General features: G+C 43.8%; 1 protein-coding gene and 1 long non-coding RNA gene across 4 annotated transcripts; one reads left to right on the top strand and one right to left on the bottom strand.

Moving 5' to 3' along the window:
- The first annotated feature begins 35,096 nt into the window (after positions 1–35,096).
- On the top strand, positions 35,097–113,761 carry LOC130293950 (kinesin-like protein KIF18B). 3 transcript variants are annotated; one of them, XR_008848332.1, is made up of 17 exons: positions 35,097–35,280; positions 39,079–39,434; positions 44,127–44,284; positions 45,401–45,505; positions 49,678–49,788; positions 57,298–57,495; positions 60,397–60,573; positions 61,859–61,933; positions 62,407–62,516; positions 68,776–68,902; positions 84,423–84,502; positions 86,863–87,095; positions 96,919–97,513; positions 99,053–99,163; positions 99,511–99,614; positions 101,014–101,244; positions 113,477–113,761. XR_008848332.1 is itself a non-coding variant. In XM_056543270.1 (16 exons), exons 2-16 carry the CDS (start codon positions 39,113–39,115, stop codon positions 101,139–101,141), a joined length of 2,634 nt encoding a protein of 877 aa, XP_056399245.1. In that variant the 5' UTR covers positions 35,097–35,280; positions 39,079–39,112; the 3' UTR covers positions 101,142–101,335. The 3 variants fall into 3 exon arrangements, 2 of the variants coding, with proteins under 2 accessions (XP_056399245.1, XP_056399246.1); XM_056543270.1 differs by lacking the exon at positions 113,477–113,761 and having other exon boundaries at positions 101,014–101,335; XM_056543271.1 differs by lacking the exons at positions 35,097–35,280; positions 113,477–113,761 and adding an exon at positions 35,371–35,571 and having other exon boundaries at positions 101,014–101,151.
- LOC130293951 (uncharacterized) lies at positions 54,129–56,229 on the bottom strand. The gene is made up of 2 exons (XR_008848333.1): positions 56,141–56,229; positions 54,129–54,512 (listed from the first exon to the last, which is right to left on the bottom strand). It is a non-coding gene; the product is annotated as an uncharacterized LOC130293951 (long non-coding RNA).
- Positions 113,762–144,179: the final 30,418 nt, after the last annotated feature.

The raw sequence follows: 144,179 nt of genomic DNA, 5'->3' as shown, positions 1-144,179 counted from the left end.
TATACTTCAGAGGAAATTCTTTTCTTTTTGGATTTCTTTTTTGTCTGTCCACAGTGCTCTCTGCTGACACCTCTGTCCATTTTAGAAACTGTCCAGAGCAGGAGAAAATCCCTATAGCAAACCTATCCTGCTCTGGACAGTTCCTGATATGGACAGAGGTGTCAGCAGAGAGCACTGTGGACAGACAGAAAAGAACTTACAAATAAAAGTACCCTTTAAGGACCAGAGCATTTTTTGCAAATCTGACCACTGTCACTTTAAGCATTAACAACTCTGGGATGCTTTAACTTATGAACTTGATTCCGAGATAGTTTTTTCGGCATATTCTACTTTATGTTAGTGGTAAATTTTCGACAATACTTGCATCATTTCCTTTTTGAAAAATGTGAGAATTTACATTTTAGCATTTTTTGAACTTTGAAGCTCTCTGCTTGTAAGAAAAATGTACATACTAAATAAATGATATATGGATTCACATATAAAATATGTCTACTTTATGTTTGCATTATAAAGTTGACATGTTTTTACTTTTTGAAGATATTAAAGGGCTTCAAATTTTAGCAGCATTTTTCCAATTTTTCACAAAAATTTCAAAATCAGAATTGTTTTTAGGGACCAGTTCAGTTTTAAAGTGTATTTGAGGGTCTTTATGTTACAAATACCCCATAATGGACCCCAATACGAAAACTGCACCCCTCAAAGTATTCAAAATGACATTCAGAAAGCTTGTTAACCCTTTAGGCGTTTCACAGGAATAGCAGCAAAGTGGAGGAGAAAAATCAAAATCTTCATTTTTTACACTAACATGTTCTTGTAGACCCTTTTTTCCCTCCTTTTTACAAGGGGTAAAAGGAGAAAAAGCCACTAAAATGTGTAACCGAATATCTCTTGGTTTTTGGGGGGCATGTCGCATTTAGGAAGCCCCCATGCTGCCAGAACAGCAAAAAAACAACAACAAAAAAAAACACATGGCACACTATTTGGGAAACTACACCCCTCAAGAAATGTAACAAGATATATTGTGAGCCTTAACACCCTACAGGTGATTGACAACCTTTTGTTAAAATGGGAAGAAATGGTGTTACAAATGTTGGGGGGCTTTTTCTCTTATTACCCCTTGTGAAAATGAAAAATTTGGGGTAACACCAGCATTTTAGTGGAAAAAAATCAAATTTTTCCTTTTCACTTCCAGCTTTAACGAAAATCCTTTAACCCCTTAAATGTACGTCCTGGTGAGGTGGTACTTAACGCACCAGGACGTACATTTACGCCCTAAGCATAACCGCGGGCATCGGAGCGATGCCCGTGTCTTGCGCGGCTGATCCCGGCTGCTGATCGCAGCCAGGGACCCGCCGGCAATGGCCGACGCCCGCGATCTCGCGGGCGTCCGCCATTAACCCCTCAGGTGCCGGGATCAATACAGAGCCCGGCATCTGCGGGAGTTCGCGATTTAAATGAACGATCGGATCGCCCGCATCGCTGCTGCAGGGATCCGATCATTCATAACGCCGCACGGAGGTCCCCTCTCCTTCCTCCGTGCGGCTCCCGGCGTCTCCTGCTCTGGTCTGTGATCGAGCAGACCAGAGCAGAAGATGACCGATAATACTGATCTGTTCTATGTCCTATACATAGAACAGATCAGTATTAGCAATCATGGTATTGCTATGAATAGTCCCCTATGGGGACTATTCAAGTGTAAAAAAATAAGTAAAAAAATGTAAAAGTAAAAGTAAAAAAAAAGTGAAAAATCCCCTCCCCCAATAAAAAAGTAAAACGTCCGTTTTTTCCTATTTTACCCCCAAAAAGCATTTTTTATGGACATATTTGGTATCGCTGTGTGCATAAATGTCCGAACTATTAAAATAAAATGTTAATGATCCCGTACGGTGAACGGCGTGAACGAAAAAAAATAAAAAAAGTCCAAAATTCCTACTTTTTTAATACATTTTATTAAAAAAAAAATTATAAAAAGTTTTTTACATGCAAATCTGGTATCAAAAAAAAGTACAGATCATGGCGCAAAAAATGAGCCCCCATACCGCCACTTATACGGAAAAATAAAAAAGTTATAGGTCATCAAAATAAAGGGATTATAAACATACTAATTTGGTTAAAAAGTTTGTGATTTTTTTTAAGCGCAACAATAATATAAAAGTATATAATAATGGGTATCATTTTAATTGTATTGACCCTAAGAATAAAGAACACACATCATTTTTACCATAAATTGTACGGCGTGAAAACAAAACCTTCCAAAATTAGCAAAATTGCGTTTTTCGTTTTAATTTCCCCACAAAAATAGTGTTTTTTGGTTGCGCCATACATTTTATGATATAATGAGTGATGTCATTACAAAGGACAACTGGTCACGCAAAAAACAAGCCCTCATACTAGTCTGTGGATGAAAATATAAAAGAGTTATGATTTTTAGAAGGCGAGGAGGAAAAAATGAAAACGTAAAAATTAAATTGTCTGAGTCCTTAAGGCCAAAATGGGCTGAGTCCTTAAGGGGTTAAACACCTGTGGGGAGTTAAAGGGGTTCTCCGGTGCTTAGACAACTTATCCCCTATCCAAAGGATAGGGGCTAACGTGCCTGATCGCGGGAGTCCTGCAGCTGGGGATGCCCGTGATCATGCACGCGGCACCCCGTTTGTAATCAGTCCCCGGAGCATGTTCGCTCTGGGTCTGATTACGGGCGACTACAGGGCCGGCGGTGTGTGATGTCCCACCTCTGCCCCCGTGTGACGTCACGCTCCGCCCCTCAATGCAAGCCTATGGGAGGGGGTGTGATAGCTATCACACCCCCTCCCGTAGGCTTGCATTGAGGGGCGGAGCGTGACGTCACACGGGGGCGGAGGTGTGACGTCACACACCGCCGGCCCTGTAGTCGCCCGTAATCAGACCCGAAGCGAAGACGCTCCGGGGACTGATTACAAAAGGGGTGCCGCGTGCAAGATCACGGGCGTCCCCAGCTGCGGGATTCTCGCGATCAGGCATCTTATCCCCTATCCTTTGGATAGGGGATAAGATGTGTAAGCACCGGAGAACCCCTTTCAGGCTCACTATGCCCCTTGTTACGTTCTGTAATGGAAGTACGGAAATACCCCATATGTGGCCCTAAACTGTTTCCTTGAAATACGACAGGGCTCCAAAGTGAAAGAGCGCCATGCGCATTTGAGGCCTTAATTAGGGATTTGCATAGTGACGGACCCAGATGCAAGTGTTACAATTGCCCCCGCTACCAAAATACCCTACGGTAGTGTTTCCTAAACAGGGTGCCTCCAGCTGTTGCAAAACTCCCAGCATGCCTTGACAGTCAGTGGCTGTTCGGCAATACTGGGAGATGTTGTTTTTCAATAGCTGGAGGTTCCATTTTGGAAACACTGCCGTACAAGACTTTTTTTATTTTAATTGGGGGGGGGGGGGGGGTAACTGTGTAGGGGTATGGGTATATGTAGTGTTTTACTTTTTATTTTGTGTAGTGTAGTATTTTTAGGATACATTCACACAGGCAGGGGTTTACAGCGAGTTTGAGCTGCGGTGGAAAATTTGCCGCATCTCAAACTTGCAGTTGGAAACTCACTGTAAACCCTGGACATTCACATGGGGGAGGGGGGTGTAAACCTCCAGCTGTTGCAAAACTACAACTCCCAGCATGCACTGACAGACCATACATGCTGGGAGTTGAAATTATGCAACAGCTGGAGGCACACTGGTTGTGAAACACTGAGTTAGGTAACAAACTCTGTGTTTCACAACCAGTGTGCCTTCAGCTGTTGCTGCAAAACTACAACTCTCAGCATGCATTGACAGCCAAAGGGCATGCTGAGAATTGTAGTTATGTAACAGCTAGAGGCAGACTACTACAACTTCCAGCATGCCCTTTGGCTGTCCGTGCATGCTGGGAATTATAGTTATGCAACAGCTGGAAGCACATTGGTTACAAAACACTGAGAGTTTGTTACTTAACTCAGTGTTTCATGTGAGTCATGGTCTCTCAGTGCATCAGCTGGAGGCACACTGGTTGCGAAACACTGAGTCAGGTAACAAACTCTGTGTTTCACAACCAGTGTGCCTTCAGCTGTTGCAAGACTACAACTCTCAGCATGCATTGACAGCCGAAGGGCATGCTGGGAGAAGTAGTTATGTAACAGCTAGAGGCACACGACTACAACTCCCAGTATGATCTTTGGCTGTTCGTGCATGCTGGGAGTTGTAGTTATACAACAGCTGGAGGCACACTTTTTCATAGAAAAAATGTGCCTCCAACTGTTGCATAACTACAACTCCCTGCATGCCCTTTGGCTGTGCATGCTGGAAGTTGTTGCTAAGCAACAGCAGGAGGCAAACAATTCACCTCCTGCTGTATCCATCTGCCACCACTGAAGCTGCTGCTGCCACCACTGCCAGGGACCTCTGCTGATGCTGCTGATGCCAGGGACCCTCAACACCCATGCCAGGGACCCCCGCATACCCCGATTGACAGGTAAGGGACCCCAGACTGCCCCTATCACCCCCCAGCAGGCTAGGTCATTGATTGGTCTACCAATCACGCGATCGTGAAAAGTGGCACCTGTGCCATCTCACTCCTGCTGGGTAAGGGTGATTGGGGCTGTCTCGATCGCTGACATGGGGAGGGGGGAACCCCAGAGGTTTGCACGGGGTGCCTGCAAAAAAAAACAAAAAAAAAAACATATATACCTAGCCCTGGTACATACCTAGGTCTGTTCTCCTCTATTCAGTTCCGCGATCTTCTATCTTCTTCCTGCTTCTGACATGAGCTTCAGATGAAGGACAGCTAAGTTGTGTCTTGGCCAGTGAGTGGCTAAGCATGCAGGTAGACGAACGAAAACCGGAGGACCAAATGGAGGGGAACAAGAACTTTACATGTGTGGGGCTTGGTATGGTTTTTTTTTTGTTTTTTTTTTTCTACTTTTGTTTCTAAAAGTCTGTGGGGACTAAAAAATAAGTGAAAAAAATTGTTAAAAAAAAATAATAAATGCAATAAATGTGAATAAGCCAGCCCCCCTCCCCCATTAAAAGTTTAATCACCCCCCTTTTCCCCTTTTATAAAATTAAATATTGTAAATAAATGTGGTATTGCCAAATGCAAACATTTCCAAACTATTCAAATATGATGTTAGTAAAACAACATGGTAAACGGCATAAATGTAAAAAAAAAATACCATAGCGTTATGGTTTTTAAACGTGAAGAAGAAAATATTTTTCAATGTTTGGCTAATTTTAATCCACAATAGTGTGGAGGTAAAATAATACAAAGATCTCAGGACAAAGAAATCGGAAAACATTAAAAAAACAACATTAAAAACAAAAAAAAATCAGATTACGGATGAAAAGGTTACTGTAACAGGGACTTGACCACATATAACCTTGACGAATCTGATGCCAGTTGATGCCCCAGATTTTCGTAGGGAGGCTAATAAAATCCTTTCTGAGTACGTTAACTGGCAGATCTGCCCTTTCAGCCGTATTCATCTCTTTTATTTCTGTCCTTTTTCTGTGTTTACTGTGTGTGAGAGGAGACTCGTTATCGAGATCATCATAGCTCTCATCACAGCTACTTTAGGGTAAACTAGATCCTGGCGCTGGAGATACAAATTGTCATCGGCAGAGCGGCCATTAACATTAATGAACAGATTCCCAGGTAACAGAGACGGCATCTTATCTGCTGCTCTCTACAAACCTCCAGACCAAGATTGTAATCAAATATTGTGGCCACGAATGCGATCAGACATCATTCAACGCTCACCGATATCACCAGCAGACAATTTGTTCTTAGATCTTTATGCTACCTGGTTTGGGAAAAGTGCATCTCTGCTTTAAATGTAGACTACTGATTTTGATAAAAATAAATCCAGGATAAAAGCGAGAACCTAAAGAGGACAATCCGGTTACCTGTCGGCAAAAGGGGAGGATGTTATGCAAAACCTGCCCAGAAGTCGCTGTTTTGGAGGCCTACCTGGGGTGGGGCTTAAACATGTTGGGGGGAATGTATCATTATTATTAGTCTGTGGTGGACGTGTTTCACAGTAAATCATTTTTTGCTGTATAAGTGCTGACATGCATCAAATTTATGACATGGCACAGAGCATATGATAAATTTGCCTGAGCAATACACAACTAGGAGAAATTACCTCAGCACAGTCACTGTTACAATAAAAGAAAAAGTGGCTGTTGAAAGTGCTTGTTACTGTATTGCACTGTTGACCCTCTGCTGACCCTATAACGTTTTTATTTTCCCATATGCAGGGCTGTATGAGGGCTCATTTTTCACACCATGATCTGTAATTTTGAACAGTACCATTTTTGTGTATATGCAACGTTTTGGTAAATTTTTTTTGCATTTTTTTAATGTGATTTAGCCATTTTGAAATCTGCTATTTTGGACATAAGTTTTTTTTTTTTTTTAACATTTACTCTAGTTACCACAGGACCGTTAACATTTTATTTTAATAGTTCAGACATTTCCACATGAGGCGATACCAAATATGTTTATTTATTTAACCCCTTCCCGACCTATGATGTACCGGTCAGGTGAGGGGAACATGAAGCTGGCCCGCGGGTCAGGTCCACGTCATAACCGCCAGATCCCTGCTGCTATGAGCAGATGACATCTGCCAGTAATGATGGACATTGGAGCTGGCTCCAATGTCCATCATTGAAATGATTAAATGCTGTGATCAATAGCGATCACGGCATTTAACCATTAAATGCCGGTAATCCCTGGGGTCTAGGGGACCCACCTGCAGCTCTGTGATGTAATCATGGGCAGCAGATGGGTTACCAGGGAAAAATGGGGACTTACCCATCCTTCCCGGTGTTCCTTGGACTGGGGACTGCTTGAGTGTGCCTTTGACAGCCCTTAGAAATCGAGTGCCTAAAACAGAGATCAATGTAATGCAACAGCATTACATTGATCTATGTAAGCCATTGATGGGGGGGGAGGGCAAAAAATGTGTAAAAAAAAAAGTTTAAAAAAACGTTTTTAAAAATATAAAAAAAGTTTCTAATAAAAATGTTTATCACCCCTTTTTCCCATTGTTCAAATAAAACACTGTTAAAAAAATGTTCCTGATGCTGCATGGTAAAAGGCTTAAACACAAAAAAAAAATTCCATTTGCCAAAATTGTTGATTTTTGGTCACATCATGTCCTAGAATAAATGTAATAAAAAGTGATCAAAAAGTTATATATACAAAAAAAAAAAAAACTACAGCCCATGGTACAAAAAATAAAGCCTAAAATAGCTCCGTAGGTGAAAAATAAAAAAGATATAGGGGTCAAAACATGGCATTAAACAAACTTTTTTTTCTCTTTAAGTTTTCAATTTTTTTTTTAACTTAAAACAAAACCAAAATTACCTAAATTTGGCATCATTGAAATTGTACTGATCCATAGAATAAAGATAGTGGCCCTCATTTACTTAGAAAATCGGGTTGCAAGTCTATCTTGCTTTCTTACCCGACTGCTTTTTTCCCCTGGTATTTATTATTATGTCGCATCCTGTTTGTCGCACGTGGGTTTTGTTGGTTTTGGTTTCCAACTCCTCTGAGTTGTCGGGAAAAAATCCACAACAATTCAACAAATTCGGGTTGGAAACCTTTATAAATACGTGGGAAAGCTCAGAAATGTCGGGTTACGCTCCTTTTTCGGGTTTGGGAGAATCCACATCGGGTCCGTCGGGAAAAAATGTTGCATCGTGTCGCAGACTGGCGCAGACAAAGATGCGCCAAAAAAAAAAAAAAAGTCGGGTTTAGAATAGTAAATGAGGGCCAGTATGTCAGATGTATCATATTGGGAACCCTGAAAAAATTATTTCCCCACAAATTTGCGCAATTGCATATTTTTTTCAATTTTGCTCTACATATATTTTTTCTGGCTCCGTAATACATTATATGATAAAATAAAGTATGCACAAAAAGAGATGCTGTACCAGCTCACTCCAAGCCCCCTTAGTTGAGCACGGAGTAGGGCACGGACTCACCCAAATATCGTAAGCAATTGAAAGAAAGTTCTCCAGCTCGATGCAGATCAATGTTCCATCTTTATTAAACTTCGGAGCTACATGGATCACAGGTAAGACAAGATGTGATGCGTTTCGGCCAGGTGCTGGCCTTACTCATGAGTAAGGCCAGCACCTGGCCGAAACACGTCACATCCTGTCTTACCTGTAATCCATGTAGCTCCGAAGTTTAATAAAGATGGCACATTGATCTGCATCGAGCTGGAGAACTTTCTTTCTTTCAATTGCTTACGATAAAATAAAGTATGCCAATTAAATATACAACTTGTCCCACAAATAAGAAGCTCTAATACAACTTTTTCAGTGGTAAAATAAAAAAGTTATGAGTTAGAATATGAGAAGCAAAAAAACTTGAGCCAAAAAAAAAAAAAAATCGCCAGGTCATGAAGAGGTTAGTTGTATTTTTTTTTTTTCATATTCGGAAAAGAGGGTAACTTATTTTTTTTGTCGGTGGGGGGGGGGGGTGCTTATTCATATTTATTAGAACTCAGGGTGTGCTGGAAGTTGTAGTTGTGTACCATATAGAGAGACACATGATAGGGCAGCAAGCCCAACCTATGACTCTCCAGTTGTTGCAAAACTACAACTCCCAGCATATCCTCACTGTCAGGGCATTCTGGGAATTACAGTTTTGTACCATATAGAGACACATGTTATGGCAGTGTGTTCTTTAGGGATTAAAGGGGTAGTCCAGTGGTGAAAAACTTATCCCCTATCCTAAGGATAGGGGATAAGTTTGAGATCGCGGGGGGTCCGACCGCTGGGGCCCCCTGCGATCTCTCTGTATGGGCCCAGGCTCTCCGGCCCCATACAGGCGTCCGACATGCCCCCTCAATACATCTCAATGGCAGAGCCGGAGATTGCCGAAGGCAGCGCTTCGGCTCTGCCATAGAGTTGTATTGAGGGGACGTGTCGGCCGCCACTTTGTGCGGAGGTCGACACGCCCCCTTCCCGCGGGCTGTCGGGGCTCCGTACAGGAGATCGCAGGGGGCCCCAGCGGTCGGACCCCCCCCCCCCACCGCGATCTGCAACTTATCCCCTATCCTTAGGATAGGGGATAAGTTGTTCACCACTGGGTCACCACTGGACTACTCCTTTAAACCATTTGCTTGTGCCTAGTCATTTATCTAAATATAGTCCCTGCCTGGAGGTGACTTGCACCAAAACTGGGAATTTGCTACTTTTTTGCCACTTTTTGTCAAAAAGTTGCAATGATGAATTCCTGACCACTGCATCAACTAACACAGATTTGACTGTCCACAGTGATTTCATATTAGTATTCACCAAAACACAAAACTCCCCAGAATGGGTTAGGGTCAAAATTATCTAGAACCAATTGACCAGGGGTTGCCCCCTGATCACAAAACCCCTTTTTAAATTCCCACCCCTTAAAACTTACCATATTTTTCGCCATATAAGACGCTCTGGCATATAAGACGCACCCCATTTTAGAGGAGGAAAATCTAGAAAAAAAAAGATTCTGAACCAAATACTGTAATGAAATATTTTATATCAGTATAGTTCCCCCACAATAGTTGGCAGTATAGTTCCTAGTTGGCAGTATAGTTCCCCCACAATGGTAGGCAGCTCCCCCCCCCCCCACCCACAATGGTTGGCAGTATAGTTCCCCCACAATAGTTGGCAGCATAGTTCCCCCACAATGGTAGGCAGCTCCCCCCCACAATAGTTGGCAGTATAGTTCCCCCACAATGGTAGGCAGCTCCCCCCCCCCCCCACAGACATACAGCTTCCAGCCATATACAGTGTACAGCTGGAGGCTGTATGTCTGTGTGCTGCCCCCACAGTGTTCCGGTCACCGCTCCTCTGGCCCGGTGTCACAATCTACTGCTATGGCCTATGGACCATAGCAGTAGGTGCCGGGACCGGAGGAGCGGTGACCGGAACTCTGAAGATTACGCGCCGCCGGTCACTCACCAGGCCCCGGCCAGCGCGCGTCTTCCTCCGGTCCTCCTGAGCCTCTATGGTTGTACGCACGAGACGTTACTGAGGTCCTGTGCGTACAACCATAGAGAGGCGGAGGATCGCAGGAAGACCGCAGGAGGATGCGCATCGGCCGGGGAATGGTTAGTGACCCGAGGACATCCTTATGTCCCGAAAAGATTTTTTGGGACACAGGGATGTCCGGCATAGGAAAACCTATGATTATCTGCCCGGGCCGGCTCCTGTGTGCGGCTGCAGGCGGGGGCCGGCCAGAGCAGTTAAAAACTAATTCATGTATACTAAAAACCAGGGTGCCTCCAGCTGTTGTGAAACTACAACTACCAGCATGCCCGGACAGCCTTTGCCGGTCCGGGCATGCTGGGAGTTGTAGTTTCACAACAGCTGGAGGCACCCTGGTTTTTAGTATACAGTTATTAGTAATTCACTTGACCGGCGCCCGGAACTGTATGTTCCAGGCGTAGGGCAATAAACATAGCCGGTGTGAGGTGAAAAATTCACCGGCGGTCATGAGGCTGCTGCGGGTGGGGAGCGGGTAGTCAGCGTTGTACCGCGCCGCCGCAGCCTCTGTACTTACCGCTGACTTCCCGCTCTCAGCCGCAGCAGCCTCGGGCGTATATTCGCCATATAAGACGCACCAACTCCCCCCCCCGTTTTGGGGAAGAAAAAGTGCGTCTTATACGGCGAAAAATACGGTAACTTTAATTAAATCATAAATAATAATGAAGAATACAATGTGAAGTGGAGTCTATTAAAACCACAGTCCTTTAGTGTGTATATCAATATGCAGACATATTATCACAGACACCTCTGTGCATGTCCAGTGAATTGACAATCACCAGTGGCCTGCAGATACCCTGGTTGATTATAGTATTGACACACTAACACTGACCCTCTACATGTTTCGTTACAACAGTAACATCCTCAGCAGGAAACAGGCAGCATATGGCTGATGAAGCCGCACAAGCGCGGTGAAACGCATTGCATTGTTTGATACCTGGAGAAACCTGCCTGTTTTAACTTGACATTTCTGGTCCGGGTAAGCGCTGTTCAAACCTATCCATTCCTTGGAAGTCCTTTCTCCACTGAAAGGCATAACACGTTTTACATACAATACAAACCATAACATAGGCATAGAAGCACAGGAACATGGGGAACAGGTACAGGGGCCCAGGGGACACTGTATGGAGACTGCCTGACAGGGCAGCTAGGGTACAGGGGTGCAACTCCTGTACCGGGCCACTACACAATACTACAGACAGTCCAGATCTGCAAAATGTGTCAATGGCTGGTAGATCTGACCAATCAGAACGGGCATTTCACTGGTAAAACCCCTGTATTACTGAAGCGTATGCACTGAGTGGCTGCCTGGTGGCGCCTCCCTACAGTACAGGGAGGTATTACATGTTCTGTACTCTTTACCTGTGCCAGGGTTAGCTGCTTCTTTGGACACCAGGTAAGGGCGGCTTCATTTAACTTTTTTAGGACATTGTGTACTGTACAGGACCCTGAAGAAGCTCCTGTCCTCTATATAGAAAGTGACTACAGCTCCCAGCAGATCTTTCTTATTTTTATATGCAAGGATTTGCTTTATCTATATTAGTTATCTACTTATTTTTCTTTATATACAAGGGTAAAGATTTACTGTAAAGAGTGCACACCACAGGATCAATATTCATATAAGTAACATGTTTTATTTTATTAAATATCATATAAATGTGAAAAAAAGACAGAAAGAGCTAAAATCAGTTAAAAGGCTCTTGATTGAGCAACCTCTACAACATGGGAGAGGGGCCATGAACCCCCTTCTCACCAAAGTCCCGTCCCTCTATAATACAATACAATGGCTCAGGCAGTGGTGCTAACTAATAAGATAATACACATACAGCATCAAACTATGTCACCGAATAAATAATCCTAACATCAAATGAAAAAGGAATACACGATGTACAAAGAGAAGGTATATAAATGCATATCACCAGTGCACAGCAACCACAGAACAAAGGAGCCGAAAAGATGGAAAGCGGGACGGGACCCCTAAAGCCCCACGCGTTCCATCACCGTTTGTGACTTACTCAGGGGTGTCACAAACGGTGACGGTGAGGAAGTCACAAACGGTGACGGAACGCGTGGGGCTTTAGGGGTCCCGTCCCGCTTTCCATCTTTTCGGCTCCTTTGTTCTGTGGTTGCTGTGCACTGGTGATATGCATTTATATACCTTCTCTTTGTACATCGTGTATTCCTTTTTCATTTGATGTTAGGATTATTTATTCGGTGACATAGTTTGATGCTGTATGTGTATTATCTTATTAGTTAGCACCACTGCCTGAGCCATTGTATTGTATTATAGAGGGACGGGACTTTGGTGAGAAGGGGGTTCATGGCCCCTCTCCCATGTTGTAGAGGTTGCTCAATCAAGAGCCTTTTAACTGATTTTAGCTCTTTCTGTCTTTTTTTCACATTTATATGATATTTAATAAAATAAAACATGTTACTTATATGAATATTGATCCTGTGGTGTGCACTCTTTACAGTAAATCTTTACCCTTGTATAGAAAGTTCTTTGCTTACTGAGTAGTAGCACCCACTGCATGATTTGGTGAGCCCCCCTATTTTTGCACTAACTTATTTTTCTTTAATCCTCACTTTTTCCTATTTTTGGATGACATTTTGGGACTTCAGAACCAATTACCAGGTTTCCATAAAATTATGGTTTCAACATACAATGGTTGTGTAGTATAGCGGGGGGGGGGGGGGGGGGGGCAATGCAGAGCAGATGTTGTATCCCTGGGGGCATATGTTATTAACCCCTTCTTGTCATGACGCCTGGGCGTGGTTTAGCAATGAAGACACCGAAGCCACGTTACGGACAACGGTAGCTTTACTGAGGGTAGACAGGTGATACAGTCTATGCAGTACAGCCAATATCCCAAGGAGGTGACGAGTGACACAGGGGGACGTCGCAGGCTTGCTGGGACTTGCGGTATGTAGAGACACTTTAGTGCAGGCCACTGACTGACTGCAGGCCAGGTGACTATATAGAAGACTTGACTTGACTGACTTGACATTTGACATGAAGATGACTTTGAGCTTACTTGAGCTGACTTTGTGGCCGCAGACTTTAGGCTTGAGACCTCCAATAGTCTGGACAAACTCAGGACTTCAGGAACAAGAACTAAGAGCTCCAAGAGAGACATTGCAGCCGCTCCCCTGGTTTTATAGTGGAGCTTAGCAAGGATCCCATAGGTCACTTGGGGGGTCACCTGGTCACTAGTGCCTCCTGGGTAACAAGCACATGGTATAATATTTAAAGCAACAGTACACTAGTAATACAAACATATATAATAGGGGTTACACTGTAAGGGGGGCCCTGGGGACATGGAGGAACTCTGCCTGACAGGGCAGGAGAAATGTACGGGGACACACCATTCCGTAGTGGGCCACCACAAACTTCCCCTCTTTAATGAAGTCGCCCTCGACGCCCAGTCCTGGAGGGCAGAGGACCAGAATGACCACAGTGGCCACAGACAGTTTCTGGGGCATTTCAAACAATGTCCATGTCAGGTCTGAAATTAGTAATTGGATGCATATAAAGAGTCCTTGTAGCATAAAATGTCCATACACGCTCTGAACTATATGAAGACTTGTTAACCTTATATCTGTTTTAAGGGTATGACTCTAATACATTATACATGACAATAGACACAACTTGAACGGATTGGGCTGCTGGAGGCTTTTTACTCAATGCCTTGGCTACTGGGGTCCCTTGGTGGACACACTTCTCCCCAGAACTCTATGCATTGCTAGACAACATTAGACATTTGTTACCTTATTTTTGTATGTGCACAATGGGTTAACAGGAATACCTTCTGGCCAGTAAAGTATCCTGGGCACGTGGACACAAAAAAATATTAGACATTAAACATTATAAACATTTTGTGGACTGGTACTATTGTAAATACTACAGCCCTAATATGATTATAGACATATGTGCATGGACTATGTGTAGCACAGGACTTTATGTGGTATTTTAATCTTTATAATATTACCCTGGCGGTATGGTAGTAGGGACATCCCTCCTGACTCAGTCAGGATACCTCCCATAAAAATCGCCAGACACAAAACACTGTACACTTTGACCTTGATGTACAAACAAACAAACAAGTTATATGCATTTTATTACATTACGAAAATTATAGCACATTAGCACAAGTGTTGACTGTGCCAAATAGTAAGCAAAAATATATTACTACAACAGGAGATATATATACACATAGGTCCATTGTACCGCTCCACAGTCCAGGTACATTATAGAGTTCTTGGCAAAGAGTCTAGGCTAAGAGTCGGGCACACACTTAAGAAATTGGTTGCAACAAAACCTCTTGACAAGTTCATCAGGCACTGTACTTGAATGTTGCTGTAGAAACCTGAAACAATAAAAAGTATTCTCACACAGAACACAGTTAGTCTTTTTGACCAAAAAGGGTAAAGTTACTTGACTGACAAGATGCTCCTCAATACAGCATCTTTCCATCCCAGCCTTGGCGGTCGGTTTGCTTCCTAGGTTGTGACATGAACCTAGGGCCATGAGACTGAGCCCCCTTCATGGGGTTGACATGTGTGTTCCATGAGACATGGGACAAACGGGACTCGGTGATGGTTGGACTCACAGTGACCACCACCTGCACCGCAGCAGCTTGTGCTACTGGGGGATGAACAGTTGGTTCCTGGTGAACCGGCCAAATCTCTGCAACAGCTGGAGTAGGCCGAAGCACTTTGGTTGGTGCCCGCTGATTAGGCCAAACCTCCTCGACCACAGGAGTAGGCCTGGGCACATCCTCAGATGACTCTGGCAGGTATCTTGGAGCCATAGCAGGCGCCATGGGCATGAAGACCTCCTCTCGGGTTTTACCTTTGACTTTCGGTGGCAGCAACCCAAAGGCATCTGCGTCCCAGTCATCCGAAGGGAAATAAGGATAATATGGAATCTGTGTTGGATTCTTCGGACGGGTCACCGCAGCTGCCCACTCTCCTCTCATGCTCTGCACAGGTGTGCACTCCACAATCTCCCCGCTCTCAAGAGAAGGAATTGCTGAGGGGGAGATAGTCCCTCTGTACTGCCCGTCTATTGACTAGGATGGTTTCTCCATGACGGCAGTCCATAAGGGTGCCAAACCCCCGTACCTTGTCAAACTTCACCACCGTCGTGTAGCGGCATTCCAGGGTTGGCTCACCCTCTCGGGGATGCTCCAATTTTCTTATGTACAGGGCCTTCAGGGTTTTGGTGTCTTGTTGCTGCACCTGTCGCACCTCAAATGGAAGCAGCTTTGGCCCATACTTCTCCATTCTCTGAGTTCTCAGTCCCTCCACAATTTCAGCCACTTCAGCATCTCTCTTGGCCCTTTCGGACTGGGCCGGAGGAACTGGGGGATGGGACTTCCCTGGCAGGGGAAGAAGGTGCTCCTTCATGTATTGGATCAAACTGGGCTCATCACCAAATAACCACTTAGGCAAAGGTGGTGATGGTGGACGGACAACAGACCTGGGGGTTTGCTCAGGGCTAGGGGTGGAAGGAGGGGTAGAAAACGCGGCCTCAGCTGGGGTACTCACTTCCGATTCTTCTGTCAGGATTTAGGCCTAGGACCCCCAGGTCCGGTGGTAAGGGGATAGCCTTACCACCGATGATGCACCTGATGACTTGGATGTTTCCTCCTCTGAGGTTGCTGGCCAGTTCCCGTCATCCTCCAGCAGTGGGACTAGGTGGCAGGCCTCTTTGGCCCCGAGAGAAAGACGTTGCAAGTGGTCACCCATATTACTCCTCTCTGCGTCTTCTGTTATACTGTTGTGGTGTCCCAGTACCGCATTTCATACGGTACTTAATTATCTATGGGTCCCCGTAGACAGAGTCCCTAGGACTTAGTAATCTCTGTTAGTCAGTCCGCCCCTAGTCGCCTCTATTATAGTATATAGATTTCTAATTTGTCCATAGAATAATGTATATAGTATTATTTCTGTATATAAATGGTTAATTACCTGTTTCTATTAACGTTGCAGGACCTCTGGGTCATGTGACAGGGTGAACTCTATGGTTTTAGCTTAAGGACCTTTGGAGGCCCTCTTACGTCAGTAATCCCATCATACCATGTACTGGTGAATGGCAAACGTTCGGACCAATCAGAATCGCCACGCCCCCTGCCCATATAAGGGAGCGGCGGCCATCTTCTCGCTCTCTTTCTCCTGGCTCTTGATGAGAGAAGACCTATATCGCAGTAATCACAGTGAGTTAGGCCTGAGCCTTGCGGCAACGGCTGAATGATCTAAATTATAGAGTGTGTCATCTCCTAAGCACTCTGCAGTATCACCGGACCCAATATTTCCCCTAAATCCGGATGGATCTGCACATCACTCCCTAAATTCAGAGACTACAAGTTTAATGTAAGGTCCACAACTTCTGCCAGTCGCTAAGCAACCTAAGAACTGTTATATGAGACTGTTACTACGCATTGGATATTGCAAGCACTGCAGTAAAGTTATTCAAGTTCAAGTTAAATCTGCTTGTGGACCTTCAGTCATTTCATTGCACCTATCGCTTCTGGGAAGGGCGGCGATAGGCCGGAACATAGATTCAGCATAACAGCCCTCACCCTGGCTTCACAAGTGACAGGGTTAATATTAACCCCTCATATATCAACATCATACCATCCCTACCATACACCCCCCAAGGGCTACCACACTGTGTACCTCCGGCCGCGTGGTCCCTTTTATATTGGGCTCCAAGAAAATGGCCGCCGGCCGGAAGGACATTAGCGGTGCAGTGCTGACTTCTGCTCCCCCCGGCAACAAGGGGTGGATCTTCACAGTTCCACTTTAGCATGGAGACAGTGACATGATTTCCACGCCAAGAGGCGGGATGTTGATCAGCGCGGGACATTTTTGCACGCTTCTCCGGAGCATCTTTAACTCGTTCAGGTACAGGCAATGCTGGATAACGTAACATGGCTTCTGTTCTTGTGACTTTATCAGTTTTCAAAACAACAGGCAGCAAACTTTTCTTTTCTTCACCTCCCCCTCTATTTCACAAGCGCCTCGGTTAAAATACATCTCCATGACAAAGTCCCGTACACTTTCTGGTGCATACTTCTGTCGCATCGGCATGCGATTTTGGCAAACAGTGTTGGACACAGTTCAAACTAGGGGGGGAGGACTTGTGGCCTATGGTGCACACCCGTATCCTGTTCGTAGGATGCCAAAAGTTGTGGTATAGTGGGGTGCAATGCAAGGCAGATGTTGTAACCCTGGGGGCAGATGTTATTAACCCCTTCTTGTAGTGACAGAACATACAGTTTATGCAGTACAGCCAATATCCCAAGGAGGTGACCTGTGACACATGGTGACTTCACAGGCTTGCTGGAACTTGCATTATGGAGAGACACTTTAGTGCAGGCCCAGTGACTATATAGAATACTTGATTTGACGGACTTGACAATTGACATGAAGATGACTTTGAGCTTAATTGAGATGACTTTGTGGCTGCAGACTTTAGGCTTGAGACTTCCAATGCTCTGGACACACTCTGAGACAACTGCACTGGACCTCAGGAACAAGAGCTAAGGGGAGCTTAGCAAGGATCCCATATGTCACTTGGGGGGGGGGTCACCTGGTCACTAGTGCCTCCTGGGTAACAAGCACATGGTATACTATTTAAAGCAACAGTACACTAGTAATACAAACATATATACAATAGGGGTTGTACAGGAGAAATGTACGGGGACACACCATCCCGTAGTGGGCCACCACAGTTGTCTTGAATTCAATTTATTTTGTAACTTAAAGAACCACTGTATATGAACCCAGACTCACAGCATATGTTCCCAGGATTTTGCCACTTATATAATCTTCAATATAACTGTACCATTTGGTGCGTTTCACCTCCTCCAACTCCTGTTGAATTATGTTTTAAAAGAATGGAGGCTAGATTTATACTGGCGCCCAGATATTCTAAGACCATAAGGATTTGAGCATATCCTTAACCTTTAAACATTGACGATTTCCATTTGCAAGAACTCCATGTTAAAAGTATCACATCAACTGCAAATTTGTTTGATATCACTATAAACCTGTTGTGAAACATATCTTTATGCGAGAACAAGTTCAGACTTAGATGTAAAAGCATCCGTCTGGGTATCCACTGTTTACGGTAATACTCAACGACACCAGGTGTAGTTCCAGTGTAATGACATTTCTGGATCCCACATCCAAATTCTTCCTTCGCAAATATGGTGAATGAACATTAAAAATGTGTCTTTTTTTATGACTTTATTAAGGATTATTGCTGCATCCTGCTCAGTATAAGTAAACATATTAGAGGTGGCGACACCAGATCCCAAAAGCCCTATATTGCCCACTAGTGTCGACATGATATTCACCAATACCGGTCACAGCCAGTGCACAAATTTTATGGTGAAACTTACACAATGTGGAAGGAGAGTCAGCACTTGACCACGTCTGTCATCAAAGTGACCAACCAGTCTGCCACACTGAAGAAGGTATCCAAAGGAAAAGGCTGTGATCACAGCAATAACCAGGGGTCCGGTAACTTTAAATAAGGCTAAATTTAATTCCACCATAGTAAGCAGAGATACAATGTTTCAGCTACAGTGCCTTTCTTAAAGAGGTTATCCAGAAATCGGAAAAAAAAAAAGGCCTATTTTCTTTCAAAGAACGCTCCCTGTCTGTCTCCACTTTGAGTGTGGTATTACAACTTGGCTCCATTCACTTCAATGGAACCAAGCTGCAGAACCACACCCAACCTGGAGAGAGACAGGTAGCGGTCTTTAAAAGTAATCATGTGTTTTGATTCCTGGATAATGCCTTTAAGCATAGTAATAAAAGTGATAGCATATCTTTATATATGCACAAAATACAAGTGATTGATCCAAAAACATGTGTTTCATATCAATATCATTAGTAATACCTCCCACTATACTCCATTTGTTAAAAGTGTATCTGATCATGTGACAATAACACTTAAACATATGTCAATTCTATATACATTCACAATTAGTGCATGTAAACTATACAAAAGATATATTGTAATAGAATTGAAGACTCCCCAATACCTCCTCAATTCAATAAATAACTCTGACCTCCCCCATTTCTGCCATGATGTGTGATCTCCATATTGCCGAGAGTTTTTTCACATCCATAGTGCGCCTGCGTCAATGGACTTGACTGTTCTGGATTACGTCGGATAAAATCCTGACCTCTACTGATCGGTCGAATCGCAACAGAGCAAGGAGCCGTGGAAAATGGGTATGTTTGTGTATAGGACCATAATAGAGAGTAGTGTTTGTGTATGGAAGATTGTTCTCATTTTTTCTCCCCTCCACCACTGACCTCTAATAGTAACAGGGAGCATGTGGCTGTAATTCCTGGCATGGGACCCCCACCTAGCTAACATTTATACCTCTAATATAACCTGGAAAATATGAAGTCATTTGGCAAGGGGCATCCTCACAGCAGGGGTTTAGGGGACCACACAAAACCACTTTAGTACTCCAGGATATGATGCATTTTTCTTCTAAGCACCCAAGGGATAAGAAACAGTGAAGAAGATTGAGAGATGAAGACTCGTGATTAGCATTGTATTTCCAGAGAATCCTGGAATGTATTATGAGCTCCGCCGTACTATGATGATACTGGGCAGCTTTAACAGATTATCTTATTAATGGGATGCGATTTATATGTGTCTAAAACCATGTTCTGAGAGAGATGTGGAAAATATTAAGCAGATTTCAAAGTGTGAAAGGATGTAAATGTTTAGATGGCCAAAAACTAACATGAGGACACCATCTTCTACATGTCTATTTGGATGTCTTCTAAGAGATTCTCTACAGCAATCATGAATTGGCAAAATTCACTGTTCTTCAACGATGTAGAAATAGCTGCTGAGCTAAAGAGTGTTCCATCTGCAACTATTAAAGGTGTATAGGCACCTTTTAGAATTCAGGATTATTTTCACGTAGCCACAATATTAAAAAGTACCTATCACTAAATAAACTTTTCTAAACTTACTCAGGCTATGTTCCCCAACTACTCCTAACACTCCTCCCGCCCTTAAAAAAAAACATTTAAGAGCTTTAACCCCTTAACGACGCAGGACGTATATTTACGTCCTGCGCCGGCTCCCGCGATATGAAGCGGGATCGCTCCGCGATCCTGCATCATATCGCATCGGTCCCGGCGCTCATCAACGGCCGGGACCCGCGGCTAATACCACACATCGCCGATCGCGGCGATGTGCGGTATTAACCCTTTAGAAGCGGCGGTCAAAGCTGACCGCCACTTCTAAAGTGAAACTGAAAGTGACCCGGCTGCTCAGTCGGGCTGTTCGGGACCGCCGCGGTGAAATCGCGGCGTCCCGAACAGCTGACCGGACACCGGGAGGGCCCTTACCTGCCTCCTCGGTGTCCGATCGACGAATTACTGCTCCGTGCCTGAGATCCAGGCAGGAGCAGTCAAGCGCCGATAATGCTGATCACAGGCGTGTTAATACACGCCAGTGATCAGCATAGGAGATCAGTGTGTGCAGTGTTATTGGTCCCTATGGGACCTATAACACTGCAAAAAAAATGTTTAAAAAAAGTGTTAATAAAGGTCATTTAACCCCTTCCCTAATAAAAGTTTGAATCACCCCCCTTTTCCCATAAAAAAATAAAACAGTGTAAAAAAATAAATAAATAAACATATGTGGTATCGCCGCGTGCGTAAATGTCCGAACTATAAAAATATATCATTAATTAAACCGCACGGTCAATGGCGTACTCGCAAAAAAATTCCAAAGTCCAAAAAAGCGTATTTTGGTCACTTTTTATACCATTAAAAAAATGAATAAAAAGTGATCAAAAAGTCCGATCAAAACAAAAATCATACCGATAAAAACTTCAGATCACAGCACAAAAAATGAGTCCTCATACCGCCCTGTATGTGGAAAAAGTTATAGGGGTCAGAAGATGACATTTTTAAACGTATAAATTTTCCAGCATGTAGTTATGATTTTTTCCAGAAGTGCGACAAAATCAAACCTATATAAGTAGGGTATCATTTTAACCGTATGGACCTACAGAATAATGATAAGGTGTAATTTTTACCGAAATATGCACTGCGTAAAAACGGAAGCCCCCAAAAGTTACAAAATGGCGTTTTTTTTTTCGATTTTGTCGCACAATGATTTTTTTTTTCCGTTTCGCTGTGCATTTTTGGGTAAAATGACTAATGTCACTGCAAAGTAGAATTGGCGACGCAAAAAATAAGCCATAATATGGATTTTTAGGTGGAAAATTTAAAGGGTTATGATTTTTAAAAGGTAAGGAGGAAAAAACGAAAGTGCAAAAACAGAAAAACCCTGAGTCCTTAAGGGGTTAAAAAGCTGTGTATCTTACCTTTCTTCTTGCTCATGTGGTGTCCCGGTACCGTATTGCATACCGTACATAGTGTAGAGGTCCCCAAAATCAGAGTAACTACGTTCAAGTAGGGTTCCTCAGGTGGGACAGCCCCTAGTCGCCTCTCCACAAGTCTATCTCTAATAGTAATGTATGTATATATTTAATAATTATATATATTTTATAGTAATGTATAGTACTTACCTTGTTTAGCGTCGCAGGACCTTCGGTCATGTGACCATGCTAGTCACCTTTATGGTATGTTGTAGGACCTTAGGAGGTCCTTGGGTCACATGTTACCCACAAATCTCTGTGATGGTGATTGACATCAGTATGGACCAATTAGCACTAGTCCAGCCCCTGCCCATATAAGGGAGCTGCGTCCAATTATCGCTCTCTTGGGTAGCTGCTCTCGTTGATGCCAGACTAGCAGGACGGATCTGCGCAACTTTCAAAGACACGCTAGGCCTCAAAAACCTGCCGGCCTCAGCAGAAACTAAACCGTGAGTTCACATCTAAATCCCAGCTAATGCTACCGTGACTACTGGACCGCAACTAATTCCCCTAAATCCAGTGGAACAACGCATAGTACTAAAAGATTCTAAATGCTAAGTCCCAACCTTTGTCAATCTTTGTCAATCTCCAAGGAAAGCCGTTGTTATGCTTAAAGACTGTTGTGTTATTGAAGCTTGCAGAAAACCTTCAGTAAAAGTTAATACTGTTTCAGAAAACTCTCCGGTTGTGGACTATCTATTCATCTCTACCTCCCTATCGCTCTTGGGAAGGGTGGTGGTAGGACAAGTGTTACTGAGGAGCCCTCACCCTGGCGTCACAAATAGCAAGGGTTAACAAGCACCCTTTAATTACTGCACAGTTACACTCCCCATACCCTACATCCCCCAGGCTTTCACACTCACATTGTGCAGTCTCTCAGCAGGAGAAAGTGGGCGTTTTCCAACCGGCATGACATCATTGAAGCCTGCTGGGGGCCACTTCCGCCCTCACATCATTGCAGTGCTGTGATGAGGCTCTGTGGGATCTGTCAGCGAGGCTCTATGCAGATTTCAGGCTTTTTTCAGCTTTCAATTAGGTACTTTTGCAAGGTACTCTTTAAAGCTTCTGTACTACAGCCAAAACACCTGTACCTCCGGCCTAGGGATCTATGATGATCTAGGCTCAACCCAGTCAAAACCCAGGTGGTCTATGTATTTAGGACCCCAAAATGTAACTACAGGCATGCAATCTATCCCTGCATAACATGAGGTCATATATATATATATATATATATATATATATATATACATATATGTACAGTCATGGCAGTAAATGTTGGCACTCCTGAAATTATTCTAAAAAATGAAGTATTTCTCACAGAAAAGGATTGCAGTAACACATGTTTTGCTATACACATGTTTATTTCCTTTGTGTGTATTGGAACTAAACCATAAAAGGGACTATAAATGGGCTGGACAAAATTATTGGCACCCAAATTGTGGAAAAATAAGATTGTTTCAAGCATGTGATGCTCCTTTAAACTCACCTGGAGCAAGTAACAGGTGTGGGCAATGTAACAATCACACCTGAAAGAATATAAAAAGGAGAGAAGTTCATAGTCTTTGCATTGTGTGTCTGTGTGTGCCACACTAAGCATGGACAACAGAAAGAGGACAAGAAAACTGTCTGAGAACTTGAGAACCACAATTGTAGAAAAATATCAACAATCTCAAGGTTACAAGTCCATGTCCAGAGATCTAGATTTGCCTTTGTCCACAGTGCGCAGCATTATCAAGAAGTTTGCAACCCACGGCACTGTAGCTAATCTCCCTGGGCGTGGACGGAAGACAAAAATTGATGAAAGGTATCAACGTAGGATAGTCTGGATGGTGGATAAGCAGCCCCAAACAAATTCCAAAGATATTCAAGCTGTCATGCAGGCTCAGGGAGCATTAGTGTCAGCGCGAACTATCCTTCGACATTTAAATGAAATGAAACGCTATGGCAGTAGACCCAGGAGGACCCCACTGCTGACACAGAGACATAAAAAAAGCAAGACTACATTTTGCCAAAATGAATTTGGGTAAGCCAAAATCCTTCTAAGAAAAAGTCTTGTGGACAGATGAGACAAAGATAGAGCACATCATTCTACTGTTTACCAAAATCAGAATGAGGCCTACAAAGAAAAGAACACAGCACCTACAGTGACATATGGTGGAGGTCAATGATGTTTTGAGTTGTTTTGCTGCCTCTGGCACTGGGTGCCTTGAATGTGTACAAGGCATCATGAAATCTGAGGATTACCAACGGATTTTGGGTCGTACTGTACAGCCCAGTGTCAGAAAGCTGAGTTTGCATCCGAGATCTTGGGTCTTCCAGCAGGACAATGACCCCAAACGTACGTCAAAAAGCCCCCAGAAATGGATGGCAACAAAACGCTGGAGAGTTCTGAAGTGGCAGCAATGAGTCCAGATCTAAATCCCATTGAACACCTGTGGAGAGATCTTAAAATTGCTGTTGGGAAAAGGCGCCTTCCAATAAGAGAGACCTGGAGCAGTTTGCAAAAGAAGAGTGGTCCAACATTCCGGCTGAGAGGTGTAAGAAGCTTATTGATGGTTATAGAAAGCGACTGATTTCAGTTATTTTTTCCAAAGGGTGTGCAACCAAATATTAAGTTAAGGGTGCCAATAATTTTGTCCAGCCCATTTTTGGAGTATGGTGGGACATTATGTCCAATTTGATTTTTTTTCCTCCCTTTTTTCGTTCAGTTTCAATATACACAAAGGGAATAAACATCTGTATAGCACAACTGTTACGCCTAGCGCTCCGGGTCCCCGCTCCTCCCCGGAGCGCTCACGGCGTCTTTTTCCCTGCAGCGCCCCGGTCAGTCCCGCTGACCGGGAGCGCTGCACTGTCATGGCCGTTGGTGATGCGATTCGCACAGCGGGACGCGCCCGCTCGCGAATCGCATCCCAGGTCACTTACCCGTCCCGGTCCCCTGCTGTCATGTGCTGGCGCGCGCGGCTCCGCTCTCTAGGGCGCGCGCGCGCCAGCTCTCTGAGACTTAAAGGGCCAGTGCACCAATGATTGGTGCCTGGCCCAATTAGCTTAATTGGCTTCCACCTGCTCCCTGGCTATATCTGATCTCCTCCCATGCACTTCCTTGCCGGATCTTGTTGCCTTGTGCCAGTGAAAGCGTTTAGTGTGTCCAAAGCCTGTGTTACCTGAACTTCTGCTATCCATCCTGACTACGAACCTTGCCGCCTGCCCCCGACCTTCTGCTACGTCTGACCTTGCCTCTGCCTAGTCCTTCTGTCCCACGCCTTCTCAGCAGTCAGCGAGGTTGAGCCGTTGCTAGTGGATACGACCTGGTTGCTACTGCCGCAGCAAGACCATCCCGCTTTGCGGCGGGCTCTGGTGAACACCAGTAGCCTCTTAGAACCGGTCCACTAGCACGGTCCACGCCAATCCCTCGCTGACACAGAGGATCCACTACCTGGAAGCCGAATCGTGACAGTAGATCCGGCCATGGATCCCGCTGAGGTGCCGCTGCCAAGTCTCGCTGACCTTACCACGGTGGTCGCTCAGCAATCGCAGCAAATTGCCCATCAAGGACAGCAGCTGTCGCAGTTGACCGCCACGTTACAGCAACTTCTGCCTCTGCTACAGCAGCAACCATCTCCTCCGCCAGCTCCTGCACCTCCTCCTCAGCGAGTGGCCGCTCCTAGCCTCCGCTTGTCCCTGCCGGACAAATTTGATGGGGACTCTAAACTCTGCCGTGGATTTTTGTCTCAGTGTTCCCTGCATATGGAGATGTTGTCGGACTTGTTTCCTTCAGAACGGTCTAAGGTGGCGTTCGTAGTAAGCCTTCTTTCAGGAAAGGCCTTGTCTTGGGCCACACCGCTCTGGGACCGCAATGATCCTGCCACAGCCACAGTCCAGGCCTTCTTCGCTGAACTCCGGAGTGTCTTCGAGGAGCCAGCCCGAGCTTCTTCTGCCGAGACTGCCCTGTTGAACCTGGTCCAGGGTAATTCTTCAGTGGGCGAGTACGCCATCCAATTTCGTACTCTTGCTTCCGAGTTATCATGGAATAACGAGGCTCTCTGCGCGACCTTTAAAAAAGGCCTATCCAGTCGCATCAAGGATGTGCTGGCCGCACGAGAGATTCCTGCCAACCTGCAAGAACTCATCCATTTAGCTACCCGCATTGACATGCGTTTTTCTGAGCGACACCAAGAGCTCCGCCAGGAAAAAGACTTAGATCTCTGGGCACCTCTCCCACAGTATCCGTTGCAATCTACGCCTGGGCCTCCCGCCGAGGAGGCCATGCAAGTGGATAGGTCTCGCCTGACCCAGGAAGAGAGGAATCGCCGTAGGGAAGAAAATCTCTGTCTTTACTGTGCCAGTACCGAGCATTTCTTGGTGGATTGCCCTATCCGTCCTCCACGCACGCACCCAGCTCACGTCGGTGTGGCGTCTCTTGGTTCCAAGTCTGCTCCTCCACGTCTCACGGTGCCCGTGCGGATTTCTTCTTCAGCCAACTCCTCCTTCTCAGCCGTGGCCTGCTTGGACTCTGGTGCCTCTGGGAATTTTATTTTGGAGTTCTTTGTTAATAAATTCCGCATCCCGGTGACCCGTCTCTTCAAGCCGCTCTACATTTCCGCGGTCAACGGAGCCAGATTGGATTGCACCGTGCATTACCGCACAGAACCCCTACTGATGTCTATCGGACCCCACCACGAAAGGATTGAGTTCTTCATTCTCCCCAACTGTACCTCTGAGGTCCTCCTCGGTCTGCCATGGCTCCGGCTTCATTCCCCCACCCTTGATTGGACCACCGGGGAGATCAAGAACTGGGACTCTGCCTGCCACAGGAAGTGCCTCTCCCCCCCTCCCAGTCCCATCAGGCAAGCCTCTGTGTCCCCTCATGGCTCCCGTCCTTGTGTCTCCCTGCCCCGTGCCAAACTTCACCCTCTGCCCTCCCTCCCCATTCCAACTCCTGCTGTACTGCCTCCCGTTGAGGAAGCCCCCCATTATTTCCCGGTGTCCTCATCCCAGGGGAGGCAGTTACCGGACAAAAAAAAGGGGAGACCTAAGGGGGGGGGTACTGTTACGCCTAGCGCTCCGGGTCCCCGCTCCTCCCCGGAGCGCTCACGGCGTCTTTTTCCCTGCAGCGCCCCGGTCAGTCCCGCTGACCGGGAGCGCTGCACTGTCATGGCCGTTGGGGATGCGATTCGCACAGCGGGACGCGCCCGCTCGCGAATCGCATCCCAGGTCACTTACCCGTCCCGGTCCCCTGCTGTCATGTGCTGGCGCGCGCGGCTCCGCTCTCTAGGGCGCGCGCGCGCCAGCTCTCTGAGACTTAAAGGGCCAGTGCACCAATGATTGGTGCCTGGCCCAATTAGCTTAATTGGCTTCCACCTGCTCCCTGGCTATATCTGATCTCCTCCCATGCACTTCCTTGCCGGATCTTGTTGCCTTGTGCCAGTGAAAGCGTTTAGTGTGTCCAAAGCCTGTGTTACCTGAACTTCTGCTATCCATCCTGACTACGAACCTTGCCGCCTGCCCCCGACCTTCTGCTACGTCTGACCTTGCCTCTGCCTAGTCCTTCTGTCCCACGCCTTCTCAGCAGTCAGCGAGGTTGAGCCGTTGCTAGTGGATACGACCTGGTTGCTACTGCCGCAGCAAGACCATCCCGCTTTGCGGCGGGCTCTGGTGAACACCAGTAGCCTCTTAGAACCGGTCCACTAGCACGGTCCACGCCAATCCCTCGCTGACACAGAGGATCCACTACCTGGAAGCCGAATCGTGACAACAACATGTGTAACTGCAATCCTTTTCTGTAAGCAATACTTCATTTTCTTTAAAAATTACAGGGGTGCCAATTTATATATATATATATATATATATATATATATATATGCTGCATATGTTTTTTATGTTTTTTTTTTTATAGTTTTTAATTCTGTTAGGGTCTATTTACACAGCAGAATTTCCGCTTGCAGAATTCCGCCTCAAATTAAAGCCCTTAGACTTCTATGGGATTCCGCACTCCCATTCACACTTGTGGAATTCCAGAAGTGTGAATGGGAGTGAGGAATCCCATAGCAGTCTATGGGCTTTAAATTGAGGCGAAATTCCGCAAGCGGAAATTCTGCCTTGTGAATAGACCCTTAATCTTATGTGGTGTCCCGGCACTGGATTGCATCCGTTGCCTTGTGGTAAGGTCCCCAAAGTCAGAGTCCCTAGGTGTAGGTGGGGTCCTCATCCTTAGTTAGCCCCTTGTCCCCCCTTTTGTAATTAAAGTTATTTAAATTTAATGTGTATATATTTGTATAGTAAGTGTAATTGCCTAGTTAGTGTCGCAGGACCTGCGGGTCACGTGATGGATTCCAAAGACTCTATGGTTTCTGTGTATAGGACCTTTGGAGGAAGTCAGGTGTTCACCCATCAGGCTATGTAACGGTGAGTGACAGCTGACCATGGACCAATCCAAAAAGGCCCCGCCCCTGCCCATATAAGGGTGCGGCGGCCATAGTTCGCTCTCTTGTTCCTGGGCTGTTGACAGGGAAGGACCTGCGCTGCTTTCATCAGTGAGTTTAGGCCCGAGCCTTGCGGTGACGGCTGATCTTTACTAAACTGTGAGTGTAATCGATCCCTACGCACTCTGCAAGATCACCGGACCCTATCTAACCCCTAAATCCGGACAGATCTTCACAAATTACCCTAAATTCTGAGACATATAAAAAGTCAAGGTCCGCAACAACTGTCAGTCACTGAGGTGTATGGAGACTGTATTAATGAGACTGTTACTGTTCATTGGATGTACCGCAAGTCTTTAAGTAAAGTTTATCCAAGTTCAAGTTCAACTACCTTGTGGACCTTCAGTCATTATATGCATGCACCTATCGTTACTGGGAAGGGCGGCGGTAGGCCGGAGAATAACCTTAGCATACTAGCCCTCAGCCTGGCGTCACGAGTGACAGGGTTAACCTTAACCCCTGATATACTGAAGCAACACCCTGACCACACTACGCCTACCACACTTATATATATAAAATTTACAAAATTACCAAAAAACATTGAGGAAGTGTTATAAATATCTAACAGATCAGGACTGAAGATGCCAATGTCGTCTTACATTTTTGACAGCAATGACTAACATCAAAGCTGAGCTCCACCTAATAATTTGGCAATCGTCTCCGGCATGGCTGGCAGAACATGAATCCAGGACGGTAAAATGTTCTAGTATAGGAAAAGTGTTATAGGTGATAAGAAACATGTGGCTTAATGGATACCGTCATCATTTGCTCTATTAAATGTGATATGTCTCAGTACTAATAAGGTTGTTTAACATCAGGATAATTTTATTAACAACAAATGCTTCAATTCCCAAGGGCCAGGCGAGTTTCTGAAGTGCTTCCAGAGCTCGAGATGCAGGTCACTTCCTAAAGACAATAAATAGTCTCTTCATCTGCCTGCAAATTTGGAGTAGACTGTAGTGGAAAATGGTTTTAGTCAATAGGACTTTGCCAATGTAAACTTTGTTTAACCCCTTGAGTTCCACAATAAAAAGGCTTTTGGATCTAAGAACTACAGTGATGTTTTTTTTTTTTTTTTATTATTTTACATGTTTCAGGATCAGTTGTAATACTTGCCAGGATCAGTATGAAATACATATTAATTTTTAGTATATATCGTTTTTGCCCAATTTGGGAAAAATAGGTAAGTGTGTGAATAAAATCCTGACAAAGTTTTTTGCTATATATTTTTTTATACGGCTCCTAAAACTTAAAGGGGTATTCCAGTTAAAAAAAAAAAAAATTATATCTTCTGGCTCCAGAAAGTTAAACAGATTTGTAAATTACTTCTATTAAAAAATCTTAATACTTCCAGCACTTATCAGCTTCTGAAGTTGAGTTGTTCTTTTCTGTCTGACCACAGTGCTCTCTGCTGACACCTCTGTCTGTCTAAGGAACTGACGGCCATCACGCCCCCTCCCATAGACTCGCATAGCGGGGGTGACGTCACACGGGGGCGGTGTCGTGACGTCACGATACTCCGGCCCCGTGGTCGCCACCCGACTGTCTGTGAGCTTGCTCCGCGGTGTGCAGCTCAAACAGGTGGGTGGCGAATATAAGATTGCGGGGGTCCCCAGTGGCGGGACCCCCGGGGTGAGACATCTTATCCCCTATCCCTTGGATAGGGGATAAGATGTTTCAGGGCTGGAGTACCCCTTTAATGGTGTATTCACACGTACAGTATTCTGCGCAGATTTAATGCGCAGGATTTTATGCTGCAGATTCCAATGTACAGTAAACTAAATGACTGAACACAGCTTTAAATCCTGCGCATCAAATCTGCGCAGAATACTGTACGTGTGAATAGACCCTAAAGGTGTATTCACATGTAGCAGTTGAGGTTGAGCAGTTAAGTTAAAGCCGTATCAAAACTATATCTGAAAAATCTGTATACAGTTGTACAGCAGTGTAACACATAGAACTTTTTGCTATCAAAAACATTGCGGTCAGATGTTAGCTTGATGTCATTAAGGAAATATAAAACACTATCTATAATGCATTTTTTGTCCACATTGGGAGACATTTATCAATGTTGGTGTATTTTTTGCACAGTTACTCAAACTTTACCAAAATGGGGCACGGAACTTGATAGATTTTTCACAATTATAGAAACCAGTGAGCTGAAGAGCTGTGTTCTGGCATCGGACACATTTGTACGTGTCCGAATAGGTGGTGTAGGTTTGGACAAAAAAAGTAGGCTTTGCGCAAAAGTTGTGCACATAAAAAACAAAAAAAAACAACAAGGCACATTATAACTTTGTGTCCACTGCATAAAGTGTCCACTGCGGTTCCCTTAACAGTTCACTTGATTAGGAAATTCTCCACCAGAAAGAAAAAAGGTGTACAACCAATGATGAATGTCCCCGAATGGGTGTGTTTTTGGGATCAATGTCAGATTTTCAAAAATGCTGCATGCACTAGGACTGGAGTTCTTTCCTCCAGGTTAGGCTACTTTCACACTATAAAGTTCTTCTGTTTAAAGATCCGTTATGAAATTCCGTTATAAAGTATTTTATAACGAATCCTTAAACTTCTGTTAATAAATCCCATTAAAGTCTATAGGATTTTTTAATCTTCCGTTTGTATCTTTTTTGTTCCGTTAATCTAACGTCCGTTAGTTATAACGGAAGAATAGAACGGACATGCAGTATTTTTTTTCCGTTTATAATTAACGGATCATTGAACAAAATACACCCGTTATTGTCCGTTAATTTAACGTCCGTTAGTGCTACTGAGCATGCTCAGTAGAGACTTCACACTCCTGAAGTCACATGGGAAAGTTGAGTAGTGCTCACACCCCTGTCACACCCCCTCTGCTTCCTGGTCAGACAGCAGGAGGCAGCAGTAGAAGTCTGTTCTGGGTATCCGTATTCATCCACCGCCATCCACCTGATAGCACCCCTGATAGCACTTCAACAGCGCTCTATTAACAGCCAAAGAACCAGAGCAGTGCACCCTCCTGCACCCCCCTCCAGGAGGCAGAGTAGTGCACCCTCCTGCACCCCCCCCCCCCTCCATGAGGCAGAGCAGTGCACCCTCCTGCACCCCCCTCCAGGAGGCAGATTAGTGCACCCTCCTGCACCCCCCCCCCTCCAGGAGGCAGAGTAGTGCACCCTCCTGCACCCCCCCCCCCCCCTCCAGGAGGCAGAGTAGTGCACCCTCCTGCACCCCCCCCCCTCCAGGAGGCAGAGTAGTGCACCTTCTGGCACCCCCCCCCTCCCCTCCAGGAGGCAGAGCAGTGCACCCTCCTGCACCCCCCCCCCCCCCCTCCAGGAGGCAGAGTAGTGCACCCTCCTGCACCCCCCCCCCCCCTCCAGGAGGCAGAGTAGTGCACCTTCCGGCACCCCCCCCCCCTTCCCTCCAGGAGGCAGAGCAGTGCACCCTCCTGCACCCCCCCCCCCCCCCACCAGGGGGCAGAATAGTGCACCCTCCTGCACCCCCCCCCCCCCCCCCCCCGATAGTCTGATAGCAAGCAAAGCAACCGATAGTACTCTCCCTCTCAATGCTGAAATGCAGACTGCAGCAGGATCATTGTGGCATCCTTTTATACCCTCCCCTTCAGGTAGGAGGAGGAGCTTCGGACGTTAATAATAAGGTATTAATGGATAATAACGGATAAACATTTATCCGTTTAATTAACGGACGTTAGAAATCTATTCATCTGTTATAATCGTTTTATTCATCCGTTATATAACGTCCGTTAAATCAGTATAGAATTGAATATAACGGATGTTTTATAACGGATTTATGAACCATAGTGTGAAAGTCGCCTTAAATAGTGTTTTTCCCCTACAGATCTCTATCTCTTTCTGCATTCAGAATATTCATTTGTAAATGTGTGTTATATATTTTGTGTCACTTTGCAAGATTTATCATTTGTGTCTATGTTTGCAAAACTGGGCGCATAGAATGTACTTTCTATGAATGTGCCAGACTGTCATGCTGCCCCACCATTTTGCTAAAATGCTACACAAGCTACATGACAAAATGCACGAAGCACAAGACAAATGCTGGCTGTTTTAGGCTGTTTGTTATGTCCCAGTAAAGGACATGGTCTTGCACTACCTTCAGGCCCTGTCAGGTTGAGTCCCTCGGTGACCTGGGGTCTCCCCTGCAGGGTCTCCCCCGTTGTTTCTATAATCTTATTTATCCTACCTTATGTGTAGTCAGTGTCCTAATGTAAAGATAGTCTAAAGGACCTGCGAGTTGTCTAAAGGACCTGTGAGATTGTCAAATGTTATGTTGTCACATGATGTTACCCAGAGAGAACCAGCTTAACCTATAACCCGCAGCTTGACCAATGGGCTTTAGTCCAGTCACCCACTATAAAAAGGGGCGGCCATTACAATTCACTCTCTTCTCTTCCTTTACTGAGAACCAGTCAGTACAGAGATCTCAGTGCTAGTGACTAGGGATCGACCGATATCGTTTTTTTAGGGCCGATACCGATAATCTGTGGAGGTTAGGGCCGATAGCCGATAACTTATCGGCTATTTACCCCCCCCCCCCCCCGCGACAACGCTGCAGATCATTGATTTAAAGTGGGCGCTTTAAATCAATGAACTGCAGCGGCTTTTGCAGTGCCATAGACCGCCGCCGCCGCCCGCTTCTCTCCCCCTGCCTGTCCGGGGGTCCTCAGTCCTATCATGGCTACTGCGACCGCCCCCCCCACCGCCGTTCCGTGCCCCCTACCGCCCCACGCCCCACCGCACAGCGTCGCACCCCCTACCACATCGCCCTGGCCCCATTGCCTCCCCCATCCCCGGTTTTATAATTACCTGTTCCCAGGGCTCGGGGTCCACTCTACATCTGGCTCCGGTGACGTCCTCCGGAGCTGTCACTGTGCGCACTGACGGTGACGTTGCGTCACTCGTCATTGCGCACAGCGTAACGCAGGACGCAGCAGGAGCCAGAAGTAGCGTTGACCCCGGGCCCCGGGAACAGGTAATTATAAAACCGGGGATGAGGGAGGCAATGGGGGTGCGACGCGGGGCGGTGCGGCGGGTCGGTGGGGTTCGGTCGCGGTGCAGTGGGGGCGGTGCGGGGCATTATCGGATTATGCCGATACCAATAATGCCCAAAATCGTGATTATTGGCCGATAATATCGGCCAAACCGATAATCGGTCGATCCCTACTAGTGACCAGCATCTGGAAGGCCACAGAGCTACAGTCATTCCAGTAAGTCCTGCATATAGTCAAGCCTCAAGATGATTATCTCAAGTCTATTACAATGTCTATAATTATCTCAAGTCTATAAGATGTCTAGGGGCTAAGTACCCCTTTAAAGTGTACCTGTCATGATAAAAAAAAAAAAACTTTCAAAATGTCCTAAAGACATCAAAAGTTTTTTCAGTCATTCGGCTTCTCTCTCTCTCTCTCTGTATCTATGTGAGCAGGGTGTTCCTATAGACTTACATTATGGCCTAATTCACTAAGAGTGGAGTGTAATTTTCTTAGTGTTTTTTTTTTTCGACAGGTATTTTTCCATGGTACTTACTAATTTAGCACTTTTCCCTCTTTTTTTTTTTTTTTAATTTTTTTTACACAAATCAGAGATGTCGGATTTTCCATATCTTAAATCCAACACATTCTACGTGGGAACATTAGTAAATTTCTTGTTTACCCCCCCCCCCCCCTCCCTGGAAACTGTTGTGGATTTGTGACCCTTTTCCCCAGTGCCCAAGTCCCTTCTTTCGGTTCTCTGAATAAAACTGAGAGTTGGTCAGATTTTTGGTATATTTTGGTCACAAAACCTGGCACATCAAACATGCAACAATTTGGGCACAAAACCTGAGAAAAAAGAGTTGAATTACTTTTGGTAAATGAGGGCCTATAAGCCCATTCTGGTCACGTGACACAGAGGCGGGAGAGAATGCACCAAACGCGCACTTCTCCCAGCTCCTTCTATTGACCAATCGCGGTCTGAACACTCAGAACCCGACTGATAAAAAACCTTTTAAGGGTACATTCACACGCGCGGATTTTCGCAGCGTATTTAGCTGCGGATCTGCTGGTGAAGGCCCCGCTCTATGCTGGCTTTACATGTGCCTGCTGGTAGTGGCAATACGCAGCTACGAGCAGACACACTGCAGCAATGTGCGCGGCGTACTCGCACATCGCGGCCGCTCTCCCTGCTCTGAGCTAGGCAGAGAGCTCCCGCGATGTGCGCCTGCTGGTAGCGGCGTATTGCTACTACAAGCAGACGCATGTAAAGCCAGCATAGAGCAGGCCTTCACCAGCGGATCTGCAGCGTAAAATCCGCTGAAAATCAGCGCGTGTGAACGTACCCTAAGGGTACATTCACACATACAGGATCCTGCGCAAATTTGATGCACAGGATTTGTAACTGCCAATTAGAAGCTGTGCTCAGTCATTTAGTTTACATTGAAATCTGCAGCAGAAAATTCTGCGCATCAAATCTGCGCAGAATCCTGTACGTGTGAACGTACCCTAAAAGCACGAGTACAGGTGGTTTTACAAATTGAATTTTCCTGGAGGTCCATAGACCTCCAATTGGGGAGAAAAAAACGCATAGAAAATGTGTGCATGTGTGTTATTTTTCGTCATAGTATTTATTAGAAAACCTTGAATCACATAATCAAATAATCAAATGGCATAAAAAAAATATGTAAAAAAAATGTGCCAAAAAAAATATTGCATAGTAAATACACACAATTTTTTGGGTAAATATATATGAGCAATATATGAGGTAATCTTTTGTCCCGTGTTATATATATATGATAGACTGGAGTAGTGTTTACCAACCAGAGTGCCTCCAGCTGTTGTAAAACTACAACTCCCAGCATGCCCGGATGCTGTGAGTTGTTTTGCAACAGCTGCAGTCACCATGGTAGGGAAACACTTTTTTTTGTCTTTATATAAAATTTCATTAAAAAAATAAAACATTCAAAAAGGGAAACACTTGTACTATAGGATCTGCCCCTGTAATAGAAGCACGTACATTTTTTTTTTTTTTACATGACACGCGATACCGTATCTAAACCAACCGAGACTACAATTCCCGTCAGTCTCCGCGCGCTCTACGTACGTCACTTCCTCACCAATCAGCGCCGTGAACAGACCGACCAATCAGCGTCCGCGTCCGGAAGAGCCCGCTTGATTTGAACTTAGCCTGGCGGAAGTGTTGAAGAGAAAGGGGGCGGGGCCCGGCGGCTGGCACTGGGAAATACAGTAATCACAAATAGTACGAGAGGGGATTTATGGAAATTGGAGACGTTATTATCGGCTTTATTTATACCAGGTGAGTTGTCACATGGGCTCGGACGGTCACGTGGTGCTGTGGTCAGTGAAGGTTGCATCCTCAGTGCCAGGCTTTGCCCTAACTAGTCCCCCCAGTACCCCCCCAAACTGTGGCTCTCCAGCTGTTTCAAAAACTACAACTCCCAGCATGCTGGGAGTTGTAGTTATGCAACAGCGCCACCGGTTAGGAAACCTATAGCTACAGCAATGTTTAACTGTTGCAGTGCTGTGTTTGAAGTTTCCCTGGCCCTGACATGATGCCATCACCTGGCATTCGAAATATTGTGCCATGGTGGGTGAAGTATTTTATTTCCATCTAGAATGCTGAGTTAGGCTGCATTCACACCACGTTTATGCAATCCAGTTCCCGTATACGTTTTTAATGTGAAAACCGTTCGGAACCGTATTGAAAACCGTAAGCATTGACTCTCCATTGAAAACCGTATGCCAAACCATGCATCAGGTTGCATCCGCTTTGCGTCTTGTACGTTTTTTGTCACTTTTTTTTCCTGTACCCAAAACCGTAGCCTGCAACCGTATTAAACCGTATACGTTTTTTTTTAACATGGGAGTCAATAGGAACCGTACAAAACCGTATGTGCGTACTGTTCTATCCGGTTTGCACCATACAGTTTTTGACTTTGCATTTTTTTTTTCTTGGAATTTCAATCAAACAAGTGAAACTTTATTCAAAATGGAGTGAAATTTTGTACGGCGTCAGATACGCTGCGTATACGCCAGGTGGGAACACACCCTCGTGCCATGTCACATGACCACAACATAGCTGTGTGACATTGTATTTTTAGAGCCGACATTGGCTGCGGTATTGACATTACATGGAGTTCCAAAGAGTGGACTGCACAATGCTGTTCCCCTTGACTGGGTGCGCCGCCGGATAGCGTCCTATTCAAGTCAATGGAGCACCAGAGCTGAGCTGTAGCACCAGACACAATGAGAGGGGTGCTGTGCGGAGGTCAGGATCACACGCTAATGACTGGTCCTAAATAGAGATAAGTGAATCTGATTGTCGCATTCGAAACTGACTCAGTTGCCTGTTTAAAATACTCCTATACTGGAGCAGGGACTCCTGTCAAAGACAACCATACCTGCTCCTGTGCAGTTCGCTGAGAGAGTGCATTCAACATTCAACATCATGGCTGTGAAATTCAAACTAAGTCCTCATCGATTCGCTCATACGGCACCCCCCCATAACAGCATTTTATACCCCCCCCCCCCCAATGTGTAAAGATGGCCGGTTGCATCCCTTTTTTTTTTTTTTTTTTTAAAGAAAAAAGCGTATACCTTTTTTTCAACTTTTCACTCCATTATGAATAAAGTTTCACTTGTTTGATTGAAATTCCAAGAAAAAAAAAATGTGCAAAGTAAAAAACCGTATGATGAAAACCAGATGGAACCATACGCACATACGGTTCTGTACGGTTCCCATTGACTCCCATGTTAAAAAAAAAAACTAAAAAACATATACGTTTTAATACGGTTTTTTCACCAGGACCAAAAACCAGGGTAGACTACGGTTTTGGGTACGGGAAAAAAAAACGGACAAAACCGTACAAGACGCAAAATTGATGCAACCGGATGCCTCATTTGGCGTACGATTTTCAATGGAGAGTCAATTCATACGGTTTTCAATACGGTTCCATGCGGTTTTCACATTGAAAATGTATACGGGAACTGTATTACAGAAACGTGGTGTGAATATATGATGGATACCAATAGAGAAAGATTAACCGTACACATAGCAATATTCCTGCAGCACACGTGTGACTAGTTGGCTAAACAGTAGTCATCGCCATTTAAAGGGGTACTCCTGTGGAAAACTTTTTTTTATTTATTTATTTTTTTTTTTTTTTAAATCAACTGGTGCCAGAAAGTTAAACAGATTTGTAAATTACTTCTATTAAAAAAATCTTAATCCTTCCAGTACTTATTAGCTGCTGAATACTACAGAGGAAATTCTTTTCTTTTTGGAACACAGAGCTCTCTGCTGCTGGCATCACAAGCACTGTGCTCTCTGCTGACATCTCTGTCCATTTTAGGAACTGTCCAGAGCAGTATATGTTTGCTATGGGGATTTTTCCCCACTCCTGACAATTCTTTAACCCCTTAACGACCAATGACGTATATTAACGTCCTTGGCCTGGCTCCCGCGATATAACGCGGGGTCACGCGGTGACCCCGCGTCATATCGGGTCGGTCCCGGCATGTATCTGATGCCGGGGGTAACAGCGCGTGCCATTCAAAGTTGAACGCCGCGTCTAAACCGAAAGTGAATGCTGCCCGGCTGCTCAGCGGGGCAGATCGGGACTACCGCAGTGAAAATGCGGTGTCCCGATCAGCTGGGACACGAGTGGAGGTCCTCTTACCTGCCTCCTGCGTGTCCCCTCGGCGATTGATTGCTCCAAGCCTGAGATTTAGGCATAAGCAATCGACCGCCGATAACGCTGATCATTGCAAAGCTATGTCTATGCAGTGAACAGTGCTGGCAATCAGTGTGTGCAGTGTTATAGGTCCCTATGGGAGCTATAACACTGCAAAAAAAGTATAAAAAAAAAAGTTAATAAATGTGATTTAACCCCCCTTTTCCCATAAAAAACACCATGTAAATAAAAATAAATATAAACATATGTGGTATCGCCGCGTGCGTAAATGTCCGAACTATAAAAATATATAATTAATTAAACCGCACGGTCAATGGCGTACGCGCAAAAAAATTCCTAAGTCCAAAATAACGCATTTTTGATCTCTTTTTATATCATGAAAAAATGAATAAAAAGCGATCAAAAAGTCCGATCAATACAAAAATGGTACCGCTAAAAACTTCAGATCACGGCACAAAAAATGAGTGCTCATACCGCCCCATATGCGGAAAAATAAAAGTTATAGGGGTCAGAAGATGACAATTTTTAACGTATACATTTTCCTGCATGTAGTTAGGATTTTTTACAGAAGTGCGACAATATCCAACCTATATAAGTAGGGTATCATTTTAATCGTATGGACCTAGAGAATAATAAGGTGTCATTTTTACCGAAAAATGTACTGCGTAGAAACGGAAGCCCCCAAAAGTTACAAATGGCGTTTTTTTTCTTCAATTTCGTCGCACAATGATTTTTTTTTCCCGTTTCGCCGTAGATTTTTGGGTAAAATGACTGATGTCACTGCAAAGTAGAATTGGTGGCGCAAAAAATAAGCCATCATATGGATTTTTAGGTGCAAAATTGAAAGGGTTATGATTTTTAAAAGGTGAGGAGGAAAAAACGAAAGTGCAAAAAACGGAAAAACCCGTGGTCCTTAAGGGGTTAAATGGACAGAGATGTCAGCAGAGAGCGCTGTGCTCGTGATGCCAGCAGAGAGCTCTCTGTTCCATAAAGAAAAGAATTTCCTCTGTAGTATTCATCAGCTAATAAGTACTGGAAGGATTAAGATTTTTTTAATAGAAGTAATTTACAAATCTCTTTAACTTTCTGGCACCAGTTGATTTAAAAAAAAAAAAATATTTGAAAATGTTTTTTTTTTTTTTTTCCCACCGGAGTACCCTTTCAAAGCACTGGTCTCAAACTGTGGCCCTTAAGATGTTGCAAAACTACAACTCCCAGCATGCCCGGACAGCCGTTGGCTGTCCGGGCATGCTGGTAGTTGTAGTTTTGCAACATCTGGAGGGCCACAGTTTGAGACCACTGATTTAAAGTGATATCATTGTGTGAATTCGGCATTGTCCATGAAAGTAAGTAGGCAGCGATACGTGGCTGACGAGCGACACTCTCTGTTATCTCCACAGGACCGTCTAACGCCAGTCGTCGGATCACTTTACCATGGCTGCTCCTGTGGCCGCTGAAGAAGGGAACGTCTCTGTGGTGGTCCGTGTTCGCCCCCCTAACTCACGAGAACAAGAAGGGAACCAGTACTCTGTGGTGCAGGTAATGGACCATAACATTCTCATCTTTGACCCTGATGAGCCCGATACGTCCGGAGTGTTCTCAAACCTGAGAGCTCACGAAGGAACAAAGCGCAAAGGGAAGGATCTGAAATTCATATTTGACCAAGTCTTTGGGGAACAAAGCAGCCAACAAGATGTGTTTGAACACACAACCAAGCAGATCCTTGATGGGGTCTTAAATGGCTACAACTGTTCAGGTAAGTGCTCGTTCACACACTGCTGGGGTGCTCTGCTAAAGGGAATTCATTCCGTTAAAAGGACAAGAGTTCAGCGGTGAAAAAAAATACTGCATGTCCAATTTTTTTCCCACCTAACTCTTGTAAAAAAAATAGAACACCAGACGGACCCCATTCAGGTCAATGGGATTCATTATCAGTTGTGCTATGACCCATTTAGGGTCCATTCGGCGCACAAAAAAAAACCCTGAACGGGTCAGGGCACAACGGCAAAAAGAGTAAATGATAAATTTGCTTCTAAGGCTGAGTTCACATAGTATATTCCTCCCCTATGCCTTAAAATACACGTCAGGAGTCAAAGGTTAGCCTCGGGTTTCACCTTATCTATAACACCATTATATGTATATTTGTAATATAGATTGAATAAAATATTTTTTTTATTTTTCGGTGAAAAAATGCTGTCCCTGCAGCTATTGCCTGTGTGTGTCTATGAGGAGTCCAAATACAGGAAGTGAGAGTGGGACAAGCAGGGCTCTGTGCAGGCTCCTGGCTTATCAATCATCCTGATGTGTGTCGGGAGCATGTCACAGGTCCTCGGCGCACGGAGCCCCTCGCTTGTCCTCGGCGCACGGAGCCCCTCGCTTGTCCTCGGCGCACGGAGCCCCTCGCTTGTCCTCGGCGCACGGAGCCCCCGCTTGTCCTCGGTGCACGGAGCCCCCGCTGAGCTACTGTGTGTGACGTTTCGCACACAGCAGGCTAGCTGGTAGAAACATGCCCCCTACATTCATCAGTGTACCTGTGTCTCCGCCTCTCCCATAGAGGAAAACGGAGGGGGTGTGTTTCAACCAGCTGACCTGCTGGGTAGAACATAACCCCCTAATCCTGACCCCCTAATCCCCACCCCTATCAGCGATCAGTGCGCTGAGAGCCCTGAGCTCAGGTCACATTTGGCTACGAGTCACAGTTTTTTTTTTTTTTTTTACTTCACCGACATGTTATGCCGGCACCCGCACTCTCCGGAATGTGAACATAGGCAAGTTAGTGAAAGAATTGTTAGTTAGTGAAAGAATGTACCCCAGAAATGGCACCAAAGAAAACTAGCTCTCATTTTGAATGCAGGGAGGAAAACATAAAAACAAGCAAAATTGTCCTTCCATAGTCAAATCTTGACTTTCCTTCTCCCTGGCATACATTCAGTTTACAGCTTATACCCTGTATTCATTTGGTCTGGTGCCCCCAGCATCCCCTCATGCCACTGTATGCTCTGTCAGCCCCCACTCAGGCCCCTGCCGTATACATCCATTTGTGTCCCATCCTCACTGAATCCTATATCAGTGTTCTCAAACTGTGGCCTTCCAGATGTTGCAAAACTTCAACTCCCAGCAGCATGCCGGGACAGCCAACGGCTGTCCGGGCATGCTGCTAGAAGTTGAAGTTTTGCAACATCTGGAGGGCCACAGTTTGAGACCACTATCCTATGTGTTTGGTTTTCATTTTGCAGGCACCTCTTTAAAGGGTACCTTTTCATCAAAAAAAACTTTTGATATACTATAGATTAATGTATGCAGAATAACTTTCCAATTGCATGTTTTAAAAAAATGTGCTTCTTTCTATTTAATTTTCCACTTTGAAAAAATGACCACTAGGGGTCTCCCTACCAGTCTTGGCCGCAAGCCCTTTTTATAGATTTCAGACTCATTTAGAGTCCTAAATCTCAAACTGCAGCCGGGACACAGACAAGCTCAGCCGGCAGCTCTGAATCTTCTCCTCTCTGTTTACAACTGCATATGCAGAGAGAAGAAAGATCGGCGCTCAGATAGTAAAATGAATGAGGGCATGCAGTAAGGCAGAGTCAGGACTATGCCCTGCTGTTCTATGAGCACAGTGCTGGCTCCTGCCTGTCTGATTGACAGGCAGGGATTAGTGCTGAGCTTGTCTGTGTCCCGGCTGCAGTCTGAGATTTAGAGCTCCAGCATGAGTCTGAAATTTATAAAAAGGGCTTGCAGCCAGGACTGGCAGGGAGACCCCTAGTGGTCATTTATTTTCAAAGTGGAAAATTAAATAGAAAGAAGCATATTTGTTTAATAACATACAATTGGAAAGTTATTCTGCATACGTTAATCTAGAATATAGCAAAAGTTTTTTTTTTTTAATTAAAGGTACCCTTTTTAACATTGTAAATCTTGCTGCACATCAGTAGGATGTTTTGTCAGTGTTACTGGGGTCACTTACTGAGCTCCAGTGCTTCAGCCCACAGCAGCTGGTATTGAATTCATGTGAGCAATAATCCACAACAACGGGATTTATTTTCAGCCGTGGGTCGTATAAAGAAGATATCTGCTTGTTCTCGGCTATGCCTCATTAACACTTTAGTAAATAATCCCCGCCGTCTGTTATTCATCGCACTGCGTCTATTGGTACATGGCGGCGTCTGCTGCACACAAGATGCTTTGTGATCACATGTAGACGCGTGTGGAAAAGGACCTCAATTGTTTGTAGCTTGTCAAACATGGAAAGGCATCGGCAAATTTGTTTAAGGGACATTGATGTCAATAGGAGATCAGGTTATCGGATCCTGTCATATTCTGACTTGAGTGAAATATTCCCATTGTGATCATCAGACAGTGTATTATTATTACTTATTTTTATTTTATTTTTCTCCCGGGGGGATGGGGCACTGTAGTAGTGTTTGATACCAAATCCTGGATTTAAAGGGGTTATTTAGCCTTTAAAACTGATTGCCTATCCATCGGATTGGCCATCAATACTATGTTGGAGTTGCACCCCCATGAATCTAATTTTGATGGGTGGGCCATCAATTATAAAGGCTAAATATCCCCTTCCAGTTCCGGATTTGACAATTGTTTCAGCTGTTTAAATTGCCAGCAACACTTGCGCAAGCGCCCCAACCTCCTCAATGTTTAAAGGGGGTATTCCGGGATTATTCGACTGTGCTGCAGGGGCTGTAACGTATTGTTCATAAAATAGTGTCTGTACTAGTGTTTGTTGGTGGTCTCAAAATTCTTCTGTGATCTTTGCCCCGATGTAGATTTTTAGCAGCATATAAAATGAGTGTCTTCTCTAGCTTTTTCCACGTTGCAATGCGGGCCGAGACATTACATCACTAGTCAGGTGTTGAAAGGGAGCCTGTCAGCGCTTCAATGGGTGGAGTAACTGCCGGGTGTGAGGGAGATCATTCTCCTCGAGGCTGCAGGGAATAGTAGTTTCAAGCACAGCACAGCATGGAAGGGAGCCTAGCTGTGCTGCAATGGGTTGGGTGAGTGATGTGTGGGAGGCTGAAAAGTGACAAATAAGGGATCCTGGGACTTGTAGTTGGAGGGAGGGAACTCCAACAGTAAATGGCAAGTTTACAAAAAGAAAGCAGCTATGTGTGATGGGAACTCACAACATAGCTGTTTAGCTCCAAAGCACAGATCCTTCCTAAGCATGTCCATTACTGTCTGGCAGGTACGTACTAAAATCACCTTATGGTGAATAACCCCTCTAACAGTACTTGTTCAAGCACCCCAGACCTCCGCCGTTCTAACACTCATGGCCTATTTAGACTGTAGGCCAATGTTTCCCAACCAGGGTTCCTCCAGTTGTTGCAAAACTACAACTTCCAGCATGCCCAGACAGCCAAAGGCTGTCTGGGCATGCTGGGAGTTGTAGTTTTGCAACAGCTGGAGGCACCCTGGTTAGGAAGCACTGCTGTAGGCTATCAATTATATAAGGCTGGATTGCCTCTTTAATACAGGCAGAAAATATCTACATGAAATTCAGCATCTCCATTATCTAAATGTCACGGTCAATCAGTTTTGACTCCCGATATCTAGTTTAATTTTTATTTTTTTTGTTTGGTGAGACATCCACATAGGTGGGATACGCTGCAGATTTTCTATAGCAGAATTTTGTCTGCATTATTTCTGACCTGTGACATCACCCTTATTAGAGCTCTGGCATGCTATGGGAAAAATGTCACATGTTGTCATTGGTGGAAGTCTAGGTGGCTTCATATTAGAGACATACAGGCAGTAAACTGTATGAAGCCGGAAGGTACACCTGTCAGAAGACTGAATAGTTCAAGTAATCCGTGGCGTCTCAGCCCTCATGTCTACTGGTCCCAACATGGCACAATAACATGCCCGAAGTTGCACAAAATGTGTGATCTTCATTTTTTTTTGTTGTAAACCGTATTTTTACTTTTATTAAAAAAAAAAATTTAAATCAACTGGTGCCTGAAAGTTAAACAGATTTGTAAATTGCTTCTATTTAAAAAAAAAAATCTTAATCCTTCCAGTACTTATTAGCTGCTGAATACTACAGAGGAAATTCTTTTCTTTTTGGAACACAGAGCTCTCTGCTGACATAACAAGCAGAGTGCTCTTCTGACATCTCTGTCCATTTTAGGAACTGTCCAGAGCAGCATATGTTTGCTATGGGGATTTTTCTCCTACTCTGGACAGTTCCTAAAATGGACAGAGATGTCAGCAGAGAGCACTGTGCTTGTGATGTCAGCAGAAAGCTCTGTGTTCCAAAAAGAAAAGCATTTCCTCTGTAGTATTCAGCAGCTAATAAGTACTGGAAGGATTAAGATTTTTAAATAGAAGTAATTAACAAATCTGTTTAACTTTCTGGCACCAGTTGATTTAAAAATAAGTTTTCCACCCTGAGTACCCCTTTTAAAAGTATTGATTTTCTTTCTTCCTCTAGTTTTTGCCTATGGAGCTACCGGAGCAGGGAAGACGCACACAATGTTGGGAAGTGAAGCCGACCCTGGAGTCATGTATCTCACTATGGTGGAACTATATCAGCGAATAGAAGCCATCAAGGAGGAGAAGTCATGTGAGGTGCTCGTCTCCTACCTGGAGGTATGGAATACACTGCTGCTCTTCTCCTGTCTTGTCTTGCATTCACTGTAGAGACTTTTACAGTTGTACGTGTGGGAGAACTGTGGGAGGGTACAGCGCATTCTTCAGTTGGAGTGCCTCTAAGTGTCTTGTCATTAAAGGGGTACTCTGGTGGAATTTTTTTTATCAGCTAGTGCCAGAAAGTTAAACAGATTTGTAAATTACTTCTATAAATTTTTTTAATCCTTTCAGTACTTATTAGCAGCTGTATACTACAGAGGAAATGCTTTTCTTAATTATTTATTTTCTGTCTGACCACAGTGCTCTCTGCTGACACCATGTCAGGAACTGTCCAGAGGAGGAGAAAATCCCTATAGCAAACATATACTGCACTGGACAGTTCCTGACATGGACAGAGGTGTCAGCAGAGAGCACTGTGGTCAGACAGAAATGAAATCCAAAAAGAAAATAATTTCCTCTGTAGTAGAACCTGTAGAACCTCTGTCACAGACACGTGATTTTATTTTTTTATTTTTTTAAATGATAGGTACACTTTAATTGGTATGTAATTTGGTTTATTGCTAATGTAGAGCATTCCCCAATGTTCCCGCACTTTCCGGAAGCCTTGGTTACTTTACATCCACGTGACCACTGCAGCCAATCACTTGTCTCGGTGGTCACGTGCTTTACGAGGAGCCATCACTTCTGAGACCAGTAATTGTCTGCAGAGCTTGTGTGGAGCAAAATAAGAAAAGACCATCCACAACCACCAGGGCATCATCATTGGAGCGACATTTTTATCCTAGACCATTTCCAGCAGCTTGTTTAATTCACTAAATGGGTACCATCATGTCATAGAGATATGTCAAATGTTTTGATAGGTTGGTGTCTGTGTGTTCAGACCCTAAATGATCACTAGAATGAGCCAGAAGATATTCACTCCCAGGTCTGAGCCACAGACTCCCAATGGAAGTCTATGGGACCAACTCAGATGTGATTGGTCAGCGTCTAAGTGTTGAAAACTTTTGACAACGTGTTGTCTGGTCAACACCTGGACATCCTCTTTAGAACTCAGAATTGTCTTGTTAGTTTCAGTGATTGGAGCTGAATAAAATAAATCTCTTTCTGGTTTTTCAGGTGTACAATGAACAGATCCAGGACCTGCTGGAACCCAAAGGCTCTTTGGCAATCAGAGAAGATCCTCAGAAAGGGGTTGTAGTTCAGGGACTGTCCTTCCATCAGGTAAGTGTCTATGAGAGGTTCATGTCATTCATTACTAGCAATACTGTAAGTAGGCTAGTGGACTGGGCCCATTCACTTTAAAGGAGATATGTGGCAAACATCTTTTAACTCATCCTGTGCCTGGGCTGCAAAAATAGGTGATAGGCTGAGCGCACTGTCATGTAAGGAGCCGGCTAGAGCTCCTTACATGACAGTGTGCTCAGCCTATCACCAGCCGAGGTGGGACATCGCTGCAGCTGGCGATACGCTGACAGTGCTGTGACATTCCGAGCCTAAGAAGAAGGAAGACGAGCAGCAGCGGAGGAACGAAACGCCAATATCTCTGCAACGGAGGGGGGGGGGGGGGCGTAGGAAGGGGAGTTTAAAAAAAATAAAAAATACTTGAAGCCTGGGCACAGGATGAGTTAAAACATTTTCGCCACATATCTCCTTTAGGGTCTATTCACACGTACAGTATTCTGCGCAGATTTTATGCGCAGGATTTGATGCGGTGTTCGGTCATTCAGTTTACATTGAAATCTGCAGCAGAAAATCTGCGCAGAATACTGTACGTGTGAATAGACCATTAATGTCCTGACAATGTAACACACTTATTCAACAGGACTCAATAGCATGGTTCGCTACACTTTTTCCCTAGATTATACCGATGTACAAGAAGTGGCTTAAATGTAGTCATTGGCTTACTATGTCTGCGCCATTCAAATAAATAGCCCTGCTGCAGTGCCCCTTGGTATACGTCGGCATTCCTATTTCTAGCAGTATACTGACATATACAGTGGTCCCTCAAGTTACAATATTAATTGGTTCCAGGACGACCATTGTATGTTGAAACCATTGTATGTTGAGACCAGAACTCTATGGAAACCTGGTAATTGGTTCTGAAGGCACCAAAATGTCATCCAAAAATAGGAAAAAGTGAGGAATAAAGAAAAATAAGTAGATAACTAATATAGATAAAGCAAATCTTTACATATAAAAGTAAGGAAGATCTGCTGGGAGCTGTAAGTCACTGTCTATGTCAGTGTTTCCCAAGCGGGGAGCCTCCAGCTGTTGCAAAACTACAACTCCCAGCATGCTGGGAGTTGTAGTTTCACAACAGCTAGAGGCTCCCTGCTTGGGAAACACTGGTCTATGTAGAGGACAGGAGCTTCTTCAGGGTCCTGTACAGAACACGCAATGTCCTTTAAAAAAATAAAAAATAAAAATAAAATGTAGTCGCCCTCGCCTGGTGTCCAAAGGAGAAGGTAACCCTGGTACAGGTAAAGTGTACAGAACATGTTGTACCTCCCTGTACTGTTGGGCGCGCTACCAAACACCAGTCAGTGCATACGCTTCAGTAATACAGGTAAAGAGTACAGAACATGTAATTCAGGTAGAAAACAGACATGGTGCACATCTACAATCTTGCACAATGATCTAATTGCTTCTCAGCATAATTTAAAAAAAACTAACAGGTTGTTAGTATAGACGTTTTGATCAAAAAGTACAAGCCCACTCGCCACGTCAAGGCCACCTATTTAGAGTGGGTCCCTAACGTCCCTAGCATAAAATGGCATAGCACTGGGCGGTGACCACCACCGCCGCGACACCAGTGCCCACGGGGGGAACAACCCACTGGCAGAGCGGCCCCAATGCCACTCAAACCAGTCCATGGGTCGCACGTCCCCGCAGACACGGCAGCAACGGATGCCGCACTGCACCACACCAGTGTGAACAGGGTGTAATAGCTCACTTACCATGCTCTCCCAGTCAGACTGGGAGGCTGCTAGGAAAGAAATGGCCCTTGTGTAGCTAACTACTACTTATATAGGGTTGGGCTGAGGGGGCGGGGATGAGTGCAGACAACATGTAAAAAAAAAAAAAAAAAAAAAAGAGGGGATAGAAAACAAAATGTGAATTCAGGTAGAAAATATATATACTAGTATATACTAACAACCTGTTAGTTTTTGAAATTATGCTGAGAAGCAATTAGATTATTGTGCAAGATTGTAGATGTGCACCATGTCTGTTTTCTACCTGAATTCACATTGGGAGAGATTTATCAAAACCTGTACAAAGGAAAAGTTGCCCAGTTGCCCATAGCAACCAATCAGATTGCTTCTTTCATTTTGCAGAGGCCTTGTTAAAAATGAAAGAAGTGAGCTGATTGGTTGCTATGGGCAACTGGGCAACTTTTCCTCAGGACAGGTTTTGATAAATCTCCCCCACTGTGATTTCTATCCCCTCCTTTTTTTTGTTTGAACATGTGTCTGCACTCTTCCCCACCCCCTCAGCCCAACCCTAAATAAGTAGTAATTAGCTACACAAGGGCCATTTCTTTCCTAGCAGCCTCCCAGTCTGACTGGGAGAGCATGGTAAGTGAGCTATTACATCCCTGTTCACACTGGTGTGGTGCTGTGCGGCGTCCGTTGCGGCCGTGTCTGCGGGGACGTGCGACCCATGGACTGGTTTGAGTGGCATTGGGGCCACTCTGCCAGTGGGTTGTTCACCCTGTGGGCACTGGTGTCGCGGCGGTGGTGGTCGCCACCCAGTGCTACGCCATTTTATGCTAGGGACGTTAGGGACCCACTCTAAATAAGTGGCCTTGACGTGGCGAGTGGGCTTGTACTTTTTGATCAAAACGTATATACTAACAACCTGTTAGTTTTTTTAAATTATGCTGAGAAGCAATTAGATCATTATACAAGATTTTAGATGTGCACCATGTCTGTTTTCTACCTGAATTCGCAGAACATGTAATACCTCCCTGTACTGTAGGGGGCGCTACAAGACATCACAGATCTGGACTGCCCGTAACATTGTATGTTGAGTCTGGTTTCAACTTGCAATGGTCCAGAAAAGACCATTGTATGTTGAAACTATTGTATGTTGAGGCCATTGTAAGTTGAGGGATCACTGTACCTCGAATGAACTGCATCAATGCCGTGTGAACTTAGCTTTACTCTGCAATGTGTTGTTTCTCTATTGTTCCTTCTAAATATTTGTATTTATTCTCTACTGGGATAAAAAAAAAAAATTAAATTAAATTAAATAAAACTTTACTCACCCCTGATATTTGTGACTTAGATGGTGCTTGATCTGTAATAAAAGACAACTAGTGATTCACCCAAGGCACAGGAACAACTGTGTGCCAAATGGGCGTTATCTGGAAAAAGTACAAATTATTTGGTAAATTTTCAGCACATTCACCCTCCCAAACCAGGGTAGGAAATCAAATTGAATTTGTTTTAACAAAGGAATGTGTGCACCATATAAAGGGGGTTATCCCAACATTAAAACGTATCCCCCATCCACAGGATAGGACACAATGACAATGACTGGGATCCCTTGACTCTTGAATGAATGGCCGCACACATGCACTGCCAACCGCTCCATTCACTTTTTATGAGACGGCCGAGTAAAGCGCTTGTACTATGGATTCTTCCAGGGGAAATGGTTTTAGTCATAGGTCATTTCTGTAACAAATATGGTGCCGAACCATCTGCAGAAGGTTAAATACTTGCCGCCTATTTCTACACAGCGTTACTTCAATGAGTTACACTCTTATCAGCCTGACAGGATTGGTTCTGGGTAGATATACATCTACCGTAGATAAGATTCTTGGAAATTGTAGTTATGAAAACTTGTGTTTTGCCCCCGGTCATTATGTTCTTAGTAACTATAAACACTTGTTCTAATCTCCCCACCGAGACCAAAGAGTCATTGTAAGTCCAGATCTTTCACAGTCTAATAGTTATTTTCGATTTAAAAGGGTTCTCCGGTGCTTAGACATCTTATCCCCTATCCAAAGGATAGGGGATAAGATGCCTGATGGCGGGAGTTCCGCCGCTGGGGACCCAGGTGATCTTGCACGCGGCTCCCTGTTTGTAATCAGTCCCCGGAGCGAACACGCTCCGGGGACTGATTACAAACGGGGTACCGCGTGCAAGATCACGGGGGTCCCCAGCGGCGGGACTCCCGCCATCAGGCATCTTATCCCCTATCCTTTGGATAGGAGATGAGATGTCTATTATTCGGAGAACCCCTCTATATGTAAGTATGGTTGGGGGTGACATTATATGGTAGATACTGCAAAATAAATAGACGGATATGTAATGCACACTGCAGGTTTCCAAGTATCAACAGACAAGAATCTGACTTCTATTCCAATAGTTCATTCTTTATATCCTTAGCCCAAATCTGCAAAGCAGCTACTGCAAATGTTGGCCAATGGCAACCTAAACCGGACCCAGCATCCAACAGACGCTAATGCAACTTCATCCCGATCACATGCTGTTTTCCAGGTAAGGTTTTTTCTTCTTCTCCATTTTGATTCTTTTATATAATTTGTATAGTCATGGATAACTTCACCTATAAACCTGGGAAATGCTGTGGATTTTACCTGCAGATCTGTGTAGGTAAAATCCCTAGTAAAATACAATAGCAGGTAAGTTAATATCATTTTGTGGGCCTTGGCCGCATGTTCTGCACAGGAAACGAAGGGTGTCGTGGATTCTCACTGTGAATTTCACCACTTTCAGGTTAAGCAGAATTTTTTCTATACAAATCCACAGCAAATTCAACATTTTTATTTCAGAGACTGTTCTGCAAATTCCATCCTTGTTATATTGAAAGTAGTGAAATTTGCAGTAAAAATCTGGCACTTGTAAAATTTTATTTGTTTTAGTGTCTTATGTTCCATGTCAATTTATTCTCAATGTAGAAGCAGTAGAAGTCTGTTTTTACACCAGCGTCATAGGTTATTTAAAAAAGGGTCCATGATGGGTATAATGTATGACTATTGTAACTGATCCTGTTTACATAGGGGATTTCATTTTATTATTATTATTATTTTTTTTGTACTGGGCATAAAGTTCTAATGTTATGCCCATCATGGACAATAAAAACCGATTATACCAGGGTAAACACATTTAGGGGAATAGGTCTTTTTAACATTGTTTTTAAAATATGTGCCACAAACTGAAAACATTTGCAACTGTATACAAATCCTAACCTGTGAAAGGGGTACTCCGGTGGAAATTTTTTTTTTTTTTAATCAACTGGTGCCAGAAAGTTAAACATTAAACATTAAAAAAATCTTTACCCTTCCAGTACTCGTTAGCAGCTGTATGCTACAGAGGAAATTATTTTCTCTTTGAATTTCTTTTTTGTCTTGTCCACAGTGCTCTCTGCCCGTATCATGAACTGTCCAGAGCAGGAGAAAATCATCATAGCAAACCTCTCCTGCTCTGCACAGTTCCTGACACGGACAGAGGTGTCAGCAGAGAGCACTGTGGACAAGACAAAAAAGAAATTCAAAAAGAAAATAATTTCCTCTGTAGCATACAGCTGCTAATAAGTACTGAAAGGATTAAGATTTAAATAGAAGTCATTTATAAATCTGTTTAACTTTCTGGCACCAGTTCATTAAAAAAAAGTAGAAAAAAAAAATTCCACCGGAGTACCCCTTTAAGTATGCCATGGAACAGGCCCAGGAGTTAAGCCTGCTCCACATAAGATGGATGCTGGATGTTTACTACAGCGAATGATTACCATTAGTAGCCAACATAGGGGATTACTCGGATCCTGGCTATTTAAAGGAAATCTGTCACCAGTGCCACCTGCACTAACCTGTCTGTACCAACAAGTAGTGCAGGTGACACTGATGACAACTGTACTCTCCTTGTCCGGGTCTGTGGCGGGGATCTCCGGTATCTTCACTCTGGGCACCAGCTTGGGGCATGGGCGGAGCTTAATGACGTAACCGCTGCGGCCCAGAACCCTGCAGAAAGCAGCAGCATCTTGGGGCATGGGCAGAGCTTAGTGACATCACCACTGCTGCTCTCTGCTGGTTCCCTGGTCCTGGGAACAGCAGCGGTTACGTCATTAAGCTCCGCCCGTGCCCCAAGCCGGTGCCCAGAGTGACGATACCAGAGAAGATTACCGGAGATCCCCGCCACGGATCGGGACAAGGTGAGTACCATTGTCATCAGTGTCACCTGCACTACCTGTCGGACAAGTTAGTGCAGGTGACACTGGTGAAAGATTTCCTTTGAAGGAGTACTGCAGCAATAGACAACTCCTGCGCATAAGGGATAAGTGTCTGATCGCGAGGGTCCGTACAGGGACCCGGCACACCCACAGCTCTGCGCAGCTATTGCTCATGTCATCAACCTCCCTGAAGTCAACAGACACGCCCCCTCCATTCAGCTCTATGGGAGAGGCGGGGATGCATGAAAGTTGCATCTCCACCTCTCCGATGGAGATACATGGAGGGGGCATGTCGGCCACAGCGTCATGCTGCGCCCGGGGAGAGCACGGGGAGAGCCGCAGCAGAGCCGAGGCCCCGTATAGGAGATTGCGGGGGTCCCAGCTTTCAGACACCCTGTGATCAGACCCGTATCCCCTATCCTTATCTATCGCTGCAGATCTCCTTTAACTCCCTCCATGTCAATCGTACTCCTTCAGTCACCTCTCCCTCCCCCCACAATGAGATTAGTAAAATGACAATGCACTGCAATACATTAGTATTGTACAAAAGTGATCACACAATCGCATATTCATGTCATGACTAAAACTTCAAATTAAGAAAAAAAAATTTAAAACACCCACCTTTCCTATTTTATCATATTAAAATAAACTAAATCAATGATAAAATGTAACATTTTTTTTCTTGCATGGTGAACCCTATAAGACAGTATTTCTCAAGCGCGGTCCTCAAGCGCCCCCAACAGGTCATGTTTTCAGGATTTCCTTAGTCTTTCACAGGTGATATAATTGTGGTGATGTCTGATTCACTGACCACAATTATATCACCTGTGAAAGACTAAGGAAATCCAGAAAACATGACCTGTTGGGGGTTCTTGAGGACCGCGCTTGAGAAAAGTGATAATAAAGTAATTAGTGGACTTTGGGGAAAAAAACTACACCTAATTCCTCATACATTTTATGTCAAAAGAACAAAAAAAAAAAGTAATGGCCCCTAGAAGGTGAGAAGGAAAAATGAAAATTGACTGTCTTTATTCCCTTAATGACACATGACATTTATATTTATCATGGGGCCGTTAAAAGTGTACTTCGCCCCTAGAAATCTTATCCCCTACCCCGCCCCCCACGATCTGGCATTGGTTTAGTGTCTGGTTCAGTGCCGGAGGCTCGTGACGTCACGGCCACGCCCCCTCAATGCAAGTCTATGCAAGACCGTGACAATGGATCACGCCCCGTCCCATAGACTTGCATTGAGGGGGCATGGCCGTGACGTCACGAGCGGGGCGTGACTGTGACGTCACAAGCCTTCGCATCGCCAGTCATCCAGCATGGAGTGAAGTTCACTCCGTGCCCTGGATGTCTGGGGTGCCACAGCCGAGATCATGGGGGTACCTAGCTGCAGGACCCCTGCGATCAGACATCTTATCCCCTATCCTTTGAATAGGGGATAAAATGGTTAGGAGCTGAGTTCCCCTTTAAGGGTACGTTCACACACGCTGATTTTTTTTGCGGGTTTCCCGCTGCATATTTGAAAGGGGGCAGGCTCTTCTCGGCTGTCCGCAGCAGATTTTCTGCGGCGGAATTTACTATGGCGAAAATCCGCCGCAGTCCCTACTGACTTCAATGGTGCTTGCGGCGGATTTTCCGCATCGTAAATTCCGCCGCGGAAAATCTGCTGCGGACAGCCGAGAAGAGACCACCCCCTTACAAATACGCAGTGGGAAACCCGCAAAAAAATCAGCGCGTGTGAACGTACCCTAAGGGTGTATTGATAGGGGGGCTGATCCATTGTCATGGTCTTTGTTAGGCACCCATAGCTGCCGTCCTCTGATACTTCCTGCCGTACCAATAGATTGTAGAAGTAATGTCCTGCATTGATCTGTACGAGCAACCGATTATCTGCTAATAAAAGTCCACTAGGGGAATAAATAAGATCAAGTTTAATTTGAATCATGCCCCCTCCCCCCTTTACCCATTTTGATATAAACACAAAACCTATTTGGTATCAATGCCTGTTGAATTATGGGAAATATTAAAACATAATGGTAGTGAATGAGGTTAATTTATGTGTTTTTTTTTTTTTGTTTGTTTGTTTTTTCACATCACATTCCAGAAAAAAATTGAATAAAAAGCAGTCAATAAGTCCCATTTACCTTACAATGGTAACCATAAAAACTACAGATCAACGTCCAAGTTTTTAGTGATTAGTGGGGGTCTGAGTGTCAGATTTTTTTGAAACTTTAGTTGCTTTTACATCATTCACTGTGCAGCAAAAACGTACATTTTCCCTTTATCACAACAATATCCAATTCTTATAATTTTAATTATATTTTACAACTTTAAATCGCCACATTCTGACCCCTATAATTTATTTATTATTATTTTTTTTTTGTATGACTGTTAGGGCTAAATAAGCCCTAACACAGTCAAAAAAAAAACTGAAACTTATAGGGGTCCGAATATGGCGATTTAATGCAAATTAAAAACATTATTATTTTTATTTTTTTTAAATGGTAAAATATAATGAAAACTATATGAATTGGATATTGTTGTGATAAAGGGAAAATGTACGTTTTTGCTACACAGTGAATGATGTAAAAGCAACTAATGTTTCCAAAAAACTGACGTTCTCAGACCCCAACTAATCACTAAAATGTTTTTCTAAGCTGTACACTGCTCTCAGTGTAGAGCCCTGCAGGGACGGGTACTGCTGAATGTTCATTTTAGCTATCGTGTTCTCTGCACCAACACCATCACCGATTAAATCTTTTGACATGTCAGAAGTTTTTTAAGCTTTAGGTACGCCTCCGGAGATTTCAGTGCAGCAGTCTTCAATGTGATTCTGCTGCACTTTGCACGCTGCAGAATTTCTGTCATGGCAATCCATCTGCAGAATTCTGCCCAGAACTGCATTGCCTTCAATGGGGATGGCACATGTTGGGGCTTTTATATCGCTGATTCATTCTGTTGGCACCTGCTGCATGAGGAATCTCTGGGTGGGAAATTCCGTAGTGTGCATGGGTCCTTTTAAAGGGCAGGTCTAATGCAAATAAAAAAAAAAAAATAACAAAAAAATGAAATTAATAAAAAAAAAAATCTATCTGTTTGTGTCTACAGCACCTATGTAGATCTATGTGTGTCCATGGCTACAGACTACAAACAAACCCTGTGCCATATGATCCTACAGCCATGTTCTCTTATCCTACTTCTTTCTAAGTCAGTGTTTCCCAACCAGGGTGCCTCCAGCTGTTGCAAAACTACAACTCCCAGCATGCCCGGACAGCCAAAGGCTGTCCGGGCATGCTGGGAGTTGTAGTTTTGCAACAGCTGGAGGCACTCTGGTTGGGAAACATTGTTCTAAGTATTAAAAGTAAGGCTGGGTTCACACCACGTTTTTGCAATACAGTTCCCGTATCAGGTTTTTGATTTAAAAAAATAAATAAATAAATAAAAAATAAAAAGGATCAAAACCGGATTAAACTGTATCAAAACGTGTGTACAAATTTTAATCCGTATACAGTTTGAAAAATGATGTCCGGTTGCATCCGTTTTTTAAGAAAAAAAAAAAAAAGTTAAAGTTTTTCACTTGTTTGATTGGAATTTCAAGAAAAAATAAGACTGTGCAAAGTCAAAAGTCGTATGGTGAAAACCGGATGGAACCGCGCGCACATACGGTTCTGTACGGTTCCCATTGACTCCCATGTTTAAAAAAAAAAAAAAAAAAGTTTTAATACGTTTTTTCTTCTATTAAAAAATCTTAATCCTTTCAGTAATTATGAGCTTCTGAAGTTAAGGTTGTTCTTTTCTGTCTAAGTGCTCTCTGATGACACCTGTCTCGGGAACCGCCCAGTTTAGAAGCAAATCCCCATAGTAAACCTCTTCTAAACTGGGCGGTTCCCGAGACACGTGTCATCAGAGAGCACTTGGACAGAAAAGAACAACCTTACCTTCAGAAGCTCATAAGTACTGAAGGGATTAAGATTTTTTAATAGAAGTAATTTACAAATCTGTTTAACTTTCTGGGGCCAGTTGATATATATCAAGTTTTTTCCTGGATAACCCCTTTAAATGTGAGTGCAGGTGCAGTGACCCAAGGAAGAAAAAAAAAAAAAAATAAAAAAATAAAAAAATATATATATATATATATATATATATATATATATATATATATATATATATATACGCCCACTTTTACAAAACTGACGTGAACAGTGTAAACCGCGACACAAAGCTCTTTGAAAATGTGGTCGATACTTTTTGGTGCAAAATTGATCTTTTTGGGCGCAAAATTCTTTGATAATCTCCCCCAGTGAATGTATGGTGCAGACAGATGTGCCAGGACACCCTTTACTGTACATTTACAGTACACTCCAGGGTCATGGTCGACATCATTGAAAAAGCCAGTCCTGGCTGTGTGTAACACCTTAAATACGTCCACAATCTACCGTATATACTCGAGTATATACGGTAGTTGCATTCACATCTGTTGTTATTGTGCCACAACACTCAATGTTTTTATAGGCTTCAACTAGGGATGCACCGAAATTTCAGCTGCTCGATATTATGTTCCAAAAATGCCTCTGAGTGTTTACAGCTAAGGGGATTTCCTGCCGATAATTTCGATGGGCGTGGCCTAAAATAGGGGCGTGGTTTTAAACTTACACTCACCTCACACCGGTGCTACACCCCAATGTCTTGCCCGGCAGAGCTTCTATATATCTCTCCCCCTGCTGCGCTATATAAGTCTATATAACCGGTCTTAACGGATGAATATGCCCGTTATTTTGACGGAGGTTATTCAGCCGTTAGCACCCGTTATTATACATCCATTTGTACACAGAAAACAGATGTTTAATAACGGATGAATACTCAGTGTGAAAGGAGCCTTAAAGTTTAGATCACCCCCCCCCCCTTTTAAAAAAAATAAATAAAAATAAACCTATTTGGTAACGCTGCATGCATAAATGTCCGAACGATTAAAATGTAATGTTAATGAAACCGCACGATCAATGGCGTAAATGTAAAAAAAATAAAATTAAAATACAAACTGCCAGAATTGCAGATTTATGTTCATTTAATGTAGCGGAAAATAAAAGTAATCCAAAAAGTCCCCATCAAAATAAAAATGGTACTGATAAAGAATACAGATCACAAAAAAATACAGCGCAAAAAAATTTGCCCCAATACAACCCCATATATGGGAAAAATAAGAACGTTATAGGGGTCAGAAAATAACATTGTAAGCATACTGGGGGAGATTTTTCAAAACCAATGGGAGGCAAATTTGCCCAGTTGCCCATAGCAACCAATCAGCTCGCTTCTTTCATTCTTAACAAGGCCTGTGCAAAATGAAAGAAGCGATCTGATTGGTTGCTATGGGGAACTGGGCAGCTTTACCTCTCCACAGGTTTTGATAAATCTCCCCCACTGTTTTTTATTTTCTATTTTTTTTTATTTTTTTTTTTAAAGATATAAGGGGGAGATTTATCGGAACGTGCTGAGGAAAAATGGAGTAGTTGCCCATAGCAACCAATCGGATAGGTGTGTGCCCTGGAGTCCAAGCCCCGTATGGGTTCTGGTGTCACCTTCAAGGACATCAGTAACTAAAAAATTCTGATAATACAATTTTACAAAAAACTATATTGAAAAAAAAGTGGGCGGGGCAATGCAGTTTCGATTTCCGGCCAAGCACAGCCTAAATTTTCTGCTTCCTCCCAAAATTTCCCTTTCGGTGCGTCCCTAGCTTCAACCAATATTTCATATCATCCATAGTAAAACCAAGCTATCCCGACCAGTGACCGCAATTCTTGTTTTTCTCCATCTAGATTTATGTCAAGCAGCAAGATCGTACGGCCAGCATCAGCCAGGACATTCGCATGGCTAAAATGAGCCTTATTGATCTGGCCGGATCAGAACGAGCGTCATCCACAAACGCCAAAGGCGAGCGCCTCAGAGAGGGCGCCAACATCAATCGTTCCCTGTTGGCTCTTATAAATGTCATTAACGCGCTGGCTGATGCCAAGGTACCCGCTGTCCCTTAGACTTGCCTTTGGTGCTTGATGCTGATTCTTTTCATATGAGAACAATTCCTGTTGTGTGTCTTGTTGTGTTTTGAGCCTCATGAAAAGCCTTCAGTGTCTGGTGTGTATTAATGTAATCTGCAGTTCCTGGGCACAAAGCAAACACAAAGTAATCTTTTTCCTTATGTCAACCATTCGGACACTTGGCGCAGATTTGTTGTGTTTATGTTGGGATGTTCCACGACTAAAGGGACAACATAACATCATGTGTAACACATGGTTCTTGTTTGTCATTTCTTATTTCCGTCAGGAGTCTAGAACTCCCAAGAATTCTGTTTGGAGACTTCCTATACAAACTATTATCCTATAAATATTTCTTACGGTACTTTCTTCCTTCTCCAATGTAGAGGAATCTTTGTTTAGATTTAACAATCTGGTCTTGGCTGGTATACCCAGGTAGACCATTCTTTAATTTTATTAAAGGGGTTTTCCCTCTTTACAGTGATCCCTCAACTTACAATGGCCTCAACATACAATAGTTTCACATACAAAGTCTTTTTCTGGACCATTGTAACTTGAAACCAGACTCAACATACAATGTTACAGAAAGTCCAGATCTGTGAAACATGTCAATCGCTGGAAGAATGGACCAATCAGAATAGACATTCCCTGGTAAAACCCCGTATTACTGAAGTGCATGCACTGACTGGCTGTCTGACAGCGCCCCCTACAGTACAGGGAGGTATTACATGTTCTGTACTCTTTACCTGTGCCAGGGTTAGCTGCTCATTTGGACACCAGTTAACGGCGGCTCCATGATACTTTTTTAGGACACTGTGTTTACTGTACAGGACCCTGAAGAAGCTCCTGTCCTCTACATAGACCAGTGTTTCCCAACCAGGGTGCCTCCAGCTGTTGCAAAACTACAACTCCCAGCATGCCCGGACAGCCTTTGGCTGTCCGGGCATGCTGAGAGTTGTAGTTTTGCAACAGCTGGAGGCACCCTGGTTGGGAATCCCTGACATAGACCGTGATTTACAGCTCCCAGCAGATCTTTCTTACTTTTATATGTAAGGACTTGTTTTATCTATATTAGTTATCTACTTATTTTTCTTTAATCCTCACTTTTTTCCTATTTTTGGATGACATTTTTGGTGGCTTCAGAAACAATTACCAGGTTTCCATAGAGTTCTGGTCTCAACATACAATGGTTTCAACATACAATGGTCGTCCTGGAACCGATTAATATTGTAACTTGAGGGACCACTGTAGTAGGTGCTCGCATCCTTCTGATCAGTGGGGGGTCCCAGTGCTAAGACCTCTAGGACATTCTTCAATGTTTCCCTGCACATCAAAGCTCCTGGTCACCCACTCTGCAGGGGAATGCAACAGCACTAAGCTGTCCATACACATTAGATACCTGTTATTTGATTTTTGGAGGAATTCGATGACCATCCAATATGTATGGTGACCTCACGACTCTTCCTGGATGATAGATGTTGGGGGAGATGAGGATCAGGCAGTTGAACCTTGTTGATCCTTTTGTTCCTAGGAAGACAAGCTTCCGCCAAAGGTGTCAGCCAGAGGCTTTTTCCCTTTTTCACATTAAGGGTGCGTTCACACTGAGTAATTCAAGAGGAATTTACTCGAGTAATTCCTCTTGAATTCTCCGCTCCAAATTAATGCACATCCCCTCTTCCCATTGACTTTAATGTTATTTCTGCTGTCCTGTTCACACTGCAGAAATTCTGCTAGAAGAATTCCGACGCTGAATTCCTTTCCGCTTGAAGAAAGGACATGTTCATTCTTCAAGCGAAATCCGCTAGCAGAATCCAATAGAAGTCAGCGGTAAAAAAAAAAAAAAATCTGCCCGACATTGTTTTCAAGTGGAATTCGGAAAAGTAGATTAAATAGCCTCCTCATTCATTCCTCTTCATTTCCGCATGGAAATTCCACTTGAATTCCACTCGATGGAGAAGGCAACAACTTCCTGACCAAAATTATTCCTGGTGAATTCCTCTTGAATTACTCAGTGTGAACGCACCCGAACAGCACAACATGCAGGCTTAGCTAATGTGTATTGGTGGATCTGGGAAGATAACCTGTTGGTCAGTTGAGCATTTGGATGACAGCTATAATCTGTATATGGCCAACTCTATTCCCTTTAGTGGAGCTGTGTTAAAATTCCCTACACTGTGGGTGGTTGGAAGTGCTTCTTTCTAGGAAAAAAAGCCAAAAATTAAATTTTTTTTATTTTATTTTTTCTTTCTTCTTCTTCTTTCTCCTGGGAAAGAAGAAAAGGGTCGAGCATTTTGGTTTTCAATATACCCTTTTAAAATAATGCCTTTGTCTCTAAACAAATGCCTTCAGAAGAGACTCAAGGACCCCCACACACATTAGATGGTTATCTGATCCCCTGAAATCGGTGTTGGGGGCTTTGACTTACATTCATCTAAGGTTTATTGGCACCATTCAGGACATGTCTCAGTCTATGATGAGAGTACCCCTTTAACTGTCTGAGCACATTTAAAGGGGGTACTCCGCTGCTCAGCGTTTGGAACAAACTGTTCCGAGCACTGGAGCCGGCGCCGGGAGCTTGTGACGTCATAGCCCCGCCCCTCATGACATCACGTCCCTCAATGCAAGTCTATGGGAGGGGGCCTGACTGCCGTCACGCCCCCTCCCATGGACTTGCATTGAGGGGGTGGGGCGTGACGGCATGAGGGGGCGGGGCTATGACGTCACGAGCTGCCGGCTCCAGCGTTTGGAACAGCTTGTTCCAAACGCTGAGCAGCGGAGTACCCGTTTAAAGTAAATGTGGTTATTTAATTTTCTTTTCTCTCCATCTTTATTAAACTGTCTTTTTTTCAGGAAAGTATATCTAATCGATACTTTCTATTGTAGAATAAGAAGGCTCACATCCCTTATAGGGACAGTAAACTAACCCGCCTTCTGAAAGACTCCATTGGAGGCAACTGTAGGACGGTGATGATTGCAGCCATCAGCCCTTCATGTCTAAGTTATGACGACACCTACAACACGCTCAAATATGCCAACCGGGCCAAAGAGATAAAACTGTCGGTGAGTAATTATTCTATTTATTTAGTGCTTTGACTTTGTCATGTAGCTACTGTATCTGTCATAATAGCTGAGTAGTATATAAAATCCTGCGGTGCCATGCAGAGCCAATCAGTGCTTGACATAATTTAATAATGAGTTGTATTATTAAGGACTCCCAGGAATAGGCCCTGGGCATGTGTTCTTGCCAGAAAGAGCCCTGCTGACACCTGAACAGGAAGCAGATAGTCTGTGGATTGCTCTTAGCATTAGACCAAATACAGAACCTATTAATATTCCTATTAATAAGTGCCAACTAAGGAGCGACCGATTATCGGTTTGGCCGATCTTATCGGCTGATAATCACGATTTTGGGCATTATCGGTATCGGCAATTGCCTTGCCGATAATGCCCCGCACCGCCCCCATTGCCTCCCCCGTCCCCGGTATTATAATTTCTGTTCCCGGGGTCCACGCTACTTCTGGCTCCTGCTGCGTCCTGGGTTACGCTGTGCACAATGACACGTGACGCGATGTGACGTCACCGCCAGTGCGCACAGTGACAGCTCAGGAGGACGCCACCGGAGCCAGATGTAGAGTGGACCCCGGGAACAGGTAATTACAAAACCGGGGATGGGGGAGGCAATGGGGCTGGGGCGGTGCGGTGGGGGGTGCGACGCGGCGGGGTGGTAGGGGGCGCGGAACGGCGGTGGGGGGGGGGGTTGCGATCGTGGTGGCGGTGATAGGACTCAGGACCCCCGGACAGGCAGGGGGAGAGTAGCGGGCGGCGGTCTCTGGCACTGCAAAAGCCACTGCAGTTCATTGATTTAAAGCGCCCGCTTTAAATCAATGATCTGCAGCGGTGTCGCAGGGGGATAAATAGCCGATAACTTATACCGGAATATCAGTATAAGTTATCGGCTATGGGCCCTAACCTCCACCGATTATCGGTCCTAAAAAAAAACGATATCGGTCGATCCCTAGTGCCAACACCTTAAAGGGGTACTCTGGTGGAAAACTTCCAAAAAGAAAAGAATTTCCTCTGTAGTATTCAGCAGATAAGTAGTACTGGAAGGATTAAGATTTTTTTTAATAGAAGTAATTTACAAATCTGTTTAACTTTCTGGCACCAGTTGATTTAAAAAAAAAAAAAAGTTTTCCACCGGAGTACCCCTTTAAGGGTTAGTTGTGCATTAATTCAAATGAGTGCAAGAATTTTAATATGAAGCATTTGTTAAAACTAAAATCCCAGGTAACCCCTTTTTTTTCAGTTCATTTATTTTCTCTTTGTTTTTCCTTGCTGTCTACAGCTGAAGAGCAATGTAATCAATTTGGACTGTCATATCAGCAAATACGCCGCCGTGTGTGAGGAGCTAAAAGCCGAGGTGAGGTTGTCGGTCTGTATATCTGAACTTCAGATTGTTGCAAGTCAGGTTGTGTTCACACTTTTTTAGATTACTGTGTAAAATTATCAATGGACTCAATGGAAAAACTGCAAATAATTTACACGCAGTTAAATTTTACAGCCGTAATTTTACAAGCGTAACGATAAGTGGACAGTCCTTGTTTTCAAAGTTTGTGTTTTTTTGGACCTTTTTTTTATTTAAATTTTTTTGCACGTTATTGGGTAATTTTTTGCTGAATTGCACATAGCCTAATTAGCTCCTGCCTGTCTGCTGCCTCAAGAGGTGGTCGGAAACAGCCGAAGCTCGGATGTTGCTCCATTTGTGTAACTGTAACTCTTGCCTAAAAACAAGCAAAAAATAAGATGTTACCGGTAAATGGCAAAAAAAAAACAAGTTTGCACGTTGCCTAACTGCAGCTGTCAATTCTTAAGTATTGTCTCTGCATTGCATAGGTAGCTGAACTGAAAGCTAAACTGCGTTCCTATGAAATGAAGGAATCCAATGAAGACCCTACTGAAGCCTCATCTCTGTGCCAAAGCCCTGTACAGGGAAAATCGCCCAGGTAATGTTCTTATTACGTTCATGCCTGAGAGTAATATGTAGGTCTGTAGTGTATTCTAAAAGGTGCTTATTTTAGAATCTAGATCATGTAACCCATTGCCGTAACTGTAAAATCCCTTGTGCTCACTAGAGCCTTTTGACCTGATCTACTTATGGGTTAGAAGAATTCACACTTGTATGAAAACTGCAGTTTTTTTTAAGCTGTTTTTATGAGCCAAAGTGAATCCAGCAGGATGGAGCGGCATAACACCTTCCTTTTTATATTTCTCTTTCTTTTAAATCCATGTCTTTGGCTCAAAAAATGAATTAAAAACTGGCACAAATACTGTAGTTTTTATCTGAAAATATGCACCCTCCACTCCTCCCTGTAAGGCCAGCGGATACAAGTTTGCATAGACCTGCACAGCGAAAAGGTCAGATTTGATTGACAGTCGTGGAGTGAGTGGAAGGCTACCACAAACTTCCCCGCTTATACCTAGCAATTGCAGTGTGTCTATGGGGTGAGACCCCTTGTGGGTGAATTTGAATATTTATGCGCACTGGGCACGTGAGCGCTTGCGCCCACTGAGTACTCACGTTACCAGGGTCCATGAATATTCAAATTCACCCGGCGGGCCTGCCTCCTGTGCGCAATTCATCGAAGAAAGAAGCAGATCTTCAAAGGGACACCGCTTCGGGCTAAAGGTACGTATCTTAGACAACAGACCCCATGTTCACCGGCACTATAACCCAGTGTATTGGATTTAGTGTGGGTGAACAGGATGACCGTTTTTCCTTTTAAAGGGGTACTCCGGTGGAAAACAATATTATTATTATTTTTTTTTTCATTTTTTTTTTTTTTTTAATCAACTGGTGCCATTTGTAAGTTACTTCTATTTAAAACATCTTAATCCTTCCTGCTGTGTGCTCTAGAGGAAGTTCTTTTCTTTTTTAATTTATTTTCTGTCTGACCTCTGCTGACACCTCTGTCCATGTCAGGAACTGTCCAGAGCAGGAGAGGTTTGCTAAGGGGATTTGTTCCTGCTCTGGACAGTTCATGACATGGACAGAGGTGTCAGCAGAGAGCACTGTGGTCAGACAGAAAATAAATTAAAAAAAGAAACGAACTTCCTCTGGAGTATACAGCAGCTGAGAAGTACTGGAAGGATTAAGATTTTTAAATGGTAGTAATTTACAAATCTGTTTAACTTTCTGGCATCAGTTGATTAAAAAATATATATAAAAATAGTTTTCCACTGGAGTACCCCTTTTAAGGTTACTCTGTGACAAGTGAGGGATGACCACAATGCAAATTCATTGCTTCCTTATAATAAACACCATGGAACCAAGGTCCATTCCAGGTCTACAGTCTAAATACTTACTAGATTTACCAGAGTGATTAGATAATCATTCTGCATTCTCATTTGCCATTATAAAACTGATGCAAAACATATATTTCTTAGCCATGTCCTGTGTGTTCTTCTTTCCACAGTAGTCGCAATCCCATTACCAGCTATCTTGTCCACCGCTCACATGTTTGTACTCAACCCCGTGCTCCTATCCCATCCACTGTTCCTCGTAATGACAGTAAGAGTCCGCCCATGGGATCTGGGACCATTTAACTGAAATGCGTTACATATGCATTAGCTGCAGGGCATAGGAAACATTTCTCCTTTAAGTTTTGTTCTCTCCCTTTTATTTCTGGCCATTAACATGGAATCTGGAACATGTAAAACAACAAAATAAAAGAAAAATGTATAAAATAAAAATGACAGGGTAAGCAGGGGGTGCTTAGCATTTGGCTTTGTTCTTTAAAAAAAAAAATATTAATTTTAGATTAAATTTTTTTCTTATTCCTGTTATTTCATGGAAAGTAGATTCCCAGCTGAGTAATATGGCTCTCCTCTTTTGTGCCCATCTTTAAATGGTTTAGTCGGGGGGGTAACTTATTTATTTATTTTAAGTTGTTTTCGTAACCGAGGCGGCACATTGTGTTTTTTATGTTATTTGAAAGTTGCTAAACTACCTAATAATGTAGCAAGATCAACGTATTGTTTTACACCCCTCTTTCCCCCACAGCCGCCATATTGGTCTATGGACTTTCCCTAGTTGTATAGTGGAGATAGATGAAGCAGCTTCTGGTGTACGGTTACTTACTTACTGTACTGTCTTTATACATTGTGTTGTTTAGGGTGTTTTTACACCACGTTTTCAGCCTACGGCTGCCGGATCCGTCTGGAGGTGGGGAAAACCGTGCGCTCTAGTACCCCAGTAGGACTGGCGCTGAAATTCATTGACTTTAATGATCCGACCGGTGTCAGCATTTGAATCCGGTCGGCTCATTTTCGACCCATATCCGGTAGGGATGTAAGAAAAAATCGATTCGCGCGATTATCGCGATTTTTTGTTCCGCGTTACTGAATCGATTTTAAAATTCTGAGAATAGATTTTTTTTTTTTTTTTTTTTAGAAATTATTATAATTAACATTTACTGTATTTCACTCACTGAGTCACAGTCCTATTTGTCTGTCTTATTTTTTTTTATAACACTTAAATTCCTGACCACTAGTTGTACCTGTTATCAGCTCTGTCCCACTCTCAGGCTGCTACCGCGAGACTACAGACTCAGAACAAACAGGAAGGAGAACGTACACACTCACAGGACAACTCTCGCGGGATCTTGTTCTTTCTCAGCTGCGAGTCGCAGCTGAGAAAGAACAAGATCCCACGAGAGTTGTCCTGTGAGTGCGTACGTTCTCCTTCCAGTTTGGTCTGAGTCTGTAGTCTCGCGGTAGCTGCTGCAGAGTGAAAGCTGCATCAACATGGCTGGCAATGAAAAAGAGATCCGGGACGCGCAGGGGAGTTATAAGGCGGGCATTTGGACTCATTTTGGATTCTACAATAAATCGCCAACATGACAGTATCGCGATATATCGAATCGCCACCCTGATATCGCGAATCGAATCGCCAAATTATTGGCGATTCACACACCTAGTATCCGGTTTTCTGGCCGGACCTAAAACCGTGGTATACTACGGTTTTAGGTCCGGTCAGAAAACCGGATACGGGTTGAAAATGAGCAGACGTGGTTCCAGTCTGCTCATTAGTGAATGGATTTCAGCACCGGTCTGGCTGGGGTACGGGAGCGCACAGTTTTCCCCTCCCCCAGTCGGATACGGCAGCCGTAGCCTGAAAACCGAGTGAGAAAGCACCTTAGTCTTACACATATGAGCAGTATTCAGAAGTGCAGCTGCTGATTTGCTATTTGTGTGAAGTGACTGGTACGCGAGTCAAATAGATCCAGATGTTTTTACTTTTGGATTATTTGGTGGAGCAGGAATACTGACATCTTTATCAGGTGCGCGTCTGCTTCCCCCACATACGTTTCTCATGTAGTGTATCTCTTTACTGGCTAGAAACATCTGTGGAAAGGATTTAAATATATGTGTTCGTGTATGTAGATAAACTACAACTTGTCCAGCCATAAAATTAAAAATCATAAAATAAAATTAAAAATTATAAAATAAAATTAAAAATAAAAAAATGTAAGCCCATGTACAAATTCATTGATGAAAAATATAATTACAGGATAATGGAATGTGATTGAAAAATTTGTGTGATCCATATGACCAATTCCTATGGGGATAAATGGTCACTGTAATTTAAAAGTACTTTCTTCCATTTGATAGCCTATGTAATTCCTAATATATTTTGTAAATCACTTCCATTTACCATAAATGACTACTGACCTAATAAAAACAGCCCTAAAATCTTGGCCGCTAGGTGTCTCCCTTCTTCTGCTGTCCACTGCCTGTTCTGTCTCTAATAACAGAGATGCCCAGGACAAATTACAGGCAGTGGGGGTGGGGATTAGCATGAACTGTGTGCAGGAAAGAGCCAGAGAAAGCCCAGACTCTTCCTGAAAGCTGAGCTAGTCTGCCTGTTAAAGGGTACCTCTCATCAAATAAACTTTTGATATATTTTAGATTAATGAATGTTGAATAACTTTCCAATACCATGTTAATGAAAAATATGCTTCATTCTATTGTATTTTTTCCCGATCAGTCCTGTCAGCAAGCATTTCTGACTCATGCTGGAGTCCTAAACACTCAGAACTGCCAGCCTGCTTTGTTCACAGCCAAACAGGCTGTGAACAAAGCAGGCTGGCAGCTCTGAGTGTTCTCCTTTGTGAACAAAGCAGACTGGCAGCTCATAGTGTTTAGGACTCCAGCATGAGTCTGAAATGCTTGCTGCCAGGACTGGTAGGGAGACCCCTAGTGGTCATTTCTTCAAAGTGGAAAATTAAATAGAAAGAAGCATATTTTTTAATAACATGCAATTGTAAAGTTATTCTGCATACATTAACCTATAATATATCAAAAGTTTTTTTGATGAGAGGTACCCTTTAATGATGATCTACAAAGGTAAATCAAGGCTTTTTTCATCTCTCACCACCATCCTATTAGTACACCAATGCACCACATACTGAATATATCAGCAAGGAATAGAAAAAAAATCTTTATTGCACATATACAAGATAAAAGGTAGTATTAAAAATATTACACATAATCACATAAGACAGCGCCAGTACATACAGAGTATAAGTAGGGAGGCACAAGGAGATATAGCATATCAATAAAGGAATATGCAGGTCACAAAAAAGCAGCAATAACACTGAATACAGTACCAGAGACATGTGCAAAGGTAAGGTGCAGGAAGCACATAGACCTGATAGCAAATAACAGCAAGCAAAGTATAAGCAGAAACAATATCGTGCCAAATCCTACCTATACCTGACCCCCAACGACCATTTCGCGGTAACTCCGCTTCCTTAGGGGGCATGGCTAACCTAATGACATGGTCCCCCTTTATATATGCATCCTCCACCTATAGAGTACTTCATAGTATGAGCGACATTAGTATGGCCCAATAGAAAACGAAGATCTCCCTCTCACCTGTTATGATCATACGCCATCATGGCAGCGTTCTGTTCTTGTATATGTGCAATAAAGATTTTTTCTGTTCCTTGCTGATATATTCAGTGTGTGGTGCATTGGTGTACTAATAGGTGTTGGTGATTATATATGCACCATATTCTACTACTTTTGTAGAAAATCTCTATCGGGCAGCTGTCCCTTGTGTAAATAGGAGTGTACACACTTTATCCAGCACTATGTCATGGTATAGCAGTAAGTACTGTGTTATGCTGTGATTGACTAGGCAACTAAGGGAGGAAGTGCCTGTATGTGTACTAAAAAAATGGCTGTGCACCATGGATAAGGGTTTCGGAGGCTGTATAACTAAAATCGCCATTTCACCACTCTGAAGTGGGGAAGTGGTTAATCTACCAAAACCAGCCAGGTTTTTAATAAAATTTTTTGAAACAAAAGGTACTGCTTTGATATCAAGAAATTAGAAACTTTACAGAAACATTGCTGGTTTTCATGACTGCGTGAAAATCATTACAAACTTACTGAGCACTTTATGTGGATATTAAAGGGGTACTCCGGTGGAAAACTTTTTTTATTTATTTAATAATTTAATGAACTGATGCCAGAAAGTTAAACAGATTTGTAAATTACTTCTGTTAAAAAATATTTACCCTTCCAGTACTTTTTAGCAGCTGTATGCTACAGAGGAAATTCTTTTTTTTTTTTTTTTTTTTTATTTGTCTTGTCCACAGTGCTCTCTGCTGCCACCTCTGTCCATATCAGGAACTGTCCAGAGCAGCATAGGTTTGCTATGGGTATTTTCTCCTGCTCTGATACAGGCACCAGGTGTCAGCAGAGAGCACTGTGGGCAAGACAAAAAAAACAAATACAAAAAGAAAAGAATTTCCTCTGTAGCAAACAGCTGCTAAAAAGTACTGGAAGTGTAAAGATTTTTTTAATAGAAGTAATTTACAAATCTGTTTTAACCTTCCAGCACCAGTTGATTTAAAAAAAATAAAAATAAAATAAATGTTTTCCACCGGAGTACCCCTTTAGGGTCTATTCACACGTACAGTATTCTACGCATATTTGATGCGCAGGATTTGAAGCTGTGTTCAATCATTGAGTTTACTTTGAAATCTGCAGCGGAAAATCCTGCGCATCGAATCTGCGCAGAATACTGTACGTGTGAATAGACCCTTAGTATTACCTTACCCAAAATAGGCTCCATAGCCGTCATGGGATGTTTTCATGGGATGGTCGTGGTTCTGTTATTTTGGATGAGTCTCCTTTTTAAGATAAATAGTCTTTCTATTTCTTGACTCTCCATTGTCTTCTGTTTTGCCCCAGTTTGGAAGAGCCTTTAGATACATCGAGCCCAGAGCAAGGTTTTAAGAATCGTCTGCAATCCCTGAGCAAGTTGTCTTCAGAGCATTTACATCATAAGCGTCACTCCAAGAGGAAGAAAGAGAATCACGTAAGTGCATTCCTGTATGTATGGGATAACTGGGAGTGGGTAGTGCACGGTTTCCCAACCAGGGTGCCTCCAGCTATTGCAAAACTACAACTCCCAGCATGCCCGGACAGCCAACGGCTGTCCGGGCATGCTGGGAGTTGTAGTTTTGCAACAGCTGGAGGCACCCTGGTTGGGAAACACTGGTGTAGTGTGTGACCAGATCGTGATAAATTGCTTCATCCTCCTCATCAGTCCCAATCACACCGGTGTATTTGTGGTCAGGGACAAAGGGATGAACTCTTAGAATCTGATCTACTTCTAACATGTTTGTCTCTTTGAATATATAAATATATAGTTATAATGCATGTGTTGTTTTGCGCATGAATGCTGTATATTTTCCTAAAGTCATGGGGGGGAGATTTATCAAAACCAGTGCAGAGGAAAACTTGCCCCGTTGCCCATAGCAACCAATCAGATCGCATCTTTCATTTTTCACAGGCCTTCATAAAAATGAAAGACGCAAGCTGATTGGTTGCTATGGGCAACTGGGCAAGTTTTCCTCTGCACTGGTTTTGATAAATCTCCCCCATGGTGTACATATTGGATATATCTATAGCTCTCTATTGACAAAAGTAGTTAACTAACCCTATATTCAGCTCAGTTACCCCAACATAGTCCATAAGGTTGAAAAAAGACCAGAGTCCATCAAGTTCAACCCATAACCCTAATGAGTCCCTACTGAGTTGATCCAGAGGAAGGCAAAAAACCCTCATACTAGAGGTAAAAATTCCTTCCCGACTCCAAATATGGCATCAGAATAAATCCCTGGATCAAAGTTCTGTCCCTATAAATCTATTATACATAACCTGTAATGTTATTATTCTCCAAAAATACATACAGTCCCTTTTTGAACTCTTTTACAGAGTTCACCATGACCACCTCCTCCGGGAGAGAATTCCACAGTCTCGCTGCTCTTACAGTAAAGAACCCCCCGTCTGTGCTGGTGTAGAAACCTTCTTTCCTCTAGACGTAGAGGATGCCCCCTTGTTGTAGATACAGTCCTGGGTATAAATAGATCATGGGAGGGATCTCTGTACTGTCCCCTGATATATTTATACATAGTTATTAGGTCGCCCCTAAGCCTTCTTTTTTCTTAACTAAATAACCCTAAATCTGATAATCTTTCTGGGTGCTGTAGTCCTCCCATTTCCCGTATTACCCTGGTTGCCCGTCTTTGAACCCTCTCCAGCTCCACTATATCTTTCTTGTACACTGGTGTCCAGTACTGTACACAGTATTCTATGTGTGGTCTGACCAGTACTGTACACAGTATTCTATGTGTGGTCTGACCAGTACTGTACACAGTATTCTATGTGTGGTCTGACCAGTACTGTACACAGTATTCTATGTGTGGTCTGACTAGTGATTTGTGCAGCGGTAGAATTATTTCCTTGTCGTGGGCATCTATGCCCCTATTGATGCACCCCATGATTTTATTTGCCTTGGCAGCAGCTGCCGGACACTGGTCACTACAGCTAAATTTACTGTTAACGAAGACTCCAAAGTCCCTTTTCTTTAGCTTTAACTTATGGGGTTAAAGTTTAAAGAGGGGTTCTGGGTTACACAAAAGGACTTGTATGGGGTTAAAAGGGGTTATCTAGCCTTCTAACACTGATGGCCTATCCCAAGGATATGCCTTAAATTTTTATATTAGTAGGGGTCTGACTCCTACAGATCAGCTGTGTGAAGGTGATAATGTGTTTGCAATGTTTATATCTGCTCTTCTTCTGTGCAATGACTTTGTTTTTTACCTTTGTCCAATTCACTTAAATGGTACAACACTGCAGTATGTTGCACCGCCACTACTAACTGTATGACAATACAAGGACAAGGGGAAATACACATTGAAGAGGCTGCAGCACAAGCACTGCTGCCCCTTTAAACAGATGATTGCTAGAGGTGCCAAAAGAGGTGCCAATCTTTCTGGGTGCTGTAGTCCTCCCATTTCCCGTATTACCCTGGTTGCCCGTCTTTGAACCCTCTCCAGCTCCACTATATCTTTCTTGTACACTGGTGTCCAGTACTGTACACAGTATTCTATGTGTGGTCTGACCAGTACTGTACACAGTATTCTATGTGTGGTCTGACCAGTACTGTACACAGTATTCTATGTGTGGTCTGACCAGTACTGTACACAGTATTCTATGTGTGGTCTGACCAGTACTGTACACGGTATTCTATGTGTGGTCTGACTAGTGATTTGTATAGTGGTAGAATTATTTCCTTGTCGTGGGCATCTATGCCCCTATTGATGCACCCCATGATTTTATTTGCCTTGGCAGCAGCTGCCGGACACTGGTCACTACAGCTAAATTTACTGTTAACGAAGACTCCAAAGTCCCTTTTCTTTAGCTTTAACTTATGGGGTTAAAGTTTAAAGAGGGGTTCTGGGTTACACAAAAGAACTTGTATGGGGTTAAAAGGGGTTATCTAGCCTTCTAACACTGATGGCCTATCCCAAGGATATGCCTTAAATTTTTATATTAGTAGGGGTCTGACTCCTACAGATCAGCTGTGTGAAGGTGATAATGTGTTTGCAATGTTTATATCTGCTCTTCTTCTGTGCAATGACTTTGTTTTTTAGCTTTGTCCAATTCACTTAAATGGTACAACACTGCAGTATGTTGCACCGCCACTACTAACTGTATGACAATACAAGGACAAGGGGAAATACACATTGAAGAGGCTGCAGCACAAGCACTGCTGCCCCTTTAAACAGATGATTGCTAGAGGTGCCAAAAGTTGGACCCCCGCGGATCTAATATCTATGGCCTATTCAGAGACTGCACCATCCATTTTAAAAGGCTGGATAACCCCTAGACGACATGGGATGTACCTGGTTGCCTGGTCCTCAACACACTAGGGCGTACATTGACTCCCTGGAGCAGTGTTTCCCAACCAGAGTGCCTCCAGCTGTTGCAAAACTACAACTCCCACCATGTCTGGACAGCCTTTGGTCAAGGCATGCTGGGAGTTGTAGTTTTTCAACAGCTGGAGGCACCCTGGTTGGGAAACACTTGTCTGTGAAGTGAGTACAGGAGCTGCACTCGCTTCATAGAGTGAAGTCAATGTCAATGAGGGACTATGGCAATCCCGCCAGTGTCCGCTATTAACCAATAGGGATCATGAAACTTTAGAGCCTGACATTTATTCCCTTTGCCCGACCGGTTATTCTGGCACAGTGGTGTGTTTTTTTTTTTTTCTTTTCTTTTCTTCACCTAGCTCCTGCTGGCTATGGTGCGATATTCTAATAGTCTGTTGATCACACTGAGTAATGCGATGCATAACATAGCATTATTCAGTATTAGCAATCTATTGATTGCTTATAAATTCCCCTATGGGGACCTAAAATGTGTAAATAAAATATAAAGTTTAATATATAAAAAAATGCCCTCCCCTTTATAAAATGTAAAAAAAAAATGTATAAATATATATATACACAGTAACCCCCCGACATGCGATGGCCTCGACATATGATAAAATCGACATACGATGGCCTCTCATCGTATGTCGGTCAGCATCGACGTACGATGCTTTTTGTATGTCGGGGTCATCGCATTAACTGCTATCCGACAGCGCAAAATGCTTAAGCTGCTGTCGGATAGCAGTTTAAGCAACCCGGACAGGTTCGCTCACCTATCCCCGCTGCCTCCTGGTCCACTTTGCGATCCTCCGGCGTCTTCCGCATCTTCTCCAGGGTCCGGGCTTCGCTTTCCGGCGTCGTTATTACGTCAGTGCGAAGCCGGAGGATCCCGAAGAAGACACCGGAGCAGCGGGACAGCATCGGGAGCCCCTGGGACAGCATCGGGAGCGGTGAAGACGCGGTCCGGAGCGGCGCGGACAGGTGAGTATAACTTCCTATCCCTCAACATACGATGGATTCGACAAACAATGGGTCGTTTGGAACGAATTACCATCGTATGTTGAGGGACCACTGTATGTATGTATGTATATGTTTATATATTTTTATAATTACTTTTTTGTTTGGGGAGGGTTTAAAAACAGAAATTAAACCATTTGTTTTTTAACTTTATTTTATGGGTCAGTGAACTATAGGAAAAAAATTAAGTAATGAAAATGTTTCTTTTTATTGTGAAAATATGTTTCTATAATTCTTTGAAATTCATATTTATTTCATAGCATCATTTCTCTTTGTGTTCGTGTTACAAACTATGTGGCCATGTCGGAGGCAGATGCTTATAGCAAACCTGGGCCTTTTTTTTTGGGCCACTGCTGCCTTAGTAAATTATTAAGCCCCGCAATTGTCTTGAGTGCCAATGGGCTGAAAGAGGGAGGCTTTTCCCTTAGATATGGTGCTTGCTATGGACCACAGTATCTATGGGGTTAAAGCTGAAGGCTGTCCTGGCATGCTGGCAATTGTAGTTTTGCAGCAGCTGGAGGCACACTGGTTAGGAAACACTGGCATAATGTAATAAGGCAGCACACCAGAAGTAGACACCTTGACAACCCCTTGTGCTCTAAAAAATGCTATACGACAGCCATTAAGAGGTAAAAGCAGTGGGTGTCCACTGTGCAGCCCCCAAACCAGGGCTAAGGGGGTTTTCCAGTGCATCTGAGATCTGTGCAGGCAGCACATCTGCAAGGGAGCTATACGGTGGCTGCATTAACCTATGGGCATGGCAGCACTTTTCTGCAGTGGATTTGATGATGTGCACAGCATCCAATATGCAGCAGATTATGTACCCTAAGGCCTTGTTTACACCCGTAAAATGTCTGCATGGACATTCCGCAGACAGCTATGACCACTCTTCCCCCGTCTCCATAGACCGCATGGCATTTCTGAGCGGATTCCACAGAAAGTATTGACATGCAAATTCTTTCTGCAGAGTCCGGAATCTGAGTTTTCGCCATGTGCACAGTGCAGCAGAATCCAGTTGAAAACAGTGAGGCTCTGCTGCAACGAAATTTCCGAGCAGAGCTTTTCTGCCGGATTCCAATTAAAAAAATTTGCCCTGTGAACATCAGCAAAGGACGGTGCTGTGAGACTCCTGTTAAGAATAAAATACACCCACCTATGTAGGAATGTTCATTGGTCCTCTAGTGCCTACAGAAGAATCTCTGCACCTTGCAGCGCCTCTCCCTAAAGTCTGGTCCCTAAAGTCTGGTTTAGCAATATCCCTGGTCCCGTTTCATCCGTTATTTATGGCCGGGGGCAGGAAGTACAGGTACAATGTTGTTGACCCGTGGAAGAACTTGGCTGCTGTGTTTTCCCCGTCAGTGCGCTGATAGGATGTTATTTGTATATGTCGGCTTCAGTCTCTGCACACAAATTACACAGCGAGCCCCCTCAGACATGGAGGAATTTCTCCTGAATGTGTGGATACATTTATGTAGAGTGTGGGAGTTGTCGGCCCGCTCCGCACCGAGAGCCTTCCCTGATTTATAGGGCACTAGATTCCCTTTTGGATTGTTCTGTGTGCCAGTCCACGTAGATCCGCTTCAGACAGAAGGTAATGTTTTTCATATGATCAGACATAAAAGAAAAAAAAAAAAAGCACCAGATTACAAATCACTATAGACTGTCTACCAGCGAAATGACACTTGGAATATCTACTGCCGAAAGAAATGCAACTTGTCTTGGACCAGCCAAATCTCCCTGGATTCTACTTGGCTTCTAGCAGGGCTTTAATATTTCAGTATGACAGGTTACGGGATTGTGATATAACTCACTGCTTATTCTTGGCACTTTCATAGGGGGAAAAAAAAGAAACCATTATAGCTTATTACCCAAAATACCATCTACTCACCTTGGTTATTTTACTGAATGTCTACCTGCACAGTGGGGATCTGCTGCAGATTTGTAGACACTGGACTCCTTTCTTGCTCTCACATCCTAGCCAATTCTTGACTGACATACAGACCTGTGCTGAGAGGTGAGGGTGAGTGAGGAGGTATGCCAGGCTGTGGCACTGTAGCAGCTCAGCTCCACCTCCTTGACACTTGGATGAAAAATAAAAAGGCAATTTTAGAAGTCTGGCAATCACCATCAGTTCCAGGAAAGGTAGCGTTTGCTTTTTATACCCTTACCGCTATCCAATAGTGTCTGCAGCTTTTACCAGGAAATTGAGCTGACAGGTTCCCTTTAAAAAGTCAATGTAATTCAAATCCGCGGTTGCAGATTTTGCTGCAAATCCGCATCACCTGAAGGTTTTTTTTTCCTGTGGATTTTGACTTTCCCACATTGAGGTCAATGGGGAAAACTCTGCAATAAATCTTCAGCATATCCGACCAGACACATTTCATGCTGCAGATTTAGAGTTCCCACCACAGATCAATTTTTGCTGCACATTTTTTGCTGCAGTTTTTTTTTTAGAGAAATCTTGTAAAATTTGCTGCTATTGCAAGTGTTGCAGAAAATCCACAACAAATCCACCACCTGTGGCTGTACCGAACGCTGGAGCAGGCACTGGGAGCTCGTGACGTCATAGCCCCGCCCCCTCATTACATCACGTCCCACCCCCTCAATGCAAGTCTATGGGAGGGGGCATGACAGCCATCACGCCCCCTCCCATGGACTTGCATTGAGGGGGTGTGACATCATGAGGGGCGGGGCTATGACGTCACAAGCTCCCAGCGCCTGCTCCAGCGTTCGGAACCGTTTGTTCCAAACGCTGAGCAGCAGAGTACCCCTTTAATCTTTCCTAACCTCCATTGAGATAACAAAACAATTGTTTTACGCCATTATTGGGAGACACACACAGTGTGCAGTCAAAGAATGCCAAAAAATATAAAGGTTGCCATACACCTCCTTAGCCAATAGTTGGTCTTCCTGACCTTTCTCCCCTTACACATGCATGCTCAGTTTAGCCCTGCGTGCATGTGTTTTTAGCGAGGGAAAATAGAGGAAGCCACAGCTGAATGACACTGACTGCGGCTTCTCCCTAGGCAGACCAAAAGAACTGATGTGGAAGCCGAATATTACTCCTTTTCATTGCCATCATCTGTAAAGGAAGTGGTCTTGAAGCCTCCAACTACTTCCATAGTTGACTGGTCCTAATAAAACTAACAGGTTTGGCTAACTTTACCATCATTTGTTAAAGGGGTACTCCAGTGGAAAACATTATTTTTTTTTTTTTTAAATCAACTGGTGCCAGAAAGTTAAACAGATTTGTAAATGACTTCTATTAAAAAAAATCTTTACCCTTCCAGTACTTTTTAGCAGCTGTCTGCTATAAAGGAAATTCTTTTCTTTTTGAATTTCTTTTTTGTCTTGTCCACAGTGCTCTCTGCTGACACCTGATGCCCGTATTAAGAACTGTCCAGGAGAAAATCCCCATTGCAAACCTATGCTGCTCTGGACAGTTCCTGACACGGACAGAGGGGTCAGCAGAGAGTACTATGGACAAGACAAAAAAGAAATTCAAAAAGAAAAGAATTTCCTCTGTCGCATACAGCTTCAAAAAAGTTCTGTAAGGGTAAAGATTTTTTAATACAAGTCATTTACAAATCTGTATAACTTTCTGACACCAGTTGATTTAAAAAAAATAATAATAATAATTTCCACCGGAGTGCCCCTTTAAACATGTGGTTGTAAGGCTTCCAACTACCTCCTTTTAGGTATTTGACTGGTTCTAATAAAATTAGCAGGCTGAGCTGACTTTTCTGTAATGTGTATGGGGTCCTCAAGACCAAAAGCTGTCACCCCCTACTCCAGCATGTCCATGCATGCTCTGACCGGTGGAGTGTGCCTGTTTATTTCCATAGAGGAAAGGTGATTACATACACAGCAGACTGGACTTGCAGAGGGGCAGTCAGGCTGTCTTCATACACATAAGATTGTTGACTTATCCACACAAAAAATAGTTGACCACTGTTTCCTAATTGCGTGTTCCTCTAAGAGGTCTACACAGGGGTCTAGTAGTCATGTACAGGAGACTTCACTCTGCCCTTTGGTTCTTAATTCGAGCCCACAGGACTTCTCTATGGGAGAGCTCTCTACCAGTAACCATCTAGTTTACTTATTATTTATGGAAGTATCCTTCCTAAATATTAGAAATCCTAGCTGGAACTAAAGCTATTGACAGTGGACCTAAACTTTTTCCATTTATGAGCAAAATATCTAGCAGTCACCCTTGTAGCCTTCAGCACCAGCACATGTCCATATAACCATTACAATGGTCCCTCAACTTACAATGTCCTCAGGTTACAATATTTCCAACATACAGTGGTCTTCTGTGAACTATTGTAGCTTGAAACCATAGATAACGTCCAATGCTACGGACAGTCCAGCTCTCCGAAACATGTCAATGGCTGGAAGAACTGACCAATCAGAATGGGCATTCACTGGTAAAACGTCTGTATTACTGAAGTGTATGCACTGACTGTCTTTCTGCAGGTAGCGCCTCCTACTGTACAGGGAGGTACTACATATTCTGTACTACTCTTTACCTGTGTCAGGGTTATCTGCTCCTTTGGACACCAAGTAAGGGCGGCTCCATTTTACTTATTTGGGACATTGTGTGTACTGTACAGGATCCTGAAGAAGCTCCTGTCCTCTACATAGACAGTGATTTACAGCCTCCAGTAGATCCATATTACTTATATATGTAAGGATTTGCTTTATCTGTATTAGTTATCAACTTATTTTTCTTTAATCCTCACTTTTTTTTTCCTATTTTTGGATGCCATTTTGGGGTTTCAAAACCATTTACCAGATTTCCATAGGGTTAACATGCATAGTCTCAACATACAATGGTTTCAACATACAAGGACCATCCTGTAACCATTTTCATATTGTACCTCGAGGGATCTCTATAGGTCTTTCTGTGCTTCTGGATACAAAATCAATGAAGATAAGTATTTTTGATAGCTACATGAACTGTAAGTGCTGTAGAAGTAATTCCTCTGGCCAGGACTTGGTAGGTAACATCTTGGCCACTTGTATGTTCTCCTGATGTCTTTAGCATCTGTGGGTTGTTTTCGGCTCCTGAAGTAAGTCTGGTTCCTGAGGCCTCCCCTACCATGTGGGTCTCTTTCACTAGGTTGAGCAAGGTCACTTACTGGATTACTCTGCTTGGATTCTGTGTAAGGATTTTCTCAGTCCCCTATCCTTATTGGATAGTATTGATTGAATTGGATTGTAGCAGCACGAGACAATGGGGCAGTCTCCATAGCAACCATTACAGCAGTAATAGAGGAAATCACAAACTTACTATATACTATATTGCATATATTATGTTATAACTTAATGTATCCTATATCTAAATCTTAGGCTGGAAATACACATTGCAGAAATGAAAATGGATGACTGTTGGGTTAAATTAAGCAGGCATGTTGTTCAGTCTTAGGAGCCTTTAGGGTAGGGTCACACGTAACGGATCCGCTTGTGACCACTGGTGACCCGACCCATAGTGTGCTCACAGCTGTTGTGCAAGTGCACTCAGCGACCCGCATGCCCCTGTGTGGCTGCTCGGAGTGGCAGATTGGCCATGGGTGGGGGGTTGGCAACAGCTGGAGGCACACTATGGGTCAGGTCACTGGCGGATCCGCAGTTTAAATTACGCTGCGGATCCGTTAGGTGTGACCCTCCCCTGAGGCTATGTTTTCATGACAGAATCTCTGCCTGGAAAATTGATGGGCGCACATTCCACAGCAAACGCCAGCAGAACATGCCAGCACCAGGCCTGCTCAGAAATATGCTATCTCTATGGACTACAATGCATTTTTGAGCGGATTTCTCAGAAAGAACGGACATGTCAATTCTTTCTGCGGAGGTTGGAATCAGAATTTCAGTGTGCGTGGTGCCGCAGAATCCAATTAAAGAGTAGTGCAGGGATAAGTTATAGATCGCAGGGGTCTGATGGCTTGGATCTCCTGAACGGGGCCACGACAGTCTGCCGGAAGCGGCCGTTCCGACCCCCGCAGGTAGCACTCATTTGTAGAGCCTTCATTAGGCCCGATCTATTTTGCCACCAGGCCATATGATTGCTCCTACTCTGGACAGTTCCTGACACGGACAAAGGTGTCAGCAGAGAGCACTGGGGTCAGACTGGAAAGAACTACACAACTTCCTCTGTAGTTTAAAACAGCTAATAAGTACTGGAAAGATAAAGATTTTTAAATAGAAGTGATTTACAGATCTCAGCGCACTTTTTGATCAAAACGTGTCCCCCCATCCACCACGCGGAGGTGGCCTCTTATCGGATGGGTCCCTAAACACTCACCTACCTCAGGCTGGGTGACATGTTGGATCCACTAACGATCCAAACCAGGAATTAAATAAGCGGAAGCTGCCGTATCCCCGCCGGACCTGTGCTGCACCCCAATTACTTCAATGAGCCAGGTAAAGTCAGATAGTGACTCTGGTCGGCTCATTTTTGAACTGTATCAGTTTTGTTGCTGGACTATATAATTGTGGCAGACCACAGTTTTCAGTCCGGCAACAAAAACGAATACAGTCCAGAAATGAGCCGATCGGGGTCCCTATTTGACTCGGTCCGGCTCATTTAAATAAATTGGGTGCAGCGGGGATACGGCAGCGGCTCTTTATTTCTTTCCTATCCCTTTAAAATGCAGGACAGTGTCTAGTAGTAAACATTGATCTCCCACTTTAGGCAGGGCTGGGTTTTTCTTAAGAAAATGTTCATAAATTGTATTTATTAAACAGTTCTGTAAAATTCCTGTTATTAAATGAGACCGAATCCAATTAATAACCCATAAAATTGTTAATTGGCTGATGTTCTAAAGGCCTCGGATGTTATTTAATCTGCCTGACACACAGCACGGGCGGCTGGCGCTTTCCATGTTTAGAAGGCTGTGATGCAGCTGGGACTAATAATGGGGTGTACTGTACACTCTGATGCTGCGTACCAGCGACTACTATCAACATCAATGTGTTTCCTATTACTCCCGTCCTCTGAAGACATTTATCAAAGGAATATATCGGACTCTAAAATGCGCACGCGCTTTTCTGGTGCTCACTACAATCTTCACAGTTTCGTTACCAATCGCTCATCCGTATTAGTGGATAATTATGTGAACCCTACCTAACACTAAGACACCTGAAAGAAAGCGGGAATCGGGCATGGATTTTACTATGGGCTAGAATCTGTTTGGGGCCATCATCTGCTTTGTATTAATTTAAAGCCCCTGCTAAGTCATTATTAGTTTTTTCTTTAACGTACATATGTTACCTATACACAGTTCAATTTTGTAGCCTTAAGTTATAGGCTATGTGCATTTTTATTAGCAGATGATGGAACCTTGCAAATATTCTTCATTGAAAAAAAAAAAAAAAAAAAAACACATTCCACCAGTTTGTGTATACAGCTCCTCTGCAGACCTGGTCTTATAGAGTTCACTTTTTTTTTTTTGTGTGTGTGTGTATAATTGTTTATTTTAAAGAAGTTTTTCCATGTTTTTATAACAAATGAGGTACAGAAAAATAAGTACATCACGTAAAAAGTACAATGAAAACCAAAAATCGGAAACACATATTCAATATAGTAATATGCATAAACATATTCCACAATTCGTTGCGCAATGATAACAAACGTGGTTCTTCTGGGTTTCTAGTTTCTGATGCCTAGTATGTGTATAGTCTCAGTTATTCGGCATAAACTAGATAATGGCTGATTTGGGGGTTACCCAGAGAAGCAAAAATGACCATGGCGTATACACATGTCATTGGGAGAGGCGATATGCCACTAGAAATGATAAAAGAATACATATGGAGATCAGGAAAAGAAGAAAAGGAAGAGTAAGAATAGGAAAGGAAAAAAAAACTAATCGAGAATGAAGGAAAAGAAGAGGGTCATAACCGCGCGGTCTCATAAGATGGGGAGATTTGTAAACGAACTAGGCCCTGTCCGATTCTTTCTCCCATAAGTCCCAAGGCCAACATGTCGAGTGAAATTGGGACATGGTATGGTCTATAAGGGCAGAAAGATATTCCATCCACCTCACCTCCCTAATTCTGTCCAGTAACGTTGAAATAGGTGGAGTCTCAGTACATTGCCACCACTGTGCTATGGGGCATTTAGAGGCAGTCAGGACATGGAGACACATTTGGGCTGGAAAAGTTCAGGAGTGTATTAAAGAGGTCTATGGCAGGGTCTTACTGGGCTAGCTATCCAAGTACCGTATTTTTCGTCCTATAGGATGCACCGGCGTATAAGACTCACCCAATTTTTAGGGGCAAAATCAAAAAAAATAAAGATTTTGAACCCAATAGTGGTCTTCAACCTGCGGACCTCCAGATGTTGCAAAACTACAACCCCCAGCATGCCCGGACAGCCGTTGGCTGTCCGGGCATGCTGGGAGTTGTAGTTTTGCAACATCTGGAGGTCCGCAGGTTGAAGACCACTGCATAGGAGGTAATACTCACGTGTCCCCGCCGCTCCGGACCTGTCACCGCTGCCCTGGATGTCGCTCCATCGCTGTCGCCGTGTCCCCGTCGCTCTGGAACGTCTCTGCTGCCGGCCGGGTATCCTCGCGTGATGACGAGGAAGGAGAGCGCCGGCATACAGTGGATCCCTGAACGGAGAAGACACCGAGGAGGCAGGTAAGGTCCCTCCCGGTGTCCTGTAAGCACTAACCCGGTGAAATCGCGGCGGTCCCGAACAGCCCGACTGAACAGCCGGGTTAGTGTTACTTTCCCTTCAGACGCGGCTGTCAGCTTTGATCGCCGCGTCTGAAGGGTTAATACAGGGCATCACCGCGATCGGTGATGTCCTGTATTAGCCGCGGGTCCCGGCCGTTGATGGCCGCAGGGACCGCCGTGATAGGGGTGTATTCGCCGTATAAGACGCACCGACTTTTCCCCCCCAGTTTTGGGGAAGAAAAAGTGCGTCTTATACGGCGAAAAATACGGTAATTTGTGAATAACATTACGTACAACTACAAGTAGTCTGGGTGTAGTGACTGTAATGTGAATACTAATATTCACACAAGACTAGCTGTATGAGGACAGAGCACAGTAGGTCAGTGGGAAGCATATTTCTACGTGGCGTTTGTATGTTGTCCCCTTGTGTGCATGGGTTTCCTCCAAAGACCCTGTAAAAATACATTTACTGGTCCTGTTTTATATTGGGGGCAGCACGCTGGTTCAGTGGTAAGCACTGGAGTCCTAGGTTAAAATCCCACCAAGGACAACATCTGCAAAGCGTTTGTATGTTCTCCCCGTGTTTGTGTGGGTTTTCTCCGGGTACTCCGGTTGGTTGACCTTAAATAATACTTGTTATTATTAACCCCTTAAGGACGCAGGGTTTTTCAGTTTTTGCACTTTCGTTTTTTCCGCCTTACCTTTTAAAAATCATAACCCTTAAAATTTTCCACCTAAAAATCCATATTATGGCTTATTTTTTGCGTTGCCAATTCTACTTTGCAGTGATATTAGTCATTTTACCCAAAAATTGACGGCGAAACGGAAAAGAAAATCATTGTGCGACAAAATCGAAGAAAAAACGCCATTTTGTAACTTTTGGGGGCTTCTGTTTCTACGCAGTGCATATTTCGGTAAAAATGACACCTTATTATTCTGTAGGTCCATACGGTTAAAATGATACCCTACTTATATAGATTTGATTTTGTCGCACTTCTAGAAAAAATCATAACTACATGCAGGAAAATGTATACGTTTAAAAAATGTCATCTTCAGACCCCCTATAACTTTTTGTATTTTTCCATGTACAGGGCGGTATGAGGGCTCATTTTTTGTGCCTTGATCAGTTTTTATCGGTACCATTTTTGTTTTGATCGGACTTTGATCACTTTTTATTCATTTTTTAATGGTATAATAAGTGACCAAAAATAAGCTTTCTTGGACTTTGGAATTTTTTTGCATGTACGCCATTGACCGCGCGGTTTAATTAACAACATATTTTTATAGTTCGGACATTTACGCTCGTGATGGTACCACATATGTATGTTTTTATTTACACTTTTATTTTTTTTTATGGGAAAAGGGGGGTGATTCAAACTTTTATTAGGGAAGGGGTTAAATGATCTTTATTAACACTTTTTTTTTAACTTTTTTTTTTTTTTGCAGTATTATAGGTCCCATAGGGACCTATAACACTGCACACACTGATCTCTCATGCTGATCACTGGCGTGTATTAACACGCCTGTGATCAGTTTTATCGGCGATTGACTGCTCCTGCCTGGATCTCAGGCACGGAGCAGTCATTCGTCGATCGGACACCGAGGAGGCAGGTAAGGGCCCTCCCGGTGTCCTGTAAGCTGTTCGGGATGCCGTGATTTCACCGCGGCGGTCCCGAACAGCCCGACTGAGCAGCCAGGTTACTTTCACTTCAGACAGTCAGCTTTGATCGCCGCATCTGAAGGGTTAATACAGGGCATCACCGCGATCGGTGATGTCCTGTATTAGCCACGGGTCCCGGCTGTTGATAGCCGCCGGGACCGACCCAATATGACGCGGCATATCACGGGAGTCGGCGGAGGACGTAAATATACGTCCTTCGTCGTTAAGGGGTTAATAATAATTAAATAAGTACAAGAGACAGATGTTGGCACAACTAGTATTCGCTCTCCCTATTCACCACCCAGGTAAGCCATGGACTTGCTCCTCTGGTCTAATTCAACTACAGATGCTCAATCTTCAATACACAAGGTAATGCAAAAATTCTTCAAGGAAGTAAATAGAAGAGGCACTCGCTGCATCTGTAGTGTACGGATCTTTATTTCTTCATGTGCATAAAGTACAGCAGACCGGCTAAGACGCCACGGAACAGAACTGCAGTGAGTGCCTCTTCTATTTACCTCTATCAAGAATTAAAATATTATAGATTGGCCTATTTAAATTACCTTTCTAATATACTTCATAATAAAAAAATTGGAACTTTAACTTTAATTAACCCCTAAAAGTTTGGCCACCAGGGGGTCATCCTTCTGCTCCTGCCTGCAGTCTTGCTAGCAGATTCTACTGTAGCAGCCTGGCAGAGACAAAAGTCAGGAAATGCAGGTGGGACCTCAGCACAGGGTATAGAGTATATACTGAACTGCTCTGGGCTGTGTGTAGCAGAGTGAGGGAGGAAGTTCTCCCCTGTATGGCGTCAGATGATGTCACGCCTGCTGGGGAACACCCCTTCCCAGTCTGTAAATCTGATGTGACTGAACAGAAGATACAGAGCAATATCAAGGTAGAAAACAAAAAAATATTAAAATTAAGGCAGGGGGTGGTTTATCTTGATGGAGGGAGTCAACTGGGAGAATAAAAAAAAAATATATCAAGATAATGACAGGTACTCTTTAATTTTGGTGTATGCTATGGCATTTTAAACCTGTTGAGAAATCTGGATCTTTGGAACAGTAAATCTTTCCCCTCTGATGTTTGGGTTCCAAAAAAAATTAGCCCTACAGGGTATCTGTGTGTGATAAGTAGATTAGACATAGAGCAGGGACTGATGTGAGTGGTGATAATTTCCTTACAGCGCTGAAGGAAATGTTGGTGCCATATATACGTTACATGACAATTAATGGTCCATCTTTTTGATCTTTCAGGATTCTGGGTCTGAAAGCTTTGAAAGCGGAGAGACCGATCTTAGTATCCTGCTGGCTCCTCACAACCATAGCACAGAAAAGTAAGTGACTTTGCAGAATTATTTTTGGCTTTTCATGCAATTTGTAATATTTTCTGAAACTAGATCGCTGTTCGCCTACTTTTGTGGTAATATCTCTCATTCTGCATTGTTTGTGAGCTGTGACAGAGTTAAGGCAAATGCACAAGTGAACGGAGGCATTACACTTAACCAGTATTTCCCAAACAGGGAGCCTCCAGCTGCCAGTCTTTGGCTGTCCGAGCATGCTGGGAGTTGTAGTTTTACAATAGCTAGAGGCACCGTGGTTGTAAAACACTGCTCGGAGTGATTTAAAAACATTTTTTTTTACACTATAGGAAGTTATAACTTTCCTAAAACCATGCTCTGTGAGATGGATACTATTGTATACACAGACTAGCTAGTCCCCTGTGAGCTATATACCAAATCAATAGCACAAATCTGTGCAATATATCAGTCTGGATTCCAAGAGGATTGTCTAGGCTAAATACAATTGGCTGAGGAAAAAAAAAAACACATAGGCATATAATTGCCATCTTTGGCCAGCTGCAATAGGCAGGCCCCGAAGACTTATAATGGAGCCCTTTTTAGTGCACCTTGATGAACATCGCAGTGAGAAGGGGATTTATATCCAGGGTTTGAGCACGGAGAACCTGACAGATCAAAACTATCAATATGGCTCTATGACCTGTCAAGATTTTGGGAAAAAGCTGTTTTTCCAGAAAAATTGCATGAATTTTAAGAATCAATTGGAAATCCACTTGCAATAGAGGTGCGTTCACACATACTTAAAGGAGTATTCTGGCAAAAATTTACTTTGGGGGGGGGGGGGGATTGTCAGACAGCTGCAATATATGAGGATAGGAGTTTGAAAATAAGAACTTTTTGCATGGAAACTCTATTGAGTTATTGTAAAGTCTTCTATTGCAAACTTGCCGCAGATCTCACCCCTTATAATGTGTATGGGTAAAATCCATTAAAAAAATTTGCACATAACAGGAAGATTTTGTTGCAGTTTCACCATGGAGTGGTGGTCAGAGCCTTGTCTAAACTCCGAACCTCAAGACCCAACCCCAAGCAGTGATTATTGTAGAATGATAATTGCGTGGTTTCCTCTTGCCCACTGACAACTAAGGCTAGGTTTACATTGCTGCTGTGCTCTGACCCGCTCTGGGTCTGTTTTGGCTTTTTGCACGGATCAGCCCCAAGACTGGTTGGAGCACAGCTGACTCCAACGTTTCCCGATGGATCCCGTTGACTTGAATAGGGTCCATTGGGCATCTACAGTGGTCCCTCAACATACGATGGTAATCCGTTCCAAACGGACCATCGTTTGTTGAAACCATCGCATGTTGAGGGATCCATGAAATGTAAAGTATAGGACAGTGGTCTACAACCTGCAGACCTCCAGATGTTTCAAAACTACAACACCCAGCATGCCCGGACAGCCAACGGCTGTCCGGGCATGCTGGGAGTTGTAGTTTTGCAACATCTGGAGGTCCGCAGGTTGAAGACCACTGTTAGAGGAAGTTGTACTCGCCTGTCCCCACCGCTCCGGACCGTCACCACTCCACCGCTGCCCTGGATGTCGCTGCGTCCCATCGCTGTCACTGCGTCCCCGGGGTGTCCCCGACGCTCCGGCAAGGCCTCTACTTCCCCGGCATCCTCGCTCTCCGTCGCCGCCATCACGTCACTACGCACACCGCTCCTATTGATGACGGGACGGCGTGCGCAGCGACGTGATGACAACGATGGAGAGCGCCGACCATGCAGGGGATCCCGAAGAGGACGCGCCGGAGCCCCGAGGACAGGTAAGTGATCGTCAGCGGACCACACGGGGCACCTTAAACGGCTATCCGGTGGCAGCTAAAGCAGTCAGCGCTGCCGGATAGCCGTTTATGCGATGGCCCCGACATACAAAAGCATCGTATGGTGATGCTGCCTTAAACATGCGATGGCCTCTGCGAGGCCATCGTATGGGGAAATTATCGTATGTCGGGGCCATTGTAGGTCGGGGGATCACTGTATTAGTTTACAGGAGAGAAAAAATAGTGCATGCATTATTATTATGAACTCCCGCTGTTACGACAGACTTTCCAACAGAGTTCCATATAGCTGAGCCCAACGGCAATGTAAACCTAGGCTAACGCAGGATTCCACAGCACGATTACTTTGCATTAATATAGCATTTCTGAACTGCAATAAAAGAAAAAAAATTTAAAAGAATTTAAATGCATGTGGTTTGTTAAGCTGCATAGACAGGCTACAAATATCTGCATATAGTTTTTGTCATGCATTTTTTTTCACACAGTTCAGAAACTCAATACAAATCCATCTTAACAGCAAAGTGTGAACACAGCCTTAACATTCATTTGTGTTCCCAGGCTGGTCACTGTGCTCCTCAATCTTGTACGCAAACAATATGCCATTCTGAAGACAGCCAAACTGCAGACCCCCGAAATTGATGCCGAGCTGCAAGCTGTGGAGTGTTTAGTCGCGAGGGATCTGGGAGTCACTGATACAGCACAGAACAATACAGAGCCAAAATCTGATGTGTCTGAAGAGGTCAGCAATAAATTCCTCAAAGACGAGGACCGTCATCTGCCATCAATGGAGGGTGAGTTGGGTAGAGAATAATCATGGCAAGTATTGCGGATCAGTGGATTTTGATAACTGCAATAGGTAATGAGATCAGCAGAGGCTGGCGGGATACAGGAACTGTTGAGCTGACAAGTACAGCTGAGGCAGAATGCAAGTTCAATAGGGGACAGACAACAAGATGTTCTGCAGCATCTGAGATGAGGACTATAATGTTCTGCAGCAGCTGAGGCATGTATTGTGATGCATTACAGCAGCTCTATGGATCTATGCAAAAGGCTTCATGTGAAAATGATTCATGGACATGTCAATGGAAATAATTCCATATGGACTGGAGTGCACCATAATCTAAAGAAGAATTCCTAATAACAAAGATTTACTAAGTATTAATACTATGGAGGTTACAGGGAAAGAGGAGATGAGCGGCAGGGGAAACAGGGAGGCTGATCCATACAATGAGTTCCTAGATGACGGATATATGTAGGAGATTAATAGCATGTATTCCCAGGGCATCAATAAGTTTCCAGCTTGTCCTAGAGCTGTTACATCCATGGATTCCTTGTCACAGCGAGTGCATCAGATTAAACCTTTCCTTTAGGTTTAGCTTTTCATTTATAACGCTCCATTTACAGCGATGGCTGGAGGGCTGTAAACCAGTCACTCGGCCTCCTCAGTGGAATATACCCGAGCTCTGTGGCCCGTATAGGCTCAGGTCTAGATGAACTCCTAGGTATTTTGCTCTGAGGTATTTTTCAAAAATTGTTAATGTGTATTTATTACAGCATATTAAAACGCCAGAATCTGGAGCAAGGGGATGCCGATGTGAAATGGGTTTTTTCAGGAATTAGTTTTATTACATGTATTGTGTGTGTCTATATGTATGTATGTGTATATATATATATATATATATATATATATATATATATATATATATATATATATACATACATATACATACACTGAAACCTCTTTGAGAAGACCTATTTTAGTAAGTACCGTATATACTCGAGTATAAGCCGAGGCCCATAATTTCACCCCAAAAACCCAGGAAAAGTTATTGACTCGACTATAAGCCTAGGGTGGGAAATGCATCCCCCCCGTCAAAGTGGTCTTCAACTTGCGGACTTCCAGATGTTGCAAAACTACAACTCCCAGCATGCCCGGACAGCCATCGTCTGGAGGTACGCAGGTTGGAGACCACTGCGGCCTTCGTCATCATCCAGACCCCCCCTTTTAGTTTTCTATTCCCCTCGGTGGGAAGGAAGGGTGAGCTGGTCCGGGCCATCTATACTGCAGGGACCGTCCAGTGGGGAGGGTTAGTCATTCCGGGCCGCCTCTGCTCCGCTTCGGGCCCGGCCCCGGACTAGTGACGTTGCCTTGTCTACGACGCACAGGGACGTTCATGCGCAGGTACGTCTGCTGCGCACAGACGTCCCTGTGCGTCATCGTCAAGGCAACGTCACTAGTCCGGGCCCGGAGCGGAAAAGAGAGCCTCCCGGTGAAAATGGACATCCCGGAACGACTAACCCTCCCCACCGGACAGTTCCTGCAGCATAGCTGGCCCAGACCAGCTCACCCTTCCTTCCCACCAAGGGGAGGTAAGTAGAAAATTATAAAAGGGGGGTCTGGATGATGCGGACCTCCAGATGTTTCAAAACTACAACTCCCAGCATGCCCGGACAGCCAATGGCTGTCCGGGCATGCTGGGAGTTGTAGTTTTGCAACATCTGGAGGTCCGCAGGTTGAAGACCACTGAAAGAGATTGACAGGCGGAAAGTTCACTCGAGTATAAGCCGAGGGGGAGGCGTTTTCAGCACGAACAATCGTGCTGAAAAACTCTGCTTATACTCGAGTATATACGGTATCGTATTTGTATTCCCTATTGAGTAACCATTGTGGAGCATCTTTTATTTTTTCTTCCAAGTCTACATTGTGCTATTTTTCTGTTATTGCCCCAGGAAAAATCACTGAGAAGCATCACAATCTAGAATTGGAGATTTTCCTAGTCTTTATGACGGAAAATATAGATTTTATTAAAGACAGGAGATGAGCATTTATGCAAACTCTTCTTTACTACTTAGAATAGCAGCAACATTTAAAAATAGGTATCAAGAAAAAAAAAGTTGATAATATGTAAATTAGGCATATAGACAGTAGCCAATCGGTGAACAGCAGAGGCCATAAAAGGAGGATGCCATGAATAAACTTCCTCTTCTTTGGTGCGAGGAAAACATAACCATCAAAGAGAAAATATAAAGAACAATAAAGTCTCAAATGAGTACGGCTGGGTTCACACCACGTTTTGTTAAATACGGCTCCCGTATACGGTTGGGAGGAGGGGGGGCAGGGCTTAAACGCGGCGCCCGCACTCAGCCGTATTCGGGAACCGTATTTAATGTATGTCTATGAGCCGACCGGAGTGAACCGCAGCCTCCGGTTGGCTTCGTTTTCGGCCGTATGCGGTTTCCCGACCGCAGGCAAAAACGTGGTCGACCGCGTTTTTGCCTGCGGTCGGGAAACCGCATACGGCCGAAAACGAAGACGACCGGAGGCTGCGGTTCACTCCGGTCGGCTCATAGACATGCATTAAATACGGTTCCCGAATACGGCTGAGTGCGGGTGCCGCGATTAAGCCCCGCCCCCCCCTCCTCCCAACCGTATACGGGAGCCGTATTTAACAAAACGTGGTGTGAACCCAGCCTTACTTGCTAGAAGAAACAACATCTTCGTCTTAGGATGGGATTAATCCAGAAGAACATCCAACTGTAGAAGGATCAGAAGGTAATAGGAATAATCATATGGAGTTGTAGACCTTCCAAGAAGAATTCACGCTGAAAAAGATAACAGAAAATTTTAATAGTATAGGGTAGGGTAATAGGGAGGGATAAATGCTCATCTCCTATCTTTAACAAAATCTATATTTTTCATCCATAGAGACTAGGAAAATCTCCAATTTTATAACAAGAAAGGAGACTTCCCATTTATGCATGTTTAACCCCTTAAAGGGGTACTCCGATGAAAACCTTTTTTCTTTAATACAACTGGTGGCAGAAAGTTAAACATATTTGTAAATTACTTCTATTAAAAAATCTTAATCCTTCCTGTACTTATTAGCTGCTGAATACTACAGAGGAAATTCTTTTCTTTTTGGAATGCTCTCTGATGACATCACGACCACAGTTCTCTCTGTTGACTTTTTTATAATAATAATAATGCTTTATTTATTGTTGTCCTTAGTGGGATTTGAACCCAAGTCCCCAGCACTGCAAGGCAGCAGTGCTATCCACTGAGCCACCATGCTGCCCTTAGCATACATCTGCTATGCATGGTTGCTAAAATGGACAGAGATGTCAGCAGAGAGCACTGTGCTCGTGATGTCATCAGTGTTCCAAAAAGAAAGGAATTTCCTCTGTAGCATTCAGCAGCTAATAAGTACTGGAAGGATTAAGATTTTTTAATAGAAGTAATATACAAGTATGTTTAACTTTCTGCCACCAGTTGATTTAAAAGAAAAAAGGTTTTCACCGGAGTACCCCTTTAAGGACCAGACCAATTTTATTTTTGCATTATTGTTTTTTCCTTCTCGCCTTCTAAAAATCATAACTCTCTTATATTTCCATCCACAGACCCATATGAGGGCTTGTTTTTTGCGTCACCAATTGTACTTTGTAATGACATCACTTACTTTACCATAAAATGTACGCCACAACCAAACAAATATTATTTATGTGGGAAAATTGAAAAGAAAACCGCAATTTAGCAAATTTTGGCAGGTTTTGTTTTCACGCTGTACACTTTCCGGTAAAAATGACATGTTTTCTTTATTCTGTGGGTCAATACGATTAAAATGATACCCATGTTATATGCTTTTCTATAATTGTACCGCTTAAAAAAAAAATCTCAAACCATTTTAACAAAATTAGTATGTTTTGAAATTGCCCTATTTTGACCACCTATAACTTTCTAATTTTTCGGTATATGGGGCGATATGAGTGCTCATTTTTGCGCCATGATCTGTAGTTTTTATCAGTACCACTTTTGCTCAGGTTTTACTTTTTATAAAAAAATTTATAAAAGTTTTTTTTTTTTTATAAAATGTGACAAAAAACAGCAATTTTGGAATTTTATAAAAAAAAAATTACATTTACGCCGTTCACTGTACGGGATAATTAACAATATATTTTAATAGTTCAGACTTTTACGCACGCGGCAATACCAAATATGTGTATTAATAATTTTTGGGGGTAAAATGGGAAAAAACGGACGTTTTATTTTTTTATTGTGGGAGGGGATTGTTTACATTTTTTTACTTTTTTTTATCTTACATTTTTTTACTTTTATTTTTACACTTTTTATGTCCCCAGAGGGGACTATTCATAGCAATTATTTGATTGCTAATACTGTTCAGTGCTATGTATAGGACATAGCACTCATCAGTATTATGGGTGTTCATCTGCTCTAGTCTGCTCGATCGCAGACCAGAGCAGAAGACCCTGGGAGACGGTCAGGAGCCAGGTGAGGGGACCTACGGCTGCCATGCTGGATGATCGGATCCCTGCGGCAGCGCTGCGGGTGATCCGATCATCCATTCAAAGTACTGCACTGCCGCAGATGCCGTGATCTGTATTGATCACGGCATCTGAGGGGTTAATTGCGCGTCCCTGGCTGCTGATAACAGCCAGGACCTGCCGCACGTGACGCGAGCACCGCTCCGGTGCTCGCGATCATGGTGGCGCGTAAATGTATGTCATGGTGCATTAAGTACCACGTCACCATGACGTCCATTTACGTCCATTGTCGTTAAGGGGTTAAAGCTATAATATCTATAGATATCATGTAAAGAGTAATAAAATCATAACATCACTATAATAAAATTTGTAAAATAATAAAAGTAAATATTAATGTACAACCATGGAAACATGAGGTTCTGGTCTAAAATAGAAGGTTTTGAAGATGGACTCTGAAGACCAATCAGCTGCTTTCACTATATCTGATAAAGATCCCCCTTGCTTGGCTTATTTTGGTGGACATGGCTCCTCTAGCAGAGTGGGCAGTAAAAAAATAGAAGTGTCGATACCTGCTAGAGATGTGGTTTGTTTCACCCATCTAGCCAGAGTGGGAGAGGAAACATATGAGAAAGATATAAGTAGTTGTGTAGAATGAGATTATCGAACAGAAGCCGTCATTTGTTCATAAACTTTGAGGCAGCAAACTACACATAAATTCTCTTGAAAAGGGAAAGCAGGGTAAAAGACAGAATGAAGATTAGTCTTTGTCCTGCGGTAAATAGAAAAATTAACACCATTTGGGGAGAATTGTCTTTGAGAAATGTCCAGTTTGAAGGATAAAAATTTTAGAGAGAGATTCTTTATCTCCCCAAGATTCAAAAAGATCAAAAACTTTAGTAACCCTTTAAGGACCAAGCCCATTTTAACCTTAAAGGAGTAGTCCAGTAGTGAACAAGTGGTGAACAACTTATCCCCCCGCGATCTCCTGTACAGGTCCCCGACAGCCCGCGCGAAGGGGGCGTGTCGACCCCCCACACGAAGCCGTCGGCCGACACGCCCCCTCAATAAAACTCTATGGCAGAGCCGGAGTGCTGCCTTCAGCAATCTTCGGCTCTGCCGTATCGATGTATTGAGGGGGCGTGTCAGCCGCCGCTTCGTGCAGGGGTCGACACCTGCTATCTGGCCGGAGAGCCTGGCCCCCCCATACAGAGAGATCGCAGGGGACCCCAGCGGTCGGACCCCCTGTGATCTCAAACTTATTCCCTATCCTTAGGATAGGGGATAAGTTTTTCACCACTGGACTACCCCTTTAAGGACTAGGCCAATTTTATTTTTGCATTTTCGTTTTTTCCTCCCCGCCTTCTAAAAACCATAACTCTTTTTTTATATTTCCATCTACAGACCCATATAAGGGCTTGTTTTTTGCGTGACCAATTGTGATGAAACTTCTCATTTTACCATAAAATGTACGGCGGACCCCCCCAAAAAAATTTTTTAGGGAGGAAATTTAAATGAAAACCACAATTTTGCACATTTTGAAGGGTTTTGTTTTTACACTGTACACTTTACGGTAAAAATGACATGTTCTTTATTCTGTGGGTCAATACGATTAAAATTATACCCATGGCTAGATACTTTTTATATTTTTGTGCCGCTTAAAAAAAATCTAAAACTTTTTGTACAAAATAAGTAAACTAAAATCGCCCTATTTTGACAACCTATAACTTTCAGTTTTTTGAGCTGTCATCTGTACTTTTGATACCACATTTGCATATATAAAACTTTCAAATAATTTTTATTTTATTTTTTATAAAATGTGACAAAAACAGCATTTTCGACTTTTTTTTATTTTTTACGTTTACGCCATTCACCGTATGGAATCATTAACATTATATTTTGATAGTTTGAACATTTACGCACGCAGCGATACCAAATATGTGTAAAAAAAAAAAAAAACTTTTACGCTTTTTGGGGGTAAAATTTTCATTTTTATTGGGGGAGGGGATTTTTCACTTTTCTTTTACTTAAAATTTTTACATTTTTCAACTTTTTTTTAAACACTTTTTCTATGTCCCCATAGGGGACTATCTATAGCAATCCTTTGATTGCTAATACTGTTCAGTGCTATGTATAGTACATAGCACTGATCAGTATTATCGGTGATCTTCTGCTCTGGTCTGCTCGATCTCGGACCAGAGCAGAAGAACCCGGGAGACGGCCGGAGCCAGGTGGGGGGACCTCCGGCCGCCATGCTGGATGATCGGATCGCCGCGGCAGCGGTGCGAGCGATCCAATCATCCATTTAAAGTACCGCACTCTGTATTGATCACGGCATCTGAGGGGTTAATGGCGGGAATCCGCGCGATCGCGGATGTCGGCCATTACCGGCGGGTCCCCGATTGCTGCTAGCAGCTGGAACCTGCCGTGTATGACGCGAGCATCGGAACGGTCATAAACAGGACGTAAATGTACGTCCTGGTGCGCGAAGTACCGCCAAACCAGGACATACATTTACGTCCGTGGTCGTTAAGGGGTTAAAGTCCCAGGTAGATTGATATTTGGGAAGAAGAGGACAACGAAATGTAATACCTTTTAATAATTTACAAACTAGCGGATGTTTGCCGATAGGAATGGAATGAATAGGAGAATGATTGATAGAAAGATATAGCAGATTGGTATACATTAATGGTCCGATATGCTCTGCCGTCATCATAAGAGGCCGATAAAAAATGTAAGATATGTGTTAAAGATGCATGTACAGGATCCAAATGCCATTGCAAGCACCAATCAGACCAAATTTTTCAGGCTGATCAGTAAGCAGATCTGGAACCTGGGGCCCATGTGTCTTCGAGAAGGTCTCTAGCTTATTGTGAAAGGAAAGAATTTGGTCGCGATGACCCGAATCTCGCCAAACTATTAGTCAGCAGATTGGACGTTATGAGAGGATGGGGGTTCCCAGAGGGATCTAGAAGGATGAGATGGTAGTATCCGAGGAAAGTCTATGATCCTGTTTAGTATTTGAGGAAACCAAGATTGTGTTGCCCCCAAGGTGTTACTAGAGCTACTGTCGATCTTTGGGAATTTATTAGAAGAACTGTCGGAATCAGAGAGAAAGTAGGAAACGCATAAAGGGGTTCTGAAGGCCAAAGTTGTAACAGAGCGTCTATGCCCTCTGCCTCCGGATCTGGACGCCAACTGAAGAATCGAGGAATTTGACGATTCAAACGGGTGGCAAAGCTATCTAGATGAAGGGGACCACATAATGAATTGATGCGAGAAAAAAATTGGTGATTTTTCAATTGCTGGAGTCGGTGAGAAAACGAGAATTCCAATCCGCAATCATATTGGAAAGACCCGGAAGGTATTCTGCTTGTAGTATTATGTCTTTGTCTAGACAATATTGCCAAATTTCCTTGCTGATATTGTTAAGGTGTTCTGATTTGGTGCCTCCTAGACAATTTATGTATTGTACTGCTGAGATGTTCCATTCTCGAGAACGCAGCAGTGAGACCTGTCTTGAATAAAACTATAGCGAGAAAAAAATCCTGCAAGGAGCTCTAGGAAATTTATATGAAGTAAGGATTCTTCCGTGGATTCTTTCCTCCTGTGGATGAAGAGCCGCATCTTGCTCCTCAACCTATCTGACTGGCATTGGATTCCATGATCAAATCTGGAACAGTGTGGAAAATAGTTTTACTGTTCCAGGCTAGAATGTGAGTTAACCACCACTGTAGTTCTTCTCTGGTAATCTGAGATAAGGTCACTTCATCTGAGTAACCCAAGCCCTCTCTCAGATGTTGAGCCTTGAGGCGTTGGAGGGCTCCGTAATGGAGAGGGGCAGGGAAAATAGCCTGTATGGAGGCATAAAGAAGACCTACAACTCGAGCTATGGTACGCAGAGATACCACATTCTTGTTCAGTATTGGACATATCTCCTTGTGAATTGTCTTCAGTCTCCTGGGGGGAGGTCTGAGAGTAGCGAGTTGGTTATTGATTACGAAACCCAAAAATGATATTTCCTTTGCAGGAGATATCATCGATTTTTCTGTATTTATAATGAAACCCAGATAGGTTAGGATAGATAAGGTCCATTGAATGTGGAGGTGAATTAGGAGTAATGTTTGAGCCATAATGAGAATGTCGTCCAGATAAATTATCAGACGCACACCTCGAGATCTCAGAATCTCTACTACTGGTTTGAGTAGTGTTGTAAAGCACCAGGTGGTGAAGAAAGGCTGAATGGGAGACTGGTGAATTGCCATTTGTGACCCTTCCATAGAAATTGGAGGTCAGGTTGAGAGGCTTGATGCATAGGCACCGTGAGGTAGGCATCTTTGAGATTTTGGCCAGCCAATCGTTTATCAATAATAAATCTCTTAGTAAGTGGATGCCCTCCATTTGGAAATGACGATAACAAACTAGATTGTTCAGAGTCCAAAGGATAGGGGATTAGATGCCTGATCGCGGGGGTCCCGCCGCTGTGGACCCCCCACAATCTTTCATGCAGCACCCCACTATCATCAGCTTCCGGAGCAAACATCGCTCCGGGTCTGATGAATCCCGATCACAGGCCCGGAGTATCGTGACATTACGGCTCCGCCCCGTGTGACTTCACGTTCCGCCCCCTCAATGCAAGCCTATGGGAAGCCCCTTCCCATAACTAATCATGTCAAAAGTTTTGTATGATCAGCTTAAGAAAAGATGCTCCAGAATTGTTGTTTCATAGGAAACATGAATATTTACTGAAACACATTGTAAGAAGAGCGGATAGATCCTCTTTATACTGATTTAGTTTGATTTATTTTTTCGTATTTTAGATATAATTCCTGATATTAAAGATGAGGCTACTGTCTATATGCCTGATTTGCATATTATCAACTTTTTTTTTTTTTTCTTCATACCTGTTGTTAAATGTTGCTGCTATTACAAGTAGTAAAGAAGTTTGCATAAATGGGAAGTCTCCTTTCTTGTTATAAAATTCTAATGCTGATTTAACCCCCAACACACTTGCACATTTGACTCGGCCAGGCATGCATGTCTTTTGCATGGTTAAAAGGAGTCAGATGTAGACTTGGAATGGAGCCTTCTGCAACCTGACAGAGATAGCGTCCACTTGGGGAGTGAACCCAGCTATATCTAAAGATCAGTGGAGGTCTGAACATTCGGACCCTGACCAATCATGTCAAAAGTTTTGTATGATCAGCTTAAGAATAGATGCTCCAGAATTGTTGTTTCATAGGGGATATAATTATTTACTTAAACACATTGTTAGGAGAGCAGGTAGATCGATCCTCTTTGTACTGATTAATTTGATTTATTTTTTTCGTATTTTAGATATAATTCCTGATATTAAAGATGAGGAGCCAGTTGTCCAGGCACCTCCGGCCAGAAAGAGGCAGCCGGCTAAACGCTGCCGCCGGGACCTTCATCCAGATATCAGCCCCTCCCTCCGCAGCCCAGTGGTGCCAGTAAAAAGAAGACGACAAGCTGAAACAAACACCCCATCCAAATCCAGCCAAGTCCCTCCCAGCACCCCAGAGGTTCAAGTGAAAAGACCGCGAAAATCTGCAATCCCCAGCCGACCAAACCTCCGGTCAAGTGCAAATCTGTTTCCTAGTAAAACCACTGACCTCAATAGCACTAGTCAGTCTAAACCGTCCCGGTGTACACCAAAGCAGGCCTCACAAGCCTTACCTAGCATGCTTTCTCAGACAGTCACCAAAGGCCGGGTACCGCTGGGCACATCTGCCCTCCAGAACAGCGTACCAGCACCGACTTTCAATGTCAAGGACATGAACACCACATTTGACTTGTCTGAAGAAGGCTGGATGATGTCAGAGTTGGACAAAACTGTCAATTTTGGACCTGCCGAATTCTCTGGCTGGGAAAATATTGGCGTGCCACGGATTGACTGCACATTTGTAAAAAGGTTGGTAACAGATCGCCAGGGAATTGTACTGGGGTAAAGTCCAGGGGGGTTGCACACATCATATTGTTGTGATTATGTGATAGTTTATTTTTATTATTTTGTTTGTATTATATTACCGTATTTTTCACCCTATAGGACGCACCGGCGTATAAGATGCACCCAATTTATAGGTGCAAAATCTAAAAAAATTAAGATTTTGAACCCAATAGTGGTCTTCAATCTGCGGACCTCCAGATGTTGCAAAACTACAACTCCCAGCATGCCCGGACAGCCGTTTTGCAACATCTGGAGGTCTGCAGATTGAAGACCACTGCATAGGAGGTAATACTCACGTGTCCCCGCCGCTCCGGACACGTCACCGCTGCCCTGGATGTCGCTCCATCGCTGTCGCCGTGTCCCCGTTGCTCCGGAACGTCTCTGCTGCCGGCCGGGTATCCTCGCTCTCCGTCGCCGCCAGCACGTCGTTACGCACGCCGACGCGCGTACGCGACGACGTGATGACGAGAAAGGAGAGCGCCGGCCATACAGGGGATCCCTGAACGGAGAAGACACCGAGGAGGCAGCTAATGTCCCTCCCGGTGTCCTGTAAGCACTAACCCGGCTATTCAGTCGGGCTGTTTGGGACCGCTGCGGTGAAATCGCGGTGGTCCCGAACAGCCCGACTGAACAGCCGGGTTAGTGTCACTTTCCCTTCAGACGCGGCGGTCAGTTTTGATCATTGCGTCTGAAGGGTTAATACAGGGCATCACCGCGATCGCTGATGTCCTGTATTAGCCCCGGGTCCCGGCACTTGATGGCCGCAGGGACCGCCGCGATAGGGGTGTATTCGCTGTATAAGACGCACCGACTTTTTCTTTGGGGAAGAAAATGTGCGTCTTATACGGCGAAAAATACGGTAAGTCTTTAGTTTTCATTACATACGGAATAGTCTATTAGCTGATTCCAAAATCTGGATAATCTGGAATTTATAAATAATCTTGATAATCTGGAACTTGAAGGGGTACTCCAATGAAAAACTATTTTGTTTTTTAAATCAACTGGTGCCAGAAAGTTAAAAAGATTTCTAAATTACTTCTATTTAAAAATCTTAATCCTTCCAGTACTTATCAGCTGTTGTATGCTCCAGCAAGTTCTTTTCTTTTTGAATTTCTTTTCTGTCCTGTCTGACCACAGTGCTCTCTGCTGACACCTCTGTCCATGTCAGGAACTGTCCAGAGCAGGAAAAAATCCCCATAGAAAACCTCTCCTGCTCTGGACAGTTCCTGACATGGACAGAGGTGTCCGCAGAGAGCACTGTGGTCAGGCTGGAAAGAAATTCAAAAAGAAAAGAACTTCCTCTGGAGCATATACAGCAGTCGATAAGAACTGGAAGGTTTAAGATTTTTTAATAGAAGTAATTTACAAATCTGTTTTAGCTTTCTGGCACCAGTTGATTTAAAAATATTTTTTTTCCAGGGGAGTACCCCTTTAACTAATAAAATATTGTAGCACATTGAAAGTAAGTAAAAGTGATATAATGAGGATCTGTCTCTCTCACAGCTCTGATATTCCTGTGTTTACCACTAATGGCCTCTCAGTGAAAGGCCCCAAGTCTGCTTCATGTGCTTCAAGTATAAAGTCGTACTCTCAGAGAAGACGGCGATCTATGAGGTGAGAACCTAGGTACCAGTTCTGTCTATTTCAGTGTTTCCCATCCAGGGTGCCTCCAGCTGTTGCGAAACTACAACTCCCAGCATGCTGGGAGTTGTAGTTTAGCAACAGCTGGAGGCACCCTGGTTGGGAAACACTGGTCTATTTACCCATTTGCATGTTCTTACTTATGTTTTTCTCAATTTTTTTAATGATTTTCTCCCAGTATGTCCAGGAGCATTGTCCTCCTAATAGGCCAGTATATAACCAGCGATTTTATATTGTCAATTCAGAAGCCAAAAGAGTTATAAGATATATGTCCATATCTTAGTACTTTACATGTCCTCACTAATGTGTCTTTCCACCAGTGCATCTTCTTCACGTGCGAGCAGTGGGCAAATAAGCCAGAGTCGTATTGGCAGAGTACAGCTGAGCACAGCCAAGCCGGTACAGCGGCCTCCGACTATAGCAGGTGAGTAGGTGTTGTCTGATTAGAATACTGTTGTTGTTTTGCTTAGAAATTTCAGTAGTGGTTTATGGCCATACTCTTCATGTAGCTGTCCGCTGAACACATGTTTGGCCAACAACAATGGCTCCTAACCTCCCCACATACGCTCACGTGATCAGCATGGGAGAGTTGGAAGGCCCCCGTACATATTAAATGGTGAGGCAGTCCTGATGAAATCTGAATGTGCAGCTGACATGTAAGGGGTTTTCCAGGATTTTTGTATTTTTTTTTACTGATCAGGAGGGGTCCGATACTTGGTCTTTCCGCCAAACAGCTGTTCCTGAGAATAAGCCATCTATAAAGAACTCCTGGAAAGCCCTTTTTATGGGGTACTCCATTGCCCCAGCGTTTGGAACACGGCCACGCCTCCTTGTGATGCAACGCCCCTCAATGCAAGTCTATGGGAGGGGGCGTGGCATCAGTAACGCCCCCTCCCATTGCCTTGCATTGAGGGGGTGTGGCCGTGACATCACAAGGTAGCATGACCATAAAGTCACAACGCCCGCACCCAGCATTCTCAATTAACCCTGGGTGCAGGAGTTGTGACTTTATGGTCATGCTACCTTGTGATGTCACGGCCACACCCCCTCAATGCAAGGCAATGGGAGGGAGCGTGACTGATGTCCTCCCATAAACTTGCATTGAGGGGTGTTGCTTCACAAGGAGACGTGGCCGTGACGTCACGATATTGGATTTCCCAGTGGCGGGACCCCCGTGATCAGACAACTTATCACCTATCCTTTGGATAGGGGATAAGATGTCTATAGGCGGAGTACCCCTTTAAAGGGGTACTCCGGTGGAAAACTTTTTTTTTTTTAAATCAACTTGTGCCAGAAAGTTTAACAGATTTGTAAATTACTTCTATTAAAAAATCTTAATACTTCCAGTACTTATTAGCTGCTGAATACTACAGAGGAAATTCTTTTCTTTTTTGGAACACAGAGCTCTCTGCTGAATCACGAGCGCAGTGCGCTCTGCTGACATCTCTGTCCATTTTAGGAACTGTCCAGAATAGGAGAAAATCCCCATAGCAAACATATGCTGCGCTGGACAGTTCCTAAAATGGACAGAGATGTTAGCAGAGAGCACTGTGGTCATGATGTCAGCAGAGAGCACTGTGTTCCAAAATCTGAAAATAAAACAGACTGGCTGCTTGCATAGAGCTTAGGAGTTTACCTCATGCCGCATACCTCAAACTGTAAGTATATTCCAGTGGCCACTGAACGAGTATCACCAGACCCCTATGCCAGTTGTGGCGCCTACATGTCGGCTTCCTTTCATACTACCGCTGATATGGCTGAACATACAGTAAAAGCTGATTGCCTATATGTGCACCAATTCTAATTCCGAGTTCTTCCCACAGAGAAAATATCCTGCAGCCCACGGGGACAAAGTACCAAGAGGACAGGAAAAGGGACTGTGGCCTTTGGCCGGTCATTAGGGGGCGCTACAATGTCTCGATTAATGCAGCTTGCATCTACCAGGACGTAAGGACCCCGTGCTGTTCAGATGAAAGACTTCTTACCTCAAATGTCTCATACACACTCCTCTGCCTCTTAGAACTTCCTGACCCGGACTTGAATGCTTGAAACAGGTTTACCGGAGCGTCACCTCTTTGTGTTAAATGTCCCACCATATTTAACATATTTTTATAATATATATTTTTTTTTTGGGGGGGTTGAGTCCATCAATATATACCTAATACCTCAACTCAGCCCAAAAGGACTGAGCAAAAAGTCCACTTTTTATCCCTCACTTGATTAAAACTTAACTTTTAATTAAACAATAAAGTGGATATTCAGAGCTATAAGTGATTTTAAAAAATCCAGCATATTAGCACCACATGTATTAGTGTACTTGTTGTCCCTAGGGACCAACTGAATTTAGAAATCTACTCAGCGCATCTGCAGAATGCGCTGATTAAGGGTGCTTTTGCTGATATTTAAAATACTAACACACTGTCCCTCCTAACATGTTTCGCCACCAAAGTGACGTCTTCAGAGGTTAGGGAACAATGGCCATTGTTCCCTAACCTCTGAAGACGTCACTTTGGTGGCGAAACATGTTAGGAGGGACAGTGTGTTAGTATTTTAAATATCAGCAAAAGCACCCTTAATCAGCGCATTCTGCAGATGCGCTGAGTAGATTTCTAAATTCAGTTGGTCCCTAGGGACAACAAGTACACTAATACATGTGGTGCTAATATGCTGGATTTTTTAAAATCACTTATAGCTCTGAATATCCACTTTATTGTTTAATTAAAAGTTAAGTTTTAATCAAGTGAGGGATAAAAAGTGGACTTTTTGCTCAGTCCTTTTGGGCTGAGTTGAGGTATTAAATAAACACATGTTTAGTCCACCCCTCACTAGGGTCATTGATCCTTGTGATCATTATTTTTGAGTTCATCAATATATACCTGCACTGGCAAACCTTACAGCCCCACCTGATTACTAATGTCATACATGTCTAGGAAGGGTTCATTTTAACTGGATTGTGAAATCATTTTAACATTTTATTTGCCGCAAACTGGAATAGGAATTGTAAATGTGACATTAAATTCTGTGGCTTATAGCGGTTTGATTTGATAAGGTTTTAATTTTCACCTCCACAGGTTGATGAACCACGTAGAACAGCCGGTCCACCTCTTTAGATTAGATCCACCAGATTGAGGCTGCTTTCACACTATAGAAAGTTCCTGCTACTACCAGTCAGTAGCAGGAGAAAAAATTGTGCTTGGAACGTCTTTTTTTTTTTTTCTCCCGCTATCTAAGGCGGCATAACGGGCGCAAATAACGGACATTAGAGAATCCTATTCAAGTTAAAGGAGTACTCCGGTGGAAAACTTCTTCTTTTTTTTTTTTTTTTTAAATCAACTGCAGCCAGAAAGTTAAACAAATTTTGTAAATTACTTCTATGAAAAAAATCTTAATCCTTCCAGTACTTATTAGCTGCTGAATACTACAGAAGAAAAATGTTTTCTTTTTGGAACACCGTGCTCTCTGCTGACATCACGAGCACAGTGCTCTCTGCTGACATCACGAGCACAGTGCTCTCTGCTGACATCATGAGCACAGTGCTCTCTGCTGACATCACGAGCACAGTGCTCTCTGCTGACATCTCTGTCCATTTTAAGAACTGTCCAGAGTAGGAGAAAATCCCCGTAGCAAACATATGCTGCTCTGGACTGTTCCTAAAATGGACAGAGATGTCAGCAGAGAGCACTGTGCTCGTGATGTCAGCAGCGAGCTCTGTGTTTCAAAAAGAAAATAATTTCCTCTGTAGTATTCAGCAGCTAATAAGTACTGGAAGGATTAAGATTTTTTAATAGAAGTAATTTACAAATCTGTTTAACTTTCTGGCACCAGTTGATTTAAAAAATAAAGTTTTAGACTGGAGTACCCCTTTAATGGGATCCTCTGTACTCGTTATACCTCCCGTTAGGCTTAGTTACATTAGACTAAGGACATTAATGGCCGATGGGAAAAAAAAAAAAGTCTTAACGTCCGTTTGTAACGGAGCTTTATCCATAGTGTGAAAGTAGCCGGACTATAACCCTAAAGTAGTTGTTGTAGAACAGATCCAGTTATAACACCACTAAATACCCCTCCTGTTCGTGTCCAGCACAGGTGCAGGGCTTGTTACAGTGTATGCGAGCGCTTGTAACAATCCATTCACCTGTGTCTGCAGCACAAAATTACGACTGGTTATCTGGATGTTAAAGGGGTATTCCAGGAAAAATTTTTTTTTTTTTTTTATAGATCAATTGGCTCCAGAAAGTTAAACAGATTTGTAAATTGCTTCTATTAAAAAATCTTACTTCCTTTCAGTACTTCTGAGCTGCTGAAGTTGAGTTGTTCTTTTCTGTCTAAGTGCTCTCTGATGACACCGGTCTTAGGAACCGCCCAGTTTAGAAGCAAATCCCCATAGCAAACCTCTTCTACTCGATGCAGTTCCCGAGACAAACAGAGATGTCAGCAGAGAGCACTGTTGCCACAGAGAAAACAACAACTCAACTTCAGCTGCTGATAATTATTGAAAGGATTAAGATTTTTTAATAGAAGTAATTTAAAAATCTGTTTATCTTTCTGGAACCAGTTGATTAAAAAAAAAAAAGAAAAGTTTTTTCCTCTAATACCCCTTTAAAGGAGTAGTCCGGTTTAGGAAAATGTATTGTCTGATCACAGGGGTACAATCACTGGGACCCTTTGCGATCTCCTGCCCGTTGCCCCAGCTCTCCCAATACAGGGAGCTGTGTCGACCACTACATGGAGCAGTGACCGACACGCGCCCTCCATGCATCTCTATGGGAAAGCCGGAGATACTCAAGTACAGCGCTTCACCTCTCCCATAGAGATGCATGGAGGGCGCATAGAGATCACGGGGGTCCCAGAAGTCGGACCCTCCACCCCTGATCAGACACTTATCCAAGGTATAGGACTGTGGTCTCCAACCTGCGGACCCCCAGATGTGGCAAAACTACAACTCCCAGCATGCCCGGACAGCCAACGGCTGTTTTGCCACATCTGGAGGTCCGCAGGTTGAAGACCACTGGTATAGTGGATACATTTTTCTAAACTGGATTACCCCTTTCATGAATATTTCCTTTCACCTCCTACTATTATTTATTATTATTACTAATACTTTTCACCTATTCACTCAGAAGAAAAGTATATTAAAGTTGCAGGACTTGGAAGGAATTCAATACCACTAAATAGATATGTCAAAATATATTAGGCACTGAAGTCTGAGACCCCAGCTGTGAGGGGATGGGTCCCATTTATATACACTCGTCCTCCAGCCTATATCTATAGGGAATTACGATGTATTTGTACAAAACACATCCATATGGGTGAGCGTATATAAACTTACCACCCCCCCCCCCCCCCCCCCCCATCTGCTGCAGCGGTGGTCATCATAGGTCAGTACTAAGTATATGCTGCTCGTTTAGTACAACTGCTAGTAAATACAAGTCTGGTAAAAAGTAATCAACCCATCTATATTGTCAATTATTTATCCCATAGGGATAATAGATAATGTATTGACAGAATGTATAGTAATAGTCAGTGATTCTTGGACAGGACGTCAACTGATGAGAGGGGGGGGGGGGTTCCAGTTTTAATTTATGGGTGTATTAACACATACAGGATCTGCTGGGAAATTGAAGTTGAGTGTGAACACACCCTGAGGGTACGTTTACACAGGAGGATTTGTTTGCCAACTCGCAGCGTGTTTTCCGCTGCGAGTTTGAATAGAGGCAACAAATTTTCACTCACTGCGGAAAATCCCTTGGAGGCCCCATTGAAGTCAATAGGGTCTGTAGCAGATTTTCAACAGTGGAAATTCCGCAGCTAAAAATCTTCTGCGGAGAGCAAGCCTCCATTAAAACTCGCAGTCGGAAACACGATACACGCTTTCAATCAAATCCACTAGTGTTAACGTACCCTTTAAAGGGGTACTCCACTGGAAAACTTTTTTTTTTTTAAATCAACTGGTGCCTTAAAGTTAAACAGATTTGTAAATTACTCCTATTTAAAAATCTTAATCCTTCCAGTACTTATCAGCTGCTGTATACTCCACAGGAAGTTATTTTCTTTTTGAATTTCCTTTCTGTCTGACCAGAAGTGCTCTCTGCTGACACCTGCTGAGTGCTCTCTGCTGACACCTCTGTCCATATCAGGAACTGTCCAGAGTAGGAGCAAATCCCCATAGCAAATCTGTCCATTTTAGGAACTGTCCAGAGCAGGAGAGAAGTGTCAGCAGAGAGCACTGTGGTCAGAGAGAAAGGAAATTCAAAAAGAAAAGAACTTCCTGTGGAGCATACAGCAGCTGATAAGTACTGGAAGGGTTAAGATTTATAAATAGAAGTAATTTACAAATCTGTTTAACTTTCTGGCACAAGTTGGAAATTATTATTATTATTTTTTTTTTAAATCAACTGGTGCCAGAAAGTTAAACAGATTTGTAAATTACTTCTATTAAAAAATCTTAATCCTTCCAGTACTTTTTAGGGGCTATATACTACAGAAGAAATGCTTTTCTTTTTGGATTTCTCTGATGTCACGACCACAGTGGTCTCTGCTGTCCATTTTTGGAACTGTCCAGAGTAGGAGAAAATCCCCATATCAAATATATGCTGCACTGGACAGTTCCTAAAATGGACAGAGATGTCAGCAGAGAGCACTGTGGTCGTGACATCAGAGCAATCCAAAAAGAAAAGCATTTCCTCTGTAGTATACAGCCCCTAAAAAGTATTGGAAGGATTAAGATTTTTTTTTTTTTTATACAAGTGATTTACAAATCTGTTTAACTTTTTGGGACCAGTTGATTTAAAAAAATATATATATATTTCCACGGGAGTAACCCTTTAAGTACATGGGACCCTCTGCAGTACCCTGTATAGTCAGGTGACCGGGAGTGACCTGAGCAGCAAGACCCAATCAAGTGGGTGCAGCAATGAATCAGCACAGATGTCTCTCAGTATGGATGATGGTCCCAGATATCGGACCATACCTGTCGTACTACAATGGCATATTCTAGTGATAGGCCATCAATTTATGGGAACACCACTTTATGATCATTTCTATGGGAAAAATATTAGAAGCCACAATGCTAACTATCTTTTATAATACCGCTATATCTGTTCTGCCTCCCAGTAGTAAAACGGGTGCAAAAAAAATGAAAGCTGTTGCCCATATTAACTGATCATATTTACAGGGCTAAAAAAAAAATTATTATTTTTTCATACCTTTTATACATGAGCCCTGGTATATTTTAACAGAACAATTGAAATTCCATTATTAAAGATTTATATTTTATTACTGATTAATTGACTTTTAACATGCTAAGTAGTGATTTGTTTATACACGATAGAAGGTAATTCCTGTATTTACATCTGTCTCGCTCGCTGCTCCTTGGAGTGTTGGGTGTTAGGTGTTTAGGATTTTAATATGTCAGCACTTCTAGATAGACACCTAATGGGAGATTTATCAAGCTGGTTTATAGGAAGACCCCCCCCCCCACCACCACCACCACCCCCTGTTTTTATAATCTTACTATTTAACTTATATGAAGGAGATTTATAGCTTTCTTAATCCCATTTATATCCTCAGGTTATTTTATTTCAAAAATCCATCCTTTTTGTATGTTTTTATTTTGATTTTTTTTGTTGTTTTTTAATTCTGATGGGTCCAAAATTCTGTTCCAATTAATTTCTCATTGTATATAATGATCCGAGATCAGTTCTCCTCCCCCAGAGCCACAGATCACCCACATAAACCTACAGTAAAATATCGTTCTGGTTTCCTGCAGTCACCCCCTAAAGGTTTTATTGAAATAAACCTGCAGTGCGGAGGTAAAAATCTGCATCATGTCAATGTATGTCGCCAATTTGTGCAGGATTTTCCCAAAATAAATCTGCAGATTTTTCTTTTTCTGTTGGTAATTTGTCTAGTGTGCATTTACCCTAGCCCCTTCCACACATGGAAATTCCATTGCAGCAATCTACTGTTGTTTTTTTAAATGGGATTCTGCTGCACCATGCACGCAGCAGAATTACCGCAGTGGAAACATCTGGCACAGTAATTTCGATTCTGGACTCCGCAGGAAGAATTAAACTAGATCTGCATCCCGAGACACTTATCCCCTATGGAATAAGTATCTGATCCAAACACTGGGACCCCCCCGATCTCCTGTACAGGGCCGCGGCTGAAAGGTCCCTTCCATGTATCTCTATGGGAGAGGCAGGGATGCAGGGTTCGTGCCCGCCTCTCCCATAGAGCTGAATGGAGGGGGTGCATCATGGACCTCAGGTCAACCACACGCACATTAGCTGTGAACAGCCGCAGCAATGTCTGGTCCTCATACGGGAGATTGCGAGGGGGGGGTTCCCAGTGGGTCAGACCTGCGGATTGGGGATAAGTGGCTAAGACTGCAGTACTCCTTTTAACATGTCCATTCTTTCTGGGGAGTCTGCTCAGAAATTCATTGCTGTCTATGGAGATGGCTCATTTCCAAGCAATCCATGTTCTGCTGTCGCCTACAGCCAGCGAAATGTTCACCCAATCATTTTCCTGGTGGACATTCCGTTGTGTGAACATACCCTTAGGCTATTTTTTTTTTTTTTTTTTAGCAAAATGTCAATCTGGAAAACTTCCAGTGGACATTCCGCTCACAGAGGGTGCCGGCAGAAGGACTGCTTCGAGATAGGCCATCTCCATAGACTACATGTCAATTTTTTTCTGCAGTATTCGCTCAGCAATCCATTGCCAATTCTTTCTGCATAGGACAGAATCAGAATTTCTGCAGCAGATGTTTCCTCTCCGGACATTCTGCGGCAGATGTTTCCTCTGCGGACATTCCGTGGCGTGAACAAGGCCTTAGAGTGACATGTAGCATGCAGTTTCATAGTCAGGTTCACTGTATAAGTTTTATGCAGTGAGCTCCCTCTAGTGTTGGCTGCAGAAGGATTTTGCATTCATAATAAAGATCTAAACACTAAATGTTGGACCTAAAACTATAATTTAAGAAGGTTCGGATTTAAAGGGCTATTCCAGGAAAAAAAACTTTATATATATATATATATATATATATATATATATATATATCAACTGGCTCCAGAAAGTTAAATAGATTTGTAAATTACTTCTATCAAAAAAATCTTAATCCTTCCAATAATTATCAGCTGCTGAAGTTGAGTTGTTCTTTTCTGTCTGGCAACAGTGCTCTCTGCTGACATCTCTGCTTGTCTCGGGAACTGCACAGAGTAGAAGAGGTTTGCTATGGGGATTTGCTTCTACTTTGGACAGTTCCCGAGACACGTGTCATCAGAGGGCACCTAGACAGAAAAGAACAACTCAACTTCAGCAGCTAAAAAGTACTGAAAGGATTAAGATTTTTTTAATAGAAGTAATTTACAAATCTGTATAACTTTCTGGAGCCAGTTGATATATTAAAAAAAAAAAATTCCTGGATAAACCCTTTTAACCTCTTAAGGACCCATGACGTATGCATACGTCATGGGTCCCGGTCCTGCGATATAACGCGGGGTCACACGGTGACCCCGCATCATATCGCGGCGGGCCCGGCGTCATAGTGAAGCCGGGACCCGCCTCTAATAGCGCGCGGCACTGATCGCTGTGCCGCGCGCTATTAACCCTTTAGCCGCGCGCTCAAAGCTGAGCCGCGCGGCTAAAAACGAAAGTAAAAGTGCCCGGCTAGCTCAGGGAGCTGTTCGGGATCGCCGCGGTATAATCGCGGCATCCCGAACAGCTGTAGCACAGGAGGAGGTCTTCTTACCTTCTCCTGTGCTGTCCGATCGCCGAATGAATGCTTCAAGCCTGAGATCCAGGCTTGAGCATTCAATCGCCGAAAACACTGATTGATCCATTCCTATGGAGATGGATCAATCAGTGTAAAAGATCAGTTAATGCAATGTTATAGCCCTTTATGGGAGCTATAATGTTGCATAAGAAAAGTGTAAAAAAATCATTAACCCTTTCAATTATCCCTTCCCCTAATAAAAGTTTAAATCACCCGGCATTTCCAAAAATAAAAAAAACATTATGTAAATAATAATAAAAATAAACATATGTGGTATCGCCGCGTGCGGAAATGTCCGATTTATAAAAATATACCGCTTTTTAAACCGCTCGTTCAATGGCGTACGCGCAAAAAAATTCCAAAGTCCAAAATAGCGCATTTTTGATCACTTTTTATACCACAAAAAAGTGAATAAAAAGTGATCAAAAAGTCTGATCAGAACAAAAATGGTACCGATAAAAACTTCAGATGACGGCGCAAAAAATTAGTCCTCAAAGCGCCCTGAACACAGAAAAATAAAAAAGTTATAGGGGTCAAAAGATGACCATTTTAAACGTATAAATTTTCCTGCATGTATTCATGATTTTTTTCGGAAGTGATACAAATTCAAACCTATACAAGTAGGGTATCATTTTAACCGTATGGACCTACAGAATAAAGATAAGGTATCATTTTTGACAAAAAATGTACTGCGTAAAAATAGAAGCCCCCAAAACTTACAAAATAGAGTTTTTTCATCAATTTTGTCGCACATTGATTTTTTTTCCCGTTTCACCGTAGATTTTTGGGTAAAATGACTAATGTCATTACAAAGTAGAATTAGTGACGCAAAAATTAAGCCATTATATATAATTTTAGGTGAAAATTTTTAAGAGTTATGATTTTTTAAAGTTAAGGAGGAAAAATTGAAAATGAAAAAACGGAAAAAGCCCGGGTCCTTAAGGGGTTAATTTTGCCAAACCTTCTAAACATTTTTTCTGCCCACAAGTTAGTGGTAGTTCTACCTTGAAGACCTTAGTAGTCTGGAATGGACTGGTTGCTAGGGACTTGTTGTCTAACAACCTCTTTAAGAAGACTTGCTATAAATCCTGCAAAACTACAACTCCCAGCATGCCCGGACAGCCGTTGGCTGTCCGGGCATGCTAGGAGTTGTAGTTTTGCAACAGCTGGAGGCACTCTGGTTGGGAAACACTGGTATAGGTTATAGTGCAACATTTCAGGAGTTGGTCGGATAAATTCCAGCCATTGCATTGCCGGTATTTTTTTATATAAAAATACCGACTGTGCCGCTAAAAGGCTGCTGGGAGTTGTAGTTTTGCAACAGCTGGAGGCACACTGGTTGGGAAACACTGTCCTAACCCAATACTTTTCAATGACCCTACAAAAACCAAAACCGAATTGTTTACATGTGTAACCACTCATTCGGATGCTCTTGTATATGTTCTGGTATTTGTTTTTACAAGACTGACATGGAGTCATGTGTATGTATGTTTTATTTTGGGCGTTATTGTTTCACGCCTCACTTGCTCTAAATCCCCTTTGTAATATTTTCTATGATTCTTGCTCTGTTGGACCTGTAAATATTTAATTGTATATCCCTCAAGGCTAAAAAAAAAAAAATTCACATTTTTTTTTTTTTTTAAACATCTGTTGCTTTCAATGTATATTGTAGTACTGTGTTTTATGCCTATGTTTAATGTACGGTAATTGCTTGGATAAATGTTATACTTATTTTACAATACCATTTTACTGCAATTTATGTCCTTTGTATTACATGAGGGTACAAACGATCAACAATTTTGTGTCGACATACACACAACTTATGACACGGTTGTTGTGTTTTCCGGGGTTAGGATCTAATTGTAATTCTTAGGTTGGCCGTACACTTTTTAGACTGTCAGAAAAGGCCACCGATCGGATCAGTTGACTATGCAATGTGTATAAAGCCTCCTGATGCCACGTGTCGGGGGTGAGAAAGATCGGGCAGTTGGATTTTACCATGCCTGATCCTTTTGTTTAGGAGGCGGATAAGCTGCTGCTAGATGACTGTCTGGCAGCAGCTTACTCCCCTCTCCCCTTTTAGAACACATGCATACTTGCACAAGCTTCACATTATGGGGGGGAAAACCCACACGTTCGGCCTGTAATGAATCTAATCCGTATGGCCCACTCTACAATTGTGCTGTGCAATGGACTCTACTATCAGACCCTAGTCGAAACAGGTGACACCCGGTACTTGCCTCCCTGCAATGCGCTGAGATAGCAGGGTGATATACAGCAGCTCTGAATTTTAATAAATGCTTTACTACCAAATCCTAGCCATCTTCTAATAAGAAACAACCAACCAGAAAAAGGCCATGATGTAAATGGTGCAGCGATACCATGGTGGTGTAAAGTCCAGTATGACAGTGCTAGCCCCAGTGCCAAGTGCCAGTTATATGATCCTGATCCAGGAGCCAAGTGACAGTGATAAGGTTCTTAGCCTGGTGTCAGCTGCCAATCTTACGGTTCTTAGTGCCAGGTTTTAGTATTGCTATGAAAGCCCTTGTCATTAATGAGGTGATGCACTTTATGAAAATGTATCCCCTTTCAAAGGTATTTGGGGATAGGTGTCTGATCACATGGGGTCCGAGCACTGGGACCCCCTTGTGATCTCCTAAACGAAGCCTGGCCTCAGCGTCCTGCTGCTTCTTGCCAGTGCGCTCCTGTCCCCACCTTTGAAGACGCACTGGTGGTCAACAGAAGTGACTGCCCTCTCAGCCAGTCACCTTCAAGATGGGGCCCCGTCTCAGCCGGTGATTGGCTAAGCATGGGTGGGGGCGGCCAGAGCGTGCTGTGGAGAAGCAACAGACCCTGCATGCTGAGGCGAGAGCTGGGCCTTGTACAGGAGACCATGGTGGGGAGAGTCCTAGCGGTCAGACCACCCAACGATCAGACACTTATCCTATCCATTAAATAAGGGATACCCCTTTAAAGGCTTGTGCAATGCAGCCTCTATCCACTGCAGAACAGAGGTGTACACAGGTAAAGGCTCAATCTTTATGTTCATATTATGGCTCTAAAAAAAATTTGAGCAATTATACCAATGTATGAACTCTAATGCTCACCAGTATCTCCAGCTACATCTAGGGGGGTCTGAGAACAACATGGGTCTCAAAATCATCAGTTTAAAGTGTAATGCATTCAAAATGCAGACAGACTGATATGCTCATGTGAATTAAGCCTATATACTGTTTATCTCTTGTACCTTGTGCAGATAGAACTTTGATATATCCATAGCAGTCAGATCACTTTTTTAAGCTGTATATATAAATGTAAACCAATAAGTTGCTATGAGCAGCCACTCTACTTTACACTGTATATTTCCACAAAAAACTATGGCTCAAAACATGTGGCCATGTTGGCCATCGCAACCAGCGAATGACCGTGTTTCATTTTGTTTCAGTATAGTTATGGCCTCATTCGCATCACATTTTGGGGGTATGTTGCAGGTATAGGTCAGGATACCAGCAAAAAGCTGCCCATCGAAAACATTATAATATAGACACCTTTCGGCCAACGCCCCTCTATGGAGTGCAGTGCCTGTGAGGTAAGTAACGATACATAAAATACTGCCGCTCACCCACCTTACAGTAGAAGTATAGAAGACAGGCGACTCTTGAGAGTAGTACTGAGTGTGATGTGATATAATAGTGTAGCATGACCCTGAAGTAGAGTAGTTCACTGCCGAGTATGTTGGTGGCCGCTACATCTGTACATTTAGGAAATAGAATGAATTCAGTCAATAGCATTCTGCATTCAGTCCATTATACTCCAATGGGACCACAGCGGCATACAGCGGCATACTCTGATATGCCAACAATGTACCCCAGAAATGTGATGAGAAAGCTAAGCTCTGGTTACTTCTGAAAAAGTCTGGAGGCTAGAGTAGTCAATCATAGGTTGCTACTAGACAAAAAGAAAATTTTTAGGTCCCGAGGGTCAGGGATGACAATACTCACCGTGCCCGAGGAATGTGAGTGGAGATACATTTAGTTCTGTATGTATCACTGTCCACCCACCTTTCGATAAAAGCTAAAACTATGGATGACCTCACCCGCCCACCCATCCTCTCTTTATAAATAAGACACGGTTTATGGGAGTGTAGTCAGAATATTTAAGAAGGTGGAGCATGTGGAAAAATAAAAAACACAGTCAACCTTTTCTCCCGGCATTTATTGTTCAGTAAATATGGTTGTGACGCAAGAGACCCTCTGGGATACAGGCTATGCTACAAAGAAGAAACCTGATGAAATAAATTAGTTTTATGATATTTTCTCATGCGTGTGCAATTCGTATATGTTTTATATTATTATACTAATTACAGACTGTGCTGATATTCATCGGGAACGTGGTAAGGGGAAGAAAATGGAGTGGAAATCCTTTCAGATGTTAGAGGACAACATGTAACTTATTTCCCTCCATTTAATGCTAATGTTCTGACTGGAAAATTGATTTTATGACTGCAGGTATCAGCAGACTGTTCCGGAGCGTAGAAGTCCCACACGTGGTTTGGTTCTGTTATGGCCTCCAGTGGTGAGATGAAGACCATGATCATAAAATAATGCCATCTGGACCCTCGGCCAACCAAGCGTCTACCTCATGAACTGCTATCCATTCATAACCCAAGTGTGATTTCTGTTTTATCAAAGCCATGTTGAAAGGCCCTGGTACGTGTGGGACTGTTAAATGACTCCGCGTGTTGCTCTACTTCTCTGGAAGTCTAGCCCCTTACTCCGTAACGCAAAACACATGTGGATAATTTTTAGCTATAAAAAGTTTTAAAACAAAATCAAATTGTTTGGAGAAGGTTTTCAGGTCCTTGTTTTACGGTGTCTTTGTTCCCAGCCCTCGCTTATTACTTTATTGGGGGATGTTCTGCTTGAATTCATATCTCAGAATCTTGCACATGTAGCGTTACCACAATAATTATATTGCTCTTGTTTGAGGTTTGGACTTTTCCCGAACAGCGCTTATCACCAATTTTTGTATTGGGTTTTTTATTTTATAGGTTTATTTCAAGGCGAAGATTGAAGGATAAATAACGATAAGCAGTGCTTATTGAGGGAGGGAGTCATGTTGATGTATTTTCCCTCCTGAGATTGCAGACTTTAACTATCATAGTCTCTATGGAATTCCAGAAAATATTAAAATAATGAGATCTGGAGGAGGGTGATATCCGTGGATGCAAAAAATCAAGTATAGTCACTTTTCTAGTGTCAAATAATGGGTAGGGAAAGAAACAGAAAAGAAAAATAAGGCTGCATTCACACCACGTTTTGTACATACAGGTGCCAGATCGGGCAGGAGGAGGGGCAAACCGGGCGCTCCCTTACCCCAGCCGGATCAGCCCGTGACTCCATTTACTTTAATGAGCTGACCGGATTCAAACGGTGACTCCGGTCAGCTCAGTTTTGACCCGTATCCGGTTTTGGACCGGACCTAAAACCGTAGTATACTACGGTTTTAGGTCCGCTCAGGAAACCGCATATGGATCAAAACGGAGCCGACCGGAGTCACTGTTTGACTCCGGTCGGCTCATTAAAGTAAATGGAGTCACGGGCTGTTCCGGCTGGGGTACGGGAGCGCCCGGTTTGCCTCTCCCCCTGCCGGGTCCGGCACCCGTATGTAAAAAAACGTGGTGTGAATGCAGCCTACGAAATAAAATGAGGTTAGGTTAAGTAACTGATATGATGGTTAGGAACCCCTAGATCCTTGACCGCCACAAGGATTATGGAGGGTGAGTGCAAAGTACTAAGGTATGACCACAGCTTAACAGTAGAGAATAAATAAAATAGGTCCTACCTGCGCTAACTGGGAGGGAAGGAAAGAGAAGGAGGGAAAAGAAGGTATGGGATGGACAGTCCATCCAGTGGGGCCTAAATAATAGTACCCAGTGAGGACATTTTTGGCAACTAACAGAATGGTTATAGATAGGAAATCCACCAGGACCAGAGCCTTTGGAATCCATTGTGTTTTTCCAAGAAATTAGAGATGAGTTTCTAATTCAACATATATCAGGATCTTCTGGCCTCCGAAAAATGCAGGGTACCACTTTTCCAGCCATGGGCAATTGTTTGTTTGACAGCCAAAAAATACAAAGACAATAAATGTTTGTGATAGTTTGGGTATGATTGGAATTTGTCTGTTAATGTTAACTGTTTTTTTTTAAAATAGGTACCATTAGGGAAAAAATCAGAAAAGATATCCTAATCTATTGACTTTTGGGTATGCCCATCAGATATGAAGGATATTCCCAGTAGCTGGGCAACCACAGAAGCAGTTGGGGGAATATCCTGTGAGTGTCGGCAATACAAGCTGTTGTAAGGTACTACCTAGTTAATACTGGTAATTTGGTTTCAGTTATAAGGGTATTAAAGTTTGGTGGTATATTGAATGGAAGCCAATAGCTACTGAAGAGATAAGCACTTTTGCATGGATCATGAACTAAAAGGACACTTTTCTTCAGGCAGTAAATGATGGGTTAAGGGTTCTATGACATATGAGCAATGTATGGATAACAGTACATTTGTACACATTAAGAAGTCAGAGAGAGCAGACGGCCATAGACAAGACGCAGGAGAAAAGGGCCAACAGTAGAGCATCAGGAGCTTGAGACCAAGTGGAGGGTGTAGGAACATGTGAGTGTCACCAGAGAATGGGCTGTCTGATGCCAAGAATAGCATGGCAACAACTTATGATATAGTAACCTGGAGGTCTGCGTCCCATGTGCCCTACAGACTGGTAACAGAAAAGGATATCTAAAGCCCCCTAATATGATGACCACCACTGGTGTATGGCCTGATCTACTGCCTATGGAACTAACGTGAGCAGTAACATAACTTTGCACTCAATCATAAATGCTGTTTGACTAGAGAAATGTCAATTTGAAAAATATGAGGATAGCATTGTTTATTGCTATAAAAGCTGAATATTTTTGAATGGCTTTGCACTTAGTAAGACTGTAGTTTTAACAGATTTCTGGTACATCTTAGTGATAATCGCACACTTATGTACTTGGAAACTTCAAACCACAAAGGAACCAATTTCCCTTAAATGGTCTTTTTGTGAGGTGACAGGGTAAAGTTAAAAAGTGGCAAATTGTGCAATTATTTGAAAAGCTGAATTCTGACATTTTGCACCTTTTATAAGATTTCATACCTGAGCCCCAAGGTGTAGACATCCTAAATGTTAGAGTTCCAGAATGCTGGGTGTGCTTTTCTAAAAAGTGAGGGCTAATTGAATTAAATGAATGCCCTGCAGACCTCACACTCTCTCTTAAGACCAAATTTGCTTCTACTTGCTAAGCAATGTGTTGTAAACCCCTCAAGCAGCAAAAGGATTACTTGCAAAGTGTTATTTACAGAGTGCTATTTAGCTGAGATTTTTCCCCCCCATTTCAGTTAAGGAATGCATGAGTAGTTTTTCCATCTTTCCCTGTAAAGTATTTGACAAATACAGTATTTCCCATAAGTCACTGGAAGTTTAACATAGCACCTCATGACAAAGAACTCTGAATATCTGTAAAAAAAAAAAAGAAATGTTGCTCTACATAAAGAGGATCTAGGCTATAAGAAGCCTGCCAAGACCCTTAAACCGAGCTGGAGCACAGTGGGCAAGAACATACAGTGGTTTCACAGTATAGGTTCCACTCAGAACAGGCCTCGCCATGGTTGACCAAAGAAGTTGAGTGCACATGCTCAGTGTCATGTTCAGCTCATGTCTTTGGGAAATAGATGTGTGGATGCTCCAAGCATTACTGCAAAGGTAGAAGAGGTGAGGGGGCCGTCCTTACAGCTCAGACCATATACAGCGCACTGCAACAAGTTGATTTGCATGGCTGTTGTCCCAGAAGACCAGCCTTTTCTACAGATGATGCACAAGAAAACCTGCAAACTGTTTGCTGAAGACGAGTAGATTAGGACATGGATTTCTGAAACCTGTGGTCAAATGAGCCAAGATGAACTTATTTGGTTCAGATTTTACCAAGTGTGTGCATTATGGCAACCAGGTGAGGAGTATAACGACAAGTGTGTCTTACCTACAGTCAAGCATAGTGGTGGGAGGATCATAGTCTGGGGATGCATGAGTGCTGCTGGCACTTGGGGCTACAGATCATTGAGGGAACCATGAAAGCCAACAAGTATTGTGTTCTACTAAAGTGAGCATGATCCCCTCCATTCGGAAACTGGGCGGCAGGGCGGTACTCCAGTGAAATAGCATAAGGGGGAAGTGAAGTAGCACAATGGGCAATCAAGGGAAGGAATGAAGTGACAAGGGGGGGAGGGTAAAGTGGCACAGCTTGATATCAAGGGGGAGAATGAAGTGGCACAGGGGGTGATCAAGAGGGGAAATGAAATGGTAATTGGGAGATGAAAGGGGTTATGAAATGGCACAAGGTGATCAAGGGAGGGAGATGAAATGGCACAGGGAATTATCGGGGGGTGGGAATTAATAACGCAGTGGGAGGGTAGCAGCCACATTTTTAGTGCTGATTACTGGTATCAGCATTGTGTGTTGTAGGAGATGCGACGTGATACGTAAAATTGGCAGTAGAAATCCAACATGGCCTATCCTTCTCTTCTCCTCATCTGTGAAGGAAGAGTCAGAAGGCAGCCATACATATTAGACACCGATGGGTTTGGCAAAAAAAATTCTATGCAGTAAACTTGTGAAAGTCACTTCAAGAGGTGGTCAGATCAGTTGGTTTCAACCCCAAGAAACATTTTTTGGGCAGCTTTAGTTGATATTTTTCATCTCCCACTCTTTAAATCTATTGTGTCGGATGGGTCTTATTTTAATGATAGATTGAAGATGATGCTATCACTTACAGAGGGACATTATTGTTTGGTTTACTTTGGATTGTAATACTTTATTTTGCCATGTGTGGTAGCCAGAAAGGCATGTCAGTATGGGCCCAGTCCACAAAATGAAATCTTGCATACACAAAAATATCTTCTGGGAGTTGTGTCTATAAACCAGATGCCAGAAAAACAAAGCCCAACGCACTGATTCCCTATAAAAACATGGGGGGGATTTATCACCCTTTTTTTTTTTTTTTGTGAAATGTGCCCCTCCTTTACTTTTATTGAGTTCACCATGACCACCTCCCCCGGGAGAGAGTTCTACAGTCTCACTGCTCTTACAGTAAAGAACCCCCGTCTGTGCTGGTATAGAAACCTTCTTTCCTCTAAACGTAGAGGATGCCCCCTTGTTATAGATACAGTCCTAAATATAATATATTGTTATAGATACAGTACTAAATATCCTTTATTCAGATAATCTTTCTGGGTACTGTAGTCCTCCCATCCCCCTATTACTTTGGTTGCCCGTCTTTGAACCCTCTCCAGCTCCACTATATCTATATTGCTCAGGATTTAGCCTTGTATATCATTGCTATATTATACCAGGTTACTCATGTTATTTGCCGTTTCTCCTGCCCATGCCCTATTATGACAGTGTTGCCTGGCGGTGGGGGTCCAGCATATTGTTTTGTAGCATGAACTCTATTACATTCATTCCTTTGGAAGAATAGGGGAGACATTTAAACGCCATTCTCCTTTCTACCTTAATGGAAATGTGTATTTTATTCAACCAAATGAACTATGTAAATATATAAGAAGGTTTTCTGTCAATATACAAATTTCCACCCCTGGAATGTACGTGTGCTGGGCCTTGTGCCAGTTTGGAATGTTAATCATCAAAGTAAGTATGAGGGAGGAATGAGCATGGCCGGAAGCAATGTGACAATCATCCAGAAGCAGTAAGAAGGTGTCTTCCCAAAGGAACTGGTAAGAAATGTTTTTCTATTTGCACCACAAAAAAATAAATAAAAAAAAACAATCAATCAGAATCACGATATTCAAAAAGTCTCATATATTCATTCATTTTATGGACATTAGATTTACCCCAGAATGTAATATTAAGTGAACACTTGTGCACTGAACGCTCCTTGAAGTTGGTCCATTTCTCAGATGAGGGTCCTATCCATGTAATGGGACGATATAGAATATACTTTTGCTTCCTCTCACCAATTTTTGACTGCAAGCGTTCCTAATGGGGTTCTCCAGGATTAGAAGAATGGGGTCAACTTTGTTTCTCCAGAACAGTGCCACTCTTGCCTATAAACCTTGTTGGTGCCCATACTCTATGAAGGAATCCTCAGATAACATAACTGGAGGTCATATATGGAAGAAAAAAAAGAGAAAAACCAGCTCACCCCTATAAACTCACGTAGACTCCGGGGGACGTGGTGAGGATTAGGAAGCACAGACCAACAGCCCGAGCCCCATACTTGGTGTGAACAAGCTCAATGAAAAAAATATGAAAAAAATCCAACTCCCTAGAAACATATACTTAAAAGTCCCAAATTTATTCTAACATGATTAAAAATAGAAATACCAAATGTTAAAGGGGTACTCCGCCCCTAGACATCTTATCCCCTATCCAAAGGATAGGGGATAAGATGTCAGATCGCCGCGGTCCCGCTGCTGGGGAGCCCTGAGATCCCCGCTGCAGCACCCCGCTCTCATTACAGAGTTCGCTCTACACGTAATGATGGGCAGTACAGGGGCCGGAGCATCGTTATGTCATGGCTCCGCCCCTTTCAATACAAGTCTATGGCAGGGGGTGTGGTGGTCGTCACGCCCCCTCCCATAGACTTGCATTAAGGGGACGGGCCGTGATGTCACGAGGGGCGGGGCCATGACGTCACGCTGCTCCTTCCCCCATATCGCCCGTCATTACGCACAGAGCGAACTCGCTCTGTGCTGTAATGAGAGCGGGGTGCCGCAGCGGCGATCCCCGGGCTCCCCAGCAGCTGGACCGCGGCGATCTGACATCTTATCCCCTATCCTTTGGATAGGGGATAAGACGTCTAGGGGCAGAGTACCCCTTTAAAAGCTGAGCAGGAATTCCAACGCGTTTTGAATCGACTGGTTCTTAAAAATGCCATGACTAAGAACCAGAAGGTTTGAAACGCGTCAGTTTTTCTGCTCAGCTTTTAACATTTGGTATTTCTATTTTTAATCATGTTGGAATAAATTTTGGGCTTTTAAGTATATTTTTCTAGGGAGCTAGATTTAAAAAAAAATATTTTTTCTATGACAACTGGAGGTCACTCATTCAAAAACCTTGGTTATTAGCCAGAGCAGAAAACTGCTACAAAAGCATCTAATTTCCTGGAGGACCCACTATGTCTTTATACTACCCAGAAAACCTACTGATTTTAATATGAACTGTGTAATACCTTATTTTGCCTGTGGTGGTGCTGCATTGGAGTTGAACACTCGCATCAGATTCCAAGTTTTCTACTGTTTACTGGAGTTCCCAATGGCAGCACTAGTGACCAGCTTATCTTCTGGGGGCACCTCTAAGGCTAAGTTTCCATTTGGGTTTTTTCTGGCAGTTTTTGGATATCTGCCACTGCAGTTTTTAAGCCAAAGTCAGAAGTGGATCCATAAGGAAGGAGAAGTATAAGTCTTTCCTTTATATTTCCCATTCCTTTTGAATACACTTCTGACTTTGGCTCAAAAACTGCAGTGGCAGATATCCAAAAACTGCCAGAAAAAAAAACAAGTGGAAACTTAGCCTAACACTAAAGGGCGTTTCCACTCCTTTTAAATGTGACCTTCTTCAGCAGATTCAATTAATACACAAAAATAATATTAATCAGGAGTGTAATAATACCAAGTGACGGAGAAGGGGCTCTATCCGGGGACTCCAGGGCCTCAGAACATTTACAATGAGTATTGGTACAAAAGGAATGCCTAGGAGCAAGGGGCAGAGGAGAGTCTACCTACTATGAGGTGGAAACAGGGTGACTAAATACACTGCTCAAAAAAATAAAGTGAACACTTAAACAACACCATGTAACTCCAAGTCAATAACACTTCTGTGAAATCACACTGTCCACTCAGGAAGAACACTGATTGACAATCAATTTCACATGCTGTTGTGCAAATGGAACAGAAAACAGGTGGAAATTATAGTCAATTAGCAAGACACCGCCAATAAAGGAGTGGTTCTGCAGGTGGTGACCACAGACCACTTCTCAGTTCCTATGCTTCCTGGCTGATGTTTTAGTCCCTTTTGAATGCTGGCAGTGCTTTCACCCTAGTGGTAGCATGAGACAGGTCTACAACGCACACAAGTGGCTCAGATAGTGCAGCTCATCCAGGATGGCACATCAATTCGAGCTATATCTGTCAGCGTAGTGTCCAGAGCATGGAGGCACTACCAGGAGACGTGGAGGAGGGCAACAACACAGCAACAGGACCGCTACCTCGCCTTTGTGCAAGGAGGAGCACTGCAAGAGCCCTGCAAAATGACCTCCAACGGCCACAAATGTGCGTGTGTCCACTCAGACAGTGAGAAATAGACTCCATGTGGGTGGTTAGAGGGCCCGACATCCACAGGTGGGGGTTCTACTTACAGCCCTACACCATGCAGGATGCCGTGGAGAACGTTCTGGAGAATCCGATTGAGCACATCTGGGACATCATGTCTCGCTCCATCCACCACAGACTGTCCAAGAGTTGGCGGATGCTTTAGTCCAGGTCTGGGAGGACATTCCTCAGGAGACCATCCGCCACCTCATCAGGAGCATGCCCAGGCGTTGTAGGGAGGTCATACGGGCATGTGGAGGCTACACACACTACTGAACCTCATTGTGATTTGTTTTAAGGACATTACATCAAAGTTGGATCAGCCTGTAGTGGGGTTTTCCACTTTGATTTTGAGTGTGACTCCATATCCAGACCTCCATGGGTTTTTTTGTTGTCAGCACATTCACCTATGTAAAGACGAAAGTATTTCATACGATTAGTTCATTCATGCATATCTAGGATGTGTTATCTTAGTGTTCCCTAAATTTTTTGAGCGGTGTACAATACAGGGCCCAATGGGAGTATAATTACAGTATGGGGGTCCAACATTTTCAGTGGGGCCTAGGACTCTAGTTACACCACTGATCTGAATATTTCATATCATATCCACTATATTATGAATACATGAGTATTAGTGATGTGTACACTACGGGGGAAAACCTGTTATGAAAAAGTTGCTGAGTTGCCCATAGCAACCAATCAGATCGCTTCTTTAATTTTTCAGAGGCCTTTTCAAAAATGAAAGCCGCGATCTGATTGGTTGCTATGAGCAACTCAGCAACTTTTCCTCTGGACAGGTTTTGTTAAATCTCCCCCTGTGACTGAGTTTCTGGTTCACTGTGCAGTGATGTATTTGCTGACTTGTCATAATGGCAGACAATAGTCCTGAGGCATCATTCTTTCAGTAAAAAATATTTTAGTGTTGAATGTGTAGCACATAAATGAAGTGCTACAGATGGAAGGCTGGATGTATGGTGTCTCTTCATATATGGATTATATCTTTAAAAAAATATTCAAGGTGACAAAGTTTACAGATATTCAGCACAGATGCCTGTTAGTACAGTGCATAGTGAAAGTATTCGGCCCCCTTGAACTTCTCGACCTTTTGTCACATTTCAGGCTTCAAACATAAAGATATAAAACTGTAATTTTTTGTGAAGAATCAACAACAAGTGGGACACAATCATGAAGTGGAGCGAAATTTATTGGATATTTAAAACTTTTTTAACAAATAAAAATCTGAAAAATTGGGCGTGCAAAATTATTCAGCCGCCTTAAATTACTACTTTGTAGCGCCACCTTTTGCTGCGATTACAGCTGTAAGTTGCTTGGGGTAGGTCTCTATCAGTTTTGCACATGGAGAGACTGAAATTTTTGCCCATTCCTCCTTGCAGAACAGCTGGAGCTCAGTGAGGTTGGATGGAGAGCGTTTGTGAACAGCTGGAGCTCAGTGAGGTTGGATGGAGAGCGTTTGTGAACAGCTGGAGCTCAGTGAGGTTGGATGGAGAGCGTTTGTGAAAAGCAGTTTTCAGTTCTTTCCACAGATTCTCGATTGGATTCAGGTTTGGACTTTGACTTGGCCATTCTAACACCTGGATATGTTTATTTGTGAACCATTCCATTGTAGATTTTTCTTTATGTTTTGGATCATTGACTTGTTGGAAGACAAATCTCCGTCCCAGTCTCAGGTCTTTTGCAGACCCCATCAGGTTTTCTTCCAGAATGGTCCTGTATTTGGCTCCATCCATCTTTCCATCAATTTTAACCATCTTCCCTGTCCCTGCTGAAGAAAAGCCCAAACCATGATGCTGCCACCACCATGTTTGACAGTGGGGATGGTGTGTTCAGGGTGATGAGCTGTGTTGCTTTTACGCCAAACATAACGTTTTGCATTGTTGCCAAAAAGTTGGATTTTGGTTTCATCTGACCAGAGCACCTTCTTCCACATGTTTGGTGTCTCCCAGGTGGCTTGTGGTAAACTTTAAACAACACTTTTTATGGATATCTTTAAGAAATGGCTTTCTTCTTGCCACTCTTCCATAAAGGTCAGATTTGTGCAGTATACGACTGATTGTTGTCCTATGGACAGAGTCTCCCACCTCAGCTGTAGATCTCTGCAGTTCATCCAGAGTGGTCATGGGCCTCTTGGCTGCATCTCTGATCAGTCTTCTTGTATGAGCTGAAAGTTTAGAGGGACGGCCAGGTCTTCGTAGATGTGCAGCGGTCTGATACTCCTTCCATTTCAATATTATCACTTGCACAGTGTTCCTTGGGATGTAATCTTTTTGTATCCAAATCCGGCTTTAAACTTCTCCACAACAGTATCTCGGACCTGCCTGATGTGTTCCTTGTTCTTCATGATGCTCTCTGCGCTTTAAATGGACCTCTGAAACGATCACAGTGCAGGTGCATTTATACGGAGACTTGATTACACACAGGTGGATTCTATTTATCATCATTAGTCATTTAGGTCAACATTGGATCATTCAGAGATCCTCACTGAACTTCTGGAGAGAGTTTGCTGCACTGAAAGTAAAGGGGCTGAATAATTTTGCACGCCCAATTTTTCAGTTTTTTATTTGTTAACAAAGTTTGTAACATCCAATAAATTTCGTTACACTTCATGATTGTGTCCCACTTGTTGTTGATTCTTCACAAAAAATTACAGTTTTATATCTTTATGTTTGAAGCCTGAAATGTGGGAAAAGGTCGAAAAGTTCAAGGGGGCCGAATACTTTCACTATGCACTATATATTCATACTTTCCCTATAATATCCCTTCAAAATGCTAAGAGGTGCACTACCCAAAAGTAGCCTCTTAGATCCTTTGTATAGGGCAGCAAAGCACTTTTACACCCTCTTGTGGCAAGACTCAATGTCTCCAGACCACATCTGTAATCATCTACATATCTGCATGCCAAGCTTTGCAAAAGAGTGCTTTATTTTTTTGTCATTTGGTGTAAAAGCAAAGTGTAACTAATGACTAAAGGTGGCCATATACATAGAGAAAAGAAGGTTGATGGTTGAAGAAATGTTAATCTGAAGTCACACCATGCCCCTTTGTGATGTCATGCCACACCCCCTCCATTCATGTCTATGGGAGGGGGCGTGATGGCCGTCATGCCCCCTCCCATAGACATGAATGGAGGGGGCGTGGCATGACATCACGACTACAGCTGTCCCAACCCAGCGTTCTGAACATAATGTTCAGAACGCCGGGTGTCTGCACACCACAAGTTAGTGGATGAGATGTCTAGCAACAAAGTACCCCTTTAAATCCAAGGTGTATGAGCACCTCAAAGATGACCCTTTTCCATATGCTCTGTTAGGGCATATAGGCATTACAGAGGGTGGTTATCCTGAGGACCACCATTTCGGAGCCCTGACAGGAAGCCAACAAGGACATGGCCCTCCTGCATATTTTTGCTGTTGGGATGTTCATTAAGATACCAAGAAAATATGTTTTGCACAAAATGACAAATGTGTTTGGGAAATAGTGTACCCTTGGTTTGCCAAAATATATTTTTCTTTTATGATAGTGGTGTAAACATTATGGTCACTATGATTGCAGCATCACTAACTCCTGGGAAAAAATGTAAAGCATGTAAGACTAGAATTCAGTACAGTAGTGGGTGGGATAGTTCTAACAGACTCCCAATGAGCTGGAGATCGCACACTGTAAATAATGCAGCAGATTTCCTTCAACTAATTCATCACCCTGGCTAGTAGCTCAATGGCGCCTCTCTTGTGAAGGAAACCATAGAAGTGGTCCCTACTAAAATATATCTACTTCACATGTAGTGGAGAATTTTCAGCACAGAAATCGGCTTGTGTTGCCGATTTTAAATCTGCAGCTTGTCATTCTCTGTTGTGGATTTTTGCCATGGATTTCCGGGGTACTCCACGGAGATATATAAATAAGAAAAGCTCCAAAGCCACCGCACTGCCTGGATTTGTACCATGTAAACCATCTTGTCTGATATGCATGGCTCCTGTGGCCCCTGTTGTCTTCTCTAGCTGCTTGATATTCTTTGCAATCCTTCCCTCCCCTTGCTTACATCTGACAGCAATCATTGCAGCTCTGCCAGCGAGATCACTCTCTGAGAGCAGCCCCCATCCTCCTACTCTGAGCAGCAGAGAGAGGTTCAGTGTCTGGTTTGCTGGGTTTGAAAACACCTCCCAGTTCTCAGCACTAAAGAGAGCATGACTCATCAGTGCCTGGCAGAAACCACATGGTCTGTGTCTCACAGGAGAGTGGGGGCTGCTCTCAGAGATGGATTTGGACACAGAAAAAGTGGATGGCTGGATGATATCTTTCACTTACTTCATGCATGTAAGTGACAACCAAAGAGGGGAAACTGCTCTACATAGATAATGAATCACATTTAGACAACTAAATAGGTTGATGAGAGGAAAAGGATGGACTGTGAGGTTAGTTCACTGGAGTGCCCCTTTAGCCTCTTTTATTATGGAGGGGTGAAATCTGCTGCAAAAAGTGCATGTTATCCATGTAAATTTTTTTGCAAATTTGCAGCTGCTTTTTCTGCTGTGTATGTTGGGTATTCCGGCCTTAAACATTTTATCCCCTTTGTCATGGCGTGACGTCAAGTCTCCGCCTCGGAGACTTAAGGACCCAGGGTGTACCTGTATGCCCGTGGGAATTCCGGTCCCTGCCGCTAACAGGGGAAGAACCGGATCAGGATGCCTGCTGAAATCATTCAGCAGGCACCCCGTGCAAAACCCTTGGGGATCCTGAGACAATTCAAATCAGGGATTTGCAATGATTCTGGGTCAATCGGGTCCCCGGTGACCTGGAAAAAAAGAGTGATAGTTGCCGTCCGAGACGGCACCTATCACTCTTTAGCAGCAGGAGTGAGGTGGCACTGGTGCCACCTCACGATCATCCTGTTTTGTCGGCTGTTACCGGCCGACGAATCAGGAATCCTGCTGTGGGTCCTGACGGCACCCGCTCCGCCCCTACTCCGGAGGGTGAGAGTGTGTGCCAGGAGTAAATACCTGAAGTGGGGGCTCCCGATCCCCAGCATCGGGATTAGGGCCCCAGGAGCGAATAAGCGGCGACAGGCAGGATCCTGCAGAGCAGTAGCAGAGGTAAGGCTGGCCTACTGCTGTTGCTTAGCAACAACTCCAAGCATGCACAAAAGGGCATGCTGGGAGTTGTTATGCAACAGCAGAAAGCACATCTACATCTCCCATCATGGGAGGGACAGCTGGAGGCACATTTTTTTTCTATGAAAAAGTGTGCATCCAGCTGTTGCATAACTATAACCCTCAACATGCACAAACTATCAAAGGGCATGCTGGGAGTTGCAGTAGTGTGCCTCCAGCTTTTGCATAGCTACAAGTGTTTCGCAACCAGTGTGCCTCTAGCTGTTGCAAACTACCACTCCCAGCATGCATTGACAGACTGTACATGCTGGGAGTTGTAGTTTTGCAACAGCTGGAGGCACACTGGTTGTGAAACACTGAGTTAAGTAACACTCCCAGTGTTTTGCAACCAGTGTGCCTCCAGCTGTTGCATAACTACAACCCCATGCTAGTATTGCCCCATACTTTTCATTTTCACAAGAGGTAAAAGTAAAAAAACAGACCCCCAAAATTTGTAACACAATTTCTCCTGAGTACGGAAATACCCCATATGTGGACGTAAAATGCTCTACGGGCGCACAATAAGGCTCAGGAGTGAGAGCGCCATGTACATTTGAGGTGATTTGCACAGGGGTAGCTGATCGTTACAGCAGTTCTGACATAAACGCAAAAAAATAACACCCACATGTCACCCCATTTTGGAAACTACACCCCTCATGGAACATAACAAGGGGTATAGTGAGCCTTAACACCTCACAGCTGTAAGAAGAATTTTTGTTAAAGTTCGACCTGAAAATGAAAAAAAGAATTTTTTTTCACTAAAATGCTGGTGTTATCCCAAAATTTTCATTTTTACAAGGTGTAATAGGAAAAAAAGCCCCCCATAATTTGTAACACCATTTCTTCTGAGTATATAAATACCCCATGTGTGGACGTAAAATGCTCTGCGGGCGCACTACAATGCTCAGAAGACAAGGAGCGCCATTGGGCTTTTGGAGAGAGACTTTGGCTGAAAATTAAGGCCATGTGCGTTTACAAAGCCCCCATGGTGCCAGAACAGTGGACCTCCCCACATGTGACCACATTTTGGAAACTATACCCCTCACAGAATGTAATAAGGGGTGCAGTGAGCTGCTGGGGACCCCGGGGATCGCTGCTGCAGCACCCCGCCATCATTACTGCACAGAGCGAGATCGCTCTGCACTTAATGACGGGCAATACAGGGTCCGGAGCATCGTTACGCCACGGCTCCGCCCCCGTCAATACAAGTCTATGGGAGGGGGCGTGGTGGTCATCACGCCCCCTTCCATAGACTTGCATTAAGGGGACGGGCCATGATGTCATGAGGGGCGGAGCCATGACGTCACGCTGCTCCGGCCCCTGTATCGCCCGTCATTACGCACAGAGCGAACTCGCTCTGTGCAGTAATGATGGCGGGGTGATCCCCGGGGTCCCCAGCAGCGGGACCACGGCGATCTAACAGATAAGATGCCAGGGGCGGAGTACCCCTTAAGGTATTACCTTTTTTGCTCCCTGGAACTCCACTTCTGCTCTGAACTTGAGAGGCAGTGGGTACCATAACCAGGTGGGGCTTTTTAACATTGCATACGTGTGTGGTTTTCACCCACATTTGATCATTCCGATACCTTTGATAGTAGTCTCCAACATATGCCACCATATAAGCGTACAGTGTATGCATTCATTTCTTATTTCCATACTGAACCTTAACTATCTCCCTCTGTATGGGAAAGTATTCTGGACACTCCTTTTGGCATAGGGATACGTTTTCTGTATGAGCCTGAAGCTATCTATGTAAAAAGGCAAGATGTGAACAAAGCTTAAAGGGGTTCTCCGGCACTTAGACATCTTATCCCCTATCCAAAGGATAGGGGATAAGATGTCTGATCGCGGGGGTCCCGCCGCTGGGGACCCCCGTGATCTTGCACACCATTAAAATCAGTCCCTGGAGCGTGTTCGCTCCTGGTCTGATTACTGTCGATCACGGGGACGGAGCATTGTGACGTCACGGCTCCGCCCTTCAATGCAAACCTATGGGAGGGGGCGTTGGGGCATCTTTGGATAGGGAATAAGATGCCTATGCACCGGAGTACCCCTTTAAACTCTGTTAGACTTTGTTCACACACACTATTTTAGTCAGTATTTTAGCCACAACCGGGAGTGGAACCTACACAGAGAAATAGTATAATGAAAAGATTTGCAGCCGTTTCTCTTTTGAACCAAATCCTGGTTTTGCCAAAAAATACTGACCGAAATACTAAGTGTGAACCCATCTTTAAATCGATTTGATCTGAGCTTTGTAACTTTGCGCACAAAATTACACAATTGCGGGTATTTAGCTATATAGATACCTGTATAGATAGATGCCTGTAGCCTTGTATTATGGCTCACATAAACTGTGATGAATAATCCCCTGTACTGTATAACCCTATAAAGCCTTATTACACAATTACAGAAGTCATTAAAAGAAAAGCCTTATCCAGGGTAATGTCACAACATTAATTGTCTGAGGTCATTTCTCCAGCTTCGTATGACGTTTGCTACATGCAGTTTGTCACGATGCCGGCTGGCAGGAGGTGGATCCTCTGTGCCAGAGAGGGATTGGCGTGGACCGTGCTAGTGGACCGGTTCTAAGTCACTACTGGTTTTCACCAGAGCCCGCCGCAAAGCGGGATGGTCTTGCTGCGGCGGTAGTGACCAGGTCGTATCCACTAGCAACGGCTCAACCTCTCTGACTGCTGAAGATAGGCGCGGTACAAGGGAGTAGACAGAAGCAAGGTCGGACGTAGCAGAAGGTCGGGGCAGGCAGCAAGGATCGTAGTCAGGGGCAACTGCAGGAGGACTGGAACACAGGCTAGGAACACACAAGGAAACGCTTTCACTGGCACAATGGCAACAAGATCCGGCGAGGGAGTGCAGGGGAAGTGAGGTATACATAGGGAGTGCACAGGTGAACACACTAATTAGAACCACTTGCGCCAATCAGCGGCGCAGTGGCCCTTTAAATCGCAGAGACCCGGCGCGCGCGCGCCCTAGGGAGCTGGGCCGCGCGCGCCGGGACAGGACCGACGGAGAGCGAGTCAGGTACGGGAGCCGGGGTGCGCATCGCGAGCGGGCGCCACCCGCATCGCGAATCGCATCCCGGCTGGAGGCGGTATCGCAGCGCACCGGGTCAGTGGATCTGACCGGAGCGCTGCAGTAGCGAGAGTGTAGCGAGCGCTCCGGGGAGGAGCGGGGACCCGGAGCGCTCGGCGTAACAGTACCCCCCCCCCTTGGGTCTCCCCCTCTTCTTAGAGCCTGAGAACCTGAGGAGCAGACTTTTGTCTAGGATATTGTCCTCAGGTTCCCAGGATCTCTCTTCAGGACCACAACCCTCCCAATCGACCAAAAAAAAAGTTTTCCCTCTGACCTTCTTGGAGGCCAGTATCTCCTTTACGGAGAAGATGTCCGAGGAGCCGGAAACAGGAGTGGGAGAAACAAGTTTGGGAGAGAAACGGTTGATGATGAGTGGTTTAAGAAGAGAAACGTGAAAGGCATTAGGAATACGAAGAGAAGGAGGAAGAAGAAGTTTGTAAGAGACAGGATTAATCTGGCACAAAATTTTGAAAGGACCAAGATAGCGTGGTCCCAATTTGTAGCTAGGGACATGGAAGCGGACATATTTAGCGGAGAGCCATACCTTGTCTCCAGGAGAAAAAATGGGGGGAGCTCTTCTTTTCTTATCAGCAAACTTCTTCATGCGTGATGAAGCCTGTAAGAGAGAATTTTGGGTCTCTTTCCATATGGTGGAAAGATCACGAGATATTTCATCCACAGCGGGCAAACCAGAGGGCAAGGGAGTAGGGAGGGGGGGAAGAGGGTGACGGCCGTACACCACGAAAAATGGGGATTTGGAGGAAGATTCAGAGACTCTGAAGTTATACGAGAATTCGGCCCATGGTAGAAGATCTGCCCAGTCATCCTGGCGGGAGGAAACAAAATGCCGTAAATAATCACCCAGGACCTGGTTAATTCTTTCTACTTGCCCATTGGATTGAGGATGATAGGCAGAAGAAAAGTTTAATTTAATCTTGAGTTGTTTACAGAGAGCCCTCCAGAATTTAGACACGAATTGGACGCCTCTGTCCGAGACGATCTGCGTGGGCAACCCGTGAAGACGAAAAATGTGTACAAAAAATTGTTTTGCCAACTGAGGCATCAACCTCCAATAGGAAGGGTTTAGATGGGTCTGGTCTGGAGAGCACGGGAGCCGAAGAAAAGGCAGACTTGAGCTGTTTAAAGGCGTCTTCCGCTTGAGGAGGCCATGACTTAGGATTGGCATTCTTTTTGGTTAAAGCCACGATAGGAGCCACAATGGTAGAAAAATGTGGAATAAATTGTCTGTAATAATTGGCGAACCCCAAAAAACGTTGGATAGCACGGAGTCCGGAGGGGCGTGGCCAATCTAAGACGGCAGAGAGTTTGTCTGGATCCATTTGTAGTCCCTGGCCAGAGACCAAGTATCCTAGGAAAGGAAGAGATTGACATTCAAACAGACATTTCTCCATTTTGGCATAAAGTTGATTGTCACGAAGTCTCTGAAGAACCATGCGGACATGCTGGCGGTGTTCTTCTAGGTTGGCAGAAAAAATCAGGATATCGTCCAGATACACAACAACACAGGAATATAAGAGATCACGAAAAATTTCATTAACAAAGTCTTGGAAGACGGCAGGGGCGTTGCACAGGCCAAAGGGCATGACCAGATACTCAAAGTGTCCATCTCTAGTGTTAAATGCCGTTTTCCATTCATCCCCCTCTCTGATGCGGATGAGATTATAAGCACCTCTTAAGTCCAGTTTGGTAAAGATGTGGGCACCTTGGAGGCGATCAAAGAGTTCAGAGATGAGAGGTAGGGGGTAGCGGTTCTTTACCGTGATTTTATTAAGACCGCGGTAGTCAATGCAAGGACGTAGGGAGCCATCTTTTTTGGACACAAAGAAAAATCCGGCTCCGGCAGGAGAGGAGGATTTGCGGATAAAGCCCTTTTTTAAATTTTCCTGGATGTACTCAGACATAGCAAGAGTCTCTGGGGCAGAGAGAGGATAAATTCTGCCCCGGGGTGGAGTAGTGCCCGGGAGGAGGTCAATAGGACAGTCATAAGGCCTGTGAGGAGGTAGAGTCTCAGCTTGTTTTTTGCAAAAAACATCCGCAAAGTCCATATAGGCCTTAGGGAGACCGGTTACAGGGGAAACCACAGGGTCACGGCAAGGAGAACTGGGAACCGGTTTAAGGCAGTCCTTGAAACAAGAGGAACCCCAACTCTTGATCTCCCCAGTGGACCAATCCAGGGTTGGGGAATGGTGTTGAAGCCAGGGTAGTCCGAGGAGAATTTCGGAAGTGCAATTGGGGAGGACCAAAAACTCAATTTTCTCGTGATGAGGTCCGATGCACATTAGGAGGGGCTCCGTGCGGAAACGTATGGTACAGTCCAATCTTTCATTGTTAACACAATTGATGTAGAGGGGTCTGACGAGACTGGTCACCGGGATGTTGAACCTGTTGATGAGAGAGGCCAAAATAAAATTTCCTGCAGATCCGGAATCCAAGAAGGCCATAGTAGAGAAGGAGAAGGTAGAGGCAGATATCCGCACAGGCACAGTAAGACGTGGAGAAGCAGAGTTGACATCAAGGACTGTCTCACCTTTGTGCGGAGTCAGCGTACGTCTTTCCAGGCGGGGAGGACGGATAGGACAATCCTTCAGGAAGTGTTCGGTACCGGCACAGTACAGGCAGAGATTCTCCATGCGGCGTCGTGTCCTCTCTTGAGGTGTCAGGCGAGACCGGTCGACCTGCATAGCCTCCACGGCGGGAGGCACAGGAACGGATTGCAGGGGACCAGAGGAGAGAGGAGCCGGGGAGAAAAAACGCCTCGTGCGAACAAAGTCCATATCCTGGCGGAGCTCCTGACGCCTTTCGGAAAAACGCATGTCAATGCGAGTAGCTAGATGAATGAGTTCATGTAGGTTAGCAGGGATTTCTCGTGCGGCCAGAACATCTTTAATGTTGCTGGATAGGCCTTTTTTAAAGGTCGCGCAGAGGGCCTCATTATTCCAGGATAGTTCAGAAGCAAGAGTACGGAATTGTACGGCGTACTCGCCCACGGAAGAATTACCCTGGACCAGGTTCAACAGGGCAGTCTCAGCAGAAGAGGCTCGGGCAGGTTCCTCAAAGACACTTCGAATTTCCGAGAAGAAGGAGTGTACAGAGGCAGTGACGGGGTCATTGCGGTCCCAGAGCGGTGTGGCCCATGACAGAGCTTTTCCAGACAGAAGGCTGACTACGAAAGCCACCTTAGACCTTTCAGTAGGAAACTGGTCCGACATCATCTCCAAGTGCAGGGAACATTGAGAAAGAAAGCCACGGCAAAATTTAGAGTCCCCATCAAATTTATCCGGCAAGGATAGTCGTAGGCCTGAAGCGGCCACTCGCTGCGGAGGAGGTGCAGGAGCTGGCGGAGGAGATGATTGCTGAAGCTGTGGTAGTAGCTGCTGTAGCATCACGGTCAGTTGAGACAGCTGGTGGCCTTGTTGCGCTATCTGTTGTGACTGCTGGGCGACCACCGTGGTGAGGTCGGCGACAACTGGCAGAGGGACTTCAGCGGGATCCATGGCCGGATCTACTGTCACGATGCCGGCTGGCAGGAGGTGGATCCTCTGTGCCAGAAAGGGATTGGCGTGGACCGTGCTAGTGGACCGGTTCTAAGTCACTACCGGTTTTCACCAGAGCCCGCCGCAAAGCGGGATGGTCTTGCTGCGGCGGTAGTGACCAGGTCGTATCCACTAGCAACGGCTCAACCTCTCTGACTGCTGAAGATAGGCGCGGTACAAGGGAGTAGACAGAAGCAAGGTCGGACGTAGCAGAAGGTCGGGGCAGGCAGCAAGGATCGTAGTCAGGGGCAACGGCAGGAGGACTGGAACACAGGCTAGGAACACACAAGGAAACGCTTTCACTGGCACAATGGCAACAAGATCCGGCGAGGGAGTGCAGGGGAAGTGAGGTATACATAGGGAGTGCACAGGTGAACACACTAATTAGAACCACTTGCGCCAATCAGCGGCGCAGTGGCCCTTTAAATCGCAGAGACCCGGCGCGCGCGCGCCCTAGGGAGCGGGGCCGCGCGCGCCGGGACAGGACCGACGGAGAGCGAGTCAGGTACGGGAGCCGGGGTGCGCATCGCGAGCGGGCGCCACCCGCATCGCGAATCGCATCCCGGCTGGAGGCGGTATCGCAGCGCACCGGGTCAGTGGATCTGACCGGAGCGCTGCAGTAGCGAGAGTGTAGCGAGCGCTCCGGGGAGGAGCGGGGACCCGGAGCGCTCGGCGTAACACAGTTCTATTATAAAATTCCTTTCCTAAGAGACGTGTGACTTAGTCTTAAAGGGGTTCTCCACTGCCCTGGCTTCCGGAGCTCCGCTCGCAGCATTCAGAAGTTTATTACTCCGAACGCTGTGTGCAGGCTTCCGTATTCGAGGCCTGCCCCCTCTTGACGTCACGTCCGCCCCCTCGTGACGTCACGCCAGCCCCCTCGTGAAGTCACGCCCTCCCCCTCAACGAAAGTCTATGGGAAGGGGGCGCGACAGCAGTCGCGCCCCCTTCCCATAGACTTTTGTTGAGGGGGCGGGCGTGACGTCATGAGGGGGCCGGCGGGACGTCACGAGGGGGAGGCCTTGAACACTGAAGCCCACACACAGCGTTCGGAGTAATAAACTTCCGGACGCTGCGAGCGGAGCTCCGGCAGGCAGGGCACTGGAGAACCCCTTTAAAGCGCAACTGCCATGAAATCTTGGTGCAATAACCGGCACACAGCCTTTGTACTGTGTGCAGGTGGTGGGTATAGCAATGTTTTTACCTAATATTTGCAGGCTTTCATTACCCCCCAAAAATGCTTTTGATCACAGCCACTGACGGTCAGATAGGCGTGGCGCGAGGTACGCGATACCCCGTCGCCACGCCCACCCCCTGTATGTCAGCGCTGGGACCGCTGTGTGATTGACACACAGGTCCCAGCGCATGCGCCCTTCATCTAATCTAACGTATGCGCCGCTGCGTGTCATCCAGCAAGCGCTCGCTCCCCCAGCGAGCACTTGCTCCCGCCGCCGTCTTTCGCCTCAGTGCGCCTGTGCAGTGCTTGCTGGATGAAACACGCACACAGTACACACCATAGATTAGCTGAAGGGCGCATGCGCTGGGACCTTTGTATCAATCACACAGCGGTCCCAGCACTGACATACAGGGGGTGGGCGTGGCGGCGGCGGGACATCGCGTACCTCACGCCACGCCTATCTGACCGTCAGTGGCTTTCATCAAAAGCATTTTTTGGGGTAATGGAAGCCTGCAAAAATTAGGTAAAAACATTGCTATTTTGCACCAAGATTTCATGACCATTGGGCTTTAAAGATGTAGACGTGCCTTTCCTTAGTGACGCGTGACTTTGTCTTAAAGATGTAGACGTGCCTTTTCCCCTGCAGCCTTGTATTGTGCTGAATAGCCACTGGAACTACAAATCTTTAATATGGGGATCTTTGATGCCAGCGACCTGAAGGGACAGGCTGACAGGTTAATAGGTTCCCCTGTAATATTTGTTTTCTTCATTTCCTCTGTAGTTGAGAAGCTACTGAGCCGGAATTGTGTTTGGCCTGATAAGGCTTGAGTGGCGCGGCTGTGATAGACGCGCTGGGAATCATTTACCCTTAGACCTTATGTGGCTGTAGGGTCCTGCCCCTCATTGCTTCCTTCTTGGCCCCCTCCAGTCAGACACTGGTTATTGAGCAGGGCAGAGAATTCATTATTTAAAAAGCTGTTGTATTATTCATGTCCCTGAGTGCTCAAGTATGGGGTCTCTGGTTTCCATCTATGACTTGCCAGAAAAGGAGACGTTTCATACCTGCCTTGGCCTGGCAAACCATGCCCGCTCTATAATTCATAGGCATGTTTCGTTTTCGCTTCTAATAAAATCTGCTTTTCCTGGTCTACATGATGCCGGATGCAGTGCTTAGTCTGGTTACTTAAAGGGGTATTCCAGGAAAAAACTTGTTTTTATATATCAACTGGCTCCAGAAAGTTAAACAGATTTGCAAATGACTTCTATTAAAAAAACGTAATCCTTCCAATAATTATCAGCGGCTGAAGTTGAGTTGTTCTTTTCTGTCTGGCAACAGTGCTCTCTGCTGACATCTCTGCTTCTCTCGGGAACTGCACAGAGTAGAAGAGGTTTGCTATGGGGATTTGCTTCTACTCTGGACAGTTCCCGAGACACGTGTCATCAGAGAGCACTTAGACAGAAATGAACAACTCAACTTCAGCAGCTAAAAAGTACTGAAAAGATTAAGATTTTTTAATAGAAGTAATTTACAAATCTGTTTAACTTTCTGGAGCCAGTTGACAAACTGGAACTATAAGTCTTCATAACTGAAAGCCAATGATCAGGTTTGGTATTACAATATGGTTTTCAGAGTAATGCCAAATAATAGTTTTGTCAATAGCCATGACTAAAGGGGTGTAGACATGTTTGGTCCTTTCTTTTATTAGGGATCTTGAATAACTGTTTATGAAACAGTATAAATAGATGGCAAAGAACGAAGGAAAGTCCAGCGTGGTAGTTCAAGCAATGCAAAAGATTTATTCAGCAATTAGTCAACATAGATGACTGGTCACACGTTTCGGCCGCCGTATGCAGCCTTAGTCATACAAAGAACAGACATAGGTAGATGGTATTGTGATAGCCTGGGGGAGTAGGGTATATGGGATGTAGCTGTGCGGTGACTAAAGGGTGTTTGGTTAACCCTTGCTATTCGTGACACCAGGGTGAGGGCTCCTCTGTAATGCTTGTCATACCGCCACCCTTCCCAAGAGCCATAGGGAGGTATAGAATAATTGAATGTCCACTACCGGAGAGTTTGCTGAAAACAGTTGGAACTTTACTGAAGATTTTATGCAAGCTTCATAACCCGGAACAGTCTCTATACATGCAAAGTCTCTTAGGGATTGACAAAGGTTGGGACCTTAAGCGTTTTAGAGTCCTTAGACTGATATGCGCTGTTCCACTGGATTTAGGGGATTTAGTTTCGGTCCAGTAGTCATGCTAGATTTAGCGGGGATTAGTTTAGAACTCACGGTTTAGTTCAGCTGAGGCCGGTAGGTTTTTCTGGCCTAGCGTGTCTTTGAAAGTTGCGCAGATCCGTCCTGCTAGTCCGGCATCCACAAGAGCAGCTACCCAAGAGAGCAATAATTGGCTACAGCTCCCTTATATGGGCAGGGGCTGGACTAGAGCTATTTGGTCTAATACTTCTGTCAATCACCTTTACATAGAATTGTGGGTAGCATGTGACCCAAGGACCTCCAAAGGTCCTCTAACATACCATAGAGGAATTAACATAGACACATGACTGAAGGTCCTGAGACGCTAACAAGGTAAGCATACTATACATTATATTAAATATACATTATTAAATATGTACATAGAAACATCATAGAATTAGAGTAGAAGAGAGACGACTAGGGGCTGTCCCACCTGGGGGACACTACCTGAACGTAGTAACTCTGACTTTGGGGACCACCATACAAGGTACGGTATGCAATACGGTACCGGGACACCACAGTATTTATAGAGGAAGGGGTGGGGTCTCCACCCGGGAATTCCTCCAGGTGGTTAACCCCATCAATCCCTAATTTACAACAAGAATAACCATAAAAACGCAGGTCGAAAAAAACCTGCAATGTGAATACGATGTACACAAAATGCATATATAAAATCTCATTTTTACCAATACGAAATGTATTCTTATGTTATCTTGATTTCTTGTGATGATAATAGATCTGGAGACTATTAGTGAATAATTTTTTCATATTTCATTGTTAAGAAGAAGGTAATTAGTTATAATGTTACTTACATGTTGATGTAGATACCTTGTATTTGTATCAGAACTATGTGAATCCAAAATTGTTTAATTAATTCACAATATAAAGTGACCAATCTAAATAGATAGAAAGAACAAACAGAGTCACTTGAAGATTGGGTTACATATGGTCCACCAGATGAAATGATTCCGAGGGTCTCTATCCACCTTGTACAGAATGGGAGCATGTCCACCAAAGCTTTCTCTGGTCCTCTAATGGCCCAGTTGAAACCTGTTAGTCTTAGCATGTGAAGGGTTCTTGAATTTTACATATATATATATGTGTGTATAACATTAGGCGTGCCAAAGGCAGGGAACAAAATAATTCCCTCAGATGTCTGCCAAAGCCCAGTCCACCTTTCTGCTGGGAACAGAAACCTTCAGAAGCTGCAGACGGTTGAGAACGGGCGCACAGTACCATGTTACGGCATATAATCTCCATGTTGTACTAAGCCATAATATGTTACTCAAAAACATCTATTGGACATTACTGTACCTCAGTGTCACTCGACAAAGGTGTTCTGTATGAATATGCCGAGATTTTCTGGCTGTTGTATTATGTGTTGTCCCCTGCAAACATTGTTTCTTGGAGGACTATAACATGGTAAGGCTGGGTTCCCACTACGGTTTGTAATTACGGTTCCCGTATACGGCTGGGAGGAGGGGTGGGCGGGGCTTAATCGCGGCACCCGCACTCAGCCGTATTGGGAACCGTAGTTAATGTATGTCTATGAGCCGACCGGAGTGAACCGCAGCCTCCGGTCGGCTGCTTTTTCAGCCGTATGCGGTTTCCTGACCACAAGCAAAAACGTGGTCGACCACTCCGGTCGGCTCATAGACATACATTAACTACGGTTCCCTATACGGCTGAGTGCGGGCGCCCCGCCAACCCCTCCTCCCAGCCGTATACGGGAACCGTAATGACAAACCGTAGTGTGAACCCAGCCTAAGACTGCATTCACACCACGTTTTTGCAATACAGTTCCCGCATCAGGTTTTTGATGAAAAACGGATTCCTCAAAACCAGACTAAACTGTGTCAAAAACGTGTGTACAAATTTTAACCTGTATACGGTTAACCCCCTTAACGACAATGGACGTAAATGTACGTCATGGCGATGTGGTACTTAACGCACCATGACGTACATTCACGCAAGGCCATGATCGCGAGCACCGGAGCAGTGTTCGCGTCATGCGCGACAGGTCCCGGCTGCTATCAGCAGCCAGGGACCCGCCGGTAATGGCGGACATCCGCGATCGCGCGAATGTCCGCCATTAACCCCTCAGATGCCGTGATCAATACAGATCACAGCATCTGTGGCAGTGCGGTACTTTGATTGGATGATCGGATCGCCCACAGCGCTGCCACGGGGATCCGATCATCCAGCATGGCAGCCGGAGGTCTCCCGGGGTCTTCTGCTCACCGATAATACTGATCAGTGCTTCGTCCTATACATAGCACTGAACAGTATTAGCAATCAAATGACCCTATGGGGACATAAAAAGTGTAAAAAAAAGTTTAAAAAAATGTAAAAGAAAAAATTTTTTAAAAATCCCCTCCCCCAATAAAAAAGTAAAATGTCCGTTTTTCCCATTTTACCCCCCAAAAAACTTAAAAAAATTATTAATACACATATTTGGTATCACCACGTGCCTAAAAGTCTGAACTATTAAAATTTATTGTTAATTATCCCGTACGGTGAACGGCGTAAACCTAAAAAAAAATTAAAAAGTCCAAAATTGCTGTTCTTTGTCACATTTTATTCCAAAAGAAATTAATAAAAAATTTATAAAAAGTAAAACCTAAGCAAAAGTGGTACTAATAAAAACTACAGATCATGGCGCAAAAAATTGGCCCTCATATCACCCCATATACGGAAAAATGTGAAAGTTATAGGTGGTCTCAATAGGGCAATTTCAAACATACAAATTTTGTTAAAACGGTTTGAGATTTTTTTTTAAGCGGTACAATTATAGAAAAGCATATAACATGGGTATCATTTTAATCGTATTGACCCACAGAATAGAGAAAACATGTCATTTTTACCAGAAAGTGTTCAGCGTGAAAAAAAAACTTCCAAAATTTGATAAATTGCTGTTTTCTTTTCAATTTTCCCACATAAATAATATTTGTTTGGTTGCGCCGTACATTTTATGGTAAAATAAGTGATGTCATTACAAAGTAAAATTGGTGACGCAAAAAACAAGCCCTCATATGGGTCTGTGGATGGAAATATAAGAGTTATGATTTTTAGAAGGCGAGGAGGAAAAAACGAAAATGCTAAAATAAAATTGGTCTGGTCCTTAAGGGATTAGAAAAAAGTATACGGTTTGAAAAATGATGTCCGGTTGCATCCGTTTTTTAAGAAAAAAAACGTTTACGTTTTTAACTTTTCACTCCATTATGAATAAAGTTTCACTTGTTTGATTGAAATTCCAAGAAAAAAAACTGTGCAAAGTCAAAAATTGTATGGTGCAAACGGGATGGAACCGTACGCACATACGGTTCTGTATGGTTCCCATTGACTCCCATGTTAAAAAAAAAAAACATATACGGTTTAATACGTTTTTTTACTTGGACCAAAAACCATGGTAGGCTACGATTTTGGGTACGGGAAAAAAAAACGACAAAACCGTACAAGATACAAAACGGATGAAACCGGATGCATCTTTTGTCATACGGTTTTCAATGGAGAGTCAATGCACACGGTTTTCAATACGGTTCCGTACGGTTTTCACATTGAAAATGTATACGGGAACTGTATTACAGAAACGTGGTGTGAATGCAGCCTAACATAATGCTGTATGGACGATCTATATTGTGGTACACAAAACAGGGTATAGACCTGCAGACAGTGCACACATGTACACGAGACCTTAGACTTCTCCTTCTGCTTTTCGTTAAATCATTTATAGGAGTTGTTAAACATCTTAACTGTTTATATGCCACGAAGAGAACTAAAAGCTGCAACATTTCTATTATGTTAGCAGCACTTAAGGGTTCTGCACCGTTCTATCTACACTATGAACTTTCAGTCTGACCCTGGAGGTTAACCCACATATTTTATCCCCAACTTTACAATGACTTGTCGACTTATAAACTGAAACCAAGTGGGGACTTCACTTCCACTATTCTGATTCTCTCCAAACCATTATTTATAATGAGCTGGAAAAAGAACAAATCAAAAGGTCAGGGTAATAATAATTATAATGTAGACCCTCTACCGCAGTAGATGACAGATTTAGGGGTCAAACCATTATCAATCTCCACAATGATGTCTACAGTATATGGTTAGAAACCCTGACTACAGGAGCACAAGAGTTTAAAGGACAATCTTCAGTCCCACTTTTATGGGACACAAAATACGACTGATGTGAGTAAACCAGCTACTAGTAACGGGTCACATTATACTCCATGGTTCCATTTGTGATTTATTGTTTCCTGTTATTCATCTTAAACACTAGAGGGATGCGAACTGCAGAGGTCAGAAGTTAGAGATCTCTTTTATAATCTTTATTCTTTTAACCTCTATAGTTTAGGTTAGATGTTCCTTAAATTTGCAACTTTTATGCAGTCATGTAATTTTTAGAGCTGTTATTCTCATCTCTCAAACTGATAGTTGGGTTTGGGTTCAACCTCTGTGAGCCCCACTGGTCCTAGTGTAGAACTGTGTTCCTGTAACGCTGGCAGTTGGCAGCCGCCAACGTGTACCACATTCCACTGCCTACCGCGGCCAATCTGCACGCATGGCTCCTCCTCCTCGCTGCAGGTTCCAGACTGTTCCCTCTGCACAGTGTTTGGTGCATCCAGTACGGGTGCACAAGGTCTGTCCCTTTAACTGTCCATGTGCACCTCTGATTCTGCTCCCCCTCCAATCCCTGACTGGGATTGCCTATTTAAGGGCATTACATCCTTCTTTTCTTGCCTGAACGACATTGTAGGTTATCATAAACAAAGGTTCTGCTGCTGTTCGCATCTGCTGTATTCCTGTGTTCCAGACTATTGCATGTTTCCTGATGCCATCTCTAGCATCATCCTTCTGTACCTGCCTGACTTTTCTGGAAAAGACGCTGATCCCTGATCACGCCTCTACCTTCTAGCATCTCTATTCATCTAGCTGCACCTGTGCAATAAAGGTCTGCTATTCCACAGCACCAACTCTGCTAAAACACCTAGTCAGTCTTGCCTCTGCTGCTTCGCTTATTCCATCCGTGTCACCGCAAGCACCGGCCATGAGTGCATTATCCCTGTGTCCCCGAATGCCGGAGGGGCTGGGATTCGCATCGCGGGACGCGCCAGCATGCAAATCCCAGCTTGTCACTCACCACGCTCCGCTGCCGCCGCCTCCTCCTCTGTGTCTCAGCTTCGGCACATGTGCGCCAGAGCTCTGAAATTTAAAGGGCCAGTACACCGATAATTAGTTGTTACACCTGACACTACTTTATAAAGTCCCTGAACCTCCCACACTTCCCTGCCGAATCTTCAGTGCCCCTAGCCTGAGATTAAGCATTCCATATTGCCTGTTTGCCTTACCCGTGTATCCGGACCTTCCCGCTACGTTATTTGACTTCGCACCTTTGCCGCCTGCCTTGACCTTCTGCTACGTTTGACTATGCTACTGCCTCATCCTTTGGTACCTCGCCTTGCCCAGCTCCCTGTGTGGTCGAGCCGTGTCGGGGGTAGCGACCCGGGTGTCGCCTGCCGCAGCATGCCCATCCTGCCTTGTGGCGGGCTCTGGTGAAGACTAACGGCACCTTAGACTCCGCTCCCCGATACGGTCCGTGTCATCAGCCACACAGGTTAGAGGATCCACATCCTGCTTCGTAACAATCTGGCATTAGGTCGCCCCACCTGCCTGTATCCCTGGTGTTTGACACCAGGGCATTCTGGCCTGCTTGGCCAGCTGCCACTTAACTGCGACCACTCTTGTGTTACCCTTCAGCAAAGACCAGCTTCCACATTCTGGAGGGGGATAGACGGTGAAAATTAGGGAAACACTTAGATTCGAGTAGAGCGGCATTCCTTTCATTTTTTTATGATTGGTTGGAATCTGACATCAGCTAGCCCCACTGATCCTGGTGTAGAGCTGCACCCCTTCATTGTTTCTTTGCGTGGTTGGGTCCCACTGCTGTGGCACCACCGATCATGGTGTAGCTCTGCACCCCCCTTACTGTTTTTCCCTGCATGGCGACCCACAACACCAGCACTACATCTTCTTTATTATCACTATTGGTGTGGAAACCTAGAGGTCGGAATAATACATCAAATACACAGTAATTGCAGATAGGATATAGACATTTGATATAGTGTCCCTTATTGTAAATAAGCCCAACATCAGATGTCATCTTTACCTGCTATAGAAGCTTTCCTATTCTAGAATCACTCTAAACTTGTGATTGTTTCAGGTTTGTGCAGATCCTTTACTAACATATAACAGCCAATCAGATTTCGTATTGTTATTAAAAGAACAAAAAGGTTGGGCTGCCATGATTTATTCCATCTTAGTCCTTAGGATTGGCATTTGTTTCATACAGATTAACCTTGAACACTTGGCACTATGTCGATGGCACACCTCCGCACTGGCGCGGCATTCATTAAGTATAGCTCCATTACCTAATGAAATGGTCTTGGTTTGTTGCACACAAGATCTATTCTTTAACAGACCTACTTCTACTACAGGTCACATGAGGTCTCAGAGGGCTTACCTTTCTAGGGCAATGGAAAAATCATCATTATTATTATTAATTTATTTTAACGGCACTGCTTTTTTCAAAATGTCCTTGGCCGTGCTATTTGGCTGACACCTTAGCCCCGGTAGATGAAACCCAATAGATGCAGGTATACGTCAATGAAAGTAGGTAATATGTTAAATTATACCTGGGCCAACAGATATTTAACACCAGCGAAGATAAATGAACCCGACCTCCATCTGTCTGATCCCACCTCACCTTGGTGAAAGGTGTTGCGGGGCCATCTATTCAAGACAATACATGGACTATGGACACTTAGCAGATCAGAGGGATCAGCAGCAAAATCTTAACTACGTATTGGGATCATATGTAGAAATTTTTCTTATAATATCAACTATATCTATAGTTTATGCCATTCAAGGGAAAAACTGATTTACAATGAAAGATTCTTGGATTTAAATACAATTGAATGCACTATGAAAGTAAAATAAAAATAAGTTATGGGTTTGTTTTGATTCTTCTCATGCTATTAGCTGTAAGAAGGAAAATTACCTTCCTACAATGTCAGTTTAAAGTCTTACATTCTATACTTAATTAATTTCTAAATGTTTTTTTGAATGGATTGGAGCTCAGATTTTATGATACACAGCTACAAACCTTCTGCATAGTCATGCAGTGAGAAGCTAACATTTTGGCTGACTGTAACTACCTCTAGGGGGAGCTTATGAGCATATTGTAAATTGATAAATTATTGAGTTCAGTGTATAAACATTATGCAGTAAGTGCTTAAAGGGGTTATCCAGGAATCAAAAAAACAGACCTAACTTCTTTTAAAGACCGCTCCCTGTCTGTCTCCACTTTGAGTGTGATATTACAACTTGGATTTATTCACTTCAATGCAGCAGTGCTGCAGAACTACACCCAACCTAGAAAGTTTTTATATTCCTGGATTACCCATTTAAAGTGGACCCGTCAGGAGGAAAACAGGGGCGTAAATAAGCCCATAACTAGATAGGGCTTCTCATTATGATTCTTGG

The sequence above is a fragment of the Hyla sarda genome, chromosome 10 (assembly GCF_029499605.1).
Source record: "Hyla sarda isolate aHylSar1 chromosome 10, aHylSar1.hap1, whole genome shotgun sequence".
NCBI classification, from domain to species: Eukaryota; Metazoa; Chordata; class Amphibia; order Anura; family Hylidae; genus Hyla; species Hyla sarda.
Note: the sequence above shows the minus strand (reverse complement) of the source record. Positions and strands in the feature narration are given on the sequence as shown.

Bases quoted from the DNA above. Each gene is read 5' to 3' on its own strand.
- LOC130293950 (XM_056543270.1), top strand. From the start codon at position 39,113: ATGGCTGCTCCTGTGGCCGCTGAAGAAGGGAACGTCTCTGTGGTGGTC. The intron at 44,285-45,400 runs GTATGGAATACA...CTGGTTTTTCAG, and splicing joins TGCTCGTCTCCTACCTGGAG to GTGTACAATGAACAGATCCA. The intron at 62,517-68,775 runs GTAATGTTCTTA...GTTTTGCCCCAG, and splicing joins GTACAGGGAAAATCGCCCAG to TTTGGAAGAGCCTTTAGATA.